At 32.8% G+C, this 130530-nt stretch overlaps 4 protein-coding genes and 2 pseudogenes across 5 annotated transcripts; 4 read left to right on the plus strand and 2 right to left on the minus strand.

Moving 5' to 3' along the window:
- The window catches only part of LOC134259270 (perlucin-like protein), an 833-nt pseudogene extending 637 nt beyond the window's left edge, over positions 1–196 (plus strand).
- A 4499-nt stretch (positions 197–4695) lies between these two features.
- On the plus strand, positions 4696–7512 carry LOC134259272 (uncharacterized). Of its 2 annotated transcripts, XM_062741877.1 has the most exons (4): positions 4696–4913; positions 5274–5426; positions 5806–6000; positions 6204–7512. In XM_062741877.1, the coding sequence occupies exons 1-4, from the start codon at positions 4700–4702 to the stop codon at positions 6794–6796; spliced, it is 1155 nt and encodes a 384-aa protein (XP_062597861.1). In that variant the 5' UTR covers positions 4696–4699; the 3' UTR covers positions 6797–7512. The 2 variants fall into 2 exon arrangements, with proteins under 2 accessions (XP_062597861.1, XP_062597862.1); XM_062741878.1 differs by lacking the exon at positions 5806–6000.
- Positions 7513–8387: 875 nt separating this feature from the next.
- On the plus strand, positions 8388–9447 carry LOC134259273 (putative nuclease HARBI1; annotated as a pseudogene).
- Positions 9448–10123: 676 nt separating this feature from the next.
- LOC134259277 (myb/SANT-like DNA-binding domain-containing protein 3) lies at positions 10124–10570 on the minus strand. The gene is given in 1 exon segment (XM_062741883.1): positions 10124–10570. A coding segment is annotated over 1 exon segment (447 nt).
- A 12818-nt stretch (positions 10571–23388) lies between these two features.
- On the minus strand, positions 23389–78236 carry LOC134259276 (deoxynucleoside triphosphate triphosphohydrolase SAMHD1-like). Its single transcript, XM_062741882.1, has 18 exons — positions 78114–78236; positions 68273–68525; positions 67915–67981; positions 64490–64544; positions 64180–64340; positions 63574–63689; positions 52389–52459; positions 51496–51636; positions 50930–50974; positions 45891–46009; positions 43081–43126; positions 30977–31068; positions 30570–30629; positions 29949–30138; positions 25305–25391; positions 25015–25119; positions 24805–24930; positions 23389–23748 (listed from the first exon to the last, which is right to left on the minus strand). Exons 2-18 carry the CDS (start codon positions 68424–68426, stop codon positions 23629–23631), a joined length of 1755 nt encoding a protein of 584 aa, XP_062597866.1. The 5' UTR covers positions 68427–68525; positions 78114–78236; the 3' UTR covers positions 23389–23628.
- A 19990-nt stretch (positions 78237–98226) lies between these two features.
- LOC134259274 (scavenger receptor class F member 1-like) lies at positions 98227–111264 on the plus strand. Its single transcript, XM_062741880.1, has 6 exons — positions 98227–98800; positions 108491–108625; positions 108747–108881; positions 109700–109837; positions 110239–110349; positions 110871–111264. Exons 1-6 carry the CDS (start codon positions 98737–98739, stop codon positions 111065–111067), a joined length of 780 nt encoding a protein of 259 aa, XP_062597864.1. The 5' UTR covers positions 98227–98736; the 3' UTR covers positions 111068–111264.
- Positions 111265–130530: the final 19266 nt, after the last annotated feature.

Raw genomic sequence — 130530 nt, forward strand, 5'->3', positions numbered from 1 at the left:
GTCTTAAATGAATAGGATTTGTAATAAGAATGTCAAGGGTTTGCCCTTATAAGACAAGTTATGTACATTATGTCACGTGTATTTATGTTAAAACATGATTACTCCTATACATATTTTTAAGAAAAGATTTAAAAAAATATTAAGTTTATTGTCACTTATTAAACATTTTTTCAGTAGTTGAAGTGATTTGTAATTGAGCAGTTCCTGAAATACTTTTAAATGTATTTTTAATTATATGCACTGAAAATAAAATTTCAATACCTTTCAATTACTCTTAAATTATGTAACATATTTAACCATATACATTGTAAACATTCTGTTGTTTTGATAAGGAAATATTTCCATGCCAGTAATCCTTTTGGTCCTTTTTAATCATTTAAAATTCACCGTTTTCGAAAATTTTAATACATGCTGTTATTTTACATGCAATTTAATGATTTTCATACATCGACTTGCTTATAATACATTGTAATGTTGAGTTGTTTTCTAATCACACATTTGTTTCCTATGAAGAATTATTAAGTTTATTGTATCTATAAAATACACTGTATGTAAAAACCTATTGTATACCTATGATTGAATCTATGTATTTTGGTTGTTTGATATTTGTCTTTTAAATCACAGGTGTAAATTGACATCTAAAACACACAAATTAACTTTCAACCGTTATATGGAAACTATACGCAGTTGTTCTTCGAAAATAAGGCTATACGAAATTTGAATGAATAGAATAAAAATACTCTACCGAATTCATATTGAATCGCAATAAGTTTTGAAAGTTTTACATTGGAAAATAACATGAATATAATGACACTCTCCATGTTTTGCTATGGGGAACGGATGTCGGATCGAATCGGATTAAAAAGTAAAATAGGAGGTGCACAATGGCAATATGTAATAAAAATTCTTTGAAAGTTTCATCAAATTTCATTCAATGGTTTGAGAGGAGCTGCGGACAAGAGATGGTTAATCCATAGCGTAACAGACGGATGTACCGACAGAAGGACAAACGGACAGACAGACGCACGGACGAACATAACGATTATTATATATCCTCCTGTCTTTTAAGCTCCTCTTAAACAATTGAATGAAATTAATAAGTTGACTTTCACAGAATCTTTTGTGCATGTCTTATTTTAGTTTTTGATCGATACATATTTTTAATTTTCCACGGCAAACCCTGGGCACTGCCATCCTTGCTATAATATTGAAGGATATCCATCTTTTATCCTCAACTTCTCCTATTACAACTTTTTAAATTTTAACGAAACTGTAATATATTCTTGTTCATATTATGCCATTATGCAGCTATTAATTTGCTATTTGGTCCAATGTTTATTTCTGTCGTCCAGCGCAAAATTGATTTAAGGATTTTTTTTTTAATTCGAGATGGGATCAATCGAGTGACTTCCATGTTGATTTGCATAAAATTACTTAGTATCTCGAAAACCAATCGATTGATCATGGTCATGAAATCCAAAGATCTGACATTTATTCCTTATATTTTCATGTTCCTGATTCCGCTAATCCTCACTTCTGTCTCTATTTGTCCCGCCCCGCATGTTATTTTTTTTTAACAGCGCCCATCAATGAACCAGTGCATTAATGTAGAAAAAAAATACATTAACTATTTGTAATTTTATCTCGAACAAAGGTATTGGAAATGTTAATATTTACTATTATAGTCATATAGGAGGTTGAGTATCATTTTATTAGTTTACTGCTGATAAAATCACTATTTATCATGCATACCATAACAAAAAACGAATAAAAATCCTTCCTAACAAAAAATTTATCATTGACTCAAATGCTGATTGACGTTTTTCATACTTATTAGTAGTCCTTTATTTATACACTGAATTGACGATGGATTTTTTCCGTTATTTCCCGATCATGACAAGGAGCACACGGCGGATGAGACCGGTCAGCAGGGGATGTTCACTTCTCCATGGCACCTGATCCCACCTCTGATGTTTTAGAGGTCCGTGTCTGCTCTGCTCCTATTTTATATTGTTTTATGGATTTTGAGATTAAATACTGTTCTTATCTTCATTTCCTTCTCTTGACGTATAGTAGAGAAAAAATTTCCGGAATAAGTGACATATTTTAAAATCCTTGTTTATTAGTTGTTTTCAATCGAACATATGTGACCGCGACTGCGAAAAAGGGTCCAGATGCGGCACACGTCATAATGAGAAATCGGCGATAGTTCTGAACGTTTGCGTCACAATCAAAAAAAAAAATAACGCGTGAAAAAATTGCAATACACGTGCTTCTGAAAAAGTTAATCTCTGTCTTGTATTTTAAAGTGTTAATTATGAAACTGAAATAGTTTGTTGTAATGTTTTGTAATATATTTTATTACGTTTTTTTTTTATTTTAATTTGAATTTACCGCGGGTTGTAAAGAGCAATAACTCTGTCCATAACAGCAGGCGTGTTTACATTTCCGGTTGAAGATAGATTGAAAGTGAAAGTCACAGTAAAGTTGTAAACTGGAAATGTAGGGAGTTCAAGCACTAAACATGAGCCAAACTTCCACAGCAACATCGATAAGTATACCATCAGAAATTGTTCTTTATCAAGATGATGAATTTTTAGAAGATATAGAGCGTGTGGATGAATTATATTTCTCTAAACTTGTTGCTCCAAAATCTAACGTGCGCGACAGACAGTTTTGTGATCTGTCAAGTGACAGCGAGACAGATACGAGTGATTTTGGTGATGTAAATTATGATTCTGACTCTGAAAGTGACGATGACAACTATGATGGGGATGTATATATACCGAATGAAGTCAATGACACCGACACGAAGGAATACATAATCCGTTCCAAATTTCAGAATGACACTTGCGGGTGTAAGGAGTTTTATGGAATGCCATGTAGCACGAAAATTGACTTTGATGCAGCATGTGAGTTCCGTGATCATTGTCTACAGTGTACTCGGGAGGAACTTGACACTATACCTAAAGTTGAAATGTTTGCACATAGGCGATCTGGTTCTGTCACACAGTCCAAGAAACACAGAGAAAAAGAACGAGAAAGACCATTTCAGGAGTACTACTTCAATGGATGCAGAGTGTGTCGTACAGCATTTTGTTTTGTACATGCGGTTGAAAGAAAAAAACTCCATAAAGTTGCCAGATCTCTTGATACAGAAGGGTTTTTACCCAGAACACATGGAAACAGTGGTAAGGCTCCGCATAATAGCTTATCAGTGACAGACAGGGATCGAATCAAAACATTTATTACCAAGTATGCTAGTGACCATGCCCTGCCTCTACCAGGCCGACTGCCAAATTACAAATCTGAGAAAGTGCTTCTACTTCCGTCGGATACGACAACTGCTGACATTCATGCTAAGTATGAGATTCTACCTGAAGAAATGAACTTCAGAAGAATACACTTAAGGACATTTCAAAGAACTTGGCATGAGTTGTGTCCATTCCCCGTACGAAACAGTCCGGGTGGCTTAGACACGGCTCAGGCACGGATTCCGTCTCCAAAAACCCGTGCTTTAGCATTCCGTGCTCCTATGTAATGTATGTATGGAAAGCCGTGCCTAAAAGTGGTCGAGGCACGGACACGGCACGGGATATTGGCCGAAATATTTAAATGAGATCACACGGTTTTACAAAACCCGTGTCAGAAAGCCGTGCTAGTTTCCATATATGGACTCACGGATTCTGTAAACCCGTGTCTGAAACCCGGGTCCTTTTCCATATATGGAGACACGGTTTTTTGGAAACCCGTGTCAAAAAAGCCGTGCCGTATACCATATAAGGAGTCACGGGATCTGTGCATTTGTTTAGATCTAGGTCATGGCCTTTGGAAACTGTGGATGCCAAAATGGTGACTGAAACCAAATTTAACTTCACAGGCTTTACATTATTTGCTTAGTTTTGGAATTTCAAAAGTTAAAAATCTTATATGAATGTGTCCATTTACTTTCTGTTAAAGATTAACTTTATCAGTTACAATCCATGCTAGTTTTTAATGAAGATTTTAATGATAATGTACAATATTCAATTGTAATTTAATCTAGTAGCTAAGTTTGCACAATCTGAGAAAGAATTTAGTTTAAATAAAACTTTCACTAGCACAGTGATGTCACATAAAATATATAATTTAAAGGATTAGTGAAAGTCCAACTAAAGTCATCAAATAAACCTAAACTATTTCATCATGTCATTGTCAACATTGCAATACAGGAAGATCATGAAAATTGAAAAATTGACTTATTTATTCTAGATTACACTTACTGCATTTAGTTCAAAAGTGAAGAATTATATCCCAGACTTACATAAATACAATTCCAACTGACATCTATTAGTTGAATATCCTTTAAATAGAGCAAAAAGACACATTGACTTAGCTCATGATCATGAATCCCTCCAATTTAATATTCAAATAAAGGAAGTTATGATTGAGCATGCTCAGTAAAAGCCGTGAGATATAAATAAATAGTATGAACCAAAACCCGCCTAAGTTAAAAACCGTCTCCCTGGGACACGGATTCCGTGCCTCCACACGGGTTTCTGTGAGCGAGGATTCCTCACTTTCAGACACGGAAGCCGTGTCCGTGTCTTGGACATGCAGAACCCGTGCGGCTTTTTAAAAACCCGTGCGGATTCCGTGTCTTAGCCGTGCCCAAGCCGTGCCTATTCCGCCTCGAACTTTCGTACGGGTCATTACAATCATGAAGCCATGCACTGACCTGTGTCAGCTTTGTCAGAATTTCTCTCATCAACTGTCGACAGTTTCTAATATGAATGATGAGGAAAAGGAAGAAATCCTTTCTACTTACACGCAGCACGTTTCCCAAGCTAAACAGCAAAGAGACTACTACAGACACCAGTGTACCACCAGCAAGGAAGTGTTCATTTGCTTACCAGAGGAATGTAAACAAACTGGTAAGTTAAAATGTTATTGCAAAATTAAATTTTTCCTTTAGTGTATAGTTACAAGTATGGTATACTTTCCTTCATTAGCATTAAATGAACATTCTTGTACTATTATATGTGCTTGGATTTGGACTATATTATCAGCCTGGGTAGCTCAATGGGTAGAACACCTGACCAGGGTTCAAGGGTTCAATTCCAGCCATGCATTTTCTCCTCTTTTCCTTAGTACTATTAATAGGAAAACAGACATACCAAAGTGTTTGCAAAAATGTCTTATGTGAAATTGAATTTCTTTGTTCATGAAATAGTAAATACTATGAATAACTTTCAATGCATGCATATGATCATGAATGATTAATTTTATTGTAGGAAATGCTCCATGTACAGTTGATGTGCAAATGCACTATTCCTGGGACTATGCACAACAAGTGCATTTTCCACATCATGCCCAACAAGTGGGACCAATATTTTTTAAGACGCCTCGGAAATGCAATGTGTTTGGTATATGTTGTGAGGGTTCAGGTATGTTAATTAATTCATTCGTCATTATATATTGCTTAGTTCTTCAAATCATTCAGAAATAACTGTACATGTAATTCTTATAAGAATTTTATTAATAAATTACCTTTTATGTGGAGATCTAACATTTGACGAAATAGTAAAATCTAAAATATATATATGTATTAAAGGAGGATACTCTTTCAAATATAGAATAATACATGTATGGGACTAAGTCTGAATAAACCAATTTTAGTTATGAATTTTATTAAATATAGTTGCAGCAAAATATTAACACATACTATTTTTGTAATAATGCATAGTTACATATAAGGTAAATAAACAAGTCAATGGTTGAGTTATTTAGTTCGGATCAAAATTTTTGTTTTTACTTAAATGGCAGGAAAACAAGTGTTCTACTTGATTGATGAGGCTGAGAACACAGGGAAGGGTGCTAATTCTGTCATTAGTATGGTTCACCACTTTTTTCAATACCATGGATATGGAGAAAAAACAGCATCCATTCATTTCGACAACTGCAGTGGGCAAAACAAAAACAACTTTGTCTTATGGTATGCTCTATGGAGAGTTCTTGTAGGTAAGTGTACATCAAATGAAAAATATTTGATTTTAATTATTAAAATTTGTAAAAGCATTGTTTGATATTCAGTATGTTCATGATGTTCAATGCCCAAAGTGTTACATACATGTATGATATCAGTTTTGATAGTCAAGAAATGCAAACTCCTAGTAAATGTGGCATTTGTATTTAAATTAAGGAGTGTATTTCCTTTCAATTAGGACTCCATGTTATTGTGGAATATTCTATGATGGTGGCAGGACACACTAAATTCGATCCTGACTGGCATTTTGGAGTCTGGAAAGTAAAATGGCGTTCATCTACAGCAGAAACCATGAATGATATAGCAGACACAGTCCGTCATTCATCCCGCAGAGGCCATAACATTCCTCAGCTCGTGTCAGATCCACAAACACCTGTGCAGTTTAGGGACTGGAAGTCGTACCTTGAACAGTTCTTCAAACCCTTGAAAAACATTAGAGGCTATCATCATTTCCGAGTAAGTGCTGAGACTCCTGGTGTTGTTGAATGTAAGGAGCTCTGTAATTCTGTTCCTTTGTGTGTCAATCTCCTGAAAGATCAGAATATCCTTCCCTCCGTAAATGATCCTCTGCCTCAAGAAATCCCAGCACCTGGTCTTGAGCCCAAAAGGCAATGGTACTTATATGAGGAAATCCGTGAACATTGTCTATCACTCTCCGCTAAAGACACATCCTGTCCAAAACCAGTCGTACCAAAGAAAGAGGTGAAAGTTTATTCTCCTGATCATTCCACATCACACTTGAGGAAAAGGAAGAATCTTCTCCTTAGATGAAGGGGAATATTATTGAGTGTAAGAAAGATTAGAAGTTAAATGTATACATGTAGTTCCTGTTGTATTACTCCCAGTAATGTGTTACATTGAAGTACTTTTCTGTCCATTGAATTTCATTGCTTTAAAACATTTGTTGGAATTGATACGTTTACGCAACTGTTTACATAAGCTGTGTCCTATGAGTAGTGTTACCTCTCAACAGTTAAAAAAATGTGTAACAGTATGAAAATTGTTACTGATGTTTTCACCTTCTCTGTGACATTTTCCTTTAAATGTACTTTTGATATATATTTCGTACAACCATGCAAAAATATTACAATTTTATTATTTGAAAGCTTTGTCAAAAATGATTAACGACAGATTTTTAATTTTCAAAAGATACCATTTTCACACTGCCCCCCAAAATTTAATTGTTATACTCTTTATACTGAATACTGTTGATAATGTTAAGAAAGTACAGATGCATACATCTGTAATATAAGAGTACATTTTATTCATAATTTGTATGTTTGCAATATTCAGAGTGTCTGTTTTAAAAATAGTTACCTGCTATTCATATTTTTGTGATTTTGCTTACAGCTGTAAAATAACCTCTGTCATTCTGTAATTTATGTGATTCCTGGTGTATTTTGTCATAACTACCAATAATAACTTTTTTTGTTATTTTGGAATGTAATTTCAAATTGCATATTTATCTTGATAATAATTATTGTGCATTTCTCATGTTTCGAGTTTATTTTATTGAAAATAAATGGTTGGATTATTTTGTTCATTATGCATCTTTTCTTCCCTTTCTCTTTTTGGTCATCGATGCTGGTAGGATAATGAGTCAGTCTTCTGAATCAAGTTCAGTTGTTTCAACAGCCATATGTAATAAGTAACAGTCATATGTAATAAGTAAGAAAAACAGTATCAGTTTATTTTCATCATATCTAAGCAAAATTTTAAGAAGAGTTTAAAGAAAAAGAAGAGATTGTTTTTAATATACCTGTAGACTGAAAGTGTTCAGATTTGTTTTCTAATTACGACGTTATGGTAACGTCACTGACGTTAGGATATGACTTGAAGATGCCTGCATACCAGGGCCTGTATCTTCTCTATTTTTCATGATATTTGCATGAAATTTTGAATTTGTGTCATTCAAATTGTCATGATTTAAAAAAGACAATAAAATTAATTTCGATTTTTTACTCATCTGGACCCTTTTTCCCAGTCGCGGTCACATATGTCTAAAAATTTCATATTTCTATCTTTGCACCTAACATTTACAACTGTAGAATAAACCTCAAAATTGGCAAAACAGCATTTTTCCCGTTAAAAGAACATGGACACAATTTCAACTGAATTTTTAAAACAAATTTCAATTTTTAAAATTCCACCTAAGGCGTCATCTAATGATCAGCAAAATTTTGAACATCATTTATTGATTAACAAACAAGAAACAGAACTTATGGCCACTTGTACATGTTTGGCTTAAGCCTGGGTCAAGGTAATCTAGACTTAAGTCAGGTTCAAAATTATCAAATCACTTGCAGACCTCTCTGATTTATCTGAGTAGAGCTCAGCATTGTGGTTTAATGTAAACCAGGTAATGGGCAGGTTTAAAGGAAGGTTTTATGGCGTATTATTTTGATGAGATAGACCAAATTTATTTAGTGGAAAGACTTATCAGGCGAGAAAGAGTGGAAAGAGGCAGGACAAACCCTTTTTTTGAATTATTCGGAGGAAGAATTTATTGACAGATTTCGCTTAAGAAAGGAATGTGTAATTGAATTATTAAATGAAATTGGGGAACACCTGGAGCCAAAACAAAAGAAGGTTTCATCAATATCACCACTTGACCAACTACTAATAGCTTTACGGTTTTATGCAACTGGCTGTTTACTCAGAGTTTCTCTTTGGATCTCTTTGGAGTTCATGAAAGATCAGCTTCTCGAATTGTGAAGAGAGTTTCATCTGCATTGGCATCGCTTTACAAGAATTATGTAGTATTTCCATCAGGAAATAAATTAACTGAAATCCAAAGAGGTTTTATGAATCATAGTGGTATTCCCGGAATTTTGGGTGCAATTGACTGTACCCATATCCCAATACAATCACCCGGAGGTAACACGGCAGAAATTTTTCGAAACAGGAAAGGATTTTTCTCCATCAATGTACAGGCAATTTGTGACAATGATCTTATGCTTACAAATGTGGTTGCAAGATGGCCGGGAAGTACTGGTGACAGTCGGATTTTTGAGAACAGTAGTGTGTGTGCTAATTTTGAAAGAAGAAATATTCCTGGGATTTTGATTGGAGATAATGGATACGCTCTCAAACCTTATTTAATAACACCCCTTCTTACTTGTAGGACAGCACAAGAGAGACGCTTTAAGTTTGCTTTAAGTAACAGTAGAGTTAAGATTGAAAATGTGTTTGGCATTTGGAAAAGACGTTTTCCTTGCCTTCGAAATCACTTGAGGTTTAAGATTTCTACAAATTTGCACGTTATTATTGCTTGTGCAGTATTGTACAACATTGCCAAGAAAGCTACCATACCGGTACCAGATAATGAGGATGAAGGAGATACAGCAGTTCCAGTTCCGGTGCCACCAAATGCAAACCAAGGGGGACAGGCTTTAAGAGCAGTTTTGATAAGGCATTTTTAGTAAAAAACAAACAAACAAACAAGTAAGTTTAATTAAAATAAATTTATTTTTCAATTCTTAAATGTTTAATGTAGGCTATATATACTATCTATTGAGTATATGGTTGCCAGAAAGAGCCACAGTTGTTATTAGAATCTGTGTCGCCACAAGTAATGGTTGGAGGTACAGGCAACTTAGGTCCACTTGATTTTATTTCATTCTCTAGCTTTTGTTTCTTTAACTTTAGTATATCCTCTTTCTTGAGAATTGCCATTTTTTTCTGATGTTCTATTTCTGCTAATTCCAGGAGTCTGCTTTTGACTAGGTCTTGACGTCCGGGACCAGCTTTTCGTTTGGTACCGAGAACTTGGTTGTCAATATCTGTGAACAGTGAAACATTTATTGTAAATATTATGAGTAAATAAAATATATATCATTGATGTAATGTTTTTTTTGTTTGAACACGTATTTTAAAATCACACTTTTATTATTTTTAATAGCTTAATATTTATGTAGAGTTATTGAAAATGATGTGCGCCAAATCTTTTTCATGTTTTCGTAATTTGACAACAATGGTGAGATCACAGAATTAGATATAAAGTTTGAATAATAAAAAATCTACAGCGCATACATATTACATGTATATGAAAAGATATTTTCATTAAAATTCTCTTAATCCAATAATGTTGACAAATTACTAGTATACCTCGTCATTATCATCTGAATCTTCATTGTCATCTTCTGGTTCATCTCCATGGAGACTTGCATCATCGTCATATGGGTTTCGCAAACTATTAATTTGCTAAGGAAGCATTTCGGATATGGTGCTGGAAATTTTATCCAAGCTTTTCTCAGATGGTCCTCCACCTGTCTTTTTCTCCTCTCTCCTCTCCTTGGCAACGGCAGACTTCGTTCTGGCTTTTAGATTTTTCCATAATGATTTCAACTGTGTTATGGTTCTCTTGTTTACACTATGTCTAGAATTAAATTTTTTCTCAATATTTATCCATTCTGTGTTCTTCTTACTAACCATTCTGCCGTCATTCTGCTTATTTTCTATGATGTCCTTCCTAGCATGGATAAGCTCTAGAAAACTTTCTTTTTCTAACTCCGAAAAATTTGCTGACTTCTGTCTTGATGCCATTATTTTCAAGGAATGAGATAATCTTAAACCGTATTCAGGTAAGTAAGAGTTGAGTCACAGGTTTGCAACCCAACTACTTCTCACCTGAGTACAGATCAAGCCAGGTTTAAGGCAGGGTTATCTGATCCCTAGATCACCTATTAAATCAGGGTTACCAGAGCTAAAGGTATGCAAATGGCCATAATAGAGTTCCTCAAAATGTAAACAAGGTCTGTGCCTTGTTTTTGTTAACATATGGAAAATATCATATTTATAACAAAATGAAATTCAGCAAACCACTAGAAACTGTCTTATTGTATTTAGAATTAAGTTAATCATTTAAATTATCTACTTTGAACAAACATATGTGAGTGTATAAATCTATGTAAACAAAACATGGCACAGACCCTGTTTACATAACAAAGTTTGAAGCTATAAATCTGTCTTGTATCTTGACAACAGAAGTTCAAATTTTTGATGATCATTAGAAATATCACAGTTAAATAATGGTAAAAATGGAAAAATATATGTAAAATTATTTAGCTGAAAGTGTGTCTATGCCCCTGTAAAGCGTCTATTTGTTCATGATCTTTGACCTAGAAGTCCTTCAGGGCAGGCCTGCTCCTAAATAAATATGTGATATTTTGATAGGCTGAGATGAAAGGAATAATTTAAGATAGGATGTTTTCAGGGGCAATTTAACCAAAGAAAAGCCCTGATAAAATTAAGATTTTGACAATCTGCCTCACATTAAATTTCAAACATCATATTTATGAACTCATGATAACTCAGTTGATGCAAGCGATAACTACGCAACACAGTTAAGGTAAGAGTAAGGAGGCGGGGCCTAATTTGTACGGGAAATGTTTACAATGACGTCACAGATAATTTAAGGTCTTCAAATTACCACAAAATGAACTTATTTGCTTTTTTCAAACAGCTGGATAGCTAAATACTACATACAAAATAACTATTACATGCAGTTTTGTCCTTTGTTAAATCCCACACAACAGTATATAAACGATGCATCGATCACAATGCACTTGTCAATGTGACCTCATCTTGCAAAAATGACGCAGTTTGTACACAGTGAGAGGCTGATCAAGTCACATTTGTACAATGAAACATGTTTTAGTTTTCAAATAAAATATTATTTGCAATTAAATTAAAGGCGTTAACTTGGATGCGATGTCTATTTTAGAATTTTATTTATAAACTTCCGTACATTCTCCAGACAAGTGATATTATACAATAATGGACTCTTTTGGTGTTGAATATGGTTTATTATTCACCAGAAAAATATTCATATTGACTGAGGCGAAGCATTTGGAAAATGTTGAGAGTTTGACGCATGATGCACATACGTTTTAATACTTATTTAGTCTTAACAACATTAATAACTTATATTATTATACCTCTGTTTATTTTTTCTATATAAAAATAAGACGAATAATCATGCTATTTTTTTCTAAACAGTCTCTACCGTGAAATAGTTTTTGTGCTATTTGCCCATGGTGAATAGTCCTCAAACTATTCAACGGCAGCGTTCGATTTCCCTCGCTTTTCATCTCTGAAAACTTCTGATTTTACATGGATTGTGACGTATATATTATGACGTAACAAATGTAAAGTCAGCATCGGTATAATAAAATACCTATTTACTGACTATTCGGACAATAGCAAGTTTATCGTCCCCCTCGACAGCAAACTATTTCCCTCGGCTGCGCCTAGGGAAATAGTTTGCTGTCTTGGGGGACGATAACTTGCTATTGTCCTCGTAGCCAGTAAATAGGTGTATAATATCCAACTTAAAAAACGATTTTTTTTTTAAATAAAAAAAGCTTTAGTGAATTTTTTTCGCATAGTTAATCAAACAGTTCAAGAATGGACCTCACAATTAATACATATCTATTTTGTTAAGTAGAGGATGTAAAAGGGGAGTGATTTCCCCCTTTTGGATTTGGTACCATACATATTTGAAGAATTTTTTTTTCTAAATTTTGTGTAAAGGTTCAAGTGAAGAGAGAGTAGCAGGTTCCATTTTTTCCTTTTTATCATTCTGATATGAAATAAATTTTTGTGTTTCATAATGCAATTTCACTTGTGATATTGCTTTTTGTACATTAATAGGTTTCTTTAATTGTGCATCTTGCAGTATGAATATAAAATTTTAGCCAGAGAAGAATATATAGTATTTTGAATATCAGTATTTTCATCAATAAATCCTAAAATGAAAGAATCCTTAGTAACATTTATCATTAGACCAGTTTTATCTTCAAACAAATTCTAGAATAATTGTGTATTATCACATTTCCATATAGGTGTTCTATTGTTTATCCTCAGTAGGACAAAAACTGCATTTTTACAGTCATTTTTTTTTTAATTTTGAATAAAAATGAATTTGTTACTTAGATTTTGTTTATCATTGGAGTCTACAGTCTTTTGATACCCTAAAGGGAATCATGAATTTTTTTTTTCCATTCCTGAGTTTCAACTTCTAAAAGCTCACTCCAATATGTTTTACCTGCTGCAAAAGAAGAATTTTGAATAAGGATTTCATAATTGCATTTGGATTCTCTACATTTCATTAATGTGTAGATATTAGACATAATTATGGGATTGGTGAGCTTTTTAAATTTTTTTCCTGACCAGAATTTTTTTATCCAATCCTCTTAGCATGAATAATACTACTGAATTCTAAGAAATTAATCCTTATATTTCGATAAGTGTTGCAGAAATGCTGATAAGAAAATAGTGAACCATCCTCATTAATGATATCGTTAATTTGACTAACGTTGCTGTCAAACATTTGTTTATTATAAAATGGTTTTCCACCAATATGCAAATGTGGATTTTAAAATCTTGGTAAGTAACCAGCAACATCAAACTTTTTCTCAAGATTTTGTAACATTATCCAGGACTTAAAACATTTATCCAAAATTTATTTTTTAATGTTTTTAAAAAAGTTGCAGTATATTCAATTCCACAACTTAAAGATTTCTTTAAATTAAATTTAGGAAAGAGGTTTTCCAATTAATTAGATGTCTTATCCAAAATAATTTCATAAAGGCTATAAAAGATGTCAGTTTTAACATTTTTTTAAATTTATGACTGGGTTGTTTTCAACATTTTTGTAGGTTTTTTAAATAAAAAATGTTTGAAATAGATACACAATCCTGACTTTCAGCGTCATTTAATTTACTCAGGTGACCTATTGCTCTCCGTTTTCATCCATCGTCATGCATCGTCCGTCGTCCATCATGTGTTAACATTTGAACATTTTCAGCTTCTCTGCAACCGCGCAAGCAATTTCAACCAAATTTGGCACAAACCATCCATGGGTGAAGGGAAACGAAAATTGTGAATTTCATGGTCCCCACCTCCCCTCTCCGGAACCTGAGGGGTGGGGCAAAAAACACTAAAATTTATGCAATGTTTAAAAATCATCTTCTTTACTCCTGGACACCAAGCAGTCAAACTGTTGGCATGATTGTAATTAGCATTGAGTCCTCTACCCAAATTGTGAAATTCATGGCCATTTGGTCAGGGGTTCTAGTGCTAGGGGTGGGGCTAAATTTCTTCTCTCCTCTTTGGTATTAAATAAGCTAACCAAGTTCAAAGTCATAATGAAAAAGAATGTTTCTTCCAAATTATGAATTTCATGGCCCCAGGGTCAGGTGTTGTAGTGTTAGAGCGGGGTTCTATTGATTGTACAGTGAAATCGCATAAATTCTTCAAAAATCTTCTCTGCTCCTGTGTATTAAATAAACTAACCAAGTACAAAGTGATGATAAGCAAGAATGTCTCTTTCAAAATTGTGTATGTCATGACCCCTGGGTCAGGGATTCTGGTGGTAAGGCCGGGTTCTATTGTATAGTGAAAATACATTAATTTTTCAAAAATTTTCTTCGCTGCTCCTGGGCATTAAATAAACTACCGGGTAACCAATTACATAGTTATGTTGAATAAGACTGTCTCTCTTCAATTTGTGAATTTCAGGGCGCCTGGATCAGGGGTTCTGGTGTTAGGGTGGGGCTCTATTGATTATATAATGAAATGCATGAGTTCTTTGAAAAACCATTTCCCTTGCTCCTGGTTAATATGCCATTGATCTAACTACTTATTTATAATGAAGAAATGTGTCTCTTTCAAAATGGTTAAATTCAGGGCTCCTGGATCAGAGTTACCGGGAGGAGGGGTTACTTTGTCTAAAAATGAATTAATGCTTTGAAATCTGCTCTTTGGTATTAATCAACCATTTAGGTGAAATAAAATTTATGATAAAATTTCAAAAAATTCTTAATATGTGGCTGCAGGGTCAGTGGTTCCTGTAGGATGGTGTGCACAACTGGTGGTTATAAATGGAAATGCATTTTGTCTTTGTTACTCTGATCTACCTCTGGGTTTTACTCTGATCTACCTCTGGGTTTAAGTAACCAAAGTAAGCACGCTAAGTGTATAATTATTATTAGCCTCTTTCAAAATTGTGAATTTCATGGATTTTGGATTAAACACGAACCAAGTTCAATTGCTGGAAAGTTGTTACATTATACTCAGGTGACCTATAAGGCCCATGAGCCTCTTGATGTAATAAAGTAGCCAAAATATAACATTTACGCCCCCCCCCCCCACCCCCCAGTCAGGAAAACATAGGATAGTTTGTGAGAAATTTTTGAAGTGACAATACCATTTAATTAGAGAAACATGGTTTGGTTTACAACATTGGCTAGTTTCCCTTTCCACTTTTTGTTTGCTTTTTGTTTGTTTTGATTCGTTTATTCATTTTGTTCATGGTTTTTTGTCACAATATTTCAGAGGGTTTTGACATCATACCCCTGCCTCTGAGAAAATCTGTATGATCCCCCCTTTCTCTCTTTCTTTGAAGAGGAATGCGCTTTTTAGTTGCTTAGATAAAAAAAAGTTGCAGGGACGGCGTTTTTGAATTGCTGTTATCAAAGATGATGGGAAATGCAGTTCTCATTCTCAAGGTTATGCTCCTAAAACGATCGAGTTTTAGGCTGATGCAGGCTACTGACAGATACGTTTGTTACTGGGATTTCACCAACCTTGTTTGAAGTCAGCATTACTTACATGTTATGGTCGCTATATTGATCTCTTCACAAATATGACCTATCATTGGATTCATTTTGACCGATGTGTTTCATTCTAATGTTTAGGCTTTACATTTTGTTGATTTTTATACTGAATTTGACTAGATTGGATGTCCGCCCACCTGATCAATATAATATTATAGAGGACTCACTTTCTAGACATTAGATTTCCAGGATTTTTGTTTTATGCCCTATTCATAGTTTTGCAGTTATTCATGGATGTGGATTTTAGAAAGTATTGTCAAAAAATAAAGTTGTCATGCTTGAAGATAACTGAAATCGTGTACTGATCAAAATGTACACATATACACGGGAAGACAGGTTTATTTCTATTATTCTTGAACAGGGAAAAAAATTGAAACCGAAATATAAATATAGAGATACTGATAAATACTGTAAAACAACTTCCCAGTTCAAAAAATGTTCAAACTCTGAGGTGGGGTCAATATTTAACAGGGTCTATTTTCAACATGTTGAGATCATCGGGGATAAGAAAAACTATCAAGTTGTTGAAAAATGACCCCGGGTATCAATTCAACAACTTTTGGTCTCATATTTCAACGGAGAAAAAACACCCCTTATTCAGTATTGAACGTTGAAAAATAAACCTCGAGTCAATTTTCAACTGGGGTCAATATTCAACGTTACACCTGCGTCTTAAGGACCCTCTCTACACAAGTGCAATTTTTTTTGGACATTAAGAAAAATATTTTGTATAATGGAACTAATATGGTGCTTAAATATTTTATTTTCACTATATGGTGCGTGGCATTTACCCCCGGGAAAATTGTTCAAAGACAACACAGTATCAGTGAATAGAAATTACTGTTAATTACTTCAATAGAGAAAATACATGTAAACAACACGTTCAGTTAATTTATCTTGGTCTTTTAAAATGTTAAGAATATTTGGATTAATTACAAATTGAGTTATTTAATTATTATAATTTTCTATTTTTTAGAAGTTAGATATAAGAGCAGATCACGCTAACTGCAAAAAATACCTTATAATCAAAACTATTTAGAGTGCAGTGTAGAGAGGGTTCTTGATAAGAGTTCACAGACTTAACAAACACATGCAAAAACCAAATTAGCTGGCATATGTTATTAAGTGGCCTGAGTAAATTTAGGTGACCTATTGCTCTTTGTTTTCGTAAGTCGTCGTACGTCAATTATCGTTCGTCGTGCGTTAACAATTTATCATTTTCAGCTTCTTCTCTGGAACCACTGAACCAGTTTCAACCATTTTTGGCATATAACCTCTATTGGTGAAGGTCTTGAAAATTGTGAATTTCATATTCCTTCCCCCTGAGGCCTTGTGGTGGGGCCAAAACCACCCACTAGAATTAATACAATCTTTAAAAATCTTCTTCTTTACTCCTGGACATAAAGCGGTCAAATTGTTGGTATGATTGTAATCAACATTGAATCCTCTACAAAAATTCTGAAATTAATGTCCCAAGGGTCAAGGGTACTAGTGCTAGGGCGGGGCTAAAGAGATTATATAGTGAATATGCATTATTTCTTTGAAATTCTTGTTTTTCTGCTCCTGGGCATTAAATAAACTAACTTAGTGCACAGTTAAGTGGAAAATGACTGTCTCTTTAAAAATCATGACTTTCATGGCTCCAGGGTCAGGGGTTCTAGTGCTAGGGAGGGGCTACATAGATTATAGTGATGCATAGATTCTGTGGAATTCTTCTTCTCTGTTCGTAGGCATTAGATTAACTTACCAAGTACATAGTTATTTTAATAAGGCTTGCTCTAGTGCTAGGACCGGGCTATAAAGATTATATAGTGAAAATGCATTATTTTTTTTTTAATTCTTCTTTTCTGCTCCTGGGCATTAAAATAACCTAACCAAGGGTATAGTTAAGTTGAAAATAACTGCCTTTTCCGAAATTGTGAATTTCATGGCCCAAGGGTCAGGGGTTCTAGTGCTATGGCGGGGCTATATAGATTATATAGTGAAAATACATGTATATAAATTCTTTGACATTCTTCTATTCTGCTCCTAGGTATTAAATAAACTTACCAAGTGGTGCATAGTTAAGTTGAAAATAACGGCCTCTACAGAAATTGTGAATTTCATTGCCCCAGGGTCAGGGGTTCTAGTGCTAGGGCGGGGCTTTATAGATTATATAACAAAATGCATAAATTCTTTGGAATTCTTCTTCTCTGCTCCTGAGTATTAAATAAATTGACCCAAACTAACCAAGTACATAGTTATGTTGAATAAGGCTGCCTCTTTCAAAATTGTGAATTTCATGCCCCTAGGTTCAGACGTTTTAGTGCTAGGACGGGGCCATATAGTTTATTTAGTGAAAATGCATGAATTCTTCGAAATTCTTTTTCTCTGTTCGTGGGCACTAAATAAACTTACCAAGTGCATAATTATGCTGGATAAGGCTGACTCTTTCAAAATCGTTAATTTCTTGTCCCAAGTCCAAGAGTTCTAGTGCTAGGATGGGCTTTAAAGATTATATAGTGAAAATGCATTATTTTTTTGAAATTTTTCTTTTGTGCTCCTGGGCATTAAATAAACTTGCCAAATGCATAATTAAAAATGAATGCCTCTTTCAAATTATAAATTCCCTGGCCCCAAGGCCAGGGGTTCTAGTGCTAAGGCGGGGCTTTATAGAATATACAAGTATATAATTATGTTGTAGACTGCCTCTCCCAAAATTTTGAATTTCATGGTCCTTGTGGTAGGGGTCTGGTGTTAGGGCGGGTCTTTTATGATAATATGGTTAAAATGCATAAATCCTTTAAAAATCTTTTTTTCTGCACCCAGGTATTAAAACTATGAACTATGTTCATGTTTTATGGGAGGAAGGATGCTTGTTTGAGATTTCTGAATTTCAGGACCTCTGGGTTACGGCTTCTTGTGTTAGGGCGGGGCTCTAATGTTTGAATTCTAATGCATGAATTCTTTGAAAATCTTTTCCTATGCTCCTGAGTATTATGCCAATGAACAAAGTGCATATTTATGACAAAGAAATCTTCCTCTTTTGAAAGCTTCCAAAATGGTTAATTTCCGGACCCTCGGTCAGAGGTACTTGAAAGGGGGGGGGCACATAGTCTGAAAATAATTTAATGCTTCTTCTTTTGTATTAATCAATAATGTAACATGATGAAATAAAATTTCTAAAATTTTTGGTCAGTGGTTCCCTTGCGATGGGGTGCACAACTGATAAAATGGTATTGCATTTTCTCTTTGTTACTCTGATCTACCTCTGGGTATTCACTAACCGAAGTAAGCATACTAAGTGTATAGTTTTGATAAGCAATGGTGCCTCTTTCTAAATTGTGAATTTCATGGCTTCTGGAATAAAACATGAATCAAATTCAATTTTTGGAAAGTTGTTACATGACACTGAGGTGACTTATAAGGCCCTTGGGCCTATTGTTTTAAATCAATTGGGGCTGTAAAATTCTTTCATTATTAAAAAAAAACTTTTTGTATGTATTAAAGCATCATTGCACACAGAGATTGCTTTCACTATACTAGTAAGGTTAAATTCAATATAGAAACACAAATGAATACAAGCTTTTTACAAAATACAAAATTTTGTTTGTCCCATTTGGGCCCCCGGAGGAGCAAAAAGATTTACAAACAAAAGTATGAGGAAGATTCAAATGATAAGACAAGCATGATATTACATGTATAATGAGAACAATTCTTAATTGTACGAGGGTCAATCAAAAAAATCGTAAACAGTGTTCCTCATCGTAACATTACATGTATTATTACAAGATTATAGATAAACACATTTTTCTAAAATAAAAAAAAACAACAAACATTTATTCTGTCAAAGTGTTAAATTCATGACATTTGATTAAATAGAACTCATGTTAGCCAATTTTTAAAGCAATATATTTCGTTACAGTGTACCATGGTAAATACACATTGTTACGTCAAAACAACATTTAACTTGAGAAAGTTTCTCAAAAGTACTCTGCTGTTCAATTTCATACAAGGTTTGTAGAGTCTTTTCCATTAAAAAAAAACTTATCCATAAAACTTAACACCCAGTTTGCTTATAGAAAATAGCTCGAACTAGATTATCTGTGTTTTTGAAATTATTTACCACGTAACTCTATTAATTAAGATCCGCAATATTGAAGCGTACTTCACGTTTAATGACGTTCCTAGCTTTTTTGACAAGAATTTTAGCTATGCCATTGACTGTTTCTTTGCATCCATCATACGATTCAAACTAGCTACCAGTCAAAAATCACATTTTCCATTTTATATAAATACACAGCTTTTTTTCATACATTTTCTGGTTTATACAGATTTTCTTAAGTTTGTTAAAGAAGTTTCCCGAGTGCACAGCAAAATTTTATTGATACTCGCTGCTCAGTGACGTCCTCCAAGGTCATGTTTTTGCTGTTTTTAATCAAGTCCATATGTATTTAAAAATCATATCTTTTAAACGAAGCCATATATAACATTACCTGATAGCATTTTAATTAATCCAGTAATACTTGATTTAAACATGTAAATTTTTTATTTTATTATTGCTCCAATTATTAGAGGAATGGCTATAGATGCTATAAAGTGATAATTAGTAAATCACTCAATAATGACGTTGCCCCCTGGCCCCATTTTTGCTGTTCTAAATTTTTGATAATTTTTTATGAATATGAAGATATATTCAATTTTTATTTACTAAAATTATTCGAATTTGGCGGCAAAATATGTGTACCCAATCTAATATGACGTTAATTAAAAAAAAAGATTGGACAAAAGTCTACGAACTTTTTGAAAAACCCTCGTATAATCATTGGTTCCAGTATAATGCTATACAAGAGATATACGAAATATACAATGTCATCTGTACATACATGTATTGTATATGTTATAATAATATGGAGACAATGTCAAGAAACTGGAAAAATACATATATGCATATCAAGGAACAAAAATTAAAAATAAAAAATAAGATGATAAATTGCTATACATATTGAATTATAAAGATACATTTCGAAATTATTTTGATTTCTACAGTGAAGGTACATTATCAAGAAATTTAGCAAGTGATCTAAGGATGTCAGGGTGTTCATTAGTCATGAGCCTTTAAGATTGATTATCATAAGATAGAGCCTGAAGAGTTTTACATTTATTTTTACAAATATTTATGAATTCATGTCTTTGTACATTAAAATGAGGACATATAAGGAGAAAATAAATGTCATTGTGAATCTCATTGTGATTACAAAGTGAATCAATTCATTCATATTTAGGTATTTTTTCATAACGTTCAATTTCAGTTTTAAGTTGTGAGTTAATATTTGTAACCTTGTTTATGTTGACTATGTTACGTTGACTGATCTATGTTGATTGTTTGTTAGAATATTTAGATATGGTTCAAAACATAAGTTATTATTTAGGCAGGAGAAGGTAAATAATTTACCATCTTTATTTACCTTACTTACCATGTAATTTTAAAGTAGTTAAATAATATTCTTTTCAAATGATTTTAATTCGTGGGGTGACATACCTAGAAATCACTTAGTTAAATATCAATAATTTTAAGTACTAAGAAGTTAACACAAGTATACCATGAAATAACATCATTTTAGTGTATATTTTAGAACATTTAAAAATTAAAAGCCTCACTTAGTAAGAAAAATATATAAGGTATATAACATGGCAAATACATACACTTAAAATTGAATAAACGAGGACTGTTCGGAGATTTTTGAGCCACTTTCTAGGAAAGAGATAGACTTATGAAAATTCGTCAACATTTTATCAAGAAAAATGAATCAATTGTTTAACTTCAGATAAGCCCTGGTGAAATTATAAATTGGCATACATCAATTGAAATTGCCATGGAGAGCATGGCCTTGTTAATTAATTGTCAAGTGAGCCGTATTTTTTTAAACGATGAAGAAACGTAAACTCTCTTTTTTCAGTCATAATAAAGATACAATTCAAGAAATCAAACTCTCTTGGTTTTTTAAAGGATTTAATTGAAAAAAAGAAATAAGATCTAAGTTTGATGTTTTAATGCTAAAGAACATGAACAGAAGTTTGCATAGTGCGTTCTTATTTAATTCGTCATAATTGCTTTTTAACTGGTTGTGTGAGTATAATTGCACAGAGAGAAAAAATACACCGATAATAACATTCTCATAGACGAGTTTTCTCCCAGTTTCTTGTTCGTTCAATTTTGAAAGGCGTTCACTACAGAACATTTTAGGAATACTTGTTGTTCTGTTTTGTTGTAATCAAAAATACACTGCAGAGATAAGTTTCAATACCGTGTTAAATCTTTTGATGTTCGGAAATTCCTATTATAAATGCGATCAAACTTATTTCATAAAAAAAGAAATATTACATACATAATTACATTCACAATTCAATTTCCTATTTTTAAAATTCTTTTTAAAATCTTGTAGTCTAAATGTTACTTAATATCTAATTTCGTAACAGCCCGAGCCCCGTTACCATCATTTCATTACAATTCCATAGAACAAAAATGTTTGAGGAATCTTTCTTGAATTCAATTAGTGTCAATGTTTATTAGATGTATATGCCAATTTTCTTCAAAAGACGTTCACCAGGATTAAATAAAACTGTCTCACTTACTTTCGAACTACCCTCCTTCATCGAATATACATGTTTCAAAATAGAAGTCTACATATCAGTTCAAATTTTGAAAATAAATAAAGCAGTTTAATTTTAAAAACTTTATGTTTAACTTATAAACAAGTATCAAACATTAGTGAATATTCATAATTTGAAAAATAATCCGCTTAGCACTTGCTAGATAATTATTCACTTTTGAGGTAATGATATTTAGCTATACGTTATTGGGATCAAAAAATCTCTGAGTTTAACATCTTTATTGAAGAAAACATTAAGACTAGATGAATATGCTTCTCAAAATGACATAAGTACAGTTGCATTATTTTGTACAAGTCAAATAAAATTTAAAAAATACATGAAATTAAATATTTTCTCTTCAAATTTAAGAAAACCAAAGCTCGTTGAAATAAATACACAAATACTATTCTTTAGGCCTTTCAACTAATTTTTCAAGTTGCACATATGGTAAAAAACATTGTATAGCTAGATTTATAGGTGCATGAAATTATCAAAAAAGATAATAATTTATGCATAATTTTTAATTACATCATTAAAAAGTTAAATCATTTATAATTGACTTTTCCGATGTTGTGTTTAAGGACAGGTAACTCAGGTGTGAAAAATGACCAACTTAGTGCCGATTTATGAGTTATCGTTTATAGGAATGACATATAGGCTGCTTTAGCATTGGTATTGTTATATAAACAAAAGGGTTCCTTACATTGTTTTGTACACAAAAAGTTTTGGCCAAGAGAAAGAGAATGCCTTCACTCTACCTGAAATAACAGGATCAAATGAATGGGGAACAGACTATATTCAATAGTTTTAACTCTCTTTGACGATTATTATGAAGAAGAAAATTTAATGTCATGTTTTTGTGTTCGCGCTTTTTCGCTTCCTGTTTAAATACATATATTTTTACAAGTAAATGCAACAATTGATCATCTTATTTGTGTTACTAAGCACAAAGGGGAACGACCGAGTATAAAAATTTAATTAGGTTAAAACTGAGAAGGAGGGTAGATTTAACTTTTTATTTTAATTAAAAAATTTAATTATATGCAGTTAACCGATGTCCGCAACTATACAGTAAAACGTTTAACATTGGTGCTAAATTTTAAAACCACTGGATTCTACTGAAAGCAGAGAAACACTTAAGAAATGCTTAAAATCGCCTTGCATGTAAACAGTTACATACCCCGAGTCTGCTCTAAACAATTTTTAGCAGTGAGTTATCGTTCATAATACCGACTCCTAGCGGCAGTTGAAAGGCCTATATTCTTTTCTTTCCCCTTTCTTATAACTTAATTAGAACAAAAGTTTATATCCCTCAACACTAAGTTGATATCCAGCCATTTGATAAAAGTCTCAGTCGTAAGAGAGATGGCTCGTGATTTCTTGATTTGGTACATTCTGTAAAGGACTATTTGCTGTGCTGGTGCCTGCTGTGGAAACAGTGTGTTCCGAACCTTTCGAATTGTCACCAGACTACAATTTATTTTTGCTCTTATTTCAAAATACTCAATATGTTCATACACATATGCATCAAAAGGGTTAAAACATTCGCAGTGCAATTAAGGTTACACACGAAGATGATATAGTAAGGAGGTCATCATGAGATTTGAATTCATGACAGTTGCGCCGCCCTGGGCCAAACCAAATCCAAACAAACTCTGTAGGTAAAGGGAACTCAAGTTCGTTTAAAGAAAGGCAACATGATTATCCAATGGGAGATAGTTAGTAAATAATGAAAATTTGGTGGCATGTTTAAAAAATCTTCTCTGCAAGAACCACACGGCCCCAAAAAATTAAACTTACAGAAAACCTTTTTTTCATAGTGTAGAAGTTTGATCAAATCATGACCCCCTGGGTTGAGAAGGGTCGCAATGGGGGGTCAAAGTTTCCGAGAGTGGTAGGTAGGGTGGGGCTGTTGTAAGATTCAAACTTTTGCATATGAATAAATAGAAAAAAAAAATCTCTAAAAATATTCTCAAGAAAAGCAAAGCCATTATGAGTCATATTGTTATTGAAGCATCTTCATATATATGTAGATTCAAGTGTGTTCAAATCATGGCCCCATAAGTTTAGGATGGGGCCACAATGCACTTTTTGGTAAAATTTGACATTTTATATTAGTACCTAAAATCGGTACCGTCGTGACTGTAAGGTGTCACATGATGACAAAAAATACCGATGTAAAAAAAAACTATGGAAACAGTCCTCAAAATGCCGTTAAGGTATTTCAAATAGAATTTCACACTATTAAATATGAACATAAAATGTCTCGTTTTAATGATTTTAGGAAGAAAATGTTGCCTTAAATGCACTGCTTTCTTTAACTATTTCAAAAAAGATTCTTTTCGAATTACTGTTATAAAAAACTCATTCAATCCTAATAAATATTCCGTGTTGGCAAAACATTTTTACAGGGTTTTTATTTCCCATGTTGATTGCACAATTTATATGTATTTTTTATCTGTGTATTGAGATATTTTCTTCTCTAAAATCTAATTGCTGAATTTGGTTTCTCATAATAAACCTTACCACTGTATATTTGCTTATCCATTTTTTAAATGCTTCTGTTGCTTGTGTAATGCTTTTTCCATCTTTCTTCTTACAATAGATTTCAATTAACTGTTCTGCGAAATTCTCGGGAATGAAGTTTGAAACCTTGCATAAAAAAAAATTAAAATGAGATCTTCAGAAGATCACACTTAATTCACAGAAATAGAACGCTGGTTTAAATATTTTTACCTCATTCCTTGGGATTTTAAACGGTTTTTTGGGATCTTTCTTGCCGTAAAAGCGAACGTGCTCTATTGGGTTCTGATCTCTCATGCCATAGTCCATCGTTACCGACTATAGAAATATTAATTAATATACACATCATTAATACTGATTTAATGATGAGTGATGCCCATTTAAATTGTTCTGTAACATAGCATTATTAATTAAATCTATTTGAACTTTTTACCCCATATCTCAATGCGTTTTTGTGGCATTATTATTCTTAAAGTAAGTATACTTGAATTGCTAAACCTTACATGCGTCACAATATCTTCTCTTGTAAGATCGCTGTTATTATCTCTCAAAATCGTAAAAAGTTCCTCTTTAATTTTTTCGTCCTCAAGCTGAAACATTAAAAAAAGGAAATAACATTTTACGTTGAGTGCGAAATAAGTTTCAACAAGTCAAAATTGGCTCTTGTTCAATTGAACATGTATGTAGCATGAACAACAAACAGATTAATGGAATTAACAAATTAAGTTAATCATATTTTATTAGCTTCTCAGAATGTTCCCGTGGTGATCCGGGTTAGAATAGGTCCTCAGTACCCCTTGCTTGTCGTAAAAGGCGACTAAATGGGGCGGTCCTTCGGATAAGACCGTATAAACCGAGGCCCCTGTCACAGTAGGTGTGGCACGATAAAGATCCCTCCCTGCTCAATGGCCCTGAGTGCCGAGCATAGGCCTAAATTTGCAGCCCCTCACAGGCAATGGTGACGTCTCCATATCAGTGAAATACTCTGGAGAGGGACGTTAAACAGTATACAATCAATCAGTATACAATCTTCTCAGAATGCTCTGCAATAGTTTAAATAAACTTTATATCATCAAAGATTTTCCACCTCACAGACAGAAAATTTTTCTTAATACCTAAAGAGGCATAGACACAGTTTCAACTGAATGTTTTAAACCAATTTTAATGCCTACAATTCCTAATTAAGGCATCTTCTAATGACCAGCAAAAATGTGAACATCATTTATTGATTTACAAACAAAATACAGAACTAAAAGTTCTTCATAATGTACACAAGGCTCGTGCTTTGTTTTTGTTGACATATATAGAAAATATCATATTTAAAACAGAATGAAATTCAACAAATACAATAAAAACTGTTTTATTGTATTTAGAATTAACTTCTTTATTGAAATTACCTGTTTGAACGAAGTTTATTAGTATATTAATCTATGTAAACAAAAAAATACATGGACCCTGTTTACATAGCAGATATAAATCTGTCTTGTATCTCGACAACTAAAGTTTAAAAAGATATTTTGCTGTGTGCATTAATTGCAAAAATATGACCAATCCAAACTTTGTCAAACTGTTGGAGTCACGATGGGGGCAGTAAAGTGTTTTTTTCTTTGTTCTCTTATTTCCCCCAGGTGTATATATTTTTCTCTCTAATTATAAAAGTGTTATTGAATGTTCTGACTCTAAATAGGATAAAAATATTTTGATTGCATAATTAAAGCACCAAACATGATTTAACATTGATTGAAATGTGAGTCACGTAACAAATTACGGATAGGTAACGTTAAATGACTTACAGATCCGAGGCTTAGCAATGCAAATAATTTTATGAGATGGATATAGAGATAACGAACAGTATTCCGTCTCACAGTCAATAAAACAATACAAAATAAGAGCAGAGCAAACACGGACCCCTGAAACATCAGAGGTGGGATCAGGTGCCATGGACGAGAGAGCATCCCCTGACGACCGGTCACACCCGCTGTGTACTCCTTGTCATGATCAGGAAATAACGGAAAAATCGGTCGTTAATTCAGTGTATAAATAATGGACTAGCAATTGGTATAAAAAAAAAAACTCAGTCAGCATTTCACTCAATGAAAAATGGTATTTGCTGACAAGGTCATTGTATCGACCATAGAACTTACGAAATGATGACTTTAATCGTGATTGCTGATATTCTTGTTTCATCAACTTGCTTGTTAATAATTTACCTCGTTTCAGAAATTATCCATACGTAGCGCATGCTCTTGCGTATCAAATCAACTGAGATATATTCACTCTGTGTGCAGGTGATGTAAGTTTATTGCTGCATAGGTAAGGGAAGTTGATGATAGAAAAGTTAAAGTCATCACGTTTGTCATTTAACTTGGTTGTTAGGTTACCATTAACGTCTTTTTCAAGTATGAAACAGATGTGTCAGACTCTGTGGTATCTTTTATCTCAAGCTCTCCTAGATATATCGTATCGACGTAGGAATGGAAATTACCATTGTTAATTGACAATACGTCGTCGATATATTTGAAGGTCGAGTTCAAGGCCACAACAAGTTTTTTCTTCTTTTCACGCATAAGATTTTGCATCAATCCGCTTCATATGAATACAAAAAAAAGGTCTGCTAATAACGGAGCGCAATTGGTTCCCATGGGAATTCCAATAGATCGTTAGAAGAAACTCAAGCATCTTCTTGATTCAACTTCAGCGTACTTGTGTGTTCAATCAGAATCGTTTTTAACAAAATAATTTTGCAAATGACCAATGACAAGGTAAGTAAATTTACGAGTTCCACTTTTATTGAAAAAGCAGCTGTCAATGATATCAAAAAGCCTGGATTTTAATTTATCGTGGGGAATGGTTGTGTATAAAGTTGAAAAGTCATAAGTTTTTAAGCTGTTGATTTTGGTAAAATCTTGTGATTTCAAATTGTCTAAAAGTTCTATTGAATTTTTAATCATCCACATCTGATTCACACCACTACTTGAATATATGGTAGCACAGTACTCTTTAAGTCCCTTCACTACTGTCAGTATCTTGGTGAGGAGTAAAGAAAGAGGCTTGGTTGAACTGGAACCCGCAATGTATATTTGATTGTCAGGATTCTTATGAATTTTCGGAATCCAATATATATAAGGTATTCATTCATTTTGGCTCTGAGGATTGATTGTATGTTGTTTAACGTCCCTCTTGAGAATTTTTCACTCATATGGAGACGTCATCGTATGCCGGTGAAGGGCTTCAAATCTAGACCTATACTTGGCACTCAGGGCCATTGAGCAGTGAGGGTTCTTTATCGTGCCAGCGCCTGCCGTGACACCGGACCTACGTTTTTAAGGACATATCCGAAAGACCCGTGACTTTCACTTCTAGTGCCGAGCGCTTGGCGAAGGAACAGTCACTACCTTTGTTTACGTCTTAGGTATGACGCGGCGTCGCGAACGAGAATCGAACCCGGGCCTCCTGATCACAAAGCGAACGCTCTACCACTAGGCTACCGTGACCGGTGGCTCTGAGGAATATTAAAGATATTCAAAACTGACATATGATTTTGAAGAATTTCTTCCTTAGAAAGGGAAGTATAAGTATAAGTTGGATTACCATTTGTAATAAATTTACTTTATCTTAAATTCAACATGTTTGTACCCGCTGAGCATCCTTAACGGCAATGTAACGTCATAATATTTTGTCCAGAATTTCTAAAATTTACTATTCCACAAAGTTGTATAATTTCATTTGTTAGGATTTTACTTTCTTTTATTACTTAACTCTGCTTTCACAAGGTAAGCAACTCTAAAGCGCCTATGTCTTTCCTTGACGTTCAAACATTTTAAAGTTTTTGTTAAGATTTTTACAGATACGTTTCCTCACAGATTGTCCTCATCTGAAACAAAGTCTCTGTCACTCAAATACTGTCTATACTATTTGTACACACACATGCAAAAACTCGCTTGCAAAATATTTTTTATTCCATCAACATTATTTGATTTTTTCAGGTATTTTCCCAAGTAAAAGACAAAATTGCATCGATATCGGCTGCTCCGTGACGTTCTAAAAGTCATCGTTTTTGTCATTTTCAATAAGGATTACATATCTTCCCAAGTTGGTTTATTTTTTTAACAGAGCAAAATATTAAGACATAATTTGGAATAAGAATCGATTCGATTTAACAATTCTTAATTTTGATTTCTCGGTTGTTTTTCGGTTTTGAGAATGTGACTACAGACATTATTTAGTGTATTGATCGAAACTTACTAAATTTTGACCTGTTCCGCTATCCGATTTTTGCATTTTTAAAACCTGGATAAGTTTTGAAAAAAATGTGGTATTTAAAAAAATAACACAAATCATTTGAATTAATTGTTAAAATATTTCCACTAAATTTGGATAACATATGACAGTAGTCCACGAACTTTTCGAACAACCTTCATATAGTAATCTACCGGTAAGTTTACTATAATTTTTTTTTTGTAAGGGATATTTCAGCATTGTTTTTTCCAGTGAGTTTGCATTTAAGAAAAGTTTCCTCTTCGCTATATTGCCATACAGGGGCATCAGTGTTTAATAAACACATCTTGTTTTATATCAATGTACCATGTGTATTAAGACTGAGTCGTTGCGTTCAAGATATTAGAATGAAAAGAAATAAACTTTTATTTCTTTTATTTACGGCACTATGTGCATGCAAATACTCAGACTTTGATTCCATCCTCCCTAAACAGTAATACAAAATAGTTTATATCCCTCTTATTACACTCTTAAGATCCAGATGCACTCAAGAGCAAATTGTGAGTCAATTCGTTTGTATGGATGGTTTACGTGGATTCTTGTCATGTGCAATTATTACCTGGCGAATATGTGGTAAAAATTATTAAGTCATAGGCTAGGTATTCATCCTTTGTGACAAATACTATTTCAAAATTTGTAATTAATTTTTCAATTTTGTTTTTTTCATCAGCTTCTTTGCCAATTGTTTTTCTTTTTAAGAAACTAATCGCACGTAGAATGTCTTTTCATATCAAATCATAAACCCAACAATGCAGGTGATGCTGTAATCATAAATATCATAAATATGAGACGTTAACCATTGGTTCTAGAAAAAGAAATAAAAATCTGAACCAGTTTTTGTAATTTTGTTGGCAACATTTCTTAAATACCTTTTCAGATATTGAGCGGCGGGTTTGTCCAACACATTTGTACAACTCTCTGTTCTGGATTTTTAAAAGAATTTTTCTTGACTTCTCTAGAGCTTTATCATTAGACCACAAAATCTGCTGGAAAATGTCATCTGTCACTTTTTGGTACACTTCCATATCATCAACGGATTCCCATATTTTCCAGTGTTCTCTGGACGAAGTAAATTTAGATTAATTATAATGTGTATTGCTTTTTCTAAAGCAATTGCCTTTTATGACTGATTTTAAATTTCATCTAAGTATAAAAAAAAATTATTGTTATCAAATGAACATTTATGATGATTTAGTATTATATTTTTTTCCTTTTTTTACCATTTTTACTGATGATTCTATAGAAAACATTTTGCATTAAAAATAGCGACGTGTTTGGATTTTCTCAAACAGATATCAACACATGTTTGTACCTCATTTCAAATATAGCTTGCACATTTTTCAACCATTACTTAAAAATATACCCACGTATTAGTGTTTCGCATTGAAAATGTGTGCATGCTTTACTGTCATTTTAAAAATCGAATGGTGTTTTCAATATCACATTTAAAATGTTTGATTCGATACAACAATTTGAAAGAGACTAATTACCCGTTCTTGCCTGGAATGATACTTGTGACTTTATCCGCCTCCAACATTGCTTCTGTTATCCTGAAAGATCGATGTTTTAATTATGCATACAGTTCATTTTCAAGTAGAACTGACTATTTACATTAAAAATGTCCCATTTTTCTCTCTTAAACACCACATTTCAAATTAATGTAATCATTCATTAAGAAGTAATGGACATAAACAGGATTTATATAAGATTATATATGTAAATATCGACATTCATGGTCTAAATAAGAAAGACCGTTTTGTCTTTGAAACATCAAACATAAAATATTATCCAAACTGTCTTTGTCTTAGAAGAAATGTGCAGACAAGAAAAATCCAATGAATGGATATAGAACAGCTCATCTAAAAATCATCCAATAACAATAATAATAAAAACTCACATGGCCTCTATAATATTTCCAACTCTGTGTTGGCAAGCTAATCTCTGAAGCGTGTTCCTTGTATGAAACATATCGTACAAGTTCCCAACCTCCTTCAAAAACAAAATAATAAGAACTGCAAATATATATGTTTCTCCCAGAGATTTCAAATGTATGTATAAATAAAAGTACACGTACTTTCAAAAGTTATTGATAATTTTTAAATTTATTTAATATTTTTTTCTACAAAATATAGTTCAACATACACACTGGCGTTCTGCATACACATTGTAGTCCAACATTCACACTTGAATTCTACAAACACAGTGTGGTTCGGCAAACACACTCTATTTCAACTAAACATCGTAGTTTTTATTCATTATCTGAGTTGGAAATTCTCTATAGATTTATTGGAGAAACAAGCGTTGTTTTGTGACACATGGTTTTTGAATATTCTACCTAAAAACAATAATTGTAGTGTAATCAACTTTGTACCATGTTCTGTATTTTGAACAATGTTTAAATCGGGTTTCAAAAAACTTTTTTTTGTAATTAGTACGTGAATTCTATAATCTCTAAAGAAGACAGAAAAGGACTTTCCTTTAAAAAAAAAATCACAAAATGCTCACCAATTAACCACAATGGTCACAATATCTTTTCAACAAATGATTGCATTCATGGAGCCTAAAATGTGGTTTTACTCTTTTCTCAATGCCATGATTCCAAAACAAAAATCGAATACACACTATTCAAAAATCTATGAATTGAGTTAAGGAATGCAGCTGGTCTTTTAAAATGTATTAAGGCCACACCAATTAATTTTCTTGTTCTTCGGACCAGCCGCTCGTATTTCAACAAAACTATACTAATAATATTAATTTAAATTTCCCGCATCATAAAAAATTTGTGCTATTTTTCTGTTCAATTTCTGCTCTATTCATAGTTTGTTTAATCCGCTAACTCTGCAAATCAGATGAAATATAATTGTCCGCTCATATTTTTTCACGCTCCGCCTAAACATTTTACCTTCAAAAAAGTAATAATATTATTATTTAACTGCTTGCCCGCTCGTACCTTTTTCCATCAAATATCCGACGGACAAAAAATTAAATTGGTGTGGCCTAAGCATTTTTCTTTAAATAACATTGCCCTTTTTCGGCCAACTAAACCCAAATGGTTTGAACGTAAAACGAATCTCTAAAAAAACAATTTACCTTACTTTTTCCTACGCAGCAGAGTTAATATTAAATAAGGAGGCGAGGCCTACTTTGTACGGGAAATGTTTACTATGACGTCATACATAATATGAGGTCTTCAAAATACTACAAAACGAAATTATTTCGATTTCAGGGTCGGCAGGGGATGTTCAATGGCACCTGATCCCACCTCTGATGTTTCGGGGGTCCGTGTTTGCTCTGCTTAATTTTGTATTGTTTTATGGACTTTGAGATTGAATACTGTTCGTTATCTCTATATCCTTCTTGCTATTTCAAACAGCTGGATAGCTGTATGCTACATACAATATTACTATTACATGCATTTTGTCGTTTGTTAAATCCCACATATCAATATATAAACGATGCATCAATCACAATGCACTTGTTAATGTGACGTCATCTCGAAAAAAATGACGCATTTTGTACACAGTAAGAGGCAGATAAAGTCACATCTTTTACAATGAAAAATGTCTTTTGTTCTCAAATAAAATATTATTTGCAATTAAATTAAAGGCTGTTCACCTGGATGCGATGTCTGTTTTAGTATTTTATTTATAAACTGTCCGTTTATTCTCCAGACAAGCGATACTGTCGTGTGTTTGTAAGCAGATTCATTAAAAACTTAATTGAAGGGCCCTTATAAATCGATTAATTGTAAGGGCATACCCTCAATGTGTCTTGTCAAGTTTTTAAATATAAACTAAAGAACCATTAAGATATTTGAAAAGTGCTGCGAACCTCATGAGATCTTGCAAATAAATTAATTATAGCTATATTTAATGTAGTTGACCAGCAAAATATTCAACCTGCCGTCCAACAAATTATATTTTAGCAATTAAAAAAAGGAATCTATATTGGTTTGCTGCACTTTTCACAAACTACATATAGTGTTGAAAAGGATTATAAATTAAACTAAGATTTTTAATTTGGTTATGCCCTTGCAATATTGGAATTTATAAATGACCTTTAAACTGCAAGTATGATTGCTAAAATCATGTGACGTCGACATCACGTGACAAGTCGAAAAAAAAAAATCTTAATGTCCCAAACGTAGATTTAACCCACAAAACATTTTTTTTTATATATCAGTGAAGTCCTAAAAAGAATCGCCCATCCTAATAAAGTAGGTATTTTTTTTTATCTTAAAAATAGCCGATATTTCCATTTGTAACCTTAAGGAAGGATTCTTATCTGGTTTCTGACTAGATGGAATATTCAAAGTACATTTGTTGATATGTCTTTTATATTTAGATGTAAGAGATTTAAAAGACCATATTTTCTTACCTCATCACAATTATACAACTTTCAATAGAAATGGTTAACTGCGTTTGTAAACTAGCAGGGACTATATTTTTGGCGGAATGGTGGCGTATGAATATATCTTCCTTTCTGCCTCTCAAAATTATTATAGAACATTGAATTTAGTTATAATTTTTCCGCAGTCAAAGACTAAACAAAATTTTCAAATGTAAGTTTAAATAATAATAAGGGACTAAAGTTTCAAAATATAATAAATAAATAAGATTTTTCACCCATACTAGAACTATGCTGGCTTTTAAATGCTCCAAATCTAAGTACAGATTTGAGCCAAAAACCCGTAAAAAGTGTTATTTCTCTCTTAGTAAACGATCAAAACTTTAAGTTTTTGTATCATTTTGTACCTGTATGGAACAACTTTACTTTATCTGAAAATTGGAAAAAGTTAAATATAGGATCCATATAAAAATAACTTATAAATCTTTAAAATTTAAGAAAAATAGAGGAAATTCGGATTAGGAAATATCCATTTTATTTATATTATCCATGTCAATTTGGTAATATCATCTTATAGGCCCTATATGGTAGTATCTTTTTATGCAAAAAGAAAAACATTCAATTTTTTGAAATAAAAGTAAGGATCGCATGATTGGAAACAGTAAATTTTTATTCTTAATGTCCAGGAAAAAGGTAATGACTTTGACTTTGCCTTGCCTCTAATATTTTTTTTTTTTAATTATAACATACTAGTATTTTATTGCTCAGTGCATGAAGAAAACATTAATAAAGAAATAAAAGTTTTTTTTTTAAAATAATTTTATTAATCATTATGCAAACCCGTTTACAATTCCTAACTAACCCGGGCCAGGATAGTTAGTATAACAAAAATAACAGTAACATATATTTAGTTAAAGCATTTCTACAGATGTCACCATCTTATTTTTATACATGTGAGTTTTTGTTAAATTCAGTAAAATGTCCATATTGTTTTTGATATTTGTTTTTACATAGGAATATAACAAATCTTCTGTTTCAGTTTTGTTCTGAACTCTGCAAAACATTTTAAATTTATATATCTTGTATGCTACGAAAGACACAAAAGTATTTAAAAATTGTATTTTGGAATTCCGTTCGGAATAAAAACCTAGGACGACATGCTTCCACTGTACATCAAAATTTAACACAGAACTCAGATTTTTCCATAGTATATGAACATGTTCACAATCAAAAAGTAAATGTTTAATATCTTCAATTTCATCACACATATTACATAAAGCAGAAGTTCTATATTTGCATTTAAAAAGAAAACTGTTACAACACAATATATAAGTATACAATTTATAGTTAAATTCACATATTCTTTTGTCATAGATGTCTTTAACCTTATTTCTATATATATCCTTCCAACTCTCTTGAGCAACAGAAAATAATTTTTTATACATTAATTGATGGCTTGGGGCTTTAAATTTCTTAAGGAGTAAATTATCGTAAAAAAATTTACATTTTTTATCTTCAATACAATATACACCATTTACAAAATTAAAATAACGCTTCCCTATATTCTGCATGTATGCACAGCAAGTCATATTGAATCTTACAGATTTTTTATAGATTGCTGTTTTTATTATTTTGTATTCACACATCCAATTTGATTTTTGTATTAAATCAACAGACAATTCTTGTAGAGTTTTAAATTTTCCATTTTTGTTAAAGAGGTCTTTAATATGTGTTATCCCACTTTTGATCCAATTTTTAAAACACAATGTTTTGTTTTCATATTTAAACATATTATTATTCCATATTGGTTGCTGAGCAAAACTTACATTAGACAATTTAGTTTCATCGATGTATCTTTTACAATCATTAAAACTGCAAAATACTTCTTTATAAAAAACCGAAAGGTTTGAAATGATTTTAAAGTCTGTGGGTTTTGTCTCTGATAACGATAATAGATAGTTGATATCAATATTAAGAAGATTTAAATATCCTCTTATTATTTCGCCGATTATGCAATTTTTATCTATTAAGTATCTAGCCCATGCCGCCTTTAAGGCCTTAAATTTCAAATCAATATCTATCACACCTATACCTCCATCTTCTTGTTTTCCGATCACAGTATCTCTTTTAATTCTATCGCGCTTATTCCATATGAAGTTAAATATGCTTCTCTTAATTTGTCGAATATGTTCGGGATCGGGCATTGGTAATATTGAACCCATGTATATAAGTTTTGACGTAGCTAAAGAGTTAACGACACATGATTTCCCAAAAATAGTCAATTTTCCTTTTTTCCACGATTCAAAAGAGTTTTTCCATGTTTTGAAAAGTCTTTAGCCAATTCAATTCGTAACATTGAATTTTATTATGGCCAATGTGTATACCTAAACATCGTACGGCATCATTTGTTACCTGTATGCCTTCTATGTTAGTGTATTTATCTTTTAGACTGCCCAATAATATACATTGTGTTTTGCTTATATTGACCTTTGAACCAGCGTGTTTACAAAAATCATTAACAGTCTTAACTGCAACATTCAAAGAAGATATATCTTTTAGAGCCAATGTGATATCGTCTGCATGCTGAATATTTTTAATATCCCTTTTCATGTTTAAAACATTGATACCCTGTATTTCATTGTTATTTTTAATTTTTATGGCCAGTATTTCTGCCACAAATAGATACAATAGAGCTGAAATAGGGCATCCTTGTCTAATACCTCTATTCATGCTACATGTTTTAAAAATCAAACCATTGTTTTTAATTCTGAATATTGGTTTATTATATAGAATTTGGAACCACTGAAGAAAATTATCACCGAAGTTATTTTTTTGAGAACTTGAAAAAGAAAATTCCACTCGACTGAATCAAAAGCTTTTTCAAAATCTAAAAAAAGTAATATTCCGTCTTTTTCATTATCCATGCAATATTCATAAATGTCTAAAATCAATCTTGCATTAATACCTATGTAACGACCTTTGATATATGCTGATTGTTCATTACTAATTAATTTGTCTATGACGATTTGTAATTTTTTTGCGAGTACAAAAGCTATAATCTTGTAATCGGTATTTGTTAAACTCAAAGGTCTATAGTTTTTAAGATTATTCTTGTCGCCCTTTTTAAATAAAAGAGTGATAAGTGCCAATCGCTGAGAATATGGTAATTCGTCTTTTTCAAATATAGTTAATATTACATCGTAAAAGAGAGGACCAATCTTATTCCAGAAACATTTATAAAATTCCCCTGGCAATCCATCTAATCCGGGAGATTTGTTACATTTTAAATTGTATACCACATCAGAGCATTCATCAAATGTTGGAAATGTGTCACAAAACTTTCTATCGCGATCACTGAGTTTTGGACATTCAATGTCTTGTAGATATGAAGAAATATTGTTTCCATCAACAGATTTGCTTGTATATAAGTTTTCGTAAAAAAGACACATTTCTTGTAAAATTTCACTATTACTTGCAATGGTTTTATTATTCTTTTTTAATTCAGTTATTGTATTATTCGTTTGATGTTTCTTTTCCAAACCTAGAAAGAAACTGGTATTTCGCTCTCCTTCGCTTATCCATTGCGCTGTTGATCTTATTTGAGCTCCTTTAGCAATTTCATCATACATTGCATCTAATTCTTTCTCTAGTTTTCGCTTTTCATTCATATCAATTTCTAGACTGGGCAAAGATTCAATTTTATCGATTTTTTCCTCAAGTAATTTTACTTTACATTTTATGTTATGTTTGGATTGTTTCGCGTATTTAATAGAATAATCACGTACACTTATTTTAAACGTTTCCCTTTTTAAAATTGGATCTAGCGTTTCATCAATGAATGTTGTTAATTATTTCCTCTATACCGTGTTTGTAATCATCACTCAAGGTGAGATACATTCAATTTCCAGTAACATGCACCTCTATCTAATTTATTAAGATTTAAAGTACATTTAAGATATCTGTGGTCACTTAACCGAGTGCCATTATTGTGAGTACCAGGAATTCTTCTTACAATGATATTTTTTACACTTTCTATAGAGTCTTTATTTACAAAAATATAATCAATCCTACTTTTTGGACAATTTTCTGCATCACACCAGGTATAACCGTTGTTATTAGGATTCTTATTAAGCCATACGTCGACTAAGTCGAATTTATTTACTAATTTACTTAATTTTTTATTGGATTTATCATTTTCTTTATCAAAATTGCAATTAAAATCACCTCCTATTATGATTGTGCTATCTTGCGCAGAAAACGAAGAAATATATGTGTTGAGAGTTGTTAAGAAGGCTAATCTATCTGACTCTTTATTAGGTGCGTAAACGTTAATAATTGTAAATGATTCACCGTCAATTTTTGCATTAACAAGTATTTTCCTACCATCTTTAGACTTATGAACATTTAAAATATCTACATTACATTCTCGTCTAAAAAGAATAGAAACACCTCTACTATAGGGAGAGTCTGAAAAAGCATGAACTATTTTCCCATTCCATTTTCTTTTATAGTTTTCTACATGTTTTTCAACAAAATGAGTTTCTTTGTAAAAGTATTATATCTATTTTACACTCTTCTAACCATGTAAAGATTTTTGCTCTTTTTTCCGGCGAATTAAGACCTCTTACATTCACCGAAAGTAAACTTAAATTTTTCATTTGTCTGGTGGATATAAATGTGTAATAATGTTATAAAACAAAGGAAGGGGGGATAAATTATGTCTTATCACTTGACAAGTAAAAATAGCACATATCAATTCATTAATTATAGTATTTTTAAAGTATGCCAGAAATGTCTGTAAATAGATATAACTGAGCACATACCGAAGTTCATGAAATGCTGCATCAGTCTGACCGGAGATAATACAGTTACTTACACGTATCATCATCACAACTCTCCGTGCTAGGTTCATCACTGTCGGACATTTCTCTCAGCTGATTAAGCATTTGCGGTATTGTTTTTTGTTTCGATTGTTCTTTTTGTTTTTGTTTTCTTTCGTTTTTTGCTGAATCACTTAGCTTTCGTTTTCGAACTTTTCTTGCGATTTTTTTCATCAGCACACCAAGAATATTTTTTCCTGGCCACATTTCGGGTTTGGTGTTGCATGTACCGTCCCGATCAAGCCCTGAGCCCCATTCGTTGTTATATGTTGCTTCAACGAATACTGTCGATTGCTTTGAAGTACACAACTTATCGCGGAAAACAGGGACCTGGACACATTTGTTTTCCAAGATCTCCTCCATCACAGCCTCTTTGGTAGAATCCCACTGTTCGTTAGATTTTATTTTTTTGCCTAAGCGTAGAGCGCCAAGGGCATCATCGGCTTCTTTGATGATATTGGCAGAATCTGGGTCACCGCATCTTACTGCCTTAATATACTGAAAGGCATGCTCAGCCGACTTGTGTTTCATTCCAAAGATATCCAAAACGCATGGGTAAAAATTGGATAGAACATCCTCTGCACCGCAGAAAGGGGTTAAATTCTTTTGTGGCTGGTAATGAGGGCATGCTTCATTCCCGGGGGAATGACCCGGTTGTTTGCATACCTTACAACAGGTATCGAAGGAACAGTTAGAACGGGTGTGGTCGGTTTTCCAGCAGTTTGTACATAAAAGGTGAATGTCCTTTTTGGGTTGACCATGGTGAAAAATCTTACACTGTATACCACCGCAGTAGTTAATTCTCGGAAGATATTTTCCGTCTGGGAGAGGTTCAATATACATGAACCTTGTTCCATTTAGGATACTTGTCATCCGGTTTGTCTCAGGATGGCGGATCCTTTCGTACAGAATTTTACTTGTTAATTTGACATTGAGTTTGTTAAGTAATTCCTGTACCGCGGAATCCGCCACAGAGAGGGGGAGACCACATATCCTAAGTTTAAGGGTTTTTTGAGATACAGATGTAGCACCAGAGGTGTATGGGTTAGTATCATAGAATTGGTATGCTACACTATTGATGTCAATACCCTGGGTTAGGAGCTTATGTCGGCATTCTGTACTTTTGAGATAAATTCTCCACAGATTGCGGTCGAGTTGCACGCAAAGTAGATCATCACCGATTACTTTTTTATTTGGATCAAGAAGATCAAAGTCAGTGATCTGTTTTCTTTAAGGAATTTCTTTGAGAAATTCCACAATCAGAATCTTAAATCCGGAAGAAATAGTCAAAAAAACACGGAGCGACAAAAACACGTCCAGTGTCGTCCATGTCATGTGACTTACCCCTTGCCTTGCCTCTAATATAAAACGGTCAAATTTAATCTCACTGATGCCATAACTTAGTGATATTGTCCTTTTGATTCTGTGAAAATTCATTAATTTTTACATACAAGAAATGTAAGAAGAATCCTACCTTAACTGTGCTGCATATGTAATTTTTAGAAAGTTTAGAAAGATAATTCTCATCAATCGGCGTCTCTTTAATCCTAAAATCATTCTTATCATTCGGTGTCACTTACAATTATTCGTTTCGTTAGCTGATGTTATTGATGATGATGGTGAGTGAGAAAAGTACCTCATGTTCAGTGCGAGTATCACATAATAAATATGTTATACATGTAACCGTTAATCCAAATATATAATTAACAAGAGGCCCATGGGCCTTATAGGTCACCTGAGCATTATGCAACAACTTTCCAGTGATTGAATTTGATTGTTGTTTTTATCCAGATGCAATGGCATTCACAACTTTGAAAGAGGCACCATTGATCATCATAACAATACACTTAGCAGTTGCTTAGTTTGTTTACTTAATACCCATATGCAGGGTAAGGGAACAAAAAATGCATTTCAACTAATCAGTAATATTCAGCAATAATCAGTAGTGCCCCTACAACACATGAACCCCTGACCCTTAGGCCTTGATATTTGATTAATACCAAGGAGCAGATTTCAAACCATTCATTCATTTTCAGTATATAAGTACACCCCCCTTTCTATGGTAACCTGACCCTGGGGCCTTGAAATTCACAATTCTGGAAGATATCCCTAACAAAAAAATACTATAGTTAACTATAGTTAACTATAGTTAACTATAGTTAACTATAGTTTACTATAGTTAACTATAGTAAATCAAAGTGTCAAAGTTTTCGTCAAAGTTTTTCAAAGTGTCAAAGTTTTCGTCAAAGTTTTTCAAAGTGTCAAAGTTTTCGCCAAAGTTTTTCAAAGTGTCAAAGTTTTCGCCAAAGTTTTTCAAAGTGTCAAAGTTTTCGTCAAAGTTTTTCAAAGTGTCAAACTTTTCGTCAAAGTTTTTCAAAGTGTCAAAGTTTTCGCCAAAGTTTTTCAAAGTGTCAAAGTTTTCGTCAAAGTTTTTCAAAGTGTCAAAGTTTTCGCCAAAGTTTTTCAAAGTGTCAAAGTTTTCGCCAAAGTTTTTCAAAATGTCAAAGTTTTCGCCAAAGTTCTTCAAAGTATCAGAATTTTCGATTAAGTTTTTCAAAGTATCAAACTTTTCGATAAAGTTTTTCAAAGCATCCCAAGTTTTCGATAAACTTTTTTAAATTTTCAAAGTTGGCGTTAAAGTTTTTTAAAGTGTCAAAGTTGGCGATTGAGTTTTTCTATGTGTTATAGTATCCAAGTTTTCGATAAAGGTTTTTAAATTTTCAAAGTTTTCCATAAAGTTTTTCAAAGTTTTCGATAAAGTTTTTAAAGTGTCAAAGTTTTTTTATAAATTTTTTCGAAGTGTTAAAGTATCCAAGTTTTCGATTAAGTTTTTCAAAGTGTTAAATTTTTTGATAAAGTTTTTCAATGTATCCAAGTTTTCAATTAGGTTTTACAAAGTATCAGAGGCTTCGATAATGTTTTTCATCAAAGTGTCAAAGTTTTCGATAAAGTTTCTCGAAGAATAAAAGTTTTTGATAAAGTTTTTTAAAGTGTCAAAGTTTTCAATAAACTTTTTCAAAGTTTTAAAGCATCCGAGTTTTCGATAAAGTTTTTCGAAGTATCCAAGTTTTCGATTAAGTTTTTTGAAGTATCCAAGTTTTCGATAAAGTTTTTCGAAGTATCCAAGTTTTCGACTAAGTTTTTCGAAATATCCAAGTTTTCGATTAAGTTTTTCAAAGTGTCAAAGTTTGAGCCAAAGTTTTTCGAAGTATCAAAGTTTTCATCAAAGTTTTTCAAAGTGTCAAAGTTTTCGCCAAAGTTTTTCAAAGTGTCAAAGTTTTCACCAAAGTTTTTCAAAGTGTCAAAGTTTTCGCCAAAGTTTTTCAAAGTATCAAAGTTTTCGTCAAAGTTTTTCAAAGTGTCAAAGTTTTCGCCAAAGTTTTTCAAAGTGTCAAAGTTTTCGCCAAAGTTTTTCAAAGTGTCAAAGTTTTCGCCAAAGTTTTTCAAAGTGTCAAAGTTTTCGCCAAAGTTTTTCAAAGTGTCAAAGTTTTCGCCAAAGTTTTTCAAAGTGTCAAAGTTTTCGTCAAAGTTTTTCAAAGTGTCAAAGTTTTCGTCAAAGTTTTTCAAAGTGTCAAAGTTATCACTATAGTAAATCAAAGTTTTCAAAGTGTCAAAGTTATCACTATAGTTAACTATAGTAAACTATAGTTAACTATAGTTAACTATAGTATTTTTTTGTTAGGGTATGGGCCCTTGTCCAGCATAACTATATAGGTAGTTCATCTGCTTAATACCCTGGAGCAGAGAAGAAAATTTTCAATGATTTAATGTATTTTCACTATATAATCAATAGAGCCCGCCCTAACACTAGAACCCCTGACCCTGGGGCCATAAAATTTACAATTTTGGTAAAGGCACTCTTGCTCATCAGAACTATGCACTTAGTTAGTTTATTTAATACACAGGAGCAGAGAAGAAGATTTTCAAAGAATTCATGTATTTTCACTATATAATCAATAGAGCCCCGCCCTAACACCAGAACCCCTAACCCTGGGGGCATAAAATTCACAATTTTGGTAAACGCACTCTTGCTCATCATAACTATGCACTTAGCTAGTTTATTTAATACCCAGGAGCAGAGAAAATTTTCAAAGAATTCATGTATTTTCACTATATAATCAATAGAGCCCCGCCCTAACACCAGAACCCCTAACCCTGGGGCCATTAAATTCACAATTTTGGTAGTGGCACTCTTGCTCATCATAACTATATGCTTAGTTGGTTTATTTAATACCCAGGAGCAGAGAAAAAGATTTTCAAAGAAATTATGCATGTTCACTACCTACTTATTTAGCCCCGCCCTAGCACTAGAACCCCTGACCCCAGGGCCATGAATTTCAGAATTTTGTTAGAGGACTCATTGTTGATTACAATTATGCAAACAGTTTGACCGCTTGATGTCCAGGAGTAAAGAAGAAGATTTTTAAAGATTGCATTAATTTTAGTGGTTTTGGCCCCACCCCTCAGGCCCCAGGGGGGCAGGGATCATGAAATTCACAATTTTTGTTCCCCTTTACTCATAGATGCTTTAGGCCAAATTTGGTTGAAATTGCTTCAGTGGTTGCAGAGAAGAAGCTGAAATTGTTCAAATGTTAACGCACGACGCACAACGCACGACGCACGACGACGAACGAAAACAGATAGCAATAGGTCACCTGAGTTAACTCAGGTGACCTAAAACATAAAATGAAACAAAAAGCACCTGAATTCTTGAATAAGGAATTCTAGTTAAAACAATTGTTAGAAAATTCTGTCCTTTGCAGCGTACAAATACCTTATCTCGGAAACATATTTGAAGTTCACCATCCACGGACAAAACCCTACGGGTGAAACACAATATAGGGGACAGTAAGGTTGCACTTGGGGGTAAAAAATTAATGTCTTCGTTTTGCCCCAAAAACATTTTTTCTAAAAAGTAGAGTATCTTAAGGATTTCAAGCGTAAACGGTTTTGTGAAATTCACATTAGAACTTTGTTTTTTACAAGCTGATAATAACCTCATTTTCACAGGTTACGGACACTACAAGTGTTGTTTTCTTTGAAATAAATATCAAAAACTGTTTATAAGCTCTAATTTTTTCAACTGCTTACAAACAAAGAACATATATAAATACAAAATAAGGACAAAATTTTGACTAAAAAGATGACATTGTACTTAAAAATTTAAACAGTTCTTACTTCGTACATTTTTGTTCAAAATGGTAGTATTTCATTTCATGTGAACTCTTTAAAACCAATATAAATAAAGAAAAAACTATTTATAAATAACACTTTTTATGCGTTTGGTGAGATATAAATACTTCCATTAAAATAGGACATTTCATTTTTATAAATTTTCTAAAATTATTTGATAGCTCCATTAAGTTACGGACACTACAAAACCCAAATATTTATGATTGGCATTTGGTTTGTGGTAAAAAAAACATTTTATGAACTTCTGAACTATTATAAATCAGATTTAAATGATTATTAAATACAAAGTATATACAAATTAGATATTGTTTCAAGTAAAAACAATTTACTTGCAGAACTAATACCAATAGAAAAAAATCCACTTTAGGAAATCCTAAAACTTCCATTTTTCACATAACTACATGTATTTATCACTGAAGTGCAAAAGAAAAGTTTTATTATTCATTAAAGTTTTATGAAAACTATTTAGAATGTAGGTACAATGATCAATGATGTCAATTAACCAAATTTAAGGGTTACGGACACTACACAATACTTTAATTTTTCACGTTTGTGGGTGAAGTTTTTGTTTTTAAGCCCTTTTCCTATCTTTTTTCAGCATTTTATTTCTCGTGTCAGTTTCTCCTGATTTTTTTTATTCTTCAGATCTCAACTTCATCTGTTACAAGGATACCATAACCAATATACTTTGAATAAATATATACACAATGTCATGTATCTTTAGACAGGTGTTATGCGTAAGTAGAAAAGTCAAACCTTGAAGAATAAAGCTCACTAATATTTCTTCAATTATTTTTTCTTTTCTGTGAAGCATTCTATTCTTCTTCAAACAGTTAAATATACAATACTTTATATGAAATTGGTGTAATTTTAGCTGTTTTCTTTTTTGAAATTGTTTGTAGTGTCCGTAACCAAATTACTTCCCAAATGTTTAACATTTTGAATGCAAAACTTGCATTTAACACATTTTAAGATTTTACCTAATAAGCAACTAAACAATTGAAGCAATATTCACAAAAAATATGGGTTATGTAGCTAGTGATAATAATTTCTAACTATTTTTATATGTCATTGTGGGTGTCCAATCATTATTTTAGTACTTGCAGTAAAGAAAAAAACCACATGATCTAAAAGAATTCCAACTAATAAACACCTTTTTATCTCTACATTCAATAATACACTGTTTCAAAAATTTATCTGTAAATTCTATGGAGAAAAAATAAAGATATTTTATTTTGCAACTTTTGGTTACGGACACTACACACTCTACAAGTCATTTACAATAGGATAAAACTATACCTTAAATAAAGGAATTTCAACAAGATTTTCTTAAATGTAACACCAGTTGACTTAAACAATGAAAAGCCTAATGACATGCTATTTGACTTAAATCCTTGGATGTCAATAGCATCTGCCAATATTAAGGTGATGTAACACCAAGGATCTTGTATATGAAAATGGTGCAATCTGGGTTTCCCAAATTAGTTGCAATATCAAAATGAGGGAGAAAAATAAAGTACATTGACTAACTTGTTAAACAAACTTCTGACCCTTGTGAACAAATTTGCATTAGTGTTTTTACACTGCCTGTTTCAAACTGCCTCAAATTCAGGTTACGGACACTACAGGGTTTTGTAGTGTCCGTAACCACATTTGTAATGAAAACAGACAAACAGTGCTGATGATCAGGAAAATTACAAAACATCTCAGCATCTATATGAGATGCCTATCTAGAAAATTAGTAAAGATATTTATAGAGCTTTCCAATTTCACAGAATGAAAGTGGTTACGGACACTACAGTTTTTTGTAAAACCTTAATTTTCCACATTAAAACATGATGAAATTTCATTTCAATTGTTACATTAACCCAACTTTTTTCTGTAAGTAACAGAGCATTGATACTGTGATTTTAGACAGAAATCAGAGAAAATAAATGATATGGACATTATTTTTATTTGGCATAATGAGAGGGGTGAAATTATGTCAAAAATGTATAACATTTCACCCCTATTACATTTTCTTTCATATCTTCAAAAGTTGTCATTCAATCCTGAAAATTCAAGCACCAAAATAATTTGCAAAATAAATTCTAAAGTCTGATAATGATCATTGGCATGAAAACTTATGATATATAACAATAATTTCAATTGAAAAATGGTGTAATTTCAAAGCGCAACCGCATAACGCTAAAAAAGGGTCATTTTGGGGGTACATTTATTGCATTTACTTAAATTCTGTTAAAGTTAGATCAACAAAATTTTGCACACAAGTCCTTTATAAGTATGCCTATAAATGAATTATGATAAATTACATGTAAAGAAGTTAACATTTCTAAAAATTGTGTATAACAATGTGGTATTCTTAATGCGCCCTATATTGTGTTTCACCCGCTAGCACATTTCATACATCTGATGTGGTCAAAGTTGTTTCTGAATCCTAGCATGTGACAATCCCGAGCAAAGTAATCCCATTTATCAACATCGATCTCATTTCTCTTGTTCGACACAATCTTCAGTGAAATAGAGGAACAATACACAATCAAAAAAAAAAAACAAAAAAACGCTTAACAACAAAAGCTTCATCAGGCGTATATACGTTTTAAAATGAAAAATTTCAAAGGTCTTTTCACTAAATTTGCTAAATATCCCGCCAATCATATTTGTGATTTGGGTAATATTAATTTTTTCCCCTGAAAGTAAGATAGTGTTTGTTAGAAACGATTTATTATAATTATTATTAATATTATTAAGGTATCGTATAATTTAATACACTTTTCAATTTGAAATCAAATAAATTAGTAGTGGTAAATTAAAACACCGACATTTATGTGAGCGGGAGACCATATAATGTCTACAACAGTAGTTTGTTTACAAGTATATTCACCATTTCGGACACATTTGATCTACCATTGAGAACAAAATATTACTATGTTTGCATACATCAATAAGTTTTTCCCGTACTGGTTTACAATTTGAATTTCTTTCCAATGAAAAGCCTTGTTTTTCAAGACATCTCATATCAATTTGATCAACAGCCCAATTAAAATCAATATCAGACATATAGTCATTTGTTTGCACAAAAGGTTCATCACAATCATTGAATTATTTCAAAGTAGAGACTCTACTGTTAAAGTCACCAAGTAAACAGATACACTTATGCTCTGTGGATAGTGTAAAAATTTCATTCTCAATATCTTCAAATATTTCACCATATGAAAATCTAGAGTTTACAGGTGGTATATAGAATGTACCTAGTAAAATATGCTCATCGATTCCAAATGCTTTACCTTCTATTTGGACCCAAAGAACATTGTCACATTCATTATTGATGATATTACAGTTTTTTGCAGAATCTATAAAATCCTTAATTCCCTAAATTTAATTATGTCCAGTTTGATTTATAGATAATGATAATTTTTTTCCCTTCTTCTCTCAACTATAACGTAAAATATTCATTGTATTAAAGATAGAAATCGGACGCTATAAGATAAATCTTATGCATCTATATTAAGACACGTAAAAGCAAACTTTGTCTGAATTTTACCTTAAGAATATTATTGATATAATTCAAAATAGAAGATTTTCATGTAAAACTTATTGTAGACTGTAAAATAATGATTTAATGTTTTTGTCTGCTTGTAAGAAGTAGAGAAAAAAAAGAAGAAGACAAAAGAAGAGAATGTAGACTCAGCAGCGCTTGAGTGAGCATTAGATATGCATAAGGTGTGAAGTTAATATTGTAAGAATTGTTAAGAATTACATTAGTCAAATAACAATGACTAATATGAAAAACAATGATAACTTTTTCCCATATCCCTCTTCAATCTGTATGGCACAATAATTACCGTTATGATTCTCTTTCTCACCATGAGCATTTGTTTCCCATTCAATTTCGTTTTGACATATAATTATTATTGGAAATATACAACTATGGAGAACAGAAGAAAACATGTATTATGTATGCAACCAGTTAAAATCAAAGTATTGAACGAATTAAAAGCTGGGCTTCAATTGTTCAAGTATATTGTATGATCCGAAATTAGTACACATTTAATTGTCTTTCCTTTTGGCCATTGAATTTTAACTTGTAGAGGTTGTATGATCATGATCTAAAACAATATCCAAAATTCCAGTAATTTAAATTAACAGTCCAGACCCGAAGATATGTTATGATTTTAAAATTTTGATTGATAAATGAAATTTCAAAGAAATTATCGCATATTCTCTATCCAAAAGCATTTTTCTCATATTTTAAAAATTCAGTTTAATAATGTACAAGTTTCAAACAAATAATACCTTTATTGCCAAATACATGTAGAAACACTGATACATATATATTGTCAAGCGACTTCACACATCTGAATTCTTAAAATTCCAATTCATTATACTATGCTGAAAATCAGAACAGAATTTTACCAATAACATAACATCGACGAAAACGATATGAAACACGAAATTCTTTAACAATTTCAATATTTCGAAAACGCCTGCGCTATTGCAAATAGTTTGCTTACAATATGTATTCAGCAGCGTATGTGCACAAATTGTCGTATAAAGATTATCCCAATAAAGCAAATATATAATTTCTCCTTCAGTTTAATTCTCAAGGGAAAATATTGATCGTTAACTTTTCCAACGATTCCGATGTTAAAAACAATGGGACTATTTTATTTATCGGAAGCGTCTGCTCTGATCTTTTTTTTGCTGTGGTATTTATAGAAAGACAGTCGATCATGATGCCTATGGTCTATAACCAGGACTTGACTTTAAGCAAAGACCGGCTAAAATGGATTTCCTCATTATTGAACGGAGATTCATGAAACTGTAATGACCCATGACTTAAAAATATATTTGTTGAAAATTGGATATTGAATAAGTCCTGAAGGTAGGATTTTTTTTTTGGTTTCTGACTAAATAAAATAATTATAGCACATTTGCTTACATGCAATATACAGCTGCATTTAGGTGTAAGAGTTTTAAAAGACCATGTATACCCTTTTAACAATCAAAGTAAATCTTAGTCTTCCTGTTTATCCGATACGTAAAACATGTTCCATTTACAAACAATTTCTAAAATCAGGCAACTGATTTGAACAATCTCGTTTAAATTCATAATTTTACAAGTTCTATAATCAAGACAATGTTCTTGTCAGCAAATACAATATATCATTATGTCAAATGCTATTTAAATATATGATCAACAGAATTTTACTGCTAGATGTCCTGGACCAAGGTATTTGATTTTTAAGTTGGGTTGAATTTTAAGTTGAATAAGTTTAAAATTGTTTTGACTAACCCCTTGTTCTCTAAGAAGGCAGAAAAAATTATTGTGACTTAAAAAGAAGGAAGAGACAATTGAAATAACAATATATGTACTTTATATACTTTATGCCAAAATTGACTAAATTAAATCCGACGATCCAGTGAAGAACATGCTTACAAGCTTACGACTGAAGCGCAACAGATTACACTACGTACAACAAATTCTTGAAAAAGGCCCCGTTTTAGATATATTTTTGTATTAGGGATTTTATTTCTATTTGGACAGCTTAGTCAAATCGTGGGAGGCTATAGTCGAACGATAGTCGAGTGCTCGTTGAAATTTCAATGAATTTTTCATGTCATCTTTTCCTATTGTCTTTAACAGACTGATAGATTTTGTATTCATATGAATCAGAACCTGTCCAAAATCTTATACGCGAAAAGAAAAAAAAACTTGTTGTGGCCTTCAACTCGATATTTGGATATATCAACGAAGTATTTTCAATTAACAATGGTTATTTCTATTTTTATGTCAATATATTATATCCCGGTGAGCTTGAAATAAAAGATTCCACAGTCTTACATATCTGTTTCATACTGGAATATTATACTTGAAAAAGACCAAGCTTTATGATAAACGTGATCATTAACTTTTATATCATCAACCCCCATTACTTATGCAGCAATGTTCCTTCATCACATGGTGGCACTTGTTGGTTGTAAACATGCACTCCCACGCTCGTGCATATAAACAGCCAAAAAGTACCATTATTCACCAATATAAGTAATAAAACCTTATATTATAAAATTAATTATTGAATCTTTAAATTTTTACAGAGTAATCAATATATGTTTCCAAGGAATTTGATTTTAAAGATAATATTTACTGCACATTTTGTCTAAATACAGGATATCAAATGTTCGTGTTTGTTGCTTCCTTTTCATGATGGTACTGCATGTACCTGTTATTAATTCTTAGCTGAATCCATTTGAATGCGTCTTGTCAGCAACCTGTGACTTGTAAACAGTTAAAACTTTCCTCTTACCAAAGCAAAGAAAGCTCAAGTGAGCTTTTCTGATCACTTTCTGATTGTCCGTCGTCTGTCCTTCTGTCCGTCCGTCTTTGACCATTTCACATTTTCATCTTCTTCTGAAGAACCGGGTCAAATTTAACCAAACTTGGTACAAAGCATTGGGTGAAGTGGAGGTTAAATTGTTTAAATAAAGATCGATGTCCCCTTCCAAGGCAAAATAACCAAGAAAGACAAAAATAGGGTGGGTTATTAAAAATCTCCTTCTCAAGAACAATCGGGCCAGAAATCTGAGGCCTATGTGTAAGCACTCTAGGTAGTGTAAATTCTAATTTTTTCATAACATATGATTTCGGCTGTAGGACGGGACCACAATAGGGAATCAAAGTTTTACATTGAAATATATAGAAAACCTTAGAAATCTCTTTTTCAAGAAGCACTGCACCATAAAAGCTGAAAATTATATGGTAGCATGCTAGGGTAGTTTAAATTCTAAATTGTTCAAATTATGACCCCCAGGGAAAGGGCTGGCCACAATAGGGAATCCGTGTTTTACATTAAAATATGTAGAAAAAACTTTTAAAAGCTACTTCTCAAGAACCACTGGGCCAGAAAAGCTTAAACTTATGTAGCATCCTGGAGCAGTTTAAATTTGAATTATTTCAAATTAAGACACCAAGAGGAAGGGCTGGGCAACAATAGGGAATCCAAGTTTTACATTAAAATATATAGAAAAAAAAACTTTAAAAATCCTCTCAAGAACCACTGGACCAGAAAATCTGAAACTCATGTGGAAGTATCCTGGGGTAGTGTTTAATTTAAATTGTTTAAATCAAGTCACGTAAGGGTAGAGTGGGGTAACAATAGGTTTAACAATCTGGAAAAGAATTGCAGGGCCAAAGTTACTCCGGTGAGCGATGTGGCTCATGGGCCTCTTGTAAATGTTACCTCATTTCATTTTCTATTTTTTAATGCACGTCAAATTGTGTAAATAAAATTGGAGAGTATATGTATCAATTATACGTATTAGTTGTCATTCAATATGAAATACATAATCATGGTATTATATATTCTGGAACACCCTGTAGTTGTATAATATCCTGTTTATTATTTAGCATACTCAAAATAAACTATTACCTCATACAGAAATCCCTTTTTGGAGGCACGTGTTCCATGATATCTCTAAATACAAATTAAGACAAGTCAATTTTAAATTAAATTTTGCACAACAGTTATACATTGTGAAAAAAGATGATTTTATTGAAAAAAAATGACCAGATCAAAGCAGATCTCCATTTAATCAATTGCTTTTGTATTTTTGGAATTATAATCTATATTTTCTTTAAAAAAAGATTGTTATGGATAACGGAGGGATGCATAGTAACTTATTTTACAGAAAATGTCATACTGTAAAACAGGTAAGATAAAAATCTTGAACTATTTCATGCATAAAAAACAGCTTCTTTAATCGGTATAAATTTTCACTATACACTGTACTTTGCCGATATACATGTATGTTTACAATAAAATGTACTTTAATTACGCAACATGCTGAGAGAAATACTTTGCACAATTGTGTATATTTGCTGTTTTATAATTTAATGGCTGTATTTGTATATGAATGTATAAATAACAAAATTTGATAGTCACGGTTCGAATTGAAAATCTTAACTTTTACACTTCAATGACAAATTCAACTGTACCCCACTTTTCTGAAGAGGATCTGCAATCTGTTCTTTGATAAAGTCTCTGTCCTCTTCCGTTAAACCATATTTTTCAAATGTAGATGACAATTTATTGCTCTCCACAAGGAAGTCAAACATCTCCACCGACAATTGTTCATGCTTCAACGAAACATTATATAAATATTGCATGTAGTTGAGTGTAACATTGAAAAATTTCACCCCTCGAAAACCATTGTCAACCGAGGCGCAGCCAAGGTTGACAATGGTTTTTTAGGGGTGAAAATTTTCAATGTTACACTCAACTTCATGCAACATTTACATATAACAGTGAACCAACCGTGCGCTCATAAATTCTGCTCAGTTTCTATTTTTTTTGAATATCACCCGTCGTCAAGCAATGTTGACTGTTGCTACTCTGGACGGTGTGGCTTCAGTATTCAACGGGTAATAGTATTTTTTTAAAAATGTTTTTTTTAACTTATTTACATGAAAGTATAATATCGGTAAATATTTACATTTCCAATGTCTTTGTCCAAGATAAAATTACCAAATGTAAATGAACTTTATTTCTCCATCAATGTATTGGCGCGGTTCCAAAAAAACCACGTGCAGGGCGGGACAAACAACTAGACAGAAGCAGGTCTTGGAGAACGTGGATTTGCGGAATCAAAGCATGTAAATATAAGGAATAACTGTAAGATTTTTCAATTTCAGGAAGATGATCAATCGATTGGCTTGCGTGATAATTTTATGGGTTGATCACTTCATGAAATCGAAAAATAAGACAGTAATTCTTTAAACAAATGTAATCCTGCTTGAAATGTGTAATATTAGATAAAGATTTAAATTTCAATATAGTCTAATGCCTTGAGGGAGACAGTTAACAAGTATATATTTATTTCTGAACAAACCTTGATTTTATTACCAGGTCTAGCAGCGGGCAGGAACTTATCATCGAACATATGAGAAAAAGGACCATGTCCTACAAAAAAGATATATTAATCCTTAAGGTAATCCGATCCTCAGGTTCATAAAATTAGCTCTTAAGTAATAGATAATACTCATAAGCTGATCTCTGAATACACAAAGACATGTAAATTTTACCCACAATATTTCTTGAAAGTTGACATTTAAGTTAATTATATTATATAAGAAAAATTGTCAAATATCCAATATTTATTCAGAAAAAGCGAATGAGAATGTCAGCTATCCATTATCTGATTGAACATTGATACCCAGATATATTTTAGGTCAAAAAACAAAAGACATTCAGGCATTCAGAGAATTGGCATGATTTTAAAACCTATTTGGCATTCTATTTCTTTAATTTCCTTCATGTATTATATAATACGTAGTGTAAGAGGTTTCTGCTATAATTGCAAGACTTCACTAATGACTTCTAATTTCATATCATGCTACTAAGCATAGGTATCTAAGGCATGATTCAAGAAAATCGTACTTCTCTAAAACTGTATTTTTTCCGTTTTATTGGGGTACAAATATCAACTTTTTATAAGACCTTTTCTAAGACTTCCATAAATCTTGAATCATTTATAGACGAATAAAATGAAAATTGTTGCATGAAAACTTTTCATTTCAAGCCTCATATTGATGCTTTTTAAATTAAATATCAATTTATGGAGTTATCCTTCCTGGCTGAGAATCTGATATCCTTAAAAGGAATTTTTAATTTTTTTTTTTAGGGAACAATAGTCTCCTAAAAACGGAGAGAAATTGATTTGAGGTGTAGTTTTTTCGATTAAATACCTTATTTCATAAGATACATTTCTGAGATTTTATCTTTTTTCGACATATTTTGAAAAACATTTATTGCAGCCCGGAGGACCGGGCTGCTCTATACATATAAGTTTAAGTGTTGGTGTATGGGGATTGGGGTGGGAGTAGTTATGCAGAATTAAAGGCTTTCTAAACATTGAAGAAGATTGTTAATCAGAATGTTCTTTTTACGAGATGCATAATATATTTACTTCCATAAAGTGAATTTGTAAAAATATATGTGTGTTTCATATTTAATATATAAAGTTACTTATCATTTTTCAAAGATACAGGCCCCTTTTTTTAGAACATCGAATTTTTTATCGGATAAAAACGTACTCTGCATAGTTCATGTTTTATATTCTAAAATTAAAAATTAATACATTTTTGAAAATAGGTGATGCATATGTCTAACTTCAATTTATATTTTTTGAAAAACATTTATTTTTTTATTGATTTTTATTTTGTTACACATATCAAAGCGGATTGTTGATCAAGACTCATTTTCATTGTTTACTTTATATATTTCTTGTTTAACCGGTCACGGTATACCCTAGTGGTAGAGCTTTCGCTTCGTGATCGGGAGGCCCGGGTTCGATTCTGGTTCGCGGCGCCGCGTCATACCTAAGACGTAAACAAAATAAGTGACTGTTCCGTCACCCAAGCGCTCGGCACTAGAAGTGAAAGTCACGGGTCTTTCGGATATGATCTTTAAAACGTAGGTCCCTATTCATGGTAGGTGTTGGCACGAAAAAGAACCTTCGCTGCTCAATGGCCCTGAGTGCCGATTATAGGTCTAAATTTGAAGCCCTTCACCGGCATACGATAACTTCTCCATATGATTGAAAAAATCTTGACAGGGACGTTTAACAATATACAATCAATCAATCAATCAATCAATCAATCAATCTATCCTGTTTGAAATTTCTCTTTGTTTCTTATTGACAATATTGTTTTGAGAAAGCTATTCAATTTATTTTGATAGATTATTTTTTCTTTGTTTTCTAGTCTTTGAGACAATATTTTTAGAGTATTTGTTTAAATATTTACCCTTCTATATTTGTTATTTTGTGCTTCGTGTTTTTTTCATTAATTTTTCCAGGTACGAGGGGTTATCAAAAAGTTCGTAGACTGAAGCGATAAAATTAAAACTTCATGTATATAGTCTGTGCTCACCTTAATTCAAAAGGAACATAAAACAACACAAATTTAAGAATTCTTGACAATTTTCCAAATTGTTGTTAAATAAATAAGGCATTATAAGATCACCCAGCGCTCTCGCTGATTAATTTCATGACGTCAGACAACGTCGTTATTCCCCAATATCCGCTACCTCATACACATACATCATAAATCTTGATGAAATTAGGAAAGGATGTAAAACAATGGCATTAACAATTGCTTTCAATGCATATAATGCAGAAGGGAATGGTTACCACATGTATATGCCAGAATACTTTGCTTGTCGGAGTACAATATCTACCACAAATGATCAACGTCACTTTTCAACGTGACTGACTTTTGACACTCTGACTATAACTCGACATTAACTATGCAAAACTAATCTCCTTTGGAGATCTTTTTAGCATTAAAACAAGTACTCTGGATGCATTTAATTTTTCTGTAACCCCTTAAAATATATATGCTTGGTCTTAACCAGTTTTTTTTTCAGGGTGAAAACTATTGAATGTTTGAAAAAGAGACGACCTTGACATTGTTTTGAAGCCCCTTTTTGTTTGGATCCTACACCTTGAAAATTTACGATAAAGTTTCTAGAACAAACATAATGGGGAAAAAATTATGGAACAATTGTGTCTTACCATCTGCCCAAAGTGACGGGATTTTTGGATATCAAATGTTTGTATCAAAACAAAATTTTAATTACACCCTTATAGAAAAAGGTCATGTTGAGGTTGCAATCTCTGGACATACAATTGATAACGAAAACGCCAACAATAATTTTTAAAGATAAACCTTATATTTATGGCTTATACAGAAAGAAAAGAATGCCGATTCACTGTTTGTGGTAAAATTCATCGATGTACCCAAGGAGGTTTAAACTGTATGGTACAGGCCCACTAAACTTTTGATCATCCCTCGTATACACATATATTTTTTCAACGAAAAACAATAGAATTTAATCGTCGGATTGTATAATTAATTAAAATAAAACGTAAAATCATAAAAAAAAACATGTGTATATAGGAAAAAGAACAATCAAATCAATATCATGACTACTCCTATTTATATCCACGAGAATTCACTTTAATCCTTGAGGGCTAGCGCAATATTAAGGATTGGATAATTAGATAATGCAAGGAAACCATTGAAGATCTTAAATGAATTACTTTTATCCAAAGTACAATCTGGAATCCCCTGGTAGTTAAAGATGAATGATTGTACCATCCATTTAGTTTTTCGGATAATACAGACCATTTTTATTCAGATCAAACTAGAGGTAATGTGAGCACGGAGCTCACAAAATAATACCCTCGCCTCCCATGTGATTATAATGGCAAAGTTCATGTTTTGTTCTAGCAAATCCAAGATAAGTGTCAGATCAAAAGGTAAATGGAAGGTACACAATGGCACTATGTAATAAAGAATCTATGAAAGTATCCTTATTTTATTTCAATGATATGGGAGGAGATGCAAATAACAGATCGTTAACCCCCTATACTATGGAAAGAATTGCAGTGTCCATGTTAATGTACTAGACATTTTAGATTTTCTATCTGCGATATTCGCACTGGGTACTCCCCTTACCCTTTATATTCGCTACAAATGGCTGCTTGATTGTCACAGGCACAGGCGTAGAATTACTACACTAGTCGCATTGGTTATCATCCACTGTGGAATCATTTTATTCGTGGGGGTCAAAGTTTATGAGTAGCTAAAGGTTTCCTGGTTCGTGGGGACGTACTTTCTTTGATAGCAAATATTATTTCGTAATTTAACTTTTAATGAATAATTAAACAATTGTTTGCATGTGTATATGTCCGTGTTTATGTAAATTCGTGGGTCCGGGTTACCCACGAAAGCCACGAACATCGGTCCTGATCCCCCACGAAACAAGTTTCTTTGGTATTTTTCTTTCCTGTCACGGAAGAAGCACAAAATGTTTTGCTATAGCTATGTAGAATACGTCCGTTTACACAGGAGTCAACTGATTAGAACAGGGATTTATTGAACGGCTCTCAGGTATAGCCAATGAATGAAAAGAATATGTGGGACAGATTGTTTTTTTTAAATCGTATTCAGGTTTAAGGAGAAAGATCAACTTTTGTTAAAGAAAGATACGTGAATGACCAGGAAAGAACTTGCACTATAGCACAAGAGTATGATTGCTAGTCGAAAGAAAACAGCCAGAATGTTTGAAGAAATTCAAAAAAAGACAACATAAAAAATGCATTTCAAACATTAATAGCTTAGCTCCTCAAAATGTTTATAAAAAAGTGGGGAAAACGGAAGAAAAGAGAAGAAGAAAAAAAAACATATTTTGTACATTTTATAAATATTGCAAAGAAAAGCTGTGTAGAATAAAAATTAAAATTTAGACAAACTGATAGAAGTTTTAAGAAGGAAGACTTCAAATTTTCTCAATTCTCTACAAAAGATAAATTTCTTTTGCTAGAAAATAAAATAAAGAAAATGTTCGACGAAAAACATGAAACCTTATCATAAGACGATAGTCACAAGAAAACAAAGAGAACAAAGATGAACAATTAGAAGAATTTTTTGTGAGAAAATTGAAGAGCTTACAGTTAAAGGGCAACTAGACACCCTTTGAATAATTTAAGTGCTCCGTCACCATTGATGCCTTCCTAAGGGGCTGTACAAAGAAAAGAGTTGCATTGGTCACACTGTACCAGAAATTTTGATGAGGCATTTCAACACAACACGAGTGTGCTTTAACCAGCCAGAAGTAGTTCATAATGGGGCCTAATGAGTCAGAAGAGCCACACTTAAAGAGAGGTCAGAAGAAATTCCATCTATACTAGAAGTTTTCAAAATAAGGATTATCAGTAGAACAACACTAAAAACTACCTTCACTGGAGACAAAAATTACAGTTTTAGAAAATAACAGGAAAGAATCTAGGAGATTGTTAAGGGATATTATTTAAGTGTCTGAGACTGTAAGAGAATACCTTTTTATTTGTTTATGGAGTTTAAACTATTAAAAAGCAAGGATTTCTTACAATCTTTTGATCAGTAGAGAATATTATAGTTAATTAATATATATTATAATTAGTATATTCAGAGACTGTGCATTTACACAAATGGAGTAAGAATATTTTTTTTTTAAATCAAGTTATTAAGTAAGAAAGTTAGGAGTAGATTTTCACTCCTAAAAATAAACTACAGGTTTATGAGAAAAAAACATCTACATGTAGGTCTTTTTTATTATTCATTGTTAAATTATGTGCACTCAAAATGTCCATAAACACTATTAAAAAATAATCATTATACAGTTAGAGATAAGATTTTTAATTGAAAAGCTTCATGTTTTACGAGCACCACTATAGAAAAGTATCCCATGCAACCCTAAAATAAAGCCTAATAATTTATGAAATGACCATGAAATAAAAATATGCTACCATTCTTCCATAACTCAAACAATTTGAATAATCATCGGGGAATTTATTAATGAATTTTCGGTAGTTTTTTAAATTTATTAACAAGTTATCATCTGAGTACATTTATTTTATAAATAAAGAGTTGAAAATACCGGGCATTGTGATTTATTTATTTTTTCTTTTGCTTGTCTTTACATGTACCTGGCCGATCTTTGTTTATTATATGGTATCAACATCCGCGGTTTCAATCGCCTTAAGGCAGAAAATCAGTGCTATTTGGGTATACGTATCAGCGTTTCACATCATTGAGCATGCTGGTCAACGATGACCTTAATTTCCATCTAACGGTATATAAATGAATTCCAAAATAAAATTGTATGAGTTTCTTTAAGGATTAATTAATTTTGAACATAATGTGATGGTTCCATTCTGGTGATTTAGAGATGCACATTCTAACATTTACAAATAAAACACTTAAAACTGAGTATTATAGAGATAGAGAAAATAACAATAATTAGATTGACATGTCAGTAAAAATAATCATGACTGAAGAAGAATACTTGGCAAAATTAACAAATAATTTTCTTAAAGCAAATTCCTTTTGAGTATCCCGATAGTATGGAAATAGGCCATATAATGATGAGATCTAATTTAAGCTAATTCTTACTGATGGAAAATAATTAATTCACGTTTCTGTATAAAAAATAATTGGGAAACAGTATAAATCACAGAAAATAAAGAAATTGAATTATTAATTCAATACACCCGATAATTGTGAATAAATGTTCATGTTCAGTTTAATTCATACATGTTCGTGTGAAACCCTTCTGCCTTCAATAAATAATCATTCAATTTGTTTCAATGCGCGTACTTCTCATAAATTACATTTGCATACATGTAGGGAATCCTGGCATACTACCCAGAATCAATTTCTACTGCCCTTGATAGTTCCATTGTTTATTGCAAATCTCCGCCCATTAAATTAATAAACCCCGCCCACTGAGACTGCTGGAGCTGCTCTCTGGGATCGACCGCTGGGACTGCTGGGACCGTTGTGGGACTGCTGTGGGACTGCTCTGGGACCGCTGTGGGACTGCTTTAGCAGTCCCAGAAAGCAGTCCCCGGGACTGCTCTGAAACTGCTTTGTGTCAGGTTGGGTCTGGTCGGTACTGTAGATACTGCAGCACAAATGTCTGTTACATGTATTAGTGCAATCTTTACAAGAAATTTATTCCTATTCCATAGGTCAAAAGTCAAGTTCTCTTAAAAATGTATAATCAAAATCAATTAAGATTCGAAGATCTGCAAGAATTTGACTTTATCATTTAGAAAAATAACAAGTAGAATACAAAAAACTTCAATTAATATAGGCCTTGATATTCTTAGAACACAACACGGCAAGTATAAATTTAAAAGATGTTTCTTTGACCATTAGATATTGCAAGATGTGTTACAAATGAAACGGAAGAATTTTGTAAAGTTGAAATGAAAAGAAAGTTTTGATTCCAGATAGATTTATATTATTTTCACTCATGTTAAATTGACAAATTACCTGATTTTGTGATAGTTTAAAGTCATTGTAAGATTCAAAAATGCTGTTGTCACCACATTGTGTCAATGAAATGAGATTTTCATTCTAAGGAACAACCCAACATACAGATTTATTACTGTTAAGAAAAATTCAGATGTGAGTATTGAAAGCAGTAAGATCAAGTTATTGATTCGGATCTTTAGAAGTTGACAATATAAGTGTAAACCAAATTAAGAAATCATTTCAAAACACTTAACAGACATATTTGAAACATAAATCTAAAATCTTATAAAAAAAGTATAATGTATTTGAAAAAATTATAATTTCGTATCAATAGGTTTTTGCTAAAAAGAAATTGATATAGGTTCGTTTCATTGACATACAACATAAAATTGGCAAAACCAATCCATCAAAAGTAATGAAGAACTGTATATTGCTTTGAAAAGGAGAAAAAAGACACTTAGATCAAATGTTTGAAAAGCGTATGATTGAACAATCTTCATCCGACTGAGTAATTGTTTGGAAAAAAAGGATAGCCGTTTATGATATTGCATAGACTGTAGAGCTTTAGACAAAGTGTCTACCAAAATTACTTTTTCTCTACCTAATATGAACGTCCATATAGAATCAATAAGGGATATTTATTTTTGGAGTACCATTTTCATGCGAGCAGCATATTTGAAATGTTACTGTTTATCAAAATGACAAACAAGAAAAGATTTGTCACAAAGTATAGCCTGTTCGAGCACTAAGCACTAATTAGGCTGTTTGTCTTTGTAATAGCCCAGCAATATTTAGTCGGGTAATTCAATTGCTATTACAATTTTTAACATTAACTGTTTTATCAAGATGATATTTTAGCATTTGGTTTTGATTTTCTTTCATCTTGAAAGAAAAAACAAAAAAAAAACAAGAGGATGCGATTTGGTACTTATATGCACATTCTCATTAAACAGAAAGTGTAAATTACTTTGAGGTTTGTATTGAATTAACAAACGGCACATGTGATGGCCAGTGCACAGTTAGGACAATAATATTCAAGAACTTTAACGAATCAAAATTTTGATAGTCTTGAAGACTTACACGATCCTAATGACATTCTTGATACTTTCTATATAATGTTTAATAATGTCCTTGACAAACATGCCAAAATAAAATGTAAGAGAGTTAAAAGTGAAACTAGACCAAAGTGGCTAACTAAAGAAATAAACGAAGCTAGGCATTTACGAGATTTATATCACCGTAATAGGGATTATGATAATTTCCGTATATGGAGAAATAAAGTTGTACTCTTGATAGACAGTGCTAAAACTTTGTATTACAAATCAGCCATCGAAGACAGTTCAAATCCAAGAGAGATGTGGGGATATCTTAATCAATTGGCATCTAAATCTAAAACCTTAACTCCTTCCCATATCATTCATAATGACTCAGAAACTAAAAATTCACAAGATATTGCTAATATTTTTAATGAGCACTTTACAGGGATTTCAAATAAACTTTTACATAATCTACCAAACTACAAATTCGATCCAGAATTGTTAAGACAATTCACAAAATCTAAACTTGGTGATGACAACTTTTTTAGCCATAAACCAATTAGTGAAACTGAAGTATTTGATTCATTGAACGGGCTAGACGTCAATAAATCTGCAGGCACTGACTTCATTGGACCTCGTCTCCTAAAACTATCAGCTAGTATTATTAGTAAATCATTAACTCATTTAATGAACGCTAGTATCAGCAATGGTAGTTCTCCATCAAAGTTGAAACAAGCAAAAGTCACCCATGTATATAAAAAGGGAAGCAAAACAGACCCCAGTAACTACCGTCCCATACTATACTTTCTATACTTCCAACATTTTCCAAAAAAAAGCACAAAGCAAACCAAATACGAGATTTCACCTCCACTTTTGATCTTATAACAAAATCTCAATCTGGATTCAGAGAATTTCACTCTTGTAAAACAGCACTAACCAAATTAACAGATGCTTGGTTGCATGCTATGGACGAAGGTAATCTAATAGGTATAACATTTTTGGATTTTAGCAAAGCGTTTGATTTAGTGAGTCATGATGAAATACTGATAGAAAAATTAAAGAATTTCAACTTTGATGAATTATCAATTAAATGGTTTCACTCATATCTGTATAACAGGACACAATGTGTAAAAATTGGTACAACTTCTTCTGATGTCTTACCTGTCACAGCAGGAGTGCCACAGGGATCAATATTAGGCCCCCTATTGTTCTTGTTGTATATTAATGACCTCCCCTTACATGTAAGTCATTCAAATATCGATATGTTTGCTGATGATGCAACTCTACATGTTTATGAGAATAATATATTTAGTATTGAAACAGCTCTAAATTCTGATTTAGTAAATATTGAAAAATGGTGTTTAGAAAATCAAATGGCTCTAAATGTTGATAAAACAAAATTTAAGCTGATGGGTACTAAACAAAGGAAATCAAAATTAGATAATCAAAATCTCAGTTTACATATCTCTGACAAACACCTCACCAATGTTGAAACAGAAAAAACTACTTGGGGTACATATAGATCAAACACTGAACTTTCATGATCATGTAGACTCGGTCTGCAAATCATTAACATATAAATTGTTTACTTTGCGGAAAATCCATAAATTTTTTCCTTTGAAAACCAGAAAACTTTTTTACAATGCCTTTATCCTGCCTTCTATTAATTATTGTCTGACTATCTGGGGTAATGCACCACATAGTTACATGGAGAGAATCCATACGCTCCAAAAACGGGCTGCTAGAATTTTACTTGATGCTGCCCCTGATGCTCCTTCTAAGGCATTATTTGAAAAACTAAGGTGGCTATCTGTTTTTGACTTAGTAACTTTGCATAAATGTATTTTGCTGTACAAGATATTTAACAATCAGAGCCCGGCTTACTTGCAAGATTTATTTATTTCTCAAACTTCTAATGCTTATACTTTACGTTCAGAATCTAATTTTGACCTTCGCCTACCAGAACACCGAACAAATTTATTTAAAATTGCACTTCAATATTCCGGTGTTCATATTTGGAACAATTTACCTATAGATATAAGATATGCGCCAACTCTGCCAATCTTTAAACGAAATGTAGAAAAGTATATCTTCAACAGCAGAACTTGATTACTTTGAATTATGTATATCTTTTGCACATGTATATAATTATACATTGTTAAATCTTACTCATGTGACATTATACATGTATTACTTTTTATGTCATATAAATATATCTGTTTATTATTTCTATTTTATTATGATTATCATTATTATCATGTGACATTGTGTATATACGTGTATTATAATTCACTTTCTAAATTATTCATCTTTGCTAATTTGATGTAATACTGTTGTTGTAATTAGAAGGCCCTGAGGAAGAATAGTGTGTCACACTAATCAGGCCACCTTCTCTAAATAAAGTATTATTATTAATATTATTATTATTATTATTCCGGTTATCCATTATAAAGAATACACATGGATGTTTCAGGACCTTTATCTGAAACATAGAGAGGAAATAAATACATGTTAATGACTGTTAACCAGTTTAAAAAATTAATTGAATGTTTCCCTTTACTCAATCAAAACCCAGAACTTACAATTGCCAAGAATTTTGATTTTGATTCACTTTGTATATTAGATTGGATATTGTCAGGGACTCTGTTGATAGGGTGGCGCTTTATTGAATGTAGTGAAAATGCATCATTTCTTTGAAAATGTTATCAATATCTAGGAAACAAGGAATGTATATAAAGATCTAATAAGCAAGAGTATTTAACTAGATTTTTGAAATTTGCATCATTTTTTTTACATTTGTTTGTTGTTATTCTACTGAAAGAAGTAGTTTTGAAAAAAATGAACCTGGGCCTCCTAATCACGAACGTCCTACCACTAGCCAGGCTACTGTTATCGGTTGTAATTTTTAAAATAAAGATGGGATCAGAGGCCATGGAGGATAAAGCACTCCGTTGAGATTGGTCACACCTACCATGTGCTACTTATCATGATAAGATGAAGGAGAAAAAAAAATCCAAAGCCAATTCCTTGTGAAAATATTGCCTGAATGATAATTGAAGTTGTGCATGTACAATTAACTAACTACGCATGGAATCATATTTAACTTCATTTTTTAGACTTTGTGCATTACTCCCTAATTAACATATTTATAAATGTGACATGCTTATGATACCCAGGTCATGACAGAGTCCTGCAATCTGAACACACAAGATGTCATTGTCAGAGATGTTGAGTTCTGGCTGTCGTTTTCTTAGCATGGACACAAATTCTCCTGCCAGATAACACACTCTGAAAAGAGAGAAACATTGAACTTCCAGATGTCAATAATTTTCTGGTCTGAACAGGTGAATAATCATTTAATTAAAAATATGAAAACAACGGAGCTCTGTTTGTGCATTTATCATTTTAAAGGACCATGTTGTCCGTTATAGTAATGAACGATGGCATGTGTCCTTTATTTAAGTTCACCAGAGTGACTAACAGAGTCATATTAATCGCATTGTACGTTCCGATAAATATGGAGCTCGAAAATGAGTCGAGAAGCAGGTTTGCTTTTGACCTTACGCTATCATTTGAAGTGGATTCTGAAATACTAATGTATGCTGCAGTCTTTATGAGTAAAATGTATGTACTATCTTTGATAAACAGATTAGAAATAAATTTTGTATGTTAACTCTACAATATCCAGAGGATAGAATAGGACTATTGTAAATGAGTGTAGCTAAAATAAATTATGAATAAAAAGATGTGCATGAATATATAAGATTTTTATACACACCCCAAAGAATGTTCAAATCTGTTGTGAGATGCTCCAGGATATACATAATATTTTGCACCCAGCTGTTTCAGATACCGCAGTCTTTGAAACTGCTGTGTGTCAATTATTTTCACGCAGAGGGGATGGATTTCAAAGTGGCCATGAATTGGATCATTCACAATCTAAACAAATGGAAAGTAAATTAATTGTTTCATCTTGTTTTATTTTAAATAATGAATCACACAGTATGTTGATTATCACATGTACTATTTACTTCAAGTCAGATGCTTACATATTTGACAATTCATTTCAGTCTGAAGATTTTTCTTACCTTGCAAGTATAAAGGCCTTCCGAAATGTCCTTCAGTACATTTATGGCTGGACGGCTAAAAAACCCAAAACAACTATAGTTAAACAAACTTCCCTGTTAGACTGCAGCTGCGTATCCTGTTTTTTACCTGGTACCGGATTGTCAAGCATAAAATTTGTTTTTCGCTTAACTCGTATCACTTTCAGATTTTGACCTTATAGTTTTCGTGGGTTTCAAATTTCAAGGCAAAAACTATTTTGATATTATGTATTCAACCTCATAAGACTTCCATTAACTGTTCATTTTGGGAAAAGACCACATTATTAAGACACTTAAACAACAATAATTAGAAACTGCTTTCTCCATTCACAATTTTGACGTTCTTTTTTTGTCCCGAAATTGTTTACCAGTACCAATTGTCCCTACACGCTACAAGATTACAGATGCCTATTGCATGCATTGCTGATGACAGGACTGGAGAACTACATACTAGACTTTTAGCTCTAATTGGAATGAGACTCAAGACAATACAAGTCGTCGTCACATTGAGAAAAGATTAGTCAATGTTTAAAAATCCTTGGCTCTCTTTAATAGGCCAAAGTGTAACGGAGGCAGAACCCGCTTACTAAAGATTCTTCATCCTTTCAACCATTGGCATTATAAACAACACCACTTTAACAGGTCGGAGAGAATACTCGAAATCGGGTATTATCCGTGAAATCGCGTATAATACTCGATATTAGGGTATCGTTGAATCCGCGAAATCGGGTATTCCGTGCAACTTTCTATAAAAACTAAAGAATAAAGGAACCGCGCATTATGCCAGTAACTGTTACTTGTACATCAGTATCTTGTGGATTTATTTTTATTAAACCTAATTCATAAGGTTCTCAAATAAGTTTAAAATCACACAACAAACACTGCTGGGGTAACAGAGAGGACACAATGGCGTTATTATTTTTCAATATAATTTCTAAAAACAAATAACTACACTTCGTTTGTCTTTATTTCCCATTAAAGTATTCCATATACTTAATTTTCTAATTTGTGCACTATTCACAAAACGTGAAATTTTAAAGAAATTAAACGACTTACGCCGTGTTATGTATTTTTACTGAAAAATGTATGGAGTCCCTTTCTCGTGAAATATAAATTACTCCTAACAGTTAGAGAGTACAGTAAAAGCGAGTCGTAATTGTATATCTCTGCCATTATAAAATACCAACGTTATTATAAAGAAGAAAATAAAATAAGATGAAATAAATACCCACGGGAAAACAGTTTGAAAATAGCTAATTGAAGCGGAGTATCTTTTTTTTTGTCAATTTAGCATGAAATGTTTAATTCAAACAGACCGTAAATTTTTTGGTTGCATTTTAATCGATAAAAAATATACTATTTTACATTTATTTTATGCATTTTGTAAAAATTGAGAGCGAGAAGTCATATGAACAGGATTTTCGTGTTTTTTTGAAAGGGGGGGTTTAAATAAAAGTCAAATGTGTACATCTTTTCACGAGGTTAAAATACATGGAATTTCTCAATATAGATCGAGGTACAGTCATATTGATATATGAATTACATAGTCAAGTTTCCACATTTCTTATAGTTTTTACGCTTATGAACATGTTAATGAACAATCTGAAATAATGGAGTGTTCAATTGCCTTGGAAACTCTTGTCTTACTTTCTGGGAATATAATTCCTCATCTGACATTAAAATTTCATAAAAATCGTAGTCATTTCCTTTCTTTATCATAGACGTCGGAACCGGGGGGGGGGGGGGGGGGGGGGCTTAGCCCCCCCCCCCACTTTTTTCCAAATATATATTCATTGAACCTTGTTACATAGGTAAAGTCCCCCCCCACTTTCCACAGGCACCTCGCAGTATAGGCTAAAAATGGGTAAAGTTTTGGTGTTTGGAGAAAAATTTAGGTACTAAAGTTCGGACCTACCCCCCCCCCCCCCCCCCCCCCCCCCCCCCCCACTCTTCCTTACGATTAAAAATATTTAACCGACCGACCATGTATAACACAGTCGATTAAGAGAGAGGTCAAGAAGCCTTTAGCCCCCCCCCCCCCCCTTTGAAGTCGCCAGGAAATGGTAAAATATTAACACAGTCGAGTTCTCTCATAAATTGTTGTTTTGTCAGCAAATAGAATGTAAAAAAGAAAAGATTTTCAAAAAAAGAGAAAGAGGGTTCTTTTAGCCGAAATTTTAGACATTGTTATCATTACATTATTTATACATTCAAAAATAAATTTGATTTTATGCACAAGATGAATGTGAAAGTAATTAATGAAATGGTAAATCTCTTGTTTATACATGGCATCATATCTGGTGTGTGAAATTATAATTTGATTTATTTACATACTGTTCATGTTTGTCTGTTGATGTAAATTGTATTCCTGAAACTTTCAATTCTGTTGTGCTGGGAATGAATTTTGCATATACTTTCAACATAAGGTAAAATATAAAGCAAATATGTTTGAATGATAAATAAAAAAGAAAAGATTTTAGAAAACAAAAGAGAAAGTTAACTTGGCAACATGCGCCATCCCATTCTTTAAGTTTTATTAGGTGATTACACCTCCTATACCCGATTCGCGGATTCAACGATACCCTAATATGTTATCATAATACATTATTTATACATTCAAAAATAAATTTGATAGATTTGATGCATTTTATGCTTCCCAAGATGATCCATTTTGGTGAAAGTAATTAATGTTCCAACCGGGCATAATAATTAAGTTCTTTTAGCTCTTTCTTTCCTTGAAGCTCAAACCAATACTTACGAATACCAACCTTCCATTTTCAATTTTCAACAATCTCTTGAAAACTTTATACAAAGAATGGAACAAACATGCAACATACCTCCTTTCTTCTTAAAAAATAAATTAAAAGGTGTGTGATTCAAAAATAAATGTGTTTCATGAATCAATTTCATTTTTATTTGAAAATTGTTCCATTTTTGTTAAGAGCCAGAATGTACAAACAGAACAGAGAGTGTTAAATGTGTGGCACATGTTATTTATAACGGATTGAAACCTTAAATTAGCGTTTAAGGTAAAAAAAAATGTACAGAAAGTTTATTTTCATTCAAATACTATTTATGCATTTAGAGATTTTAATTAATCAGTAAGGGATATTTTAGGAAAAAAAAGAGATGCAAATGATATACACTTTGGAAGGCATAAGGAAAATCTTTTAAAATATACGTGTAAGTTAACATAAAAATTAATTTTTCGAAGTAATTCATATGTTGTCAATTACATTCAATATCTTGATGAACTATCAAAATTATATAATTTCTCTTTAAATAAGATTATTTTGATAGTCACAAATCAATTTGTAAAACAAACTATGGTCATGGAATGGCAAAATGATGGAATTTTAAGATAACGAAATAGGGTACAGAAACATGCAATAATAAAACAAGCAAACCTAATCCCACACTGTTCCAATTCTTCAGTCGTCGTGTCAAGTACCGTACTGGGAGTCAGACCATTTTCTAAAATTGAGGACTTTATGAATCAGTTTACTTTTTCTCAATTTTAACTTTTTAAATTTTTTTCATAATTAACTGTTTATTTTAAATTATGTTTGAAAAATTAAAAACAATATTAGATATGCTAAATAAAGTTTTAGAATTTCTTTACAAATTAAAGTCAAATAAAATAAAAATCATTTGTTATAACGCAAATATATATTATTGACACAATAATGGCGAAAAAGATCTAACCGTTAATAAAATGATATTTTTCACTCCCAAAAGAAGACATTTCTTTTATTTAATTCAAACCTGTCAACTTTTCAACTTCATCTTTAAATCCCTTTTTTTTAAGAATATCAAAACAATTTCCACAATTTAGATCATCAAGAGAGATAACCCGGTCTTGGGTTGGAGGGGGGTTGTGCTCTTCGCTTTTTGCCTCCACTGTGTCACTTAAATTCATTTTTAAGGGGACGCTCGACTTCTAGACTAGAATATGCTATGACAATTCTTTTGTGCGTATTCTTCTTCCTTGCTATTGTTTCTAGATCAAGAGGTCCATCTAAAATTAAAAAATAAAATAAAACTATCATAAGTATTTACAGGTAAGTTCTTCCGTCTTTAAAGGAAGATTTATTTTCCAGTACGCGGGAGACCCATGTGTTATTCTTATGTGTCCTTCAAATTATTTTAAGGTTTTCGTCGAAACGTCTTGCATTTATTTTACAGTTTCCTTTCAACTTACTATTGAGTTTTTCCGTTTTCTATTAAACACCTTTCTCGATTCTCATGTGTATTTTCCATTATTTTTACGTTTTTATCGCTGTTTTAAGTTTTCAACAGAAAACATAGATCAGCTCGTCTGAGCCGAAGGGTCAATTGACCCTTTTTGATCGCAATTTGTCCCCTGTCTGTCGCTGTAAACATTTTACATTTTCATAATCTTCTTAAGAACCACTGTGCTAGAAAAACTTATGTGGAAACATCTTCAGGTAGTTTAGATTCAAGCTTGTTCAAATCATTACACCCGGGAAAACGGTAGAGCCATAGTGGGCAATGAAAGTTGTATATAGGAATTCATAGAGAAAATCTTTTTCTCAAGAACAGCAAAGCCATGGCAGTAGTATGAGCAGCCGAGCCGGGAAGGTTAACTCAGTGCAATTTGCCCCCCCCCCTTCACTTAGATCCGGGATAGGGAGGTCAACGGATAACAGCCTGGGGGGATAGTGAGGTCAACGGAGTATAACCCTGGAGGGAGATGTGGTGGGGGGGGGGCAAGTGAGAGGGGAATAAGTGATTGAATTTTCTTTAGATTGGCGCCTAGACCTAAAGCATTATAACTATTTACGTTTGTGCTACGTGTTGGCATCGATACAAATTTTATTTACAGCAAGTGTCTATATTTTCTGAAAACAGAAAAAAGACAATAACAATAACACAATGTATAGGATTTATTTAAATTAACACATACAGAATTACTTTTTTTTCTTCTGTACCTTTTCAGTCTGGGGAATTTTCTCTTGTGTTTGCTGGGAGTCTCTCTGTGTTCCTGATTGGTGGTCTGGTATCCTGAGGTCTTGTATTCCCGAGGCTTTTTCTCCAGTTTTTATACTTCTTTCACTAATTGTTGATCATTTTCTGGTCTCTTATTAGCCTAATGTCCTAATTCATCGCACTTGTTGCACATATTCTGTTTATTTCTGGGACAGTCTGGGGTCTAATGCCCTAGCTCTCTACATATGAAGTATGGGTCCGTCTTTTTCTTTATAGATTCCTTGTCTTCTTTTTTCTGGTGGTGACTTTGACTTCTAATCATGACAACCTTCCACAGATCAAAGAAAATTCACTGGTGTTGTAGTTCTTCAGGTCAGTAAGCATGTTGACTCAGGCATTGTTGGTAAAGCATTACTTAGTCCTTCATTTCCAGTCGGAACATTCTCCCCCGAATTCATCATTGCCTGTGCCTTATTTCTGCGTCTGTCAAGTTTGAGGGGCCTAAGAAGACCCTAACCTTCCAGTCCGGGTTCAGCGTAGATGGTGTTTTACAGGATTATTTAATGGACATGCCCATACAGAGTATAAACATTGAGATCTGATCAGTTTGACTTACTTTTATTTATTTTTATGAAGATCATTTATCTGCATTTAACCATGATGACTGTGTCATACTTAATGTGACTTAAAGGTACTTTGACACAGATTTGAAGTAAATATTTTTTCTATAATATTACGACTTATATATTCTATAGCATTTCACACAAAAAATACCTTAAATCTGGAAATTTTTGCTGTAGATAAATTTTTAGCAAATTTGCGAGTTCAACGCATTCGCAAAAATATTTTTCTTAAAAATAAATTACCAATAAGAAAATGTAAACAAAGCAGTGTTCATTCACAAAATTTTGAAACGGAAAAATTACGCGGGTATGTTAAGGCAGCACATGGACCAGAATTCGGCGAATTAACACTTTTTTATAATTATGTAACACTAATAAATCGGAAAAGTCAAGCATAAAACTTTTGTTATAATTATGCATTCTATAGACTTCAATGGGACTTATACTACATGAAGCACTTCACCACGACGTCACCACGTGACGTCTATAATTAGAAAATATGCCTTAATGAAAAAGTGAAAAGTTCAACACTACCCCGGGGATAATTAATTTCAATTTGTAATAATAATTATGTAAAAACATATCTGTATCATGAAAAGTGCTGCTAGAATCCTACTCTCCCGACACAGAGAAAAATATTCTTAAGTTTCGCATGAAACCTTACCAAAATTTTTACATTTTGCTAATAAAAAAAATGCATTAATTCCCGTAAACCATACGATTCTAGCAGCACTTTCCAAAAACAATAGAATAAGAACTTTAGATGGAAACAAAAAAGTTTCAAGTGTGCGGCGTAACTTTTGCATCTTATTTGTTACGAACGACAGAGGAAAGGCTGATCGGCAAGTAAACACCCTCCCTGCTTTAATTTTACGAAGAAAATGTGAAGTATATTACCATACCTTTTTGCTTTATTCCCACATGAATCACACATGATATTCATTCTAAATGCTTTTAAACTCCAATTTCTTGTGTTTGTTTACATGAATTCTTGTTACGTTTCACTTTCACTCTGCTACTGCATGATCAACAGTTATGACGTCACGGGTTTGGTATTTAACCCCTGTGATAACTACAGAGAAATACGACAAAATTCTGTTTTTTTCTGCATATTTTGAAATTTTTATGAAATTACTTAGATATCATTATAAGAAAATGTAACTTCACATATAGCTTACTATGACGTCATTCATATAGGCAAGTAGAAATTTTGTATCCTTAACCTACCTGCGTAATCAACAGCATTTTGACCCGAATTCGCAAAATAAAATCGACGTAAAAATTTCCAGATTTACGGGAATAAAAAATCTTATTTCATTTAAAAGTTATTTATATTTTTAATTTTTTGGCGGGTTTGATTGACAGGGTAAGGGTTAGGGTTGACTTTCACAAATTTTAACTTTAACTCTTGTTGAGTATTAATGAAAAATATTAATATTATGTTCCAGAAAATTCAGTGTAGACATGTTCAAAAGCAAAACAAACACACAATATACTGTCAGTCCGTGCAGTTGTGGTGAGCAGACTTTGGCGATTAAACGCACCCGGTGAACCAAAACACCAATCAATAACAGAGCTTTCGCCCTGTTTACAAAAACTGTACATAACACGAGTGTGCTCGATTTGCTAAACTTTGTACAAAACGGAATGACGATACTTGTGAAGGAGAATTGCTTTCTAACATTTCTACTCTGAATAAAATTATTTTTCTGGATTTAAGTTTTGATGTTTCGCATTAATACACAACAAGATTGCTACTTTTCCTAAGGATTAAGAATAAAGTTTAAATTTGTGAAAGTGAAAGGACGTGTCAATCAAACCCGCTAAAAAATTAAAACTTTTAATAACTTTTAAATAAAAATAAGATTTTTAATTAATGTTTGTGTGAAATGCTATTAAAATATATAATTCGTGATATTATACAGAAAAAATTAACTTCAAATATGTGTCCAAGTACCTTTAATGTATTTAACAGTTCATATACGCACAACCTTATTTAGCCTCAGATATACTAAGAAAAGTCTATTATTTAAAATAAGTTTTAAGTCATTTTTTATAAGTTAAAAATTCATCACACTGTGAAAGATATTATACTTCCATCTGATTGAAGAAGCTATGTCATGCTAAGGGTTCTCCATCATTTGAGATTTTACTGTGTTGCAGAGTTTACGCGAAGCACTATTTTTTAGCGGTATTTTCGCGAACAAATTCGCATTATAATACAAAAGATTACAAGCACGCACTTATTTAAAAATCGCAAAATCGTTACTTAAATGGTATGGTCGTACATACTAATAAAAGGAAAAAAAAAACGTTTTGAAAATTCTGACCGATAGTCAAATTACTTAACATTTTTGAAAAGAGATTTGCCGTGTTTATTTATCAGATTTCTTGATCGAGTTACCGCATTACAAAAAAGGAACTTCAGAACAGTAAAATATTTAAAGAGTTCCTGGAACATGCTAAAATTTCAAAATTTTCGGCAATTTATTTATATCAATTAAATAATTTCGGTATGATGTTATGTTTGATTTACAGTGCTTACATAATTCTAGAGCCGTTGCTATTTAGGAAAGACATATTTAAATATTTTACTTAAATAATACAATGTATTTTATTGCAAGTACTAATTAAGCGGAATATTGAATTGTAAAAACAACTTATTTGACTTTGTTCCGTCATTCGTAAAGTCCGGCGAGGGTCTAGTAGATGATTGATTACTCAAGGTGAAGCCCTAGTAATTAAGTGTTATAACTTTTTGAATTGAAAGACGGTAGAATTGTTTGATTAAAGTTTCAGTTAGAGAGAATTTGTGTGTTTAGATTTTCTAATTATCACAACTCTTACTGTGTCGGCAAAATTTTTACTGTGTCGCATGCATGAAATTTGAATCGTTACTGTGTAGGAGAAAATTTCACTATGTCGGGAGCAACACAGTAAAACAGCTCATGGAGAACCCTGCATGTTCTGTAGTTTTTATGCTGTCAGAAATTATTAATAGTTTCATTTTCACTTTAGATTCTAAGAAATTAACTGGCTTTCAGAAGATGTAGGACTACATGCTTGTACATTTTTACACACTATACAATCAGTCAACCCTATTTAACAAAATTGAATCTGCTGTTAAGAAAACAGTCCTTTTATGCTTAAAAAATTACTCCCAGACAAATAGAAGTTTTAATGGTGATATCAGTAAAGTAAATGTGCCAATTAATAATCTATAGATAACATGCATAATCATACATATACTATTCTCATCTAGAGTAGTACTGTTAATTATGTATCTAATTATTGCATTGTATTAAAAGAGGTAAACATGTCATATAACATAATAATTTCGATATATAGTTTTATTCTGCAGTCATTGGGTATATATTTTGTACCTAAACATCTACAATCAATACTCTTCCTATGGAAATACACAATTTATCAACCTCATATAGAAACTAACTTGCAGGTTAAGGTTACATTGAGATTGTAATTTTGTTTCACTACCTATATTTTTATTTTAAAATTGTTTAAGTACAGTGTTATATTTCCTCTTGTTTGAGATATTTTCCCATGGATACGACTTCCTATACTGAAACGCAAAAGAAAAGCAACAAGCAGTAATCTACAAATGTTTGAATATTTTATCTAATGATTTTCAAAAAAGAATACATTTAGGCTTAAGGTTCATTGATACTCTGATAAGAGAGATAACTCTTAATGAAATAAATATCGATTATTCCTTTATAGATTTGCCAAGTTGAAGTGTCTATATCAGTATATTGTCCAAATTTGCTTCGCAAGCTATGCTGTAATTGTTTGTATTTTAAATATAAAATACATTTCTTTTGGAAAATTGTTTAAGTAAAAGCAACATTTTATATGAGTGAGCAGAGGGTTTTGACCCTTAACTCACTTTTCAGAACATCAGGTCTGGGGGCCATAAAACGTAGACGAGCTCACTTTTAATCTCAGTCTCTTTTTTACCAAAGGAATATATAGTGGAAAAGTGAGACTGAGATCAAAAGTCAGCTTGTCTAAGTTTTATGGCCTCCAGGCCAGAGATTTGATAAAAATGTTAAAGTTTATCTTTTAACTTTATTAAGTAACATATGACTGTTAAAACATCCCTTCCCAGCCATTCAATTCAACGCGCAAGACTGCCCTAAACAACAATTGCAGCTTAATTTTTACGATACAGTAGATTAATTAATATCAAGATCTGAGCGAAGGAAGTAATCTTTGCCATTCTTAAATGCCCGTTTATCAGATGATCAGGTCGAATTTTCTCTAACTTAGCGTATTGTAGTAACCCATGGACTTCCTGTCCAAGAACTATCATTTATGCATATGATACGTAAGACCCCGTTGAGGCGTAATGTAGTGTATTTTTGCATCATCAACTCTCCATCACCTTTATGTTGATGTTTTCCAGTTAGAGCATTGAAAATGCGTACTAAAGCCATTTTTCGAAAAGGAATACCTCAAGAAGCCTTAGCATCGTTACGGGAAATGAAAGGAGATTTTATTTTTTGAAATATTGCTGCATTACTTAAGATGAACAGTAAAAAACCCCTAAAACTCCATTATATTGCCAAATGTTTTGTTAAACATGCAATTTGTGGTTTCTGTTAAGCAGACTCAAACGTATCCTCCAGTTATGGTACAAAAATCATTCAACCGTTAAATTACCAATATTTACCAAATTGAAGATACCCGTAATTTTTAGATACAAAATTCTTTACTTTAATTAAATATTTCCCCCTAAAGTAAGGTGTTGCGCTTCTTTTGCGTGTCAGTATATAATGAGATTTTTTTTAAAGTGATAACGTTTTATCAATTAACAAAATGCATATTTTTATCAGAAATTTGAGTTATTCTTTTGAAACCTACTTAACCAATGACACAATTTTTAAGCGGTTAGCTAGCTAACCGCTTTATGGCTTGGGTGCTCCAAAACCGGAAACTTCCATAAGGCGCTACCTATCGACATCGGTAACTTCAGCAAAGCGCTTCCTATGATTTGTATACTATTGGCATAATACGCCCCCTGGTGAGAAATTGACAATATGCTGTGTACGAAGATTGGCTATTATAACGATTATATCGAATTCTTATTAGTATTTACCAAAGCATTAACAATACTTAGAACACTAACTTCAAAGACTGAGAATTAGGTCCTTATTACATGTACATCGTGCGATCGCGATTTATAGCAACTGTTAGTTTATTTTTGAAAGTTGAACGATACGGTTAATTATACAGCAGGTTAAAGGTTATTACAGACTGCAAAAACATCAACAAATCTCTCGATCGAGTTTGATTTTCCTTGCCAAAGTATTAAGAAACACCATTTATTAAGTTAAGTAATACCTGAAAAAACATTTTTATAAAAACACCGAATACATTTGAATGTTTTTCACTTTTTGTAACGTTTTATGGAAACAATAGGATTACATAATGTACCTCCACAATGAAAAGTTTGTTTTTCTTCTCTTTTCGTCTCTGTCTAATAAACAGATTATAAAAGCTCTGCTCCCAAGGATAAATTCTCTACCCCGTCTTTGATAATTTATTACATGTACAAACGATCATAAGGGATCGCTTACTTTTAGTTTTAAAAAAATTATGGGGCACTTAAAGTAGTAAAATTAATTTTGAAAAAAATGGATAAATATATATTAATTTTAATCGGCATTGTGATCCTTTTCTAAAAATCAACCGATATTATTATTCACAGAAGAATGAGGCATGAAAAATCTTTGCAATTAGCAAAAATGTAAAATATATGCTTAAAGCTTATTTATAAGTTTTGAAAATTTGATCAATTCCTAGGGAACGTATTATTAGCTGTGAAAATACTTTTTAAATTTGAATTTGTCCAATTTGTCGATTATTATTTTGAGCGTTTGAGTAGAATTAAATTAAAATCAAGTATTTAGAGGCACATTGATAGAAAAGAAATCAGTGTATATTGTTTAACCGACATATTGAAGAAAGTGACACTGATAACTTCTTAAGTTACACTGACTTTTAGTGTACATTTGAATTTTTAAATACTAGTATTCATTGATTAGACAACTTTCCTTTTCACATGTTTTATTTGAGAACAATATTGCATGAAGAGTATGAGGCAAATACACATTATATGTCCTTATCTAGACATATTGTGCAAGACTTCTTTTAAATGATTCTCATATACCACCATATTTACTTTATTCGAACATTTACTTGTTTAAAAAGTCAATAAAGTACACTTCATAAAGCTCGATAATCTTGTTTACTCGCCAGTCTTCCCGTAGAAGTAGTAGTTCATAATATTACTAAACGGAAGTATTCAGTATCTATATCAAAATACAGAATGATCAATGATCGATTTAATAATAAAAGCTGACTCCTGAAATTTCAAGATGTGGGATCCGTTGCCTAGAATAAGTAAGCATCCCTCGTTGACAGGTTACAACCCCTACGCAACTGAAGCTCTCTGATATCAATTCATTTACAATGTCTCTGCTCAGTAATCTTTTTTCTCTGACTAGCCAGCTGTAGATCTACACTACTCCAAATCCTTTAATCTAAAGAATTTAATTTGTCATTTTTTCAGTTGCTTGCTATATATATAGTAGGCTTTTCAATTACCTAACTTCAGATTCAATAGAGCATGAAAGACAATTAAATTTTCAACATCAACATAATTGTTTTCATCCAGAGAACGATTGGATGCCACCAAGAGAGAACTTTTAAAAATGCACTTCCTGTCTTTCAAACTAGAAATCCCATGTTTAAATTTTGAAACATGCATTTCAATCTAATTAAAATTTATTTAAATGTTCCAAATCCGCTACTGCTTCTCAGACATCTAACATCCCATTCGGGGTCACATCAGAGCGACCTTTCAATTATGAATACATGTACTAGTAAACACAAACACTTTGGCCACGTAGATTCAAGCCTCGGTAAACAATTCTCAAATTAATTCCACGGCTACATATCATCATTATTGATACTGTCTTACGTTGAATTAAAGTAATTTTGGAATCAATTTCATGTATAGTCTGCAGTCTGGCATCTGAACGTGAATAATGCAAACGAAAGTGCACAAACTGTACAAGATACCCACACGTCATACATAACACAGCTTATGCAATGCATAATTTGTTTACTACAAAACTCCTCGGGTGTTTTGGTTCGGTGGTGAAAACAAGAAACCCATCTGAACTATATAAGCCAAGATTTCGGAGGAACCATTTTCTTTGGCTAATCGAATATTCACTTTTATCATGACCCCAAATAGGATGTTGTTAGATGTTTGAGAAGCAGTAGCGGATAATCTAATTTTAATTAGATTGCATCCATCTGTGATATCAGTTTGGAATGTTATTGGTTTTACTATTAAGTAAAGTATTACAAAAAGAGAATGTCTGTTTTTTCTCTGATGACATTGGACAAAGATATGCATACTTAAATATCATCATTTCATGCACTTTTTTCGGTACATATCTATGAAAGCATGCTAACCGCTTTTCAGTACTTTCAGTACTTTGATTTTTTTTTATCAATTCCAAAATTGAGCTTTTTTTCCTTTAAATTTTATGTTCACTTCTAAAGTATTTCTTGAATAGATAGGACGAAATCGATCTGAGTATTTAACCCCACTGACGGTTATAGCATATCAATAAGACAATATTTAAATTCTGATAGTATTTATATATTTCTATGCATTTTCATTTTCAATCTCAAATACAAATATTAGGAGTAAACCATGTGATGCAGTGGTTACATTTTCTGAGAAGTTGATCCTTACGTCGCGGGTTCATCTTCGACTGTGGGATGGGGACTTGTACGTTGGATTAGACCGTATAACTGATATCCTGTCTCGCTATTGGTGCTAACAGGAAAAAAATACCTTCATGGCCCGAGTGCCTACTGTAGGTCTAAATTTGCAGCCCTCCACCGGCAAGTGGTGGGCTACATATGAGTGAACAAATTTTGAGAAAAACGTTAAAATAACAAATAGATTAAACGTACAACATAAAAAAACTTACCTAACAAGTTGATGTCACTTTGCCTAATCTGACGACTTATTGTAGCACAGATTAAGTGAATTTAGAATATGTTTCTTAAATATAAAATACAGGTATACGTATAATACCAGGCTCTTTTTATTCTTCCGTCTTCCTGAACTATGTACATGTATATGAAGAGTATATCATATTCCATTTATACTATTCTTTCCGAATCACATGACATTTTTTTTCATTGATTTTGGCAGTTTTCCCTATTTGTTGACTATTTGACATGGAATAAATTCGTACGTTTTCTTCTCAAATAGCAAAACCGACTTTTGAGTACATATACACATCTTAATTGCCGTAGGTTTCTCAATTATTGTCCCCCGTTTTCGCGAAAGCGAGGGGACATTAAATCTCATTCGTCTGTCCGTCATACTGTCAGTCTGTCCCGCTGTCCTTGCCCATAACTTTTGATTTAGTTGAGCTATGCCTTTCATATTTCACATGTGTATTCCTTGTGATTAGAGCTTTCTTTGAGTACCACCAAATTTGACCTTGACCTTGGAGTTTGACCCACTTTTACATAAAAAATCTTTTTACTTTGACCATAACTTTTGAATAGTAGGTACTAGGACTTGTATTTTTCACATATATATACTTTGTGACAAGACCTTTCATAAGATATTAACAACTTTGACCTTGACCTTGGAGAGTTCCGTACTTATGAAAAAAAAAACCTTGACCATAACTTTTAAACGGTAAGGGCTAGGGCTTTCATACTTCAAAAATTTAATTCTTGTGAGAAGACCATTCATTGGATACCAAGAACTTTGATTCTTTGACCCCTTAATTTTGGAGTTTGACCTACTTTTCAAAAATGTTGACTTTGGCTACAACTTTTGAACAGTCTATACTAGGACTTTATATTTCACATATGTATTCTTTGTAGCAAGACCTTTCATTTTATATCAACAACCTTGACCTTTTGACATTAACCTTGGGGATTTTTCGTACTTATGAAAAAACTTTAACCTTGACCATAACTTCTGAATGGAAAGAGCTAAGGCTTTCGTACTTCACATATGTAATTCTTGTGAAAAGGCTTTTCATTGGATACCAAGATCCTTAACCCTTTCACTTTGACCTTGGAGTTCAGTGATGGTTTCTAAATAAATAATATATGATGGGGTGTTCATAATTTATGATGGGGTGTTCATTTTGCACACAATATGTTATAAAAAATGACATCTCACCCACAAAGACACCGAAAGCGGGCAACCACAATGCCCTGAGTTTGCTTTACTTGAAATGCCCAAAAGATATTTACGTATGTCAATGATTTCCTCTCCGCATCTATTGCCTTGACCTCGATATACTGTAAAATCACAAATTTTCGTGGGGGTTTAATTTTCGTTGTTTTCGTGGTGAGAAGAGACCCAGGAATTCATGACCACCACGAAATGTAAAATATGACATACATAGCTACGCAACAATTCTAAATCCACGAAATCAAATACCACGAACCAAAAGTTTTTCCTCAAACCACGAAAATTTGACCCCACGAAAATATGTGATTTTACAGTAATTTGATCACCAATATAATGTAAATCAAACTGATTAGGACATTGTCAAAGCAGGCACACAGCAAAATAGACACTGAAATAATGTATTTGTTTTTTTTAAGGAAAAGGAGCAAATCTAAAAATCTTGGCATGCGAGGACGAAAACAAGTATTATGAAGCATTGACTATGAAATATATGTGTAAAGTTTTTAGAGAGACTATTTTATATCTTTGATGTTTTGTTTCCCAACTCGATGTTTTCTCACATTTCCAAACTTCCTGTGTCATAAGTTTCCAATGGATCTGTTTATAACTAAAGATTGATTTTTGTATCATACAGCCGAGAATGAATAAATACTAGTATGCTGTGAACTTAAGATATAAGAAACGACATAGTCTGCCGCATCTGTTTCCCATTGGTATGTTTTACCGACTATAGACGATAAGGACAAACAAACAACGGAACTATATGACAAACGAGATATTTTGAGCTTGTCCACGGACATTTTTCCTTATCTATGGTGTAATACTTCGCTATCAACTGCATAACTATCGTGTTTATGTCTCCCAACTTATTCGATACTCAAGAGCATGCTTGAAGTACAACCAAAGAACAAGGTATGGTTTCCATACAAATTTTGCCCCGTAATTTTCAAAAAAAAAAAAAAAAAACTGGAGTAAAAGCTGAAAACTCATGCTTTTTAAACAAAATTTTGCAGAAAAATCATACAAGTCATTTTTCTCACATGTGTTTTTAAATGCTAATTATGACGTCATAAACATGTGCATTTTTCCGTATTTTCTTTAAAAGTTGGAAAAGACACTAATTTTTAATTTGGAATTTTCTTTCAGATAACATTGTCCACAGGCATCGCCCACAAAGATCTTGAGATGTGTGATTTGAAGAAATTAACAATTAACGTGGGCGAAGGCTGTGGACACTGTTTTCTAAAGGAAATCACCCTTGAAATGGGTCATTTTGAGGCTTTTTCTATTGAAAATAGAGAAATGCTTCACATTAATGACGTCATATTTGCAGAGTGGTCAATCATCATGCCATATTCTTTCCTTATTTATCACAGTCATATACGTAACTAATATTTAAGCCAGTTTCAAAAGTTTTTGATGTCATTACATTTTTAGGGCGCAATAAAGCTAAAACCATACTTTCTTCTTTGAAGGCCTTTGAAAGCTGATGACACAAGGATGTAGACAACCTTTTTTAAATTCACCATTTTGAAAATTCTATGATTGTTATAATATCCTTCTTTGCAAATATAAATCATTCAGCCGTATTCAGACAGAACTATTTCTTACGAATTGTCTATGATTTTATTATAAACATGAAAACAGAATTCTATTTACCTGATCAATACACAGGGATTAAGGCGGATGTGACCGGTCGACAAAGGATAGATTCTCTACTGGAGAACTATGAGTGGCTACAGGCCCAACAACCCCCCGGAATGTATCAAGTACAAAAAACGAAAACAGTTTCAATATGGACCCTGATAAAATATGAAATTTAAATAATGATCATGTTTTTTAATACTTTTTACCAAAATTAATTGAAAATTCAATATGGTCACTACTGGTTAGCTGAATATTTGCCTCTAGGCTAAGCAGCAGGTGCATAGTCTGTGCCACAAGTAGAGCGATCCCTCCCTTATTTAAGGCTAAAACATGAAAATCTTGGACATGGTGAAGCTGTAAGCAAAAATAGTTTATTAATCACACAACCAAAACGACTCATCAAGCTAACTAAAGGGCCTGATAAACAAGAAAAAAAAACGCTATGAACCCATCAACACTAAGTGAACACTTTTTGGCAACACAAAAGGGAGCCGTCAACAATGTTGCTTTATGAAGCCGTATGTCTAATTCACTGCAAACGTGTACCGAATGAGGAGGCGTCTGCATGCAAAAAGGCATGCGTCACAAGTGAAGATCCTACAATCCAAATTCTCTTTTGATCTACATGTAAATAATTCGGTTGCCGTGTGTTGGTCTGGGCAAAATTTTATTGATTAATTGATTGTATATTGTTTAACGTCCCTCTCGAGATTTTTTCATTCAAATGGAGACGTCAACGTATGTCGGTGAAAGGCTCCAAATTTAGACCTATACTTTGCACTCAGGGCCATTGAGAATTGAGGGTTCTTTATCGTGCCAACGCCCACCGAGACACGGGACCTACCTTTTTAAGGTCATATCCGAAAGACCCGTGACTTTCACTTCTTGTGCCAACTTTTGGCGAAGGAACAGTCACTACTCATGTTAACGTCTCAGGTATGACACGGCGCCGCGAACGAGAATCGAACGGGGGCCTCCCGACCACGAAGAAAAAACGCTCTAGCACTAGGCTACCGTGACCGATGCAAAGTTTTAAATAACTTTCTAGTTTGGAAATTTGAATTGGGGTAGTAGCTCTGTTACTAATGTTTAATGGCTGCACTGATCTTGCATTGTTTCTGGTTGTTGCTGAGTAGGCCCCTCCAGATGACTGTAGATCACTGGGATTAAAGCTGAAAGATTTGCAGCAAATTAAAGTTTTAATAGAGGGGTGGTTATGTGAACACCGCAAGCATTGATCCTTATAAAAAGGTTTCTCTGACATGAAGCCCAGAAAGTAAGATTGTAACATTTGTTCCCTTGATCTTTGCTGTTATAATCGTTCGATGCTGTGGGAGATGGGGTGCATATACAGTAACCATAATTCCTGGTTGACGTGAGCATAAAACTAGAAAATTTGGTGCATACTTATTTAAGCGCAAACGAAAGAGGGAATGCATTGGTGCAAATAAGATTAAGCGCTATCAATTGTCATTAAAATATTTATGTGATATTTTTTTCAGAAACACAATTGCACTTCTGTATATAAGTAAACATTCGTGTTTCGAAAACATGGTGTTTCAATCACATGGACGTAGCACAATGTCAATTCTATTGTCAATATTTTTTTTAAATAAAAGAAAACGTGATGTATCTAAATCCATTTTATTCATATTAAAAACCGGTCACGGTAGCCTAGTGGTAGAGCGTTCGCTTCGTGATCGAGAGGCCCGGGTTCGATTCTCGTTCGCGACGCCGCGTCATACCTAAGACGTAAACAAAGGTAATGACTGTTCCTTCGCCAAGCTCTCGGCACTAGAAGTGAAAGTCACGGGTCTTTCGGATATGACCTTAAAAACGTAGGTCCCGTGTCACGGTAGGCGCTGGCACGATAAAGAACCCTCACTGCTCAATGGCCCTGAGTGCCGAGTATAGGTCTAAATTTGAAGCCCTTCACCGGCATACGGTGACGTCTCCATATGAGTGAAAAATTCTCAAGAGGGACGTTAAACAATATACAATCAATCAATTATTCATATTAAAACAATACATGCATCGAAAGAAAGTTACTTGGATAAACTGGTAATCATTATCAGGAATTGAGTGCAAGCTCAATCGGCATGCTTTATTTTATTCTTTATCTCCGGGCGAAAGATGATTGACACGCCAAGAATTCAAACTTTGAAGGTGCTTATGATAAGTATCGGGTAAACAACTCACAAAAGTCTAATTAAATTGTAATTTGACAGAATTTTCTAGATCAAATTTACAGTGCTAGTGTGCATATAATAATTCAACGACCCTTCGACGTAACGAAATCGAGTTTTTCGGTTTACATTTTCTAATGTAAAAGCTTTGGACATACACGTAAAATATTATAGTGAAATCCGATAGCGAACAATAAATTTTATAGTTCACTTGGGCTCTTGCGCAAAAATTAGTTCGCCATATATTCTCGTTTTACAGTATTTTGGTTTCCCCTTTTCTTAGACAAAATTGAATATCGTTATAACGCAAAGCGAGTCCCGATTACCCACTAGCACCGTATAAAAGGAATTGTATGTATATACTTGAACAGGTCAGTTGCGTATTCTGGGTGTGCCGTCACAAATAAAGACGAACATACAAAATAATTGTCCAGACTTGGGATATCCGTTATAGCTTTGACTTTATTCTTTTGGGTCATTTCCAGAATGCCCTCTTTAAATGATAACTACTGTGTTTCGTCAACCAGGTCTGAGAAATTAGTCGACAATTTTCCAAAATGTATGTATACATGTAATTACCTGCTGGATTGTACTTTGATCTTATTAGAAACATTACATCGCTAATCAAAACTAAAATTGGGCACTAGCCCCGCGGGAAATGCATCCGACCTAATAAAATCTAAATAAATTGAATAAAAACCATCATGTCCTTGCCAGTTTTGGTCGTTGATAGGAGGCTCTGTGACTCTGACAGGAAAAGAGGATGTTTGAGGTCCCCTGTTAGCTTACCTAGCCAGGATTGCGTCGGATATACCCATCTGGGCGTCGGTCAACATTGCCGATGGTTTTTCATTAGCGGTGGGTAGTGGTGGTCTTAAAATTTTGATCCGACCTTCACCGACCTCAGTCTGCCTCTGGCACCTCTTCCTGCGTGGTCTAACCCGTGCCAGTGCCTGGAAAATGGTTTTCCTGTACGGCACCAAAATAACAGTAAAAACAGCGTGCTTTACAGTACACAAAAACTAATTTTAGGGAATTATTTCACGCTGTCCGGTGATGATTAAAATAAAACTATCATGCTCATTTATCCATCACGTCCTACCTCCTGATTTGCCACCCATTGAATGCCAAAAAAATATGCAGGGAGGCTGTAAGGAGGCCGTGACATCACATTTCACGCTAATTCCTGCTGATCAATTAGGGGTGGCAAAAGCCTCTCTATTAGGACATATAAGAAGATCATGAAAAATGAATATAAGGAAAAAAAATCAAGTTCAATACCCCATTGAAACAACACACCTTAATTATGATTAGAGTAAACGTTGGCCTCAAAAACATCAGAGATGGCATACTGTGCCGTGGAGTAGTAAAGGCCTTCGGTTGACCTGTGTCCCTTGCTACGATCTTGTATAAGCTTTATTCATTTCTAAGCTTTAAAATTACTTTACATTTATACTGTCTCTCTCTCTCTCTCCCTCTCTCTCTCTCTCTCTCTCTCTCTCTCTATATATATATATATATGTTTTAACTGTCAGGATTTTATGTTGCTAAGGTTAAAATCATGTCAAACTGAGATATGGTTTTGGAGAATTCTTTTTCTTCGATTTTCACTGTTTCTGAAGACCCCTTTATATAGGGTTTGACTTTTAAGTGTGATCGTTCTACACAGATGAAGACAGACGTATGCTGTACAGCACTCGGTAGCAACAAAGATAACTGAAAATGCACGAAGGTAAGATATCAATAAATCTTACATACATAGTTGTACAGATAAGTGCAGTATACAAACAAACACAGATACACGTAACTGCAATTGAATGTACACAAAGGTAATTAAAGAAAACCAGCACGGAAACGGATCGTCATTAATTCAAAACCGAAACTCGTAACATTTAAGCAGCCAGGTGTAACGTATTCAAAGAGTATACTCTGGTGTTGAACTATTTAAGAAAATGATATCGAAAATGGCGTATGCCTATTAACGAGTCGTGTTCAGCTTTGAACAATTGGGACTTGTAAAAAGGATCATATTTACATTCCCTATTCATACAGTAGAATTTAATGAAACTTAAGTCTGCAATGCAAATTATAGAAAAAAATAATAAGAAATAAAACGTTTCTTGTGCATTTCTGCATTGATAGTTTTAAATGCACTTAGATACCTTTCTAAATTCTAAGTTCCACATTATATAAGATATCATTGTTAACATTCATACATTATCAATATGCTATTTTCGCAATGTTTATTGAACTATAAATTAGATCTGAAGATTTGCACGAAAAGTATGCTATTGGCATCTTTCCAAAATGGAAATATGTACCAACGACATAGAAAAAAATATTATTTCAAAATTCCAAATATGGTAACTAAGGTTTGATAAAAACAAAAACAAAATGTAGGCTGAGTGCCACGCAAAATTTAAATACGAGTACATAAATTCAATGAAAACGATGAAAAAAATATGATAATGTTCTTTCTTGGCAATTTTCATAAAAAAGTCTCCCTTCTGTAAACTTCACAATTTCAGTTGGTTTTTACAGCTGGGGAAGAGACAAAGTGAAAATTTGTAAAAAGGTTTTTGGGGCACGCAATTTAAAAAAAGTACGTAAAAAGTCACTTTCACCTTTAAAGAAAGACATGAACTTAAATTTCCGTAATGTAATAAATTTCAATTTCCTCCTATTTTCCTTTTTACTCTCTATTACCTACACATTTTTTCCCTAAGAGCTGTTGATAATGCAAATACAATTTTAACATATACATAAATAAATCACCTAAATGAACACTACTGCTTATTTACATTGTCAGCTTACATGTACATAAAGACCCACTTTTGCTGTAAATTTTCAATGAGAATAGTAGTTATACATACCTATACTTTAACAATTTCAAAAATCCGTATACCTCAAATTTAGAATATTGAAATACTGTGCTTGTTCAGATTTGAAAACAAGATTCAAAGGACTCAATCTTTAAAGTCTAATTGGCATGTTGCCTTTTGTAACGATAGTATATTTTGAGGTGATATATTGTGACTTGGAGGAGCATCCCTGTTGGACCTGTGCTCCTCTGTCCTGATCGGATAATGTCATATATGTTACAGGACTCCATTTTGAAACAGTGCACTTATACTTTTTCAAATTATTTTCAGCTGTAATTATGCTCAAGCTATTACTGCATCTTATTTCAGGTATCATGATTGTCTGAAAAGAACTATAACTTCTGAGAAGAACCCAGGAATTTGTGACATTTCTACTTGCTGGCCATCACGGTACATGAGGCTCAATCTGTACAGCGTTCTTCGTGATTGGAAAGTTGTGGGTTTAAACCAGGGCTTCAACTGTTGACAAACAATCAAATAGGTAATAATTGTTTCTCAGCTGTACTACATTTCTAGGGAATATTTGTGTTTTAGTAGATAGGAGTTGCTTCTCTTACCTCTTGTGTGAGGAAAATCTAGACATTCACGCTGGGGACAAGATTTTTTTTTTTACAAGTTTCCTTATATATTGATATTACATATTCCTCAATGACTCGTATACTGACACGCCAAAGAAACGCAACATCCTACTTTAGGAGGAAATAATTATGTAAAGTTAAGAATTTTGTATCTAAAAATTATGAATATCTTCAATTTGGTAAACATCGGTAATTTAATGGTTGAACAATTTCCATACCATAGCCGGAAGTCTAGTTTGAGTCTGCTTAACAGAAATCAAAAATTGCAATTTTAACAAAACATTTGGTTATATTATGGAGTTTTAAGTGTTTTACTGTTCATCATAAGTTATGCAGCAATATTTCCAAAAATAAACACTCCTTTCGTTTCCTGTAACGATGCTTAGTCTACTTGAAAATGGGTTAAGTACGCATTTCCATTGCTCTAGCTGGAAATCTTCAATGTAACGGTGATGGAGAGTTGTTGATGCAAAATCTCACTACATTACGCCTCAAAAGGGTCTTACGTATCATATATATTAAGGACAGTCCTTGTACCGGAAGTCCAAGGATGGATACACTGCTCTATGTTAGAGAAAACTGGACCTAATCATCTGAAAAACGGGCATTTATAAATGCCAAAGAATAATTCCTTTGCTCAGATCTCGATATTAATTAACCTATTATATCGTAGAAATTAAACTGCAATTGTTGTTTAGGCCAGTCTTGCACGTTTTACTTGAATGACTGGAAGAGGGTGTTTTAACAGTCATATTTCACTTAGTAAAGTTAACAGATAAACATTTAACGTTTCATCAAATCTCTGATGTTCTGAAAAATGAGTTAAGCCTTACTTTATTCGCTTTTGAAAATCAAAAGATAAATAATCAAACATTTCTAGATTAATGCTTGTTGCGTTTCTTTTGCGTGTAAGTATAGATAATGTTGCGATTCTTCTGTTTGAAGTTTTGGACACATATTGAAAGACAATTCACTCTCTATAATTTTTCTACATGTAAAAGTATATCAAGGATTTAATACAAGTCTCTTCAAAGGTCAAACTTTTCATGCGCAGTATTTACAATACAAACTATTTATTTAAGCCAATTTAAATCGCGTGAAAATTAATCCCAGATGCTTAATACGTATTGATTAAAATTACTTAAACCTTTCGTAAAGTATAGTTTAAGATTCTGAATTTGTTTGTAAATAAAAAAAGGATTTAATTTAAGTTTAAGTCACGCTGCCATGGTAATAGGCATGGATTGCAATGGTTCAACCCAATTTATAATCCGTTTTATAATCCGTATAAAATCGTAACGTTACTACAGTTTTGTGGCGCGAAAGACAAACGAAACGGTTGTTTAAGATTAATAATGTTTCATCAAGGTATGAATACACGTATGGTTTCAATAAGGATCGTGCTTTTCACACCACGGATACAGTAGCAGTCATGAACGTTATCCCTAAGTGAAACCGTGTTATGGGATTAAAGTAGATTAAGATACTCTTCCTCATTGAAGTTGTAATAGGGTCTGATATATAGTCTGTTTGGATTTTACTGGCAGCGGTAGATAGAAACAACTTATAAAGATCATTTGCCTCAACCATTTTGTAAACTCTCAAATATCCGGAATTTATCTCCTTGATTTGTTCTTCAATCTTGGTCAAAGACAAACACCGTTCTTTCGGATACCAAAGGTCCAATTGAATGCCAGGCAGATCTAGACCAGCACAACAGAAGCAGTTGTTGCTATAATCGTACTCGTAATTGTACTCGGGCGACACTGTATCCCGTTAAACATAGTTTTGGACATGAAGCCTGAACAGATGTTTAAGTCCCGCATAGAGTAAGTTTTTCTTGTTTGGTACATTTCGTACGTAGTGATTTATTATAAACCTTGTGCAAGATGAAAGCATTTGTAGAATGTGTAGAATTTTATGAAACATGATTCTGTACTTTTTTTCTAAATTTTGTAACGGTAGCTAATGTAAAACTTAGGACGCACATGTTCTTCGTATGTCACGTATTTATTCGAATAGTTCAAGTACGACAGATGATGAGATATTATGTAATGTATTGTATCGCCCTACGGCGCACGGATGATAACGTCAAAGTGATAAAAACAGAGCCATGTTTCCTTTTTGCTAAAACTAATTGTGGATTAGTAAAATCTAATTTAGAAATTCCATAGCTGCACATACCTGAGTCTCCATAAACAGTTGATGAACAAATCTGGCGCACACATGCGATCTACTGAGGATTTATTAGAAAGTTAATTATGGACAGTATTCACACCATAATTCAACTAATTGAGAATCTTGTATCGACGGTCAACATTAACAACGTCTTTTGTGATTACGATAAAAGTTTGTCTATATGTTTTGTTCTATCAGGGAACTCGATCAAAAAGACTTCACTAGGAAAACTCCCATTTCAATTGTAAACTAAAGATCTGGTGATATTTTATATGTTTCCTTTCTTCTGTATTCATTTAAAGTCTCTTAAGGTGTCATTACATGTGCAACGTCTACATGAAACTGAACTACTCTCCGGTGATCCGTAACGTCATCAATCGTCAACATATTTCGTGTATTGAGTTTGCCGCTTTCCCATTTCGAATGCTCAGGAAAATACAAAAAAATACCAAAATGCCTTGATTTTTTTCAAAATTGATATTGGAATCGAATTAGAATAATTTTGAATTAGAATAATCGAATTAGAATAATTTCCATCCCAATCTCGTGCATTTAAAACTTTTATATGGAATAAATACTTGTGTATTCTCTAATAAAACTTTTGGAGGAAAACGCTTTGTCCACGATTTTACCGGACAACCCTCGTTTTTATTGTGTTTTTATCGTTTTCGTTGTGTTTATGACTCCTAATTCATTAAGAAATCATTTCGCTCGTATGTTAAGGCTAGAACCAAACATTATACTTGTCTATACAATATGACGTTATAGTAAGCTAATGAGTATATTACGTTACTTTAGAAATATGACCGATTTTATGACCAAAGGGAGATAACTCTTTGTTTTATGTAAACCCGGATTGTGTGGTTAGACTTTTTACATGTCTGTAACTGTTTTCTTGATAAATAATGTTTGATATAAGAATTTGTTTCTCAAAATATTGCGATTAGGTTTGTTTATATTTTTGATGCAGCATGCTTTATTCACGTGGTTAGAGTTCAGTTTAAAGTCTTTTATTGAGTTTTAACAAAAGTGAACAGATCATATGTATATGATTGTTATCTTTATAATCACAGAAAGTTTTGCTAAACATAAAGAATTGATTTTCTAAGGAATGTATACAAATTCATTCGTTTCCGGAATAAGTTGAGCTGCACGGTTTAGAATAATGTTTTAAAGTTGTTTAATCTGTATCTGGTTTTAGACAAAATTTAAAAAAATACAGTTGTAAATGTGTTTTGGCTGTTTCGAACATAAAGATATGGTATTATTGAATATTTTATTGATAAATTATCAAACGATACTTGCCTATCCACATGTTTTATTCTAGTTAGTGATATTTTGATGTCATAGTAAATTAGTAATTGTAAATCTCCTAGACTAAATGAGTGTATCTATGTATTATAAATAATGCATATGTTGTGTTTGACTTTTATTACTGCTGAAACAAGCCAAATAAACTAAAAAAACCACTTATACATCGTTTCACCTATCCTGTTTTTTTTTAGAATTTGCCAGGTCAGGGTAACATGCCACCACTGCATTGTCATAGTCAGACACAATAATATCTCCATTGCAGTTCTCTGTGTTAAAGATAGGGCTAATAAATAATTCCTGTCCTGTATTGTTATGCTGTTTGGTCTGTTTATGTTGCCCTGTATTGTTATAGCTTGTCATCATGCCTTTAGTTGTTTTGGACACCTCGACAAGTAGATCACCACTGGAGGGGAGCAGTACACACATTTTGGTTTCCATGGTACTTTTTTCTTTATTATTGTAGACTTTGTTCTCATTATCAATATGAATAAGATCACCGGTAATGTTCTCTGTTTGCAATTCATGACCAAACTGTTTTATATCTGTTAAATGATGTAGTTTGTATCCTTCCTTGCTCGTCAGGACAAGATGATACATATCACTTATCTAAACCAATCCTGAGTTTACAATGGAATATTGTGTTACACCACTAACACCTGTCACTGTGGCAATTTTGTGTAACACAGAAGGTGTCGTCAGCTACAGCAGACATTCATTTCTTATTTGTCCTTTTCCTTTATCTATGACTTGGATTAATAACACCCCCCCCCATGTTTATATAAACAGTCAGCGAGAGCAAGGCTTGTTGTTTTACATTAGGAGTATCCTTTATATTGTAAATTATTGCGTTATTTTTCGATCTCAATTGATTCGATACACAAGAGCATGCTCTACGTATGCTTCTTAAACGAGGTAGTTTGTTAACAGAGAAGTTGATGAAACAAAAAAATACTATAGTTAGCTATAGTTTACTATAGTTAACTATAGTAAATCAAAGTGTCCAAGTTTTGGCCAACGTTTTTCAAGGTGTCCAAGTTTTGGCCAAAGAATTTCAAAGTGTCCAAGTTTTGACCAAAGTATTTCAAAGTGTCCAAGTTTTGGCCAAAGTTTTACAAAGTGTCAAAGTTTTCGATAATGTTTTCCAAAGTGTCAACGTTTTAGATAAAATTTTTCAAAGTGTCAAAGTTTTTGATAAAGTTTTTCAAAGTGTCCCAGTTTTTTTAATTAAGTTTTTCGAAGTATCAAAGTTTTCCATAAAGTTTTTCGAAGAGTCAGAGTTTTCGATAAAGTTTTTCAAAGTGTCAAAGTTTTCGATAAAGTATTTTAAAGTGTCAAAGTTTTCACCAAACTTTTTTAAAGTGTCAAAGTGTCCGTTAGAGTGTTTCGAAGTATCAAAGTTTTAAATAAAGTTTTTCAAAGTGTCAAAGTTTTCGATAAAGTTTTTCAAAGTGTCAAAGTTTTGGTCAAAGTTTTTCAAAGTGTCAAAGTTTTCGCCGAAGTTTTTCAAAGTTTTTGCCAAAGTTTTGCAAAGTGTCAAAGTTTTCCCTATAGTGTTTCAAAATGTCAAAGTTTTCCCTATAGTGTTTCACAGTGTCAATTTTTTCAATGAAGTTTTTCAAAGTGTCGAAGTTTTCATCAAAGTTTTTTAAAGTGTCAAAGTTTACGTCAAAGTTTTACAAAGTGTCAAAGTTTACGTCAAAATTTTTCAAAGTGTCAAAGTTATCACTATAGTAAATCAAAGTTTTCAAAGTGTCAAAGTTATAACTATAGTGAACTATAGTTAACTATAGTGAAATATAGTTAACTATAGTTAACTATAGTATTTTTTTGTTAGGGCACACACGGCGAATGTGACCTGTCAGCAGGGGATGCTCACTCCTCCATGGCACCAGATCCTACCTCTGATGTTTCTGAGGTCCGTGTTGTCATTGCTCATCTTTTGTATTGTTTTATGGACTTTTGATCTTATGTATTTTTCGTTGTCTCCACATGTTTCATTGTATAATGCACGTAAAAAATTTGATGTTAACTTCTGTGTTAAAGATCGAATGTAACTTTTTTGTTAAATCATAGACATGATATATAAAATGCAATCTATTCTCTAATTCCTAATCAATTTTAATGGCATTTAGGATAAAAACTGCAAGGTCAGCTTTGCTATCTGTAAAATTCAATTGATTTAAAGAACAACTATCACATCATACAGGAGTTCAAAATATTTCTTACAAGATTTTTTTACCAGTATAAAAACTGCAAGATCAGCTTTGCTATCTGTAAAATTCAACTGATTTAAAGAACAACTATCACATCATACAGGAGTTCTAAATATTTCTTACAAGATTTTTTTTTACCAGATTTAAATTTACCTTTAATGCATGAAACGTTTTTAGCTCACCTGAGCCGAAGGCTCAACTGAACTTTTCTGATCAAAATTTGTCCGTCGTCTGTCGTTGTCGTTGTCGTCGTCGTTAGCTTTTCACATTTTCATCCTCTCAATAACCACTGGGCCAATTTCAATTAAACTTGGCACAAAGTATCCTTGCGTGAAGGGGATATAACTTTGTTCAAATGAAGGGCCACGCCCTTTTCCAAGGGGAGATAATCATGAATTTGTTAAAAATTAATGGCATTTTTAAAAAATCTTCTTCTCCAGAACCGCTGGGCCAGGAAATATAAAACTCATGTGGAAGCATCCTCAGGTAGTGTAGATTTAAGTTTGTTCAAATCATGACCCCCAAGGCAAGGGTGGGGCCAAAATGGCCGACCCAAGTTTAACATAGGAATATATAGGAAAAATCTTTAAAAGTCTTCTTCTCCAGAACCACTGGGCCAGAAAAGATGAAACTCATTTGGAATCATCCTCAGGTAGTGTAGATTCAAGTTTGTTTAAATCATGACCCCCCGGGCAAGGGTGGGGCCAAAATGGCCGACCCAAATTTTACATAGGAATATATAGGAAAAATCTTTAAAAATCTTCTTTTCCAGAACCACTGGGCCAGGAAAGATGTATCTCATGTGGAATCATCCTCAGGTAGTGTAAATTGAAGTTTGTTCAAATCATGACCCCCCGGGCAAGGTGGGGCCAAAATGGCCGACCCAAGTTTTAGATCGAAATATATAGGAAAAATCTTTTAAAATCTTCTTCTCCAGAACCACTGGACCAGGAAAGATGAAACTCATGTGGAATCATACTCAGGTAGTGCAGATTTTACATTGCTGTAAAAACAATACTTTCAATAAGAAATATATAACTTATTCAAAATGATGTCAAAATCAAAGAGAAATAGAAAAAAAAATCACAGCATCGGGTCCTATGAATTTAAAATTACCTGGCTGATGGGTCTTGCCTATACTCGTACATTTGTTACAAATAAGTTTAACTTGATAAAGTCTATATCTAAACTTTTAATTATACAAATGCACTTGCAGGTACCAATGTGAGGGAAGAAAAAAGGGAAAGAACACGAATTTTTCTCTTTATTTTGTTACCTGATGCCAACTTTAGATGTACAGTGTACATGAAACGTTCCATGTATACTTAACACAAAAGTTTGTGTAGAGTGTATATGGAATTTCGCAATGACGCTGTACACTTTGTACACTTTTTGTTTTAAGTGTAAGTTGTCATTGGGTTTCGTTGAAAATGCTGTACACGTTACAAACATAACATTAGTGTAAATCGACGGCCGCTATATATCAGCCATTTAGTGTTCACTACACATGTCCGCATTATGTCACGTCTGTGTCATTCTTGTCCCAGCTGGTAATGTTCCAAAGCTCGCATTTTTTCAGCATATCGCATATATAGCATTACTGCCTACCAATATATAATAAAACAATATCTCTCAGAACGATCAAAATCTTGTACATGTGTATTCAACATCATGGCAAAAAAATCCTCAAAGAAACCTCCACCAAATTTTAGACTTGAAATTCCAGGTGATGGAGAATTTAAAACTAAAATTCAAAGAAACATCCACCAAATTTTAGACTAGAAATTCCAGGTGATGGAGAATTTAAAACTAAAATTCAGGGAAAACTTCAAGAGGTGAAACCTTTTCTCACTTCTAAGAGCAATGCACCTGTAAACAATGCTGTAATAATTAAGGAACTTTTGGTTAAAAAACACCCAGAGGATCAAAGAGTGGAGCCAAATCAGAAACAATTTCCATCAACATATCTTCAAGTCAGGAAGAGGGACGTAAATCAGAAAATGTTTGTTTGTGCAGAATCATCACTTCTGCAAATTTGTGAACTTTGTGAAGCTCATACCAAAAACTGTGATAGAAAATTGAAATTTTCAAAGAAAACTATGAAAGGATATGTCATCTCTTTGCGCCTCCAATGCCCCAAGGACAAAATGCATAGTTATTCCTGGTCATCATCACCATATCTACACAATGATGAATATCTAGTCAACCACCAAAAACGTCATGGTCTCATGTGTAGTGCTACCAACTCATTACACAAGATTCTCCAATGAAAGTGGATTAGGATGTATCAACTGGGCAAGGAAGAAACAAGTTTTTGAAGAATATGAAAATTCTGTTGAGGCCGAATATCAAGAATCCATTTAAGATGCTTTTCATGAAGAAATAGGAAGTTACGAAGATTTGGATGGAATTAATATTTTAACTGATGCTAGGCATCGATGGCGTAAAAATGCAAGACACATCTGTAGTGGCCATCGGTGAGAAATGTCACAAAGTTCTGGATTGTGTCCATGTCACAAAACAACAAGACCCAGTTTCTCAACTACATGAAAAAATTGGCACAGAGACCATATATGAAAATTTACCCTCCCAAGATTTCACCGTCAAGATCCACATTCACTATAGAAACCTCAGTATTAAAAATTTATCAAAGATTCTCAAGAAACAACAAATCAAAACGACTTATGGCATTCAGTGAAGCACTTAAAAAATCACTGAAAAAGATTCCCTGTGGCAGTAAAAAGTCCGAGGGTTTTACCTGGAGTGAGCAGTTAGTTGACAAGATCGAACTAATTGCCACTCATATTCATTGGGCTGTTCGTCATTGTGATGGAAATCCAAAACAAAAGGCCCAGGGATCACAGCGCTCAACTGAGCACATCAGCTAGGAAAAAGCACATATCATGATTAGAATCTACACAACCTGAGGATAATTCTACATAAACATTACTAATCATGGCTTTGAAGTACTTGAAAAAAAAGGTTCTCCTTTATATTCTTATGAGAATTAATTTTTGGTCGGCCATTTTGGCCCCACCTTATCCCCAGGGGTCATGACTTAAACAAACTTGAATCAACACTACCTGAGGATAATTTCACATGAGTTTCAATTTTCCTGTCTCAATGGTTCTTGAGAAGAAGATTTTTAAAGATTTTTCCTATATATTCCTATGTAAAACTTGGGTCGGCCATTTTGGCCCCATCCTATCCCGGGGATCATGATTTGAACAAACTTGAATCTACACTATCTTAGGATGAATCCATATGACTTTCATCTTTCCTGGCCCAGTGGTTCTTGAGAAGAAGATTTTTAAAGATTTTGTCCTATATATTCCTATGTAAAACTTTGATCAGCCATTTTGGCCCCACCCTACCCCAGGGGGTCATGATTTGAACAAATTTAAATCTGCACTATCTGAGGATAATTTAACATGAGTTTCATCTTTCCTATCTCAAAGGTTTTTGAGAAGAAGATTTTTAAAGAATTTCCTATATACTCCTATGCAAAAATTTGATCGGCAATTTTGGCCCCACTCTACCCGAGGGGGTCATGATTTGAACAAATTTGAATCTACACTATCTGAGGATGAATCCATATGAGTTTCATTTTTCCTGGCCCAGTGATTCCTGACAAGAAGATTTTTAAAGATTTTTCCAATATTTCCTATGTAAAACTTCGATCGGCCATTTTGGCCCAACCCTACCCCAGGGGGTCATATTATGAACAAACTTGAATCTACATTACATGGGAATGATTATGCATGAGTTTCATCTTTCCTGGTCCAGTCGTTCTTCAGAAGGAGATTTTTTTAAAAATGGCATTAATTTTTCACAAATTCAAAATTATCTCCCCTTGGAAAAGGGCATGGCTCTGAATTCGTTTAAACAAACTTGAATCCCTTTTACCCAAGGATACTTTGTGGCAAGTTTGGTTGAAATTTGCACAGTGGTTTTTGAGTAGAAGATGAAAATGTGAAAAGTTTACAACGACAACGACGACAGACGACGGGCATTGGGCTCTGGTGAGCTAAAAACTACAAGAATTTATAGAGAATATCATTCCGCACTATGATAACTTGCATGAAAAGTGTCATCCAGAGTCAAGATGCAGAAAAGATGAAAACTAGGAACCTTCCCGAGTCGTAAAGTAAAATCGCCAAATCGTCGACGACAGACGACGGGCCTTCGGCTCCGGTGAGCTAAAAACTACAAGAATTTATAGAGAATATCATTCCGCACTATGAAAACTTGCATGAAAAGTGTCATCCAGAGTCAAGATGCAGAAAAGATGAAAACTAGGAGCCTTCCCGAGTCGTAAAGTAAAATCGCCAAAAACGTTTAGAAAATGCACTTAAATGATCAGTTATCTATAAATATCCCGAGGATTATATTTTGGGTAAAGATACTTTCCATGTAGTAAGTTTTAATAATTTCACGAACATATTTCAGGACAAAAGAATAGTGTTTAAATAGTGTTTGGAGAAAACCAGTATAAACTTAGATCAAACTTAGCTGTGTGCCACTGGAATGAGAACGTTGACAGGGAGCACACCTCTGTGTATCCGAATGCCCCACGAAGCCAAAAAGGGAAGAAAGTGTACAAAAAACATTTAAATATAGGGATAATAGCTGATGTAAATCTGTCGAAAGCTTTTACTGAAATAAACTGTTATAATATTGAGTCCAGATTATTTTGTACATAGGAAATATTGATAATATAAATGAAATTGAAATAATTAATATATTATTATTTTAATCAGAATTGTATATACTCAATAATGTACTAGTTAATCAATAAATCAGCAGTGTGTCTTGTAAATCCTGCTTTGTATTTATACTCTGGAAAGATTATCACAGTGGGCGATTTGTTTAGCCAAGTTACACATGTGCTGTCTTCTGTTATCAGCATGCCGGAGTTTATTTTTAACTTGGCTGCAGCAGTCAGCGCCGCCCTACACCAAATTTGCTTAATTGCACTAGGGGAGATCCGTCCGATTCTAGACACGGGGTAATTATGGACAAATAATACAGTCTTTCTCTTTTGTATTATTTTTCGGTAATTTCTGTATGGTTGATTATGGATAAAAGAGGTACATTTGGAAAGTGGGTGTCATTGTTATCTTTTTTTTAAAAACAATATAATGATTCTAGGGTATTCTGAATGCTATAATTACGTCAAAAGTTAGACTTTGGACTTTTACGTTCCGGAAATCCATTCGGCGGCAAAATTTGAACAAATTATGGGTAACATTACATAGAATTAAAACAACATCTAAGATAAATATTTATTTCCATTTATTATTTCAAAATTTCTTCTGTAGAGAACATACGTTTAAAAAGAAAAAAATAGGATAAATAATACAAAATAATGATAATTTTTCATTAATTTTTATGAAACAATGTGTTCCAATTTCCCCCACTGATTTTTTTCTAGATGGGGAATTCCGGACGCTGGTTTTATGGATAGACAGACATTTCGGACCAATGAGAAATCGACCCGTGACGGTTGACACCTAGGCATGGACGGGTCGGCCCATATAATACCCAAGAAAAAATAATCCAGTGGCTGAATTATTGTTTTTATTTAATGAATTACTCTTTCTGACGATCAAACAATTTTCTTTACAAAAATCAAATTGGGAAGGGGGGGGGGGGCTCTGTAATATCATTTCTATGCTTTGAATCCCTTACCTCTCTCTCTCTCTCTCTCTCTCTCGTGAAAATGTGCAATATACATGCTAAGTAATGTATAACTTAAGCAAGCTTTGTCTAACAACGTTGCATGTCAATGGAATGTATTTTCTCACAAAAAATTGTTCAAAGAACATACATGTATTGCTCTCCTGTCCGGATTAACCCCGCCTCTGTTTGGAATTACCCAATGTTGTCCGGACTTGCACTATTTCACCACCTGAATTCATTTTGTTATCAATAAAAGATATTTCACTGTGTTTCATGATAATATTCATTGCATTTTGTTGCCAAAAAGTGTTTCCATACTTTACCACTTGAAATCAGAGTGTGTTGAGTGTTTATTTTCGTTTTCTGGGTGTTACATATTTAAACAGGACAAAAGTGTCCGGAATTGAACGGATCTCCCCTACCACCGGATTTTCAAGTAGGTCAAGCTAGGCCTTTTCAACTTTACTACACAGTACCAAAAATACTCAGGTCACTGCTGGTCCAATTGATCTACTCTCTACGAGCAATGAAAAAAGGATGTAATGAATATTTTGTTTTTAAAACGAGGTTTCTTGTTTACAACATGCGTTATTTTTAGCTTTTATCTAGTTCTCGTAAAACTGTAGTGTTTGCAATTATTTAATGTGCATTAGTAATATTATGCCGGATTGAAGAAGCCACTTTTTTCAATATGTAAACCGTGAAGCCATGGAAATTCAATTGTTCATATATGTTGTGATTTATTTGATGGTGTATATGACATACGTTTTGGGTAAGTATGATAAGACTGTTTTCGTATATTGTAAATTTATTTTTGTTTGTTTTCTAAATGTTGCTGTCATATATTTTGTGCTTTAGCATGAAATGCTAGTCATATCTGGCTATATATATAGATATTACCTTCCCGCTGCAAAGAGCTTATAAGCCATAGATGTCGGAAGCAATTTGAAAGTGTGGGGGGAGGGGCTTTAATTGAAAGGGGGCTAAACAATGGAAAAAAAGATTGGCCCTTATTTTCAATGTCTATATACTATTTGTGCAAAAAAGTGGGATGGGGAGGCTTAGCCCCTCCCCCCCCCCCCCCATCCCCCTGGTTCCGACGCCTATGTAAGAAGCCACACAGAACACGTTTTTTTTAACAATTGTACAATTGTACATGCATATTTATACATGTTATCAAAGACCTATATATAATGAACAAATGCTAAGTATTTAAGTTTAGGTATTGTCCACAGTGGTCTACACAACAGTGGGACAGCCGGCAAACTGGCATACCCCAAACATCAACAAAAGTTGTGCCCTCCTTGACGGGAAAAGTAGCATGTCGGGTTGACCTCATTCGTGCTACGGACACATTTCAACACAAATTGTCTTTTAATTATATTATTTTGCTTTAGATTTACATTATATAAGATATGATTTTCAAAGTCAACATCACATATATCAACATCAACCACAAAACCGCCAAAGGCCACCTGGTGGGGTTAGGTAACTTCAATTTAACCACACACCATGGACTCCTAGCCTACTCAAAACCCTCAGCAACCCATCCATCGTGAACATCACTCTCTCTCATTTCAAACCCACTGTAGATTTATGCTGCATTAAAATAATTCCAGTTTCCCTTCAAATTAATCGTGCCTAACGCCCCCCCCCTCCCTGATTTGATATCTTTCGAAGTTATATTGCTTTGGGTCTTTATTTCTATTAATAATATCCAGCTATATCACCGAGTCAGAAAGATAGAACTAACTGGACTAATGTAAGAAAATAATGTTGAAAATATGTCTAATCTAGATTTAACCCCCTCCCCCTTTTTTTAAATAAATTTCTTAATTCCTTTGAATCTTATTTCTTATTCATTTTTAGGAGATTTGAAAGAAACATTTGTAAAATAATTTCCTGCAAAGATTACAAACAAGATGAATGAGCACCTTTACTCCTCCCCCCCCTTTCAGAATGATTATGTTGTTTCTGTATTGTTGACAATAATTTTAAGTGTTCACATTCCCAATTTGTAAACTGCAGAACATGTTTTCTGATATTTTGTAGTGTATCTTGCCAGTTCTGAAGGAATGAGATTAAACAAGTACCACTTATTTTTGAAACCAAGCTCTTCCGAGGACGATGTAAAATTAATTAAATGTTGTATAACTAAATAAATTTTCAAGCCAAGAAACACAAAAGGAATTTGTATTTACCCCTAAGCATTTGCAAATGTAAATGGACTGCAACAGACATGTAAGGGACATATGACTAAAACCTTTATTCTAAATCCCTTCCCAGCTGATGCGCTATCAAAAAGGCATGATCTTACTACACCTTTAGAGTAGTATAAACGGCCTAGATAGGCTGCACGATGGATCCGCTAGGCTGCACGATGGATCCGCAAGGCTGCACTAATGGGTCCACTAGGGTGCATTAGCGTGGATCCGCTTGGCTGCACCATGGGTCAGAGAGGATGGACCATTCTCATAGGGTTAGGTTGATTGATTCTGATGGGTCATTGAGATAAGATGGATATCAAGAAAAACACAAGTTAAAATTTTGAATCAAAGTTTATTCAAGAAAAAGATACAAAGTCAATGCTTCTTCTGGACTTTCAAGGTCTTCTTGGTGTCTCTCGCCTGTTTTCTTTTCTTAGGCTGGTCCGCAGGTCTGTTTGATTTTTTCTCCTGAGGCGGCTGGGTATCCTTTTGGTCACACTCGTTAGCCCAATGTCCGAATCGACCACATTTGTAGCATAGATCTCTCTTGGGACATTCAGGCGCCAAGTGTCCGTTTTTTTACAGATGTAACAGGGACTGGTCTCTCTGGTTTTCTTAGGAACCTCTGAGGGCTCTCCTTCTTGATCTGGGGTCCCTTGTAGCTTCTTTACTCTGTAATCCATTCGGGCTACTTTACCTTTTAAGTAGCCCAAGTCACTCGCTACTGTACACACAGCGAATCGCCTATGCATTGTGACGTCATAAACTCGGCAGTGATTCAAATCTTGATTATGTCGTTATGTTAGTCCTTCACAGCCTCGGTGGCTGCTTATTTTGACACAATAACACAGACTTTCACAGCCCCGGAGACTTGTAAATAAATGTATGGTCCTATGGATATCATTACTTAAACTGATTTTCAACCATTTACTTCCAAGAAAGTTCTGAAGAGCTGAATCCTGGATCAGGTTAGATGTTATTTCACTGGATTATTTAATGAATATAAGCACTATACTGAGTATAAACATGGTTATTTGGAAGTATATTTTTGTTTATACATTTTCTATGAAGGTCATCTTTGTATCTATCCATGATGACTGTATTATATACCTTATGTATATGGCATTCATATAAACACTGCCATGCATGTTTACCCTAAAATACAGTAGGACTAAGAGATCCTCAAAATGCTCATAAATCCTTTTGCGTGAGTTATGACATATTATCTCACATTCCTTTTGTTGGATCAGTATTCTGAATATTCTTATTAGGAGTTTCATAGCATATCTTATTAAATCCAAATTCTGATACATGCTTTTACAACAACTAAAATAATATTCTTAGTTGTTATTTCTAATATTTCTATGAATCTTTTATCACAGAGACCAAATGAAGGATATGGAGATAATCACTCAGATCATAATAGCCAATGAATTTTATCTCTTAGATCTTTTTTATGAAACATGCATAATCTCTTGTGTTATTTGTCATTCATATTCTTAAATTCTAGTGCAATAGTGGCCCAGTAAAAATGGGAAAACTCAGTCTGAGAATCTCTTTAAATTTATAAATATGTCTGCCCCCTTTTTTATCCTTCATGTATATACATGGAAATATAATTATATATAGTCAGTAATTTCAAAAATCTACATGTAAAATACATATATTGAGTACATAATATATAAATGCACATGATTTAAACACCCTGGATATTCTGACATACTAATGATAACATCAGTTATTAAGAAGAGTAATTGGTTATGAAAAGTTCTGTTTAAGTGAATGTAAATGTGGTATTTATCCTCTGATAAGAAAATTGTTTACTAAATTTGCTATATTTTACAAGTCTGTCCCGTTTGTCAAAAAAGTTGTTTCACTGGATTATTCAATGAATATAAGCGTATTGCATGGGCATATAGTTGGATATCTGGAAATTTGGTCTTTTTTTATTTCATTTCCTATGCAGTTATTTTTGCATTTTACAATTGTTATATAATTCTAATTACTGTGTAATATTTAATGTGATCTGATGTCTCTAACATTCATATAAACACAGTCTTATTTAGCCTAAAATATACAAAGGGATCCTCAGAATGTTAATTATATATAATTATATTATATATAAGCACTTAAATTGTTGTAAAAGCATGTGTAAGAATTTGGATTGAATAAGATATGCTATGAAACTCCTCATAAGAATATTCAGAATACTGTTCCAACAAAAGGAATGTGAGATAATATGTCATAACTCACGCAAAAGGATTTATGAGCATTTTGAGGATCTCCTAGTCCTAGCGTATTTTAGGGTAAACATGCATGCTATCTAGGCCGTTTATACTAATCTTAAGCTTCCTACTTTAGGAATTTTTGGGAGGGACCCCCCTCCTTACCCCTGCAAAAATATGCCATGGAATAGGTTATAAGAAATATAGACTTCAAAATTCTTTTTATGGCTGTAAAAAAAGGATATATGATAGAGAGTGTGAAAATGTATCCCCTAGCTAACCTGTATTTTACTCCAGCATGCTAGAGGTTCACGAAGAGATACTTTTGACTTGGCGCCGAGGTATATAAGGAGCGTAAGGACATTAACCAAGGCTCTTATAGGAGTAACCCGTAGTACCCAATAGCTAATGCAAAATGTAAATATGCACCGACTAATTTTTAGAATCAACATGTTTTGTACCCGCGGAGCACACTTAACGGCAATTTAACGTCAAAACATACCGTCAAAAATTTCTAAAAACACTATCCCTATAATTTCACATTTCACACGGTATAAGCCAATGCTTACTCATTAAAACCTCCGTCTAATACTTGATATATATATTGTATCATTGTATAATTTCCTTTGTTAAACGTTTAAATTTTTAGTACCTAACTCTGCTTTCAGAGGATACGCACTTCTAAAGCGCCCATGTCTTCCTTGACCTTCCAACTTTTTAAAGTTTTTATTTAGATGTTTACAGCTAAACCGTAGCTTCACAGATTGTCACCATCCGATACAGAGTCTCTGTCATTAAAAAAGTGCCTGTACTATTTAAAAATTGTACAAACATGCACAACTAGCTTGTGACATATTTTCATCATTCCTATAAAATTTTTAGAGTTTATTTGGGTTTTCGCTGAGTAAAACCCGACATTGCATCATTAACTGCTGCTCCGCGACGTTCTAAAACGTCATCATTTTTTTCGTTTTCAATAAGGACTACCTATCTTCTAAAGTTGATTTGTTTTCAACAAAGCAAAATATAAAGACATACTTTGGTATACGAATCTATGAAACAATTCTTAATTTGAATATTTAGGTTGTTTGTCGTTTTTGCTCCTACGCGATCCGATTTCTGCATTTTAAAAATCTGGATAAGTTTTTATTGAATCGTAAAAATTTGAGAACAAATTATACAAATCATTTGGATTTATTGTAAAAAATATTTCTACTAAATTTGGATAACATATGACGTCAAATAAAAAAGATATGACAGTTGTCCACGAACCTTTCGAACAACCCTCGTAGATATATTAAAAAAAACCCAGCACATTACTTATTTTACCTTAGTTAATCAATATATACCTTTTTGTTGAAAATGAGCTTAGGAAAGCTAGAAAACAGCTATTCCGTTTCAGGGCCGTTAAGACCTAATAATTAAAAAAAAAAAAACAAAAACAAACAAACAATAAATAAATGAAAAATAAAAATAAAATAAGACTTCGAAAGTAGCGACGTTCACATTAAACATAATAGCTCGACGAAGTTCTTGTATAATAATTATGTAAGTAAAAAAACATTAAAGAAATGAACAGGGCATATAAAACTATACAGATAAAAAATCTAAGATTTAAATGTATTTATATTTTAATCATATTTCTAACACAAATATAGCAGGTCATTTAGATGCAATACCTCTATTGCAATTTGAAATACCAACAAACTTTTATTTATATTAGTTCGATCATTTTCCACCACATTGAGACAGTCGGAAAAAAATGCATAACAGCACCAAAACAACGAAAGAGAGAAGCTATGAGAAAAATCGACATTAAATTCATTTAAGGATTGCTTGGGAACAAATATATTAAAAGAACATTTTGGAGATTGCCTTATCCCGATAAACAATTGATAATAATAATAATAAAAAAAAAACTATTTCGTTGATTCAGTTTGACTTCTTTGCATTTTTTTCACAATAAAACCTAATAGTAATGTAGTCACATAAATACATTTGAACAAGATAGAATCATTATTCAGATGACATGGATCTTCTAACTTTTTACTGAAAGATACTGAAGAAAAGGTAGAACAACGGGTTGCGGTGGATAATACCTTGAATAATGCTCTAATATGATTCTTTTCACTCGCTCATTTAGATAATGGTTGATTTTCAGTAGCCGTTTCTTAGTCTGTTTTCTTAAATTATAACATAAAAATCTGTTGAAAGAAAATTAAGGAATTATGCCCATAAAATTTTAGCGCTGGGATCAGGTGATACGGAGGATTGAGCTTCCCCTGATGACCGGTTCCTTTGTATTGATCAGATATACAAACCATATTATAAATACAACGGGCTATCACATGTACAAATTGGTTTGAAATACGTTTGATAAATTACAACCATATAAAAAGTACTGGTGAATTACAAAAAACTACTATGAACTTACTAACTTTTTTCTGAACTCAAACGTTAAACGACAATGGTAAAATCCTTGTTAAATTAACATATTTGTAAGTCGTTTATCACGCTCAGGTACTAAAGAAAATAATGCTCATGAATATGAAATAAAATAAGTTTTTTTTTTTTACAGTATTCAAGCTTTAAAAATCAATTTAATAGATTACAATCGAGAGAAAACACAGAGGTCTAAAACATGAAAGTTGAGACAAAGGCCAATGTGGAGTAGGCATACCTTGCCGACTGGTCACACCCGTCGTATGCACTGTGTCATGTTAAGGAAATAGCACAACAAATCCACCAAAAATTCAGTGCGTAAATAAGGGCCTAACAATACCTAATAAACACGTCATCAGTATTTTACTCAGATAAAAATGCATTTGATGACAAGGTGATTGTATCGACAATATAACTTATGCATAGAATCTCACAGGATTTGTATTTTGGTATGATTTTTATCCAAAGAGTTGTGTGTTTTATATCCCCGGTAAGGGTATGAAAACACACAATGAGTTGGATAAAAATCAAAGAACTGAAAGCACTTATGGGAGTTGAACATGGTGTACATGTAAAATGAAATCTTTGATCGGGAGGTTAAATGAGTGAACATTATTATTATTTCAAAAACAGACAACTGTTTCAGATTTTTTGAGTTGCAACAATCTTGAGAAAGACATTCAGAGACATAGAATAGCAAAAAAATGCATGGGTTATAATGCTTGCCTGCCTACATTAGTCCTTTTTTATACCCCCTGCGTAAAAAGCGGGAGGGTATTTATTAATCGGGATTTCCGTCCATCTGTTTGTTTCGCTTTAGGTATACCCATCTCTAACCCGCAACTCCTCTTAAACTGAACGAAATTTTCATAGAATCTTTATTATATATTGACGTTGTGCACCTTCTATTACTTTTTCATCCGACACATATTTTGGGTTTTCCATCGCCAAAAATGGACACTACCATTATTTACCGCTTGCCGTCAGAATGAAGAGTTGTCTTTCGTATCTCTTTCAGTGTATGACGCTAAACTAAGAATGAGTTCCATTACGAAAAACTTTTGAGGTTCTTTATAATTTAGTTTTACTTTGAACGATATCCAATATTCAAAATAAGATTACTTTATCATTACATTTACTAACATTTCATGTTATGAAAATAGATAAATTCAGGAAAGAATGACATGAACTATTAAGGCGGATGTTTATGCAAGTTTTCTGTTGAATATCATTGGAGTAAATCGATCGATACAGTAGCCTTGCTCTCGGCTCTATATAATCAACAAAAATTACTGCGCATGTTCAATGCGTGATGACCATGGGAGATTGAACATAGTTCAACTCCCAATCATATCAAACCACAAACCATGGGGGATTCTTTTTATCCCATGTTTTATGCACCCCTATTCACTGTTTTATATAGGACTCCAAAAAATATCAAATGAGTCATATCCCTGGGATAAAGAGATAAGCATTGGATAAATAGAGGATATTCAATGTTTTGTAGTTGAATATGAAATTTATTTCACGAGTGTGACAGAATTTTTGATATTTTCACGAGTGCGAAGCACGAGTGAAAATATCAAAAAATCCTGTCTCACGAGTGAAATAAATTTCATATTCAACTACAAAACATTGAATTTTCTGTTTATTACATTTTTAAATAAAATCCTCTGATTTTTCCTTTGCCTCTGTCTTTTTGTAATACAGTCACAGGCTCGTGACGTCATAGTTGAGCGGTTGAGACGTCATAGCTATGTGAAGTGAAAACACTGTAATCATTGATTTAGCAACATATGTTTGGTAATTTTAACAGTTTTATTCGCTGTCAGAATGTTTTATTTATTTCCATCTATCTTATATTAGGTCAAGGGAGATTTTTTTATAGTAATATTCGTTATTGAAAGGGAAATCGAGAGTTTTCCCGCACTTCTGATATTCGTCACACTGTGACAGGATATCATTTTAATATCCTTTCACATTGTGACAGGATATCATGTTTATTCAATGAATAAATTACAGTATTTCACGGGTAAAAATGTAATAAAACTGATTATCTCAAATTAGACAATAATTATTCCTTTGATCAATTTGTTTGACAATAACTGCATTTTAGATGGGTTATGATCTATGTGTTACGGAAGTTAAATGATTAGTTAAATGAGCATAATGGAAAATTTTGATCAATCTCTTTAACAAAAAAGCTTATTTTTTCTTGCCAATTATAGTCGGTATAGCATCGAAATACGGAAATAATGTGACCAATTCTTTGGTGTCTTCTATAAATGATGCAGGTGATTTACGTATGAACTTTTCAACTCAAGAATTTGAAACGATTAATTTGTTATGTTGCAATGCGTCAAGATTCGTATTTTACATCAGTGAGAGACTATTTTATGATTAGTGTTTTGTATAATAATATGAATGCTTGATTAATATATACATCTGTACATTAATTTTACAGGGTACAGGGCCACGATATGCATGAGTTCAATAGATTGTTTTATTTTGGATAGACGCAATAAATCAAAGAAAATTTTTAATGGTTTTATATTTATTTGGCGCTTTTGGGCACGGCTGAATAATATAACAACATATTATTTCGGGCCTCCAAGCAACGGGTAGGCCCAGCATCAACAATAACATTTCAGTTCAACAACAACATTTCAGTACAACATCAACATATCAGGTGACTTTGACCCTGGGAGATGCAGAGGCCAAGGTCAACAACATTTCAGTACAACATCAACATATCAGGTGACCTTGGCCCCTGGAGATGCAGAGGTCAAGGTCAATTAATAAAAAGTTGCAGTGCAACAATAATATTGACACATCCAGGACTCTGGGAGGTGCAGAAGGCAAGGAAGAAAATAAAAATAAAATAGTTTTGTGTACAGTGTCACAATATTTACATGGTATTCAACTTTGACCCTGAGTGGTGCAGATGTGCAATAATGAACCCATGTTACATCATAGTTCAAATGATATATGCCGCTAAGTTCGTAGTCCATCTTTAGAAGTGACAGCCGTGCCGAATATGTAGGTACAGGTTATAAGTTGCTTCGAAAACTCGGTTCGCAGTCCATCTTCAGAAGTGAGAGTCGTTCCGAATATGAAGGTAAAGAAGACCATTTGCTCTGTAAAATTTTCCACTGAAAAGAAAAAAAAACAGAAACCAGCAGTATCTATTCATTAATGTACATTTGGGGGATAAGGGTAGGGAGGGATTTCTAAAATTCTACATTTAGCCATTGTTTTCTCAAATTTGATTAACACCAACCTTGCAACTAGCGTGTAACCGGCAAAGAGAGAGTTTGCAGCATGAGCACCTTTCTTTATATAGTTGAAAGTTAGATAACTCGTGCCGAAACAAATAGAGATCACTGCGCCAAAAAAATATTGCGCTGCCAAGATAAAAGCATCTTATTTGCATATGGGCGAAATAGATGCTATATTAAATACAATGTATTTATTTATTTGATAAAATAACCTGCTGAACCTTTAAACCTATGTTGTCGTTTGTTTTGAACAATATATTCTCAAGAAAATCTAGTTTTACACTTAAAAGACATCTTTTTCCGTTGACAGCTTGCAGTCCAGGATGGTACGGAGAACACTGTAAATTGCAGTGTTCAACAAACTGCCTTGGAAACGTCTGTGACGCAACACAGGGTATATGCAATAATTGTTCTGATGGGTGGACAGGAAACTACTGCGACCAGTGTAAAAAATATTTTTAATATAGTCTATCAAAGTATCTATAAATGATAAGATTACAATTTGAAAAGTAATGCAAAGGAGAGTTTTTTTTAATTAAAATTATTTCCAAGCGTAAATCTTTCAGCTTGCGCCCTAGGGACGTATGGCAGAGATTGTAAACTAGTCTGTGAAGGGCACTGTAAAGATGGCTGCAATCTCGTGACCGGAAAATGTGACAAAGGTTGTGAACCTGGTTGGTCTACAGAAAACTGCAATAAAGGTAAAGTTAATGTAAATAACAGAGCACTGCAATAAAGTTAAAGTCTACATGAATAACAGATAACTGCGAAAAAAAAAATCTTCAATACAAAAATTGTCATAAAAATTATTAATTGAAATATTTTAGCTCACATATTTTTAAGGATCACGTGAGCCTATTGCATTCAAGATGCTTTTTCTGTAAGATTTTGTTTTCTGAATGAATACTGGGATGTTGAATGAAAATATGGAGATGACTTACAGTAATCAAGCTAATACACTGTAAATCAATTAAAACAATACAAAGCTAAGGCAAAGAAAACACGAACTCTATATTAGAATTAGAAGGAAACGAAGGAGTGAACATCCCCTGCCAATAACCAGACTCTGATATTTTGGAGGTCTGTGTTTGCTCTGCTCTTATTTGCATTGTTTAATAGATTCTGAGCTCAAATACTGCCAGTGTTCGTTATCTCCATGTATTTCAGGGGAAAAAACTTTCTTTTATTGAGCCACTCGTATATAATTATAACCAGTTGCAAACAAGTGGTTTTTGTTAAGTTTTAAATCAAATTATTAACCCTAGGGATAAATTAAGTTTAATTTTTCCAAATTTCATATGTAAGGAATAAATCTAGCATTGTCTTAATTATTGATATGAAAAACCTCAGAATTATTATTTGTTTAAATTAATTCTGTCATGTCTAAGATTTAAAAAAAACCCTCAGTTTTGAAATTTTCAACAGTGCAAGGTTATTTATGTGTATTTGTGTAGAAAGACCTAGACCTCTTGTCATAAGAAATTTCTTCCATTATGAACCTCATTTCAAACAAATTTAGTGTGTACAAGTGGAACATATGGTGAGGATTGTAAGTTTCAGTGTGGTATGTGTAGAGATGCCTTGGCCTGTCATCACGTGTATGGCACGTGTGTCAGTGGATGTGAGCCGGGGTACACAGGCCAGGCGTGTAAAAATGGTAGGTACTAATTTCCTTTTATGCCATCCCTTTTAAAATACATAAATAAAAGAAATCATGAAATAAGATACTGTAAGATCACATATTTTCGTGGGGTCAATTTTCGTGGTTTTAGGAAAATCTCTTGGTTCTTTGGGATTTGAATTCGTGGATAACGAATTAATGAGTACCTAGGTATGTACCATTTTACATTTTGTGGTGCACAAGAATTCGTGGGTATCCTCATACTTAGAAACAACGGAAATTAACCCCCACGAAAATTTGTGATTTCCCAGTACCTTTCAAATGATATTACTGTTATATATAGAAAAAAAAATATGAGCAAGGTAATCGCAGTTTACTTTTTAATTTTGTCTGTGTTTGTCTTTTGTTTCATTAGTAAATCTCTCTCTTTTCAAAAGTTTGTCCCTACGGTCAGTACGGAGATAAATGTAGGAAGTCCTGTGGAGCGGACGCTAAGTGTAATACTGTTACCGGAGAATGCTGTGGATCTACTGAGCTATTAAAGTCAGGTACGAAAAATTTCAAGAAGACAAGTAAAATAGCATTTATTTTCCGTGCTAGTTGTAATTGTTATAACCTGTTAAGATTACTATGGTTTCTCATTCCCAAATGGAGAGAATAAGAACAGCACTATTAATGTTGATATGAGTCATACAATTCCTTATTTGTTAAAACATGGTTATGTTTATCCTTAAGAAAATTTATTTTACTATTTCTTCAGTATATATGTTCATAAATAGGTATATTTTCATGAAAGATTTTATCATCGTCTCAGAAAAATGAGAAAAAAAAGATAAGACAAATCTGTTATCATTGTTGCTCAGGTGAAACACAGTAAGATTTTTGTGACCTCTTAATTCCCACCAGAGAAAGGAAGACAGATACTGCATATGTCATTGTATAATATTCATAAGCGCATTTCAATAGGATTACTTTTCTATTTTTTTTTTATTTATTTTATTTATTTATTTGTGTATCAATAGCTAAGTATTGTCTCGTAACAACTTTTATTTTCTATAAAAATTAACAGTGAAGGAGAAGGACGCCAAACTTGACCATAGGGATGATGTTGTGATCGGGCTGGCCGTCTCCCTGGGGGTGTCTTTCTTGCTTAACTGTATCCTGTGTATCGCCTTGTGGAAGCAGAGGAAAAGGAGGCAAAGGGACGAGAAACATGATCAGGATTTGTCTTACTACCGTGGATCTTCAGATTATAGGACAGAATAACATTAAAGTCGTACGTACGAGATATTAAGTCGTATGTACGAGATACTAAGTTGTATGTACGAGATATTACAGCGCTATGACAAAAGTATTCGCGATTTTTCAAAATGGCGGACGTAAACACGATGCGCTTCGTAAAAATAAACAATAAATTGTGAAACAAATAACAGACTTACCTTTTTTAATACTTGGTGAGGTGGCCCTTAGACTTGATTACTGCTAGTCGACGGGGAATAGATTAATCCAAGGATTTGATATAGTTCTCGTGGAAGGAAGTCTAGATGTGTAAAATAGCATCGAACAATTTTTCCGGAGTTTTTATGTTTGGAGCTCGATTTTGCAGAGTTCTCTTGATTTTTAGCCATAAATTCTCTATAATATTAATGTCCGGTGATTGAGCTTGCCATACAATTGTAGGAATATTATTTTGTTGTTTGTAATCTACAGTAATACGAGCTCTATGGACGGGGGCGTTGTCGTCTTGAAAACGATAGGTTTTGTTGAGGAAATGTCGGGCAATGATGGGCCAAAGTTGATCTTCTAAAATGGATATGTATTTTACTGCATTAATATTTCCATTGACCATGCAAAGTGTACCAACCCCGTGGTAAGTGATGCATCCCCACACCATTACCTAAATCCTTCTCTGCCGAGGGGGGCACATGCACTGCGGCAAGTACGATTCTTTAGATGTTCTCCACACATACACTCTATGATTCTCTCCTAAAACTATCTGACTTTCATCAGAAAATATAATTGTGTTCCAGTAATTATTCACTGTGAGTTTTCTTTTCTCTAAACACCATGCAACACGCCTTTTTCTGTCGATCTCGGAAACGACAATTTTTTTATAACAACTCTTCGCTTATAATCATGATGACGCAAAAATCTTTGGACTGTCCGTGGATTAACAAAGTCATGAGCATCCCTGCTTTCATTAAATTCATGAGTAATATCCTTTAAAACCAGTCCTCTGTTAGTTTTAGTATGTCTAATAATCCAGTTCTGATCTCGTTTTGACAGCTTCCAGAGGCGTCCTTTTCTTTTCAATGTTTTGACTTCACCAGTTGACAAATATTTTTTTCCAAATAGATCAATTACTGATGTTTTTTGCCCTTCCTTTTTCATTTCCACAATTAATTTTTTGACATCATTTGATATTTCTGTACATTTCCTACCTATCGTAATATCTGTGTGTTTACATAAAATCCAAGACAGCAGACGATAAAAATACTTACATATAACGTCACTTCCGATGTGAAGACAACTCTGTTAAAATTTCGTATGTCAACACGGCATCTAATTAGAGTTTTGCCCTTTCCCCGAGCGAGGCGCAGCGCAAGAAAGACGCCATTGCGTAAAAATCGCGAATACTTTTGTCATAGCGCTTTAAGTCGTACGAACGAGATACTATGTCGTACGTACGACATAATAAGTCGTACGTACGACATAATAAGTCGTACGTACGACATAATAAGTCGAACAAACGACAACTAAGTCGTACAAATGACATTTTGTCTTACGAACGGCATAAAAAGTCGTATGTACGACTGCAAGAAATTTCAATTTCTTTATTTTTATGGGTGAACATTTTGTAAGCTCAATCCTGATTAAGAAGGCGGAGGGGGGGGGGGGCATTTTAGACAATATTGCTCTTTTTTTTAAGAAGAAGAGCTCCATTTGAAAATGATCAACTTTAACAGCTGAAATAAATCAATTTTTTTCTTATCAAATTATAGTTTACGGCTTATATATTTGATAAAGAAACATTTCATATATATATATATATTTACATCCACTGAATAATTTCCCCTTTATTTCTTAAGAAAACCCATTTGCGTTCATCACTGCATGAACTACATTGGCATGTCGCCAGTACAGATTTCTTGATCAGTGGCTGTTCCATCAATGAAACGCATAAAGACGTTTGCATTATTAATACAATAATTAACCTTTTTATTCAAACTTTAAATGAATATTTAAACAGATATAAATATAAACAATAAAATGCTTTCTTTGTTTGTTATTACTGGAATGAACGGTCGCAGCTATTGCAGAAAAAAATTACATAACCCGCTTACGCTTTTTTCTGCAACAGCTGCTTCCGTTCATTCCAGTAATAACAAACAAAGAAAGCATTTTATTGTTTTAATTAATTTTAGGGTTGCGACTTTGAATAAAGTCATTTAAAATCTAATTAGCATGCTTTCTGTTACGGCCCTTAGACCTTCAAGCTAATCATATGCGTTCTGTTTTCTGTTAGAAAAATGTTATCCTCGTTTAATAGATAAATAATCTGTTTAAAATCAAATGTAGAAGATATTCTGTCCCTCACATAATTTACTACTTCTACGATTTCGTTTTAATTGATTCGTTTGGAAACTTTTCCGAGATTAAATGTATTATATTATTCACGCATTTGATTGTTTTTTATTTTTTTGGATGGGGTAGGGGATAGGGGCGATGTATACTAGGATCAACCGCATATCATTAATGTTTTGTGTGTGTTTTTTTTGTGGGGGGGATTCGTTTGTGTGTGACTCCTTCATCGTAAGAAAGAATGAATAATTCTTGTCCTCAAACCATGTATGCCTACACTGTGGAATAATATTTTGAGAATAATATGTATGATCTACATTCTCATAAATGTCGTTTATCTCAAAAGAAAAGGAAATCGTTTATACGAGGGTTGATCGAAAAGTAATGTCACTGTGTCCATATTTTTAATATTTGGCGTCATATTATCAAATATAACGTACCAAAACAAACATAAACATAAATGTAATCAAAATTAAATATTTCATTTAATAATGTTTTATTGAACTAATTTTAAAGACATTTAAACATTAAACACAAGGGGTGTCGCCGCGTCACTACTAAACGTCACGTTTTAAAGTGTATATTGTTAGAATGAAAAAAGATAAATATATTAAAAGCATCATAAAAAGCGTCTTATTGCAAAATATTTTCAGAGACAAAATTTTACGACATTTTCTAATCTTTAGTTGTGAATAAAATGAGGTCATTGCTTTTAGATATAAATATTGTTGTTTTAATCTGATTTATTGAACAAGAGAAATGTCGAAATAAAAAAAAGTGAAAGGAACAGTAAAGCGTTTTCGCTTCGAAATGGGGAAATTGCTAGAAGATACAGTTTTGATGTTTTAATCAGACATACAGAGGTAAGAATGTAAATAAGAAATTTGTTTATAAATTGTTTCACAATTTTTGACGGATTATGGGTCATAGAAGGATCAGGCTAGGAGGTTATAAACCTTGACTCGGGCTCCAGCTCCAACTCTGGCTCCAACTCAAAATTGTACTCCTAGGAGTACGAAAACAAAATCTTAGGTTATAAAAATTTTCGAGTACGAAATCCTAAGAGTACGTACTCGAAATTTTCGAGTACGAACTCTGACTTTTTTTTCAATTACACAAGCGGTCTTTTGGAACTCTTCAGTAATGGCGGCGCCCATGTAATATTTACGTTGGTGATTTGTGGCAGTATAATGAGTATTCCAATGGGTATAGAGGTGAGTTCGTTTGTTTATTTTCCATTAAAACGTTTTGAAGTTATATTTTTTTATAGAAATTCTTATGAAATTACAGATGATTTCTGCAAAACGTAAAGGGTTGTCTGTTTAATTTGTATCCGATGACATATATCGTCTGCATACACAGAGTATGACTAAAATGTATAGTAAAATCCGGGCCGGGAAATTGGAAACTGAAAACCGAGTTTTTGACAATTACGGAATGAATAGGGTACTACTAAACAGAGTACGCTAGAGTACGATAGAGTACTTTAGAGTACGCTAGAAAATTTATGTTATTTAAAGCAATTAAATTGTTTATTTATGTATGTACAACTTGATTAAACATTATTTTAAAGTTATTTTCCAATATTTGTTTCAAATATTTGTTTTTTAGCGATATTTTGACAAGAAATAACATCCAAAATTAAACGCATTAAAGATTACGGTATTCCTATAGCTAATACCCAAATCTCGATTACTATATTGTTTCAGACTTTCTCACTAAAGAATTACATCTAAATTTTATCAAATATTAAATTAATTGCATGTGTAAATATTTTTCACAATTACAATGAGACATTTTAACATGTTTAACTTAAATTATATCCGATTTATCGGGATCAAACGATGAACCGTAACCTGAAATCAAAAATTGAAATAACTCCTAAAATACAGAAAATTTACAATTTTTTAAAAAAAATATATATTCAATATGTTAAACTAAAGTAGAAAACATATTAAAAGTAGTTTAATTGCATTAAATAATAAAATATTACTAGCGTACTCTAAAGTACTCTATCGTACTAGTGTACTCTGTTTAGTAGGACCGGAATGAATACTCGTTCTGTGTTCATGAAATTTACGGACAGAGTACTGTGCTTTAAAATGTACTTGAACATGTTGACTTTTCAATTTCTCTGTTGATTTTTTTGTACACAAAATTAGAGCTGGGACGATACAACTTTTTTAAAATCACGATATTTAAGCCACGATACGATATGTATCACGATGTAATTAATTGGTTATAAACAGGTCCAGTCCAAAGACTATTTCTACCTACGTAGGTATTAATACCTACATGTACGTAGGTATTTAAGGCTACCCAAAGTAGCTATTTTTACCTACTTTCTGCTTTACTTGCATTTTGTGGCCAAATGCAGGAACGGCGCAACATGGTGAGCACAAAATCTCTTGATACAGTCACACTGATGATGAACATGACAAAAATTTGGCAAAAAAATGAAAACTTCGTATATTATCAATTTTGCATAGAAACTAATGTAAAATTGCCGATTCAGGAAGTAATCATTTTTTGGCAAAATTTTTGTCGTATTCATCATTAGTGTGACCATATCAAAAAATATGGTATTTACCATGTTGCGCCGTTTTGTCTTTTGGTCACAAAATGCAGAAATTATATAAAGTAGGTAAAAATAGCTACTTTTGGTAGCTTTAAATACCTAGGTAGCTATTAAAAACTACGTAGGTAGAAATAGTCTTTGGACTGGACCTGATAAAACCTTTTTTTTGCATGGAAATAAACAAAATAACTGTATCTTTGCAAGTGAGAATAATTTATTCAAAATACTGTTTAATTTATACATGTACATTTTGATCAAGTGGTGTTTATAAAATGTTATCATTTATTTCATATTATTATCTATATTCATTATATACATATATCCCAAAATATTAAATAAACAAAGAAAAACAGAAATCAGAATTTTTTTGCGATGTTTTTATATTTCTTCATGTGTAATGATATGTGTATCGTCCTCAGACAGAATTGATATTATCAATATCTCAATATATCTTCCCTCTCCAGCCCTACACAAAATAATATAATCCAATATTCTGATTTTATGCTTTTTTTTTAAACATAGCTTATGATTGAGGCCAATAAAAAAAATTATAAACAAAAAAAAAGTTACAATATAGAAACAGAAAAGAGGGAAAACAAATCCATAAGTATGAGCATCGTCAGAAACCCACGGGTGATCTCGTCCTTATTTATCAGTGATAAGTAAAGACGAGATCACCCATGGGTTTCTGACGATGATTCATGACTAGTCTTTGTTTTTGTAGAAATTTAAAACAAGAACCAATTTATTTACTGGCTCTGCAGTAAGGTAATAAATATCTAATTTGTTATTTGTGACCGTTAATGCCGATTTAACGGTTGTAAACTGAGTTTAACCGGCAACACGTAAGCGATCGTTTTAAATCTGCATTACATGTCTTGTCACAAATACTAAATTAAAAGATAGACTGAGATAGTTATTCCCATTCTAATGCATTCTGTTTATGTTTGTTGTTTATTTCTTTTTAGGTGCCCGGATCGATAGATCCTGGGCATATATTGTTTTTGTCCTGTCTGTGTGTCTGTTTGTTTGTTTGTCTCGTTGTTTGTTTGTCTCGAACTTTAACCTTCACCATTATTTTTGAACCATGAAAGATAGAGATTTCATATTTGGTATATGCCTTGTCCACTACCGGTAATTAACTTCTTTCAAATGACACCAAGTTCAATGACCTTGTGACCTTGACTGTGACCTTAATGCTAAAAATAGCTTTTTCCAAAATTTGTTGCCGCCGAGCGCATAGTGTTTCATAAACAAATCTTGTTTTATTAAGTTTCGTTATATGTAATGCGTTTACTTTTTAAAAGCTCAGACATGCCATGTATAGCTATAAAATGTGTTTACTTTCAACAGCCAAAGAAAAAAAGATTTTTAAAGAAAGAATGCAGAGAGACAGGTGACGGACATTCTGAAGTGGAACTGTCAGATGCACAGGAGGTCCTTCTACAAAGGCAAAATGGAAGATCAAGCATTTTTGGTTTAAAAGCAGGCTTTGACAGTGATGGTAAGAAAAACAAGAACCATGATGTACTCTGTAATTATCTTACTTAACAATAGAGTGAACTACCATATAATCCCTATTAACCGCCCCGGGCGTCTAGAAAATTGTGAAAAGGGGGCGGTTATGTACATTATCTAGATAATTTAAATCACTTTACAGGGGGCCCCTTTTTCCTGACAATTGAAATAGACCTAAAGGGGCGCTTATATGAACCGGGGCGGTTAATTGGGATTATACAGTATATGAATTTGATTGCTACTAGACTCCTGTTTTCATGTCGGTCCTAGTTTTGCGTTGCAAACTGTAAATCCATTGAGTTGGAAAGGGATGTATAAATTGTGACTGGAAATTAAATGACACTCAAATGCTTCATTTTTATCTAACCTGAGTAGAAGGCTCAAGTGAGCTTTTCTGGTCAAAATTTGTCCGTTGTCTGTTGTTGTTATTGAACAGAGATAACTAACTACTTGCACTTATATTTGAGACTTATTTACAACATATGCACTCAAAGTTTTAAACCAATGAATATTATATACATGTATTTTCAAACCTTAAGGTATAAAATTGAATTTGTTGAACTTGTCTACCTCTTGAAATATATGTTCTATTTTTAAGGTACTAGTAAAGTCAGCTGAGAAGAGGAAGATTGAGGAGAGGAAAAGAACATCTTGGTAGACACAAAAATAATTAGACTTGAACAAAGAAAATTAGAGCTAGAGTCCTTCCTGGTTATCTTATATTAACCCCAAAGTATCCATGTAAAGATACAATATGATACCAAAACCAAAACGTTTTGACAATTTAATAATAGAGAAAATAATGTGTTTTTTTTACTGAATTTGTATCTCATAATCCTTAGCATTCAAAGACAGTAAGATTGGCAATTGTTTGGAAAATCGTATTTTAATATTTTTTTATACATGAATTTTGTAGACTGAAGATAATCTTAACAATTTCAGTTACTATGAAAATTTTCTTACTAAGCCTTTGATGGTTAAAAAATGCTGTTTATATTCATGGTTCTGTTGTAATTTTGAGAAGCAAAAAAGGAGATAGCTCAGGGTTTAAACTTAATTTAAATTTGTTTCAGTAGAGATATATTTCTGCAGCTTAAAAGGAGATGCACATTTTTTTTTTCAAATGCCACCCTTACACCAAAATTTTGTTACTATAAATTTACTTGACCTTAACTTAAGGTACATGTAGTTCAAAATATATTCAACAAAACAAGAGGCCCATGAGCCACATCGCTCACCTGAGAAGCCTGACCATTCTGTTCTTTACCAGATTTCCCCCTTGTAATACATAATGCATCCCCACCCTACCCCACTGATCATAATTATCATAATTTAGACATTTTGAAATCTACACTACCCCATGATCCTTCCATGTGCACATAAGTTTTAACTTTTCTGGCCCAGTGGTTCTTGAGAAGAAGATTTTCAAAGATTTTTCCGATATATTTCTATGTAAAACTTTGATTCCCTATTGTGGCCTCGCCCTATTGTGAAGAAACTTGGCCCTTCATTTTAACAATTTAAATTCCCCTTCACCCAAGGATGCTTTGTACCAAGTTTGGTCAAAATTGGCCCAGTGGTTCTTGAGAAGAAGTCGAAAATGTAAAAAGTTTACAGACGGACAGACAGATGGACAGACGGACGGACGACGGACAAAATGTGATCAGAAAAGCTCACTTGAGCCTTTGGCTCAGTTGAGCTAAAAAGAAATGCATAATCAGATTAATGTTAAAATCTAAGTTTTCAGTTTAAACCTTATTTTATTTAAGTTATTTTAGAGTGCGTTGTGATAAAATTAATCATGTCCTATATTGCAAATTAATTAAAAAAGTTGATGTAATTTTCATCGGCCCCAAATTCAAGGGGCATAACAATATATATTCTGCGACGTCTCAACGCTAGTGGGTTTTCAATGTACAGGTGTCATGGATGAATACCATCTCCTCTCAGTCTCTTCAAACAATTTGTGCACTTTTATGCTGATTTCTTCAACCAGCAATCGTAGCAGCAGTTCTGAATCAATTGCTTAAGGGGGGGGGGGGGGTCTCACGGTCCTTTCTGGGTGTGGTAACTTGTAGAGAGACAGATTTTGGTCAGTTATCCGTGTTTTTAGCTGTATGAAGAACCGATGCAAATCTGATTGATGCACACTAAATGCAGATGCAACTTCCTGGTTCATAGCTCTGGTTATCATCATAGTTAGCCTGTGTTGCGTTCATCATTGTTAAGGCGTGAAATTGCAGCATCAATATTATTATCAAATCTAATCTTTAAAATGGCTTTAATAGGAGTGTTTATTGTTTCTCTAAAGCCAACATATCAATGAAAATATACCCCAGATTAACAACAATCATAAAAAACACTATTTTCTTAAAGATGATTATTCAAGGGAAATAATTCAACTCTTGGGTTTTAAAACCCCATTTTGTCCTTTAAATAGATCACAGGTATCCAATGATAAAAGAGGTTGTTGTTCCATATGCTTTTTCAAAATTTCTTTGATTAGTAAAACAATATGTTTCTTTTTTTGTGGAGTATATACATGGCCAGATTTTTTCTCAAATTAATTTTTTTGAAACTTTGAATTTTGCTCTAGTATACAAAATCTATCTTTATAATTGTATCATTTGAATGTAATTTACCCAATTTATTTGTTTATTTGTTTGTTAATTATTTTATTTATCTTGGTCCCACTCTGATATATACAGGTAATTTTCATAAAGCTTGATAAAAATTGGCTATTCAGGGGATGAATGTATGTTAAAACTTTTGAAGTCTGTGAAAAATATGCATTTTAAATATATTTCTCTTTTGTCTTTCTTATCTTTGTTTGATACTTATGTAAGAAGTGTAATGAATTATGAAATATGGGAATTCCGCAAATTAAAGGTAATAAATGCTTTAGAGAAAATACATTTAGAATATCTTATAATTATGTTGAAAGTGGGAAAAATAACTCATCATTGATGATCTATATGAACTTTGTCGCTTACCTCTTTTTATTCAAAGCAAAGTTCTATTATAAAGTTTTAATATGGAATTAATATATGCAAATATATGCAAAATTATTGGAGTAAGAAAACTGTATATCATGGTGTATTGAAAAATATTTACATATTGTACCAAGATATTCTTGACAAATTGAGACAAGTTCTTGTACAAAATATAATTGGTTACGAAATGCAAAATACTTTTTTAAAATGTTGGAAATATTGTACCCAAGCAATGTTATCTTTAAACAAATGTATGAAGATATTTCATTTATGTATATTCCTTTTGAGCTTTACATCCTGTATTTTGTAATTATGTTATCTATGTTATCTGACTAGTCATAAATAAACAAACTAGTATAAATGTTCTGGTGTCTTCTGTTCAAAAGATACGACCAATGTAAAATTTTTAAATTTTCATGTAAAAGTGGGTCAAACTACAAGGTCAAATGTCTAATTTGGTGTACTCAAAGAGAGGTCTTGTCACAAGGTATACACATATTTAATATGAAAGTCATGGCTCCACTAAATCAGAAGTAATGGGCAAGGTTAAAGTTTTTGCGGAAAAACAGCCAGACAGACAGACGGACACGACAAAAACTATATACCCCCGAAACTTTGTTTACGGGGGCATAAAAATAAAACAAGCGTTTCAAATGTTACAGCCATTTTATCTTTTGTAAAATAAAATTATTCATTTCTGTACTCTTTTTTAACAGCACACTGCAAAGTGTATGTACATTTTCTGTATATAACGTACCAGAAACATGTTTAAATCATTGTCATGATTTAATGTCACCTAGGAGAAAAAGATCCTCACAATGTGAGCCTTGGAGTACACAATTGAAATCTCGAGTAAGCTTAAGAGCTTACTCGAGATTTAAGCAAGACTTACTCCATTTGGAGAACGTTTTCTGTACTCGAAAGTTTTATAACCTATATTTCGAGTACGTGCTCTAACTCCAAATTTCAAGATGACTTTCGAGCTACATTTGGAGCCGGAGCTGGAGCCAAGTTTTATAACCCTGAAATATTTCGAGCCATACTCGAAACCTTTAAATTCGAGCAAGAGTTGGAGCTGGAGCCCGAGTCAAGGTTTATAACCTCCTAGCCAGCAAAGGACAGTAAGACCGGAAAAAGAAGGTCGGTCGATAAAATTCAATAATGTCGGACGTCGTCAAAAAAAAAAAAAAAATAAAAAAATAGACGTGTCACAGTTCGAGCGATATGAGATACTTGAAGTTTGTCTATGGTTCTGTTCAAATAATCCTGACACAGGACTAAATTTTATCTAGAATAAGTGTACAATTGGTGCCAAGAATTCCTGAAAAAGTGAAATATGTGAATTTGTTAGTGAATCTCAATTTCATTTTCATTAAAACAAAGGGGAAGTGGTTTGAGTGTATGACGGTGCGTATCCGTTATACTAACATATGACGTTATTGGGTGCGGTGACTACCATAATTGCAATTTGCATATAATTTGATATTTTGAAAAGTATAAATCATTTTAATTTTTTAGGACTGATTTGTAATAAGTATAGCTTTAATCATGTATATTTATGTTGATTTACGTTGACTTATATAAATTTTACCGAAGTTGTGACATTACTTTTGAATCAACCCTCGTATATAGAGGAAAATAAAGTGAAATAAACAAACCTGTTTTTATAGAAGTAAACGACCCCTGCGAGGTGAAATTCATAATTTCAGGAACTTTTATGAATCTGTCTTGAACATTCATGATGTGTTCATGAATTGTTCATGACTGGTTCATAAAGATGGTTCATGAACTTTATTCATGAATATTTACATCCACTGAATATTTTCTCCTTTATTTCTTAAGAAAACACATTGCTTTAATCACTGCATGAACTACAGTGGCTGTTCCATCAATGAAACGTATAAGGACGTTTGCATTATTAATAAATAATTAATCTTATTAATCCTGCTTTAAATGATTAAAACAGATATAAATATAAACAATAAAATGTCTTTCTATGTTTGTTATTACTGGAATGAACGGTCGCAGCTATTGTAGAAAAAAATTACATAACCCGCTTACGCGGGTTATGTATTTTTTCTGCAACAGCTGCTTCCGTTAATTCCAGTAATAACAAACAAAGAAAGCATTTTATTGTTTAAATATATTCATTAAATGTATTTCATGAACAAATGATGAATATATATGAATATTGGTAATTTTCATTTTAAAGACAGAAAAAAAGTAGAGTTCAGGGTATTATGAATGTTCATGAATTTCCATGAAGACTAAAATAATTGACAAAATTATTGACAGAAACCACTCATTACTCTCATAATACAACTTGTGCATGCAGATGCAATTGTTGAACAAGCCCCTGGTATAGTTTATATTAAATAACATTCTTCACCAACTGTCTGAAAAAATAAATCATAAAATCTCTAAACATTTCGTGTTTTTATTTAATTTTAATTAAACAAACACTGCATTATCATTGACAGCATTTTTTTGAAATTGATTACTTACATTTCTTCACAATTTAAATTAAACAGTTATAATATTCATCATAATGTGCTTTACACATAACTTTGTTCGACCGAATTTTCTCTAACATCAAACTTTAAACAAGTTGTTGGAAGATGAAACATCCTGGAAAAAGAACTCTGTGAACTTCGTAAAAAAAAAACGTTTTATATATTTATTAACGACTAAAAAATTATATCGCTTTTCTGTACTGTACCGTATTATTCCTGGATCGAAACGCTATACATTTAAATTTTGGTGCGCAGTTTCCCTTGCTTCGTGTGTAAATGATATAGCACAGACTGCATAGTTGTAAAGTATCAATGACATAATCCACATTCGTATTTTGTAGTTTTAATTCTCCTATGCGTCTTCAGAGCTCAGAATATTCAGTTTGGGGGTGAGAGATTAATATTATCATGTAATATGTCCTCTGTTTAGGGGTGCCGTCATATTGCATACGAAACTAAAATGCGATACATGTATAATTGATGACAAAAAAAAAATCAAATTCTTCATTGATAAAACTTATTTAAATAAAAAAATTGTATTTTTAGTGAAAAATAATTCAGATAGTGTTTGTTATATTTTTTAAACAGAGACCTTGGAAATTCAAAACTAAATATAACGTATTTCTTAGCTCTACCGTACAGTTTTGAATATAGGCGCAAACTTGAAAACGCGCGATATGTTGGAAGTGGGAATTTGTAGAGTGGAAGGATCGATATTTGTGATCTATAATTAGCATAGCCACTAATCTTTGTCAACTTTTAAAAAAAATAATAGAATATAAAGAAGGAAGACTAAATGTAGGATCAATCTACTTCATAACTGGTGAGTGACAAAAAATGGAGGCAATCACTGAGTCAGAAATCTGTCTGTAAATGTTTGTGTCTATTTGAAAAATAAATTAATATGTCTTTTTAAATAAAAATTTTGTCTAACATAGCTTTGAGTTAGGATCCAACCATATAACATAATTAATTTTCGACTGAGACTCAAAACATTCAAAGACCTGATTGATCAACAAAATGGCGGTCCAAGTAAATAGGCTTAAATTCCACTCAGAATGTTTTAATTTGGAAGCGCCTCTGATGTAAATTTAAATGAAACTAAAATGCAAGAAAATACAAATTTTATGGAGAGGTCTTATATAGGCTATGCCTGCTGCCCAATCCATTTATGTATTTTACATAATAAAATATGTTCAAATCAAATCAAATCAAAATCAAGAAAATACAAAAAAAGTCTTAAGTTTTACATGTTGATGAGCAGAAGACAAGAAACTCTGGCTGCAAAAAAAAATCTGAGCTCTTGTAAAAGAAAGAAAAAAGAAATGAAAATATGAATGAAATTCAATCAAAGGATCCAAATAATGAAATTCTGCACATGGAGAGACAATAAGGATTTTTGAATTGACCATCTCTGCTCGAACTGCTTGAAATCCCCTAAAGCTGATACCTTGGTGCTGAACAAACTTTTCTCCTAGACTGGAATTAAAAACTGTTCAATCTCTGGCATTAAATCACACTTTGAAACATGCTGAGGAAGGACCCCCCTCTCCTCTTGACCAAGAAAAATTAAACATTCTGCAAAGAGTTGCAATGGAATTGAAATTTTTCATACTTTTAATAGGAATGAACTACATTATCCATTTACTATGGTTTAATATGTCAGAATTGTCTATTTTGAGTTTTTTAACAAGGATTTTATTGCCATGGTTGAAAAACAAACAACATTTATGTGACATCTTTCTAGATGCTGTATTATAAAACATCAACTGTTACTGTTTTTAGTATGACTTCATGCATTTTCATGAATAAACATGAATAAAATATTGCATTTTTTGTTTACAAATAAGCAAGAATATTCATGAATGCTAATGGTTCATGAATTTTATTAAATCATGAGCATTCCCGAAAAAAATTCATCAAATTATTCATGAACAGTTCTTGAAGATCCAATGAACTTATTATTGAACATTCTTGAAGTGATGAATCTTCATGAATATGACTCTTCATGAATTATTCATGAAAAAACTATTCATGAATATTCATCAATTTTTTTACGCAGGTACGTTAAGGTTACAAACAAATATTCTACTTGCCTATATGTTATGACGTCATAGTAAGCTATATGACCTGAGGTATGGAGATAATAATTTCTTAAAATCGATATCTAAGATTGATTTGAGGTCGTAAAAATGAATTAAAATATGCAGAGGCAAAATATAAACGGAATTTTGTCGTTCCCGGGCCTCTGTAGTTATCACAGGGGTAACATACCAAACCCGTGACGTCATAACTGTTGATCATGCAGTAGCAGAGTGAAAGAGAAATGTAACGAGAATTGATGTAAACAAACACAAGAAATCGGTGTTTAAAAGCATTTATAATGAATATTATGTGTGGTTCTTGTGGTAATAAAGCGTATGAATAAGGTATGGTAATATAATTTGGCAATTTCTTCGTAAACGTAAAATTATAGCAGGGAGGTTGTTTACTTGCCGATCAGCCTTTCCTCTGTCGTTCGTAACAGAAAAGATGCAAAAGTTCAACACTACGCCGCATACCTTGAAACTAAAGTTCTTATTCTTTTGTTTTTGGAAAGTGCTGCTAGAATCGTACGGTTTACGGGAATTGATGCTTTTTTTTCAATGTTATGAACAAAATGTAAAAATTTTGGGAAGGTTTCGTCCGAAATTGATGAATAATTATTTCTACAATAGGACAGTACGATTCTAGCAGCACTTTTCATGGTACAGAGATGTTTTTACATAACTAATATTACAAATTGAAACTAATTATACCCGGGGTAGTGTTAAACTTTTCATTTTTTCATTAAGGCATATTTTCTTATTATAGACGTCACGTGGTGACGTTGTGGTGAAGTGCTTCCTGTAGTATAAGTCTCATTGAAGTCTATAGAATGCATAATTATAGCAAAAGTTTTATCCTTGACTTTTCCGATTTATTAGTGTTACATAATTATAAAAAAAATTGTTAATTCGCCGAATTCTGATCCATGTGCTGCCTTAACATACCCGCGTAATGAATAAAAATTCATGATTTGAAAATGTCCAATAATGAGCTCAAATAATCTTCATGAACATTTCATGAATATTTCATGAATAAAATTCATGAAAAATTCAAGAAATTTCATGAATTATTCATGATCGTCTCGCAGGGAGTGTGCCACCAGGTGATTCGAACCAGGCCACGGAAAAAAAATGTTGAATTTCAGTCTCAAAATATCTGAGCTTTTCTAATTAAAAGCACATTAAATATAGATATAAACCATATCATTAAAGAAATTTTTTTTTTCATTTTTCGGGATTTTTACATACTCTTCACCCACATCGGTACCTCTGATGAGCTTTATTCCTAAATATTCCTTCGATAAAAACCTATCGAAATATCAGATTCTTTGAGGGTTGGACGGGTGCTGCTTTGGAGACTTCAAAGTAAACATGTAGAATTGACTTTTCTTTTTTACTGTTAAATAAATTGAAATTGCATAGGTATATGAAATTTAGGTTCTTTCGTTTTAGCAATCAAAAGCACGACAACTATTGGCACGCCCGTCTATTCATGATATTATAAAGAAATCCGGATAACTACATAATATATATGTAACATATTATCTTTATAAATATATATTATTATAACAGTAAGTTGATCCGAAGGGTCGTATAACGTCGAGTTGACAGGCGCGGATCATCAGATCAAACGAGACGCGAAGCGTCGAGTTTGATCTGATTATCCGCGCCTGTCAACGAGACGTGATACGGCTCTTCGGATCAAGTTACTGTTATAATGTTTAATTTATTATATACCCCCTCATAACAAGCAAAATATAACCAAGAAAACTTTAGAGATCATTTGCATAACATTTATCCATAAAACAAAGCATAATAACAAGGGACTTTTTAACGCGCAAGAAAAATAACGTCACATTTATGCGTACTACGTCATCACTTTCAGAGAGTGGTGATATGGATTCAGAAAACAACATGTTGCTGATCCGGAAAATCGGATCACGACGTCACGTGATAGCGTTAATTCAACAGTAAAATTGGGTGATACACATTAGGTATATAATATGTACACATGACTACCAGGGGTTAAAGTTATTTCGTTCGTACGACAATGTAAAATAAGTTAAGGTAGGATTCTTCTCTAGTTTCTGAGTAGATGAAATATTTAATGTATATTTGCTTGTATGTTTCATATATTTAGGTGTTAGAGATTTAAAAGACCATATTTTCTTTCCTCGTCACAATTTTACAACTTTTCATAGAAATTGTAAATTGTGTTCGAAAATAAGCAGGGAGACTATATTTTGGGGGGAATGGTGGCGTATGAAAATATTTTCGTTTCTGCTGCTCATAATTACAGTCCCTGAAACGTTCTACTTGAACGGTGAGCGAACGCTGAAAGAACGGTGAACGAACGGTGAACGAACGCAGAGCGAACGGTGAGTGAACGATGTGTGAACACTGAACGCAACTTGGTGAACGATGTGTGAACGGAGAATGGTGAGTGATCGCAGAACGCGAACGGAGCGCAAACGGTGAACGCTGAACGAACGGTGAAAGCAAGATGAACGATTTATTCGGAATGTCTCGGATTAAATCAAGGCATCTTACTTCTATTTTCTATGACCGTGTAGTGTAAGGCGGGGTTGTTAGAATTCCATCAGCATCGAAAGCAAGTTTTTTTTTACTTGCCTGGATAGAGAAGCGGTCTGAGGCGCTGTTCCTGTACTGCTAGGAGACAGATTCCGTAGGTTGGAAGTTCACTCTAACATAAGGATCACACGGTGGTAGGGGATGACAGGTCGGCAGGGGATGCTCGCTCCTCCCTGGCACCTGATCCGATGTCTAATGTATCTAAGTTCCATGTTTGCTCTGCTCCTATTTTAACTTGTCCATCTTTTATCCGCAATTTCTCTCATTACAACTTATTAAATTTTAACGAAACGTTCATATATTCTTGTTCACATGATCCATCATGCAGCGTTTTACTTTGCTATCTTGTCTGACGATTATTTCTGTCGTCCAGAGCAACATTGATTTAAGGAATACTAGTAACCTTATTTTTTTTTTAATTCAAGATGTGGTCAATCAAGTGACTTACGTGTTAATTTGCATAAAATTATAACGCCATCCAATCGATTGATCATCGTCATAAAAACAAAAGATCCGACAGTTATTCCTTATATCTACATGCTCCTGATTCCACTAACCCACGTGCTACAAGCCTTGCGTTTGTCTCTATATGTATTTTTATTTAACGTGCCCATCAATGAATCATTACATTAATATAGAAAAAGTACATTTACTATAATATACCTTTCTTTCATAAAATTTAAAGTGTTGATATTTTTTGTAGAAGTACAATTTTGCGTTCTTTCTGAATTTTCGTAAATTATACATAATTAAAACGTGTAATAGATATAAGTCTATAAAACATTTCCTACTATCCACTAGGTTAAAAATCGGAAAAATGTTGGGTGTCGTGTCTCCACAAGCGTCTAAGGAGTGTACTGTATCTGCTTATAAAGTATTTGTATTGATCAGGAATTTTAGCAATGTTGACTTTATAGGAGTGATGTGTTATACATTATAAAATTAAGTCTACTTTAACGAAAGATGATACTCTTTAAAAGTGGATCGATGCTCTGATAGGTAGACTATATATTTTTAACTGTAACTTAATAATATTTTTATCATATATTATGAAATTATTACCTTAAATGGTATTAAAAATCTACCTTTCTGTCGCCATCTTTATAAGTCTATACAAATGTTTTATACAGTTTTCCCATTATCGTTATATTTTGAATGGAAAGTGAAACATTATATATGATGTTAAACGTATCCATTTTAATGCCATAAACATAATTAACATTTAGTTTGTTTAAATTTGATAAAAGTTTATATCACCTGTCTTTAAAAGGTATATGAATAACATGAAAAAAAATGCGTTTATGGAACACTGATGCGTCCGTATGGCAACAAAACAAAAATTTAACTTAATTCTTAAGGGGGCCGACTATAGTTTCCATTGCGCAATATTTCGCGCATCATAGTAAAATGAAGCGTTTTTACTGTTTTAATGCAACTTTTATCGCTTAATTATTAAAATTAAACAAAATTAAGAAATTATAGGTATAAAAATGTAATTACAATTTGATATAACTGATATTTTAGCCAATTTTGCAATTGATAGGTGGGTTGACGTCGTTGCAGTGTGTTTTTGATGTTATGATAATCTGAAGCTCTTAAAGAAAGGATTATAAAAATGTTATTAAAGAAAAAGTAATAAACATACGCTTTTGAAATTTAAAACATAGAAATTTGAGAATATCTCCAATATTATTATTATGTTTTCATGTGAATCCATTGTGTACGTCATATTTTCTATATAAAAATAGTAAAATTTGCTATTTTTTTGCATTTTGAGATGCCCCCTCTGGTAACAAGACGGTAGAATTTTGTGTTTCTTACATATATTGTATAATATAGTATTACTCATCAAATCTTATAGTTTGAACAAACTATCTATTGTAGTATTTGTATAATTTGCTTTAAAGTGCTAAAATTGGCATTTTCCTATATAATCCTATAGTAAATGTACCTGTATTTTGAGACGGTCCCTTAAAAATACCTGGACGGTAGATTTTCCCCAAACTTTGCATGTACACTGAAGTTAATGTAAGTTATATATGGTATAAAAATGAAGAGTTTCGCTATTGTAGTTTTCACACAATAAAACTATAGTCGGCCCCCTTAAATGCACATTTAATATCTTGGTACCAAAAGTAGTGTATTCTAATTGGATATATAATTGTGAAATATGAATTTAAAGTAGTCCAAGGTTAAAGTTTTTTCATAAGTATGGAAATCTCCAAGGTCAAGATCATTGGTATCCAATGAAAGGTCTTGCCACAAAAAAAAACACATGTAAAGTATGGAAGCTTTAACCCTAACCGTTCAGAAATAATGACAGATGTTAAAAAATTAAAAAGAAGGTCAAACTCCAAGGTCAAGGTCAAAGGTCTTGCTATCAACTGAAAGGTCTTCTCACAAAAATTAAATATGAAAAGTATGAAAGCGCTAGCCCTAGCCCTTTAAAAGTAATGGCCAAGGTTTGCTTTGTAAACCTAGGTAAAAGTCCAAGGTCAAGGTCAAAAGGTCAAAGTTCTTAGTATCCAATACAGGACTTTCTCACAAGAATTACACAGGCCCTTAGCGTTCAAAAGTTATGCCAAAGGAAAAATTTTTCCGTTAGCTCAAAATCTTCAAGGTCAAAAGGTCAATGTAATTAAAATGCAATAAAAGATCTTGTCACGTCAAATACATATATTAAATATGAAAGTTCTAGCCCTAACCGTTCAGAAATTATTGCCAAGGTTTAACAATTTTAAAAAGAAGGTCAAAATCCAAGGTCATAGTCAATGGGTCAAATGTCTTGGTTTCAAATGAAAGGTCTTTTCAGAAGAATTAAACTTTTAAAGTACAAAAGCATTAGCCCTAAGCCTTTTAAAGTTAT

Source organism: Saccostrea cucullata, unplaced genomic scaffold (assembly GCF_032062105.1).
Source record: "Saccostrea cucullata isolate Sc308-1 unplaced genomic scaffold, CSIRO_AGI_Scuc_v1 ctg1608, whole genome shotgun sequence".
NCBI lineage: Eukaryota > Metazoa > Mollusca > Bivalvia > Ostreida > Ostreidae > Saccostrea > Saccostrea cuccullata.

Bases quoted from the DNA above. Each gene is read 5' to 3' on its own strand.
- LOC134259272 (XM_062741877.1), top strand. From the start codon at position 4,700: ATGAAGCCATGCACTGACCTGTGTCAGCTTTGTCAGAATTTCTCTCAT. The intron at 4,914-5,273 runs GTAAGTTAAAAT...ATTTTATTGTAG, and splicing joins AGAGGAATGTAAACAAACTG to GAAATGCTCCATGTACAGTT. The intron at 6,001-6,203 runs GTAAGTGTACAT...CCTTTCAATTAG, and splicing joins TCTATGGAGAGTTCTTGTAG to GACTCCATGTTATTGTGGAA.
- LOC134259276 (XM_062741882.1), bottom strand. From the start codon at position 68,426: ATGAATTTAAGTGACACAGTGGAGGCAAAAAGCGAAGAGCACAACCCC. The intron at 63,690-64,179 runs GTGTGTATAAAA...CTCTCTTTTCAG, and splicing joins AGATTTGAACATTCTTTGGG to AGTGTGTTATCTGGCAGGAG. The intron at 46,010-50,929 runs GTAATAGTTTAT...ATTTCACTGAAG, and splicing joins AAAAGGGATTTCTGTATGAG to ATTGTGTCGAACAAGAGAAA.
- LOC134259274 (XM_062741880.1), top strand. From the start codon at position 98,737: ATGGAAATTCAATTGTTCATATATGTTGTGATTTATTTGATGGTGTAT. The intron at 108,626-108,746 runs GTAAAAAATATT...TAAATCTTTCAG, and splicing joins AGGAAACTACTGCGACCAGT to CTTGCGCCCTAGGGACGTAT. The intron at 110,350-110,870 runs GTACGAAAAATT...AAAAATTAACAG, and splicing joins TACTGAGCTATTAAAGTCAG to TGAAGGAGAAGGACGCCAAA.